At 47.2% G+C, this 140,774-nt stretch overlaps 8 protein-coding genes and 1 long non-coding RNA gene across 27 annotated transcripts in view; 5 read left to right on the forward strand and 4 right to left on the reverse strand.

Moving 5' to 3' along the window:
- fam133b (family with sequence similarity 133 member B) overlaps positions 1-951 on the reverse strand; it is a 3,587-nt gene extending 2,636 nt beyond the window's left edge. For 6 of the 14 annotated variants that reach the window (XM_057021343.1, XM_057021345.1, XM_057021336.1 and 3 more), the window contains exons 1-3: positions 805-951; positions 351-448; positions 1-35 (exon numbers count right to left, since the gene is read on the reverse strand). The exon at positions 1-35 is cut by the window's left edge and continues 25 nt beyond it. In XM_057021343.1, the coding sequence (XP_056877323.1) occupies positions 1-35; positions 351-448; positions 805-828 (157 nt within the window). In that variant the 5' untranslated portion in view covers positions 829-951. Of the gene's footprint in view, positions 37-350; positions 449-804 lie in introns of those variants that run through there. The other 8 variants (XM_057021350.1, XM_057021340.1, XM_057021346.1 and 5 more) reach the window with 4 other exon arrangements.
- Positions 952-1,291: 340 nt separating this feature from the next.
- Positions 1,292-24,335, reverse strand: cdk6 (cyclin dependent kinase 6). The gene is made up of 7 exons (XM_057021333.1): positions 24,058-24,335; positions 21,167-21,302; positions 17,217-17,384; positions 8,666-8,775; positions 4,461-4,511; positions 3,885-4,020; positions 1,292-3,799 (listed from the first exon to the last, which is right to left on the reverse strand). Exons 1-7 carry the CDS (start codon positions 24,279-24,281, stop codon positions 3,647-3,649), a joined length of 978 nt encoding a protein of 325 aa, XP_056877313.1. The 5' UTR covers positions 24,282-24,335; the 3' UTR covers positions 1,292-3,646.
- A 14,140-nt stretch (positions 24,336-38,475) lies between these two features.
- Positions 38,476-45,525, forward strand: hepacam2 (HEPACAM family member 2). The gene is made up of 9 exons (XM_057020959.1): positions 38,476-38,684; positions 41,320-41,679; positions 41,763-42,056; positions 42,610-42,909; positions 43,527-43,652; positions 44,246-44,267; positions 44,371-44,405; positions 44,587-44,660; positions 44,765-45,525. The coding sequence occupies exons 1-9, from the start codon at positions 38,627-38,629 to the stop codon at positions 44,873-44,875; spliced, it is 1,380 nt and encodes a 459-aa protein (XP_056876939.1). The 5' UTR covers positions 38,476-38,626; the 3' UTR covers positions 44,876-45,525.
- A 1,216-nt stretch (positions 45,526-46,741) lies between these two features.
- Positions 46,742-94,712, forward strand: vps50 (VPS50 EARP/GARPII complex subunit). 4 transcript variants are annotated; one of them, XR_008947935.1, is made up of 30 exons: positions 46,742-46,892; positions 47,320-47,388; positions 51,466-51,588; positions 52,403-52,474; positions 54,559-54,612; positions 56,904-56,974; positions 57,516-57,633; positions 57,815-57,850; positions 58,216-58,298; positions 63,011-63,053; positions 63,579-63,677; positions 65,319-65,459; positions 69,126-69,258; positions 72,834-72,925; positions 73,032-73,126; positions 73,480-73,578; positions 74,626-74,716; positions 75,401-75,586; positions 76,541-76,665; positions 77,585-77,691; positions 78,526-78,647; positions 80,102-80,179; positions 80,632-80,712; positions 90,056-90,204; positions 91,011-91,107; positions 91,354-91,512; positions 92,377-92,498; positions 93,239-93,428; positions 93,498-93,969; positions 94,030-94,712. XR_008947935.1 is itself a non-coding variant. In XM_057020443.1 (29 exons), exons 1-29 carry the CDS (start codon positions 46,860-46,862, stop codon positions 93,615-93,617), a joined length of 2,988 nt encoding a protein of 995 aa, XP_056876423.1. In that variant the 5' UTR covers positions 46,742-46,859; the 3' UTR covers positions 93,618-94,712. The 4 variants fall into 4 exon arrangements, 3 of the variants coding, with proteins under 3 accessions (XP_056876423.1, XP_056876425.1, XP_056876424.1); XM_057020443.1 differs by having other exon boundaries at positions 93,498-94,712; XM_057020445.1 differs by having other exon boundaries at positions 93,239-93,355; positions 93,498-94,712.
- A 4,880-nt stretch (positions 94,713-99,592) lies between these two features.
- Positions 99,593-129,599, reverse strand: calcr (calcitonin receptor). Of its 3 annotated transcripts, XM_057020877.1 has the most exons (23): positions 129,235-129,599; positions 125,915-126,001; positions 114,429-114,490; positions 112,546-112,660; positions 112,041-112,148; positions 110,817-110,902; positions 110,599-110,734; positions 110,418-110,528; positions 109,636-109,748; positions 109,476-109,548; positions 109,301-109,411; positions 109,090-109,202; positions 108,549-108,714; positions 108,361-108,471; positions 108,159-108,271; positions 107,067-107,158; positions 105,481-105,607; positions 103,408-103,561; positions 103,182-103,242; positions 102,979-103,045; positions 102,661-102,879; positions 102,265-102,306; positions 99,593-100,629 (listed from the first exon to the last, which is right to left on the reverse strand). In XM_057020877.1, the coding sequence occupies exons 3-23, from the start codon at positions 114,471-114,473 to the stop codon at positions 100,408-100,410; spliced, it is 2,385 nt and encodes a 794-aa protein (XP_056876857.1). In that variant the 5' UTR covers positions 114,474-114,490; positions 125,915-126,001; positions 129,235-129,599; the 3' UTR covers positions 99,593-100,407. The 3 variants fall into 3 exon arrangements, with proteins under 3 accessions (XP_056876857.1, XP_056876856.1, XP_056876858.1); XM_057020876.1 differs by lacking the exon at positions 125,915-126,001 and having other exon boundaries at positions 129,235-129,598; XM_057020878.1 differs by lacking the exon at positions 125,915-126,001 and having other exon boundaries at positions 110,602-110,734; positions 129,235-129,597.
- LOC130518355 (uncharacterized) lies at positions 117,536-120,187 on the forward strand. Its single transcript, XR_008948006.1, has 3 exons — positions 117,536-119,382; positions 119,507-119,600; positions 119,823-120,187. It is a non-coding gene; the product is annotated as an uncharacterized LOC130518355 (long non-coding RNA).
- Positions 129,600-133,564: 3,965 nt separating the features above from the next.
- tfpi2 (tissue factor pathway inhibitor 2) lies at positions 133,565-135,377 on the reverse strand. The gene is made up of 5 exons (XM_057020554.1): positions 135,072-135,377; positions 134,825-134,995; positions 134,297-134,476; positions 134,044-134,217; positions 133,565-133,837 (listed from the first exon to the last, which is right to left on the reverse strand). The coding sequence occupies exons 1-5, from the start codon at positions 135,142-135,144 to the stop codon at positions 133,755-133,757; spliced, it is 681 nt and encodes a 226-aa protein (XP_056876534.1). The 5' UTR covers positions 135,145-135,377; the 3' UTR covers positions 133,565-133,754.
- A 543-nt stretch (positions 135,378-135,920) lies between these two features.
- On the forward strand, positions 135,921-137,109 carry gngt1 (guanine nucleotide binding protein (G protein), gamma transducing activity polypeptide 1). The gene is made up of 3 exons (XM_057020556.1): positions 135,921-136,217; positions 136,290-136,388; positions 136,670-137,109. The coding sequence occupies exons 2-3, from the start codon at positions 136,293-136,295 to the stop codon at positions 136,793-136,795; spliced, it is 222 nt and encodes a 73-aa protein (XP_056876536.1). The 5' UTR covers positions 135,921-136,217; positions 136,290-136,292; the 3' UTR covers positions 136,796-137,109.
- Positions 137,110-137,590: 481 nt separating this feature from the next.
- The window catches only part of zgc:85777 (uncharacterized protein LOC405871 homolog), a 7,770-nt gene continuing 4,586 nt past the window's right edge, over positions 137,591-140,774 (forward strand). The window contains exons 1-2 of the mRNA XM_057020553.1: positions 137,591-137,818; positions 140,668-140,774. The exon at positions 140,668-140,774 is cut by the window's right edge and continues 14 nt beyond it. Of these exons, the coding sequence (XP_056876533.1) occupies positions 137,594-137,818; positions 140,668-140,774 (332 nt within the window). The 5' untranslated portion in view covers positions 137,591-137,593. The remainder of the gene's footprint in view (positions 137,819-140,667) is intronic.

Genomic DNA, 140,774 nt, shown 5'->3' on the forward strand with positions numbered 1-140,774 from the left:
AGATTGATATCCCCCACCCCCACCTCTCTATTGACCTTGTGGCAAGTACATGAAGGATTTGTTACACTTTCAGCATCAACCATTACTCTTGCACCAACTTGACACAGTCCAAAAGAGCAATTAACAGCATCAGAAAGCTGTCCTAAAACTAAAATTCTGGAAGATGCAGGATAGCAATAGTTGGAACTCAGCACTTGCAAGATGGTTAATTTAAAGCAGTCCTGTGATTTTTAGTCCTATTTGATGTTTCTTAGTTGTGATTAAACACGATGGTAAAAAAAAAAAAAGATGATGTTTGGGGAATCAAGGGTAAAGGAGATGTGCCAGGTAAAACCCTCCTCCTGACTCACCATGTCGGTCTCGGTCGGCTTAAATAATCTTGAATAGTTGGTCCGGAATTCTGCACCGGTCCCCTGGCTCGTGCAGCAGCAATCGGGTTGACATATGCCTGCAGCACACAAAAAAGACGGGACGCATTTTACATAAGCAGTTATATAGAAGCATCGTCTATCTTTGCGCATTTGCAATGCTTTAACCGTAAGCTACAACGGTATGTAAAACGGTGGTGATATAAAGCAATAGCGCTGTATCAATGTTTAATTTCCGATGTCATACATCAACTAAGAGATCATTATCTATGCCAAGAATTAGGACTTCATGTGGAGCTTAAATTGCTTGGTTGGATAGCCAATGCTAATGGCTGTGCTAAGGCTAAGCTGTTGCTGTCTTTAGCACTCACTGAAATCTAAAATTTAAGGCCGGCATTTTATCATTGTTTTTCATAGGTTTGGTAGCACATCTTACCACTCGATTATCTCTCTTGCCCATTTTCACTTATCAATGGGAGAAAAAACAGAAAAAACAATCATTAGTGTTGGCTAGCTCACATTGTTTAGCATTAGCCAGTGTTGTTTTTTTCCCCACTCACATTTGACGAAGACCTGCCCTAGTCTTCATCGTATTGGTTAATATCCGATATATAAGGGGCGCGATGATTGGGCAGACATTGGGTGACGTTGCAATATAGCTAATGCTGATAGGTCTATGGGGGAGCACAATTCGCGTCATACACCGCCTCAGCCAATCACAATCCCTAAATGGGCGGGCTAATCCTGGGCGACCCCGTTTCTTCTTCACGTTCCAAATATGTACATGACTTGGCTCATTACCGCCATCGCTTGGACCAACTGCATACTGCAAATATAAATCAATTTAACTATGTTAGGCGACGTTTAATTTACCGATCTTACAAGCCATAAATTAGAGACAAATCTAAAAGTCCAAACCGAAATTGATTGAAAGGCCATATTTTTATTAAACTGGTGTAACGACAATAATAAGACACCACCGCCAGTATTCATACACCAGCATAATGCCGAGTCTCAGTTTTCACATGCTAAAAACAAAATGTCACACAGGAGCACAGGTGTAATTGGAATTAAAAGAATAACATGCTGACTTTAAAATAATTAAAAAAAACCCTAGTTTCATTGATGCTTGACGAGAGTGAAATGCGTTACATGATCAAGTGTAATTAAACAAAAGCAGTACTGTTTTGATCATAAACTACTGTACGTCTTAAGTATTTGGAGCTTTCACTGCATTGTATGCACCACCCACACCAGATAAAAGTCTTCAATGATTCACACAGTGCTTAGTCGAGCAGACAATTATACATTAAGCTACAATGTGTTGGCCATCTAGCAACGGTTGCTGGTTCCAAACAAACAAAAGAAACTGATACAGGCAGTTATATTCAGACAGTAATGACTACAGTAACATATATTTGATAAATAGGAATGACAGTAGAAGATCCCTCATGTGATTGTGGGACAGCTTGAAAGAAAACCTGAAGTTGTTGTATTGTGGTAAGTTAGCCTGTGGATGTGCAAACTGTGCCCGGAAGGTTCGGAAAAGAACCCTTAGAAAAACCTGAGAAAGTCAGAGTGTGTCTGAGTGTGTGTGTTAGCAACACTACTTGATAAGAAAGAAGTAAACCAGTGTTAAAAAATATGTTACTGTTCTGCAAGAACTACGACATTAAAAAAATACAACTCTGCTTAACTTGCTTTTTTTTTTTAGTAGAAAAAAATTGAAATTGAATACATGAATACAGGGGACACGGGTTTAAAATCAAGCAAAAAAAAAAAAAAAAAAAACTGTACAGGAAATATTTGTGCATTGTCATCATTAAAAATCATAGCCAGTCATTCAAAAGCAAGTGAAGTTCAATAAGCACCCAAAGAGCCTCTTAAAATTTTCAATAGACAAAATACTCTTGCCAGGCGACATTCCGCGGACCCTCGCTAACCCTACACCTATCCGTATACATGACATATCTGTGGGCTGACCACGTACTCATCAAAAAGGTTTCTATCATTAGTTTGTACATGGCAGTCTACACTGTACAGTTCCACTGGCTAACATTCCTTAAACTGTCAAACTATTCTTACAAATTCAATATTTACCTAAAGAGCTGGTGTAAGCATTACACATTGTGGCCCAGCATCTCAAAGGACTCAAGTAACAATTTGATAAAAAGCATATAAGACTTGCCAATAATATATATATATAAAAAATTAAATATGGATTATTGGCGTCATGTAAAACGTTGCTGGTAGGACTGTTTGCAACCACCGTATCGTGGTGGTAAATGGTATTTTCTAGTAATAAAAGCCTGAAATGGCGGAAGCGATTCGACATCAGGTGAGTGGCAGCAATAATTCTTTCATTGTCTCAGCACTAATAACAGCATATCATAAAGACCAAGTCCCATGAAGAGTGCAGAAACCATTAGAATCCCGCTACTGGTCTGCAGTTACTCCAAATATCCTCAAGGTGGCAGAACTAAAATACAGGAAGGGCTGGAATGACGACGCAGGAGGCCGGCTTGCGATGCCTTTTAAGTAGGTGGGTGGATGAGGGTGCTTCATGTCAGTGGTAGTGTACGCGCTAAATGTCTGTACTGGAGACGGGCAAAGGGCCACGATGTCCACCGAGGTCCTCACCGGTTTCTGGTTTCCTTTGCATTGTTAAGAGTCAATCGTCAAAATTCAACAACCTAAAAGCAGCAACAACAATCTATCAAATCGTGGAAGGATAGCTTTTGTGCATTCATCAAAGGGTTGGCGCCGTCCTTGCCCTTTTCTTTAGGAGTACTTTTCCTCCAGCTTTAGAAACCGCCCCCCTTGTTTTTGGTTTTTACCCGACGTTGAATCAAAACTGATTGGACACTGATCGTCGAGAAGTTCCAACCATTCGAGGGGAACTATCGATGTGTATCAAAAAGTGGAGGGATACTTTACTGAAGGCGGCGCAGCGCTCTCCCCAGCATCTGAACAGATCAGCAGGAAATCTTATGACTACAGACGATAAAAGAAAAGCAGCAAAGTACAAGAATCTGGGGGGGTGGTGGTGGTGGTGGTGGGGGGGGGGGGGGTGCTGGAAGATCAGATCGAGAACAAGTCGGTTGGAACTTCTGCTCGATCGTCTCCAAGGGTCAACCTGACAACAACGAATGGAGTCGATCAATATCTACCTGCTGATCAGTGTCCAAACAGATTACCCAACCAACTGTGCATGTTGCCCAAGCATAAAAACCAGCGAGGTCGGGTGCACGGCTGCGTCCGCAGGGTGAAGGAGGACATCAGGCAGTCCTCTCCTCCATAGTGGGCTTATTGCTCGGGATGGGCTGCGCCGCGTAGACACTTCGACTGTGGCTGTCCACGCTTTGGAAATACGGGTGGCTCAGCGCAGCAAAGGCCGATATCCTCCTGGAGGGGTTGAAGGCAAGGAATTGCTGGAAAAGAGGGAAGGAAAACCACAGCTGGTTAGTGAATCAGAAGGTTGGAGAACATCATCACCAATTTGGATCCGTTTGGTACCATTAAGAGGGCCTGTCCTTGCTCGTCCATGTCCGGAACGAAATTCTCTATTGGCTTAGGGGGTCGGGGGGTGAAGGCACTCTGTGGCAGGGCCACTTCCTGGGGCCAGTCTTCTGCTGAAGGCACTCCCACAACACTGGGGGGTTGAAGACAGGCATCAGTACAGTTGGAATCCATGAACACAAACACATAAAATTAATAATGTTGCTCTTGGCAAGTGTCTCCTAGCTTGGATCTCAGTACTTCATTACAGTTCTAAGAAACAAACAGCACGGAATGTAAAATCAATCCGGCATCCTAATTCTCTGCAGGGCCGCATCCCGGTTGTTCGAGCGCTGCTTTAAGGGCGCCGCCATCACGCAGACAGGCGATGAGCCCCTCTGAAGGTACCAGATGTAGGAAGGATCTTGATTCCTTCCAAGGTTGTGACAATTAAAACTCGGCTAAATGTGTAACCGAGCTGTAGGCGGAACCAAATCTCAGGTGTTTGGATTCTCAAATGTTGCAAATAGTCGATTATATATATGAGGAATGTCTGACTCCAATCTACTGGGAAGCGCAGCTAATAATACTCACTCAAAAATCTTGCCCAGCTGATCAACATCTGAGTTCCCTCTAAATAGCGGCCTGGGAAAAAGGAAATAAGCAGGGTTATTTTCAAGGCCTCCGCTCCGACATCTGTGTCTTCTTTATACACTGTGCTGTGCAAAAGGCAATATTTTAATTTCGTTTTGGCCAACATTGCAGGGCACCAATTATCTCCACGTTGAATAAATTCCCACAGTAAACTGCAGATGAAGCGGCCCCGACGTGCAGCGTTTGACCCGAGGCAACGAGGAATGTGTGACTCTGCTGCGAGCGTTTGAAGTAGCCACACACTCGCGGCGCTGTCTCGTGTTGCCAGGACCGCTGAGCCGGGAGAGAGGGAGGAGAACACAGTAGCAGCGCCGCTCGCGGTTCCTGTGGCTTTGGACGGCCGTGGGCGGCCATGCCTGGCCTGGCAGCGCCGCAGATTCCACTCGCCGTCACCAGCTCAGGACAGAAAAAGCCCATTTAGAACCAGCGCGCGTGTGTCCGTCCCTGGCCCGGGTAAAGAGGAGGACACACGTGGAAAGAAAAGCTTAAACAGAGACGGGTACGCGGCCCAAAGCCTTCTGCCCGACATCCTGTTAGAGGAAACAAGATGTGCTTCGGAGAAACGGTCGTATTTTACTGATCGCTCTCCAGCAGATGTCAATGTAATGCAAGATATTGTCACACGGGTGCACTTGAAGAGAGCTGCACTTCACTCGACGGGCTGACTCGCCACCATGTGCTCCCTGTGTTTTCCCACTTGCAGGAAGCTTCGCATAGCTCAACACCCACACTTTCCTACAGACTCAGACGCTGGGAAATTAGTCACAGAGGGGCATTTTGCACACATTTACAATGACAGCTAACCTTCTGTTCCGCTTCGCTATCTGAAGTGGAACTAAGGGTTCCTTTCCACCTTATGGAGTCGGCACCCCAGGGGTCTCAGGCTTTCTGTGCGTGTGAGCCATCCTGCTGTAAAACGGCTGACTTTGGAGGAGGGCTGATACCGCACATGCAAGTCTTTTCAGGATAAAGCAAAGCACTGAGGTTTGAAAGCCATTTAAGATCAGACCAAACCAGTTCTGACTGTTGCAAAAGAAGAAGTAGTTGAAGAAGGAAAAAAAACAACAAAAAAAAAAAATCACCGACAGCAAAGTCATCGTGCCAAAACAAGTAGCGCTGATAATTCCAAGAGGTCCATTTTTAAACTTGGAGTGGTTTGTTGAGGGGGATAACCGGATTCTCAGAGCTGGCAGCGCGCACGTGCCGAGGGACAGCACAGGGGCACGAAGGCAAACTTACATCCAGGCTCCTTTAGGCCCGACTTTAAGATTTCCACACAAACAAACAAATGTGTGTCAGTGAAAGGAGGCCCGGCAGTGGGCTCGGGCCGAGTCACGCTTTCCTTAGCGGCAACATGGCTGTGTGGCTCATTCCACAACCTCTGGAATGTGCGCGTGCACGTTAGCATGTGAGCGCGTCGATCTCCCTGGGTGGCAGAGGAGAGGGTTCCCGATGCACGCCGGAGCATCTGAGCCCCGCGTGTACGAGAGGGGGCCATCCCAGCGGACGCTCCGGCCCGGCGACAGAGTGTGAGAAAGTCAACATGGACGCGGAGCCTCTCCCACGTTAACGCAACACAGTAAACCTTTCCAATCTGGAGCAATGTCAACATGCAGGAGTGCTCGCTCGCTCCCCATTCACTGGCGCTATGAGTCACGGCAACGCCATCCCAGCCATGCAGATGCAGACTTGTATGATATTTGCTCAAATTCCTTTGTTCGCTATCATTAGTCAGTTGTCTCCTTTCTTGTGCCACAAAACCGTGATGACAAAAGTGGGGAGGAAGATGCCCGAAGCATCGTTATGTTGGTCTTGAGAAAAAGCTCCAGGATTCAGAGGTGGATCTGGATCAATGGATCAGGGCGAAACGCCGGTCAGTTACCAACTCATCGGGCACAAAATGAAGCCTCTCTACCCAAACTGTTCGCGGTTATTATCCCCACTTCAGCACGACCGCCGACCAATGAGCAGTGTTTGTTCCCCCTCCCTTGTTCCACACTTTACTTTCTCTGGCCTTCTCTCACCGCTTCTCCCAGGTGCCCTTTAATCTCTAACAGGTGGCCTTTTAAATGCAGCCATCTTAATCACCTGCAGAGACACCGCGCGTGTGTGTGTGTGTGTGTGTGTGTGTGTGTGTGAGAGAGGCCATCAAAGAGCTCTACCTTGCCTTCCACCTTGAAGCAGACTTGGACAGATGCCAGATTGTGAAAACACACATGTACGCAGCAAGGATGTGTTTTTTTTCACGGTTTATTGTGTCACAGTGAGACCAGAGCGGCTCTGATGCAGACACACAGCTCTCATCTCAGTGCAGAGCTGCCAGGCTCAGGGTGTCTCTTCTGTTATAGGAACACGCAAAAGGAACGAGGGCGGAACGCTCTCGCTCTCTGTGCACATTTCGGTGTTGCACAGCTATGAAACCCCATATTAAACCCATAATAAACCCACGTCGGGCAGGGCTGCTCATTCAGCCCACTATATATAAATTGAATACTGTTTGAACTGGTGAACTGTTATGGAAATTTATGAGGAATGCCTGACTGGAAATCTGACTCGGAATTATATACTGCCACCAAATCCATAACATCAGATATGCTCTGATAAAGCGTGGAGCCAAGACGTCCCCCCAGGACTTAAAAAGGTTGGTTAAACAATCATCCCTAAGTCCTAAAGGAGGACTGTGACCAATGATGATGCTGGATAAATCCCGATTATGTTGACATTAAGTGATTCGTCGTTTGATCTAAAGAAATCTGGGAGGATTATACGAAACGAGTTCTGCGGCTTCCCCGATTAGGCAGCAAATCGATGTTACGGGCGACCAATTGCGACGCCCTGACGACCTCTCATATCATGGAAATAGGCTGACAGTGATAGCATCAATGCAACCCCTTGTCCATCCGTCGCACTTCATCACGTGAAAGTATTTGAAGACATGATCTCGTCTCCCGAGATCCCTTTTTACTTTCCTTTTAGCTCCGCTGACTTACCCCAGAGAGACTGGAGGTAATGTTAGCATGGCATTTATCTTATGATGTCCTCTCCACTGACCTGACTCCATCTGGGACCGTTCATTGTATCCCAGTGTGGGTCACTGGGCACGCGTGTCTGCATCTCAGGCCGTAAAGACAGTTGAGGAAGGAAGCATAAATTACAGCCAGGGCTCCTCCTGGCTGCCTACCTCCGACACACTGTTCTTATCTCCTCCTGAACACAGCAGGCTGGTTAGATCGGCGTTCACTCTGGATGCCAAAGCCCACTTCTGCACATGGTACTGCCCAGATATCAGAATTAGGCTGAAGCGGCAATGATAAATCATGGCTTCACACCCTGGCAGAGGCATGTTTCTTTTTTTCTGTCTTCCTTCCTTCCCAAAATCAGACAGTTGAACTAAGAAAAACCGTCTGTTATTAGCTTGGCTCTCCAGCGCGTGTGCGAAGTTCGTTAGACCACAAAGACGCTGAAACCACAGCAGGCAGTCTCCCATTACTGTAATGGCTCGATAAGCCAACTGCTCACAATGCATCTGACAGGTGCCATGTGAAGGAAATCTTGAAGTTTTACAAATACCCCAACAACGCAGGTTCTTCTTCTGGAGTCTAACCGAAATGGAAAAATTCACCCTCCGCGCGCCGGACGGTTGGAGCGGAAGCTCGCCCAACATTGAAGGAGTTTGAGGGATTAAAGCCTCGACAGTTAATGACTTGATAATGAGCACGTGTCTGAGCATTAGCAGCGCCACTACCTGTATCCTTAACTGTACTTATACGCTAAGCTAAGCAGTTGTTTCGGTCCATTCGACCTCAGAAGCCTCCTATAACCAATTTAATAGCCTGACCAGTGACCCCAGTAAGATACACACCTATACACACAGTAAGTGCTCTCTAACCTCAGGCCAAACCCAAAAATGTATTTAAATCGACACACACAACCCATTATGAGCTACGAAGTGTTTCCATGGTGGCGCTAGGCCACAAGAGACCGTTGAGTGTTAAGTGTAAAGATATGAATGAGCATCTGGTGAACATGTCAGCAGAAACTTCTGCATTCCATCGACCACTGGCGAACACGTCGGCACACAACATATTTATCGGACCAGAACTGAAACCCTTTACAGGCGGGTGGCCATCACATTTTTCACTCACCTCCTCCTGAACATCTCGGCAAAGATGCAGCCGACGCTCCACAGGTCCACCGGCGTGGCGTAGCTGGACTGGAGCAGCACCTCCGGCGCTCTGTACCACAGCGTCACCACCTGCAACAGACGTCACCTGGCCGTCATTTCATATAGAAAACGTCCCTTAATGGCACGAAACGACTGCAATGGGGTCTTCCAATCGGCGTTACGCACATGACAACACTTACTGTCGTAGAGGTAATATTTCTATACACCCCCCTCTGAGATTTATGCAAGGTATGAAGTCATATCTGGAAAGATGTGTCAGATTAAAACCTGGCACATGTACAAGAAAATAGCTAATGTGACCTGAGGTGTAACGTATCAGTTTTTCCCACTCCTTCCCGAGCCTGGGTTTCCAGGCTTGTCACAACTTTTGCCGAGGGCTCAGCACGCACGTTGAAGCGTAGCCTGCAGGAAAGCTGCAGCATTGTTAACAGCTACAGTAAGGAAAGCCTCCAGACAAAACCCAGTGACCCCTGGTAAGAGTGGACCGGTTCCAGGTGCTTTCCTCAACTCCAAGATTTTTCCAGCAGTGTTTGGCTGCTGTTGCTCCACACACGGGCCCTGCAAAGCCCGTATGTGGAGCTCCGCGTCTGAGGCGAATGTTAGTTTAAAGAATGCGGTGGTGTCGCTGCAGCTTTTCCGAACGCTGGCCCAGTCGCTCTCCAGGAATATTGGAAACAAAACGCCGAGCTCCGCGGATGCTCCGGCTTGTTCTCTGCCACTGTGACGCACTACAGGTTAAGTTTAGCTTGTGTTTTCAACACTACTTTTGGTTTGGACTCCTTTACAGCGCTGAGTTGTGCCCAATGCTGTAGCCTGACCTGCACCTCTTTAGAAATGCTGAGTCGATGTGGATCCCATCCGTCCATCAACGTCTCTGCCTGCTCCCCTCTTGTGTCCCGGTTTCTCTCCACATGCAAACATGCATCACACATTCTTCGCGACCTTCAGGCCTAATTTCTGTTACGAACCGACTGAATGCCTAACGAACCAACGACGTTCCCATCTGCCACTCTTGCTAACAGGCTAAATTAGGATGATGTGCTTGTTAAAACATTAGCAGCTAAATCAGAAAGCCAGCAGAGCCTGCGCAGATCTTCACAATGGTATCATTTAGCTAAAAGCAGCACTTCTGTCCCGACTCACTGATCCAGAAATATGATCTAACTTGGCCAAACGCTACCCCAAATAATTGCTCAATGAGGCAGCTGAAAGTAAACATTCGGTCACATTTTTCCGGCTACACTGAATCACGCTATTAGTAGTGCCAGTGGCAACTTTTTGCACATGTCTGATCTTTTTCACTCAGCTTCCTGCTTCAGAGAAAGTATGGTCAAAGTTAAACATGAATGGAAACTGCAGCACCACCAACAGAAAGGCCAGACAGTGTTGCTAGTGTACTTTAATAGAGCTGCATTTATCTAGATCATGCACAGACCCCAGTATAACACACCCTTTAATTTAATGCCGTATTGACACAAAGGCTCTTTAGGTGACATTTTACATTCGACTCCACTGCTCGGAAGCCTGGATGCAACACACTCGAATGCATGCAACAACATCGCTGCATGCAGCTTGTAACCCTACAGTCAAATGTCAACCTGCATGAATACATACATACAGCCAAGCTTTCTAGGAAGAACCACAGACCATGAGCTCGGGGTATATCCGCCTCTGAACAGAATCACTCGAAATCGTGGCCACAAGTGCAGATTAAGCCATCAGCTTGTGCAGATACCTAGCGGCACCGGGAGACATATTTAAGAGTAAAATTAGAACACCATCATGAGATGAGTGTGTGAACTCAATTTTGTTTGTGCAATTTACTCTACATAGCTGCATATTTCCAAAAAAACATACATTATAGTGTAAAATAGATGATGTTGCCACCATACAGCTACTCTGAACAGGCATTTTGCAGCCGTTATCCTGCTCATCAGCAGATCCTGTTCGCTGGTCTTTCAGAGTAACACAACCGTGGGTGAGGCTGTAACATCTCTGAAAGCATTGTTATCACGCACAGCCACCATCCTGAGTGCACCGATATATTTACATTCAGTATGAATCAACCGTGTTGGACGAGAAATCCCGAAATAAACCCTCTTGACAAAGGAACACGCTCTGACTCATGGCCCAAACACACAGCATAATAACTGTTTTCATGGAGACTATTGTAACAACACGGAGGATGTTGTAAAAACAGAAAGGGACATTCTCCAGTGGCAGCGTTTTTCTGTGCTTTATTTGGTCCTTTCCCTTCCTCTTCTCCCGACCAGATTTGCTGTGCATCTTCCTTAGTCTTTCTTACCAATGTCACTCTCTGTTCTGCTTCCCACGTCCTTTCAGCTCACCGCTCTTCCTCTACAGACACACAAATGGCATGCAAAACAAGCAGAAACAGAAACTTAGCCGGGCCTGAAATGTTTAACTGTTTTGTCAGCTTGCATTTGAAGTCCGTCTCTCCTCCTCTTCCCTTCCGCATGGCAACAGAAAAGCCAGAATAGGTCAGATAAAGCTGAGCACAAAATAAAGGGAAAGAGAAAAAGAAAGAGAGCGAGCGCGTGTTGGGCTGACTCTAGATTAAAGGACAACATTCTAGGAATTCCTCTCTGCTGAGAGCATCCTCCCCCTCACCACCACCACTCTGCTTCAGGGAGGAAATGGTTTCTCGTGGCCCAGAGGACCTCTAGACCTCCTGGGCTGGACCTCCAAGCTTGACTGGCTTGCAACATCCGGCCCCATGCCACCATCCCGCTGTAAGTGCACATGGACATTTGACAATAGGGCGCACGAACGCGGAGGTGTTTGGTTTGTGTTATCTGTCAGCACGTGCACGTGACTGAGCGAGCACCTGCTTTTTGCCTGGGTTCACGTGCGTCGGTGCCAAATGTTTTCCCTCGTCTGCTGGCAAATGTATGCAAGTTATCTGCAGAATGTGTTTGATGTTTTAGGGTTAATGACATTTTGCAGCGGAGGAATTTACCAGACGTTTGCTGCCGTTGCACCGATTTTTCCACTTTTGATCCAATAATGTGACCAGTGGTGCATTTATGCCCACCTTCAAGAAGAACGTGGGGCAGGTTCTTGGTTGCATGTGTGACGCTCTTCAGCATGGCCACAGCTGTGAGGAAATGACTCTGGAGACATCTGGACTAAGGTGATGAGCACCGGTCCTGAGGAGTGGGCACGCACCTCCTGTTCCAGTACAACATTCCCATATCCAGTGTAATTAACATTCCACCGGCTTAATGATCACAAAGACCCTTAAAAAAAAAAAAACAGAAAACTTTTCAGTATAACAAGGGCTCAGGTGATGTTACACAAATTCGACTTTGATGTTTCCAGTGGATCTCCACAGACCCACTCGTCTTTCGCCATGACGACCATTTTCCTTTCCCTCTCCTGAGCGGGGCCTTTGCTGTGACCCAGTGCCACGAGGATGAGACCGAGGCTGCAGCGCTGGCAGCGCAGGGGCCGGTGGGGCTTGGCCAGGGGCCTGTGTTTACATTCCCTCTCACTGAGGAAGCCCAGGATGAAAGAGCACCACTGCATGTGCAGACGCATACCATTTACAGTACACACACGTGCACAGTCACAGACCTGCGCTGCATCAAGCAGCCTGTGACCAAATCACGGCGTTTGGAGCTCTCTTTTATTATATCATAAATATTCACAGCCGTCTCTCGGGTTAAGGCTTCAACTGCATCAAGTCCTGGAGCCTGAACTTGATTACGTTCCTGACAGCAACAGGAATTAAACTCTTCCTACACAAGTCTAAGGAAGGAAAAAGGATACAGACCCAAGTGTATAAGCAGGCCACATATGGGAAAACGAGAGCGGATGTATGTGAACGCTGCTACGCACTCGGGACTACAGCGAGGCTGAGGCTGGAACACTGAGCCTCTGGAGAGGCCCCACTGAAAGCTCTAGCAGTCAGCCATGTTGTAAACAACATTATTTCACTCCTCCCTCACTTTCCCTCCTTCTCTTGTTCTGCAGAGAGGACAACTCCAATACCCTACAATGCAGCAATTCCAGGCCAAGAAAGGAGATAGGAAGGGGAAGAGATGATTCCGAAGACCCCATTTGAGCGGGGAAGAGTCGAGCTGCGCGGCTCGGAGGGGAAAGTGCAAGAGCAACGCGCAAACTATACAGTAGAAAAGGGAAAAAAAAGGGGCACTACAAATGTTGCCAAAGTATGTGCAGTGTACAGGAATGCAGCATGGGGCCCTCGGCGAGTGAAACAAAGACAGCACAGTCAGTGGCGCTCTCTCCCCAGTGCTACCACATCCGCACATCATTAGCTGGAAAATTCCTGATATATGCTGTAATTTTTTCTTGCCCCCCCCCCTCCTCTTTCTGTTGCCATTGCTGGTACTGACAAGGGCTTAATTTCCAGATGCCGGTTGCACATTCACTCTCTGCATATATACCCACCAATTAACCATGTTTTCATGCCTGTGGCTCCGTCAAAATCACCTCCAATAAATGAGAATAAAAAGAGCGCGTCGTAACTATTGACAACGCTAAACAGGGATATATAAAAGAGAGGAGCAGCGGCCTGGACCCAAGATGCTTAAATGTATAACAACATGGTCAGCGATGTCATCGTCTGTATTTAAGGTTCAGTACATCCTGGCTAACGTGCGCGTGCGTTTCCCGATGTCAAATCGAGGCCAGCCCCTTTGCTCCAGCCCGTTGCAGCCACAGAGGATGACTTCTCCTTTCTTTCCCCATGCAGAGCGTTTGAGGAAATATCTAAACATTCCCAGAGTCTGCTGCACGTGCTCTCCTGCGTGCACTGCAGTTTCCACCTCTGCCCCAGACTGCAAAAGTGATCCGGAGTCTGTGAAAATGTAGCGATAACACTACTTACTGTGTGGGGGAGGCTCTGTCTTCTAGTCAAATTAACAGTTTTAGACACCAAATAAGGGAAAATTGTCAAGAGGCGTCCAACTTGTGTGCATCGCCGTCCCTGTTCTGAGAGGTAGCGTCGCACAAACATGAATCTACCCGACAGATTTGACAGGAACCCATTTTAAACCTGTGCTATATGAGACAAACGGTCATGAATTCAACCTCCAAAAACCACCAGATGTCCACTTGTTGGGTGGCGTGCAAAGGCCTTCATTAAATCATTAAGAGGTAAAGGTGGGAAAAAAAGCTGGAAAACTGATTGACAGTGAGCTCAGATGGTGGGGAACTGTGGCATTCCACTCAGGTTTTTCAAATCCAATTTGACAGGTGAAAACATGCACATGACACCCGAGTGCGGGAGCTCACGTCTTTCATGAGACCACGCGTTCCGCCTCGCATTACATCCGACCTTAAGGCCTCCTTGAGTTGCAGTAAGGGAGATCCTGTTAGGAAAGATTAATGTTTTATGACTTAGTGGTAAAACACAAAGTAAAAAGTCAGACTTTTTTGAAATCATTCTAAGATGAGATTCATTTTTCAGTGTTGGAGAACTGATTATCTGTTCCCAGGAACGTCGCTCCAGCATCTTAACCCATACATCAAGGCTAAAGATACGTCGATATGTATATAAATGACTGAGGATGTCCGGGGTTATGGGCAGCCATTGTAGTTGTCCCTTTGGTGTGGCAAAGATCCAAACCTTAGTTGTGGACATTGGCTGAAGCCGCTCTAGTTTAATGATGGTTGGATATGTTGTAAATGGTGAATGTCTGGAGCATTCGACAACAATGAGGAGGTTAACGAAGGCCGATAAGGACTGACCACGGAAGAGGAGCAGCGATGAGGAAAAGGCAGGGATAAAATCCTTCAGGTGCCAACTGTTGTGGATCCTCTCTCTGAACAAATGTCCCACTATTTGGTGTAAACGTGCACCAAATAGTGGGACATTTCGACTACAAACCTGAATAGCATTGTGATCGTATTTCCAGACATGTGGTGCATTTTTTGTACCCCCCCCCCCCCCGACCCTGCAGCCACCCCGGGATCATCAATACGGCATCAACGAAGCTCCAGATCTCCAGGGGCAGCCAGGAGCTTTATGTGACCCCGGGACCAACCCAATGGGTGGTCTCCCCCATCTCCCGCCTGCCTTTCAGCAGGGGTGGATCCTGGGTAATGCTGGGGCCATCATTCAGGCGCAACCGTGCACAGGAGACACGTTTTCTGAGAATGACATTAACAACCCTGCATGTTGCTGGGTGAGGAACGAGCCCACGGCAGGAAGAGAAGCACAAGCATTGCTGGTAAATTATCAGCACAAAGTAAGAAAGTGGTATACTTCCCAGGCACGAGGGACTGTTCGTAGGGACTGTATGCAAATGCCCTTTATGCACTCTTGTCATTCTATAAGTGTTAAATGAATCACTTTGAAAGCGAGAGAGAAGCACTTAAGCAACAGCAGTTCTCCAAAGCCCATCTGTCTAGCAGTAACAGTGGCATTTGGTGACTAAATAAGCAACTGCTGGTCCGTTGGGCAAAGGGGAAGATCCTCGTGTGCCCTTGTGTAGCTGTGCACGGCACACGGTTTTACAGTTAGATTATCTGCTTTTATTAGCAAGAGAAAACAGTCAATAGATGAATGAAGATCGTGTGTGTGTGTGTGTGTGTGTGTGTGTGTGTGTGTGTGTGTGTGTGTGTGTGTGTGAGCATGCGTGCCTTTGTGGGTGCGTGTTTTTTGGACTTCTGGGGGGATTCCAGACACAGGCGCATTAATCTACAACCGAAGATCCTATGATCACGTTGCAGCACTGCCCTCCAGCACATGCGCACACGCGCGCGCACACACACAAACAGACACACACACACAAGGAAATGAGGGCGTCAGTCTTTTACTCGCCTGTGTGCATCAGTAGTTTCAGGGACTAGTAAAGGTCAATTCCCATATAACCACTCTACCCTTAGAAGACAGAAAGCCTCCGTCTAGTTATTCATAATGTCACGGAACCTACTTAAACATCGCTTGTGGCGTAATAACACCCACACACACCCCGAGTTGTGTAAATTCCATGGTTAGGTATGAGCAGCGTTGCTATGCGAGTAATCAATCAGAAGGCTTTAGTCTTCATTCTAAAAAGGACCCATTTGCAAGTTGTTTCACTCTGAATCATAAAAAAAAAAACACATCAGTTGTGATAATAGGAAACTAAGCACGGGACTTCTAATTACCACGCATTACTCAAACAGCAAATAGGCCTGGAAAATTTTGAAACATAACCGACGATCAGCCGTGACAATTCTAACAGACCTTTATCAGGACTTCCTCATGGCCGCCCGCTGCCTTCATCCTGAGAGCACCTGCTTACTCTGGTCATCAGTCGGCCCCATTATTGGGGTTCAGTTAGTGATCAATAGTTGAGTCAATTGCAATTACAATTTCTATCTGTCACCAATGCCTTTCTGTTCATATTCAGTGTGACAGGGGTCAAACGAACTGTCCACTGATGCGTCTTTAGGTTTACAAGAAGCACGTTTGTTAATTATTGATGACCTAAAAGGCTCAACAACTTCAACATGGAAGAATAACCAGAAATTAGTATCGTTTCCTGATGCTTTACAAACATATTCAAAATAAATCATCCGCTTGTTTTAAATTTTTGCCCTTTTCCCCCCACATTTGCACGGTGACGGAGCTGTTTCACATCGCTCCGATGACCCGTCCACATATTAGGTGGTCTGAAACATCACAGATGAAATCAAGATATAACCCCAGCACGTTGATTAGCAGCACAAGCTACACGCGTGCACGAGTGCAGACACCTGTGTGAACAGCTCGATCACCTCATGTGGTCATCAAAAGCTTTTAACAGCGCACTCAGCTATTGTTCCGAGCTGCGTTAATCTTAAAATCTTGTCCGTCCTGAATTCAACTCTTCCGACAGACTCTTTTCAGCCTCTTCATTTTATCTGGTTATCAGAGCCCCGGAGCTCAACAGCTGCACATCAAAGTGCCGACAGTGGGAGGGGAGGGGAGTGCGTCTCTCCTCATCTGCCCCATCCCTGTCTGCAATGGCCACTGAGGGATTCCTGAGACTGATCACAGGGCCTCTTTGGCTCTCACTTTACACAGAGAAACCCTATCATTGGGCCCAGCGCTGCAGAGCATATCTACTGATGCAAGTGCCACCTACCTCATTCATCTACCCTCTGGAGATGGGATGGGGGCTCATACGCGCTCTATTAGCTGGGCGGTTTGCATGAGTGGAAAATTTTCCAATTAGGGCCGGGTTCTTGAGCAAAAAAACAAAAAAAAAAAAAAAGATACCGAATAAAATCTAAATATTAAATTCAATGCAAGGGTCCTGCACAGAGGCAGGTTTTAAGGATGCAGATGCAAGTTCAAAAACGCTTGTGCGCTTCCTGTGACATCACGAACAAAGTTATCAGATAATGCGATATTCCTGAGTCTATTTGCGTCTCTGGCCCAGTTAAAAACATCCTGTGACCCACTTTTGCAGTGTTTGCTTTGAGTCCCTGTGTTGTAAGAAACTGTTGGATGAGGCCCGCTGACTCCACCGAGGTGAACAAACAGAACTCACCACAGAGGTGAGCGCCATCTGGAAGCTGTAGATGCGGGCTAAACCAAAGTCGGCCAGTTTGATCTGTCCTCCGCTGGTGACCAGAATATTCTGGGGCTTCAGGTCACGGTGAACCACGCGGTGCGAGTGCAGGAAGTCCAGACCCTGGAGCAGCTGGTACATCATATCCTGCAAAAGAGTAATCAAAGAGGGGGAAAAGGGGGGGATGAAATAGGTAAAAATGTGAAATGTGCACCACCTTCTTAATAAAACAAAGCCTTTGTGCGGCGCTTTCACGCCGACTACGAACTCAGAGTTATTTCAAACCCTCCTGCCTCCACGAGAGCTTTCCCAAGCCTCCAGATCGATGTTTGAATTCACTCCCAAACAAAGGCCTGGATGACAAGACCCCGCAGAGAGAAGTAAAGCATAAAAGGCCGAGCCTCTGCGGCGCAGGCGGAGTTAACCAGAGGAGACCCGTGTCGTTTCTTGTCAACTGCAGCAGATGTTTGATAACTGACACACACACCCAGTAGGGCAGAGAGAGGCCTCGCTCTGGACAAGCACGGGTCTGTGTTTCTCAGCAGCTGTCCAGCTTGAGTTAATTGGCCCTTGTCCTCTTTTTAATGGCCAAAAGTTGACCTCAGAAATGTTCGGGAGCGCTGCGATTGTGACAGTCTAACCGGAGTAAATCATTGAGAGCAGCGGCGAACTGTGCCGGAGGTGGGCTTGACTCCGTCTCCGTCTTACACAACTGCGAATTTTCTCAGGGCTTCTGCCATTTTTCAAAAATTAAAACAAGAAATAATAAAAATAAATAAATAAAAATCAATCAATCAAAACAGACGGCCTCCGAGACAAGACGAGAACCAAATGGATGCGCGTTTGGATGGAATTCATCACGTCACTGCACAACACACGCACGCTCCCTCCCTGCACACTTGCCCTCTGCACACCCGCCGAAAGCCTCCGCCAAGACCTCACAAGTGACATGGACCTGAGCCCGCAGCTCCATTCACAGGCCCACCAGCTGGTGAGTGAGTCAAAGGGGTCTGCACACTCAAGCAGAAAACATTAGCAAACGGCGTGGGGCTCGCTGCCGTGCTGGTCACAGAGGAGGAGACTGGACGCCCAACAATGCCGCAAAGACCAGGAGTGATGTGTGTGTGTTGGTACACACACACACACACACACACACACACAAAACTGTCACCCTGGGTGTGTTTCAACATACAGTTCCATTTGTGTGTGTGTAGGCAGAGTGTGCATGTGTGCGTGTGTGTGCGCCCTCTGACCAAAGCCAGGCAGGAGGCATAAACAGACCTTCCTTTCTACATCTCCATCCAGCCATGACCCGGCGAGGAGGGCAGCAGACAGACAGGGCCATAAGAGAAAGAGGCAGGCAGTTGGTTATTTTGTGTGTGGAGCTGGTAGGGGGGGGCAGCTATTGTGTCAGCCCCCAACTCCACCACCACCAGTTCCTCTTCGCTTTAAATAGCCATTGCACCATGCGCCCTTTCAACAGCATTTCCTAGTAAACACTAATTACCTCAGAAGTGTGACTCTTGGGCAAACACACAAACAAACGTGGCCCCCTTCACCCGCGTACCATCTTCCCTCCAATATCAATTACACACGACACACATTCTGGCTCGGTTCGGAATGTGAAACGAGCACATTATTAACCCCACAAATGTGAAAAATTAACAGGAAGGAATCAGCCGGAAGGAAGGAATTTGGATTTCAGCTACAAGAATACCTAGACCAACGCACAACTAGATAGCATGGGTCACGCAGAAATTACACAAAAAGGCAACAGGAGTGACCCTAAAAAAAAAGCTGGAACACCGGGGGAAAAAAGTAGTGAGCCCTCCGCGAGATGCAGTCAAAACATGGCTTTCTGAGTGCACCTCCTTTTCTAATGCAAATGTACCAGAGGCAGCCATATTGTTTATTGTAGCTCGGCACAATATGGGACATCTGCCGGTTAGCGTTAGTGTAATTCCCTCCCCATGCTTCATTAACCTCCTCCTTTATGGGCTCAGAGAATAGAGATGGGAAGGCTTGGACATTGGTGGAAGAGGAGGGTGGGCCGGACCCAAGCGCCAGCCCGGCTGAGGAGCACCCAGGCTGGGGCAGCCCAACTGCTTGATGTCCTTCCAGCTCATTTGATTCCTGGAGGAGGACCTCTTTCATCAATGAGCATGCGGTGGGTCTCGAGTCCAACTGAGGCCGAGTGGGTGGTGGAAGGTGGAGGACGGGCTGGGGCGGAGGGGGTGGACTGGGTTTGAGGAGACACTTGCCTGGCCTCTTGCTGATGGTATTCACGAGTGAAAGCCGTGCGTAAGAATCTGCCCTGCATAGAACTAATGACGTGACATCTGAACAAAATTGTCCTTTTCCTCCGACACTTCCTGGTTATTCTTTCATTTCATCAACTGACCTATCGCCTCGGTGTTCAAAACTACAAATCGTCATTGTTGGAGTGCTTCTTAATGTTTCAAAAGGATGAAGAGTGTATCAAAAGGAGCATTGTTAATAACAACAAGTATCAGTTTTAGCAGAAAAAACCCCGGGAAAGCCTCCAGTGCCATCGATCTAATGCCACAGCACCCAACCATCATTTGAGCTCGACACAGAAAGGACACACATGTCTGGCCCTGGGGTGAAATCCAGCAGTGACTGGAAAACCTGCAGTTTCTCTCTTTTTCGAATGCGACACTTAAAACTAAAGATCCCCTCGCTCCTAAACGCAAGCCGGTAGCTCTCTGGTGTTACACGCGATAGGCTTACAGACCTCGGGGTGAAACACGATGAAGATTTTTAAAAATGGACAAGTATCGAGACATTGAGGGAAACTTAGAGAACAAAAGAGACGCCTGAACACCCATTTCCGACCTGCAGGCGACGCGTTCGGACGAGGCTCCTTTCACACGGCACCAGTTTACCGGTCAGCTCACAGTTACACAGGACAGTTCATGTAACGATGAAAACATCTGAGCTTGAAGGTCTCCGACCTGTGAGACCTTTACATCACAACCACCACTTGTCCCATCACGTTGCGCAACTTTCCCCCGCCACATCCAGTGAATTCCAATGTCCGTGCGGCAGTTAAACTCCCAGGAAAGTTAATGTGTTTGTTGCCTGGATGGCTCTAACTATTAATGTCCATTTTAACATTCAGGAGGATAGATGATATAAAAGTGGAGCGGACGCCTCAGCTTGATTAAAATCATCCCGCAGGAGTCCGAATGTGGCCGGATTAACGGCCCCAGGTAGCTCGGCTGTGAGGCAAGAGAATGTGGCCGGCGAGCTGGCCCGTGCGTCGGCGCATGCGCTGCGTTTGGCTTCTGTCCAGTTGGCCTGGGAGCAGAAGCGTCCCACCGAGTTGTTTACTAACAGTGTGCTGTGTGCGGTAGCAACCGGTAGAACCTAGCGAACCGCTGCAAAGCGTTTTTGGAAGGACTTGCTGATTCACGGACGAGTTTACTGACGCGTGAACTCGTCCGTCGCTGGTGTCGATTCAGCCGTGGCTAACACTTCTTTATGGATTGTGGTGGCGTGACATGAAAGGTCCCCAGTGTGGCCCAACAGCTACAAAGTGAAATCCCCACCTAGCTGGGGGTGGTGGCGTGACTCCACCCATAATCTAACAACTGTAAACAGCTTTCTGGACAGAAAGTTCAGTTGACTGAATTATTCACACCAGGCGAGCGACAAGTGTGGTCTTTGGAGGCGCGTGTAAATGCTCCTAGTGAGCGAGAGCAGACGAGCCTTTTCTGGGGCACATCTGCCACACGTGCTGCCCTTTGAAACACTCCGGTTCCTCTGAGAAAACATGCCCTTTGCCACACAGGCACGATTACGGTCGTGAAGTTTTACGGATTAACAAATATCTTTAACCAGATATGTGCCGCGTTGCTTTTAGACTGAACGCAGTCGCAGCCATTTATGCCAGAGTGACGAAATACCTTGATGGTCTCAGGTGGTACTCCTGGATCGGGGGCCTTCTCCAGATAAGTCGTCAGGTCCTGATCCACATGCTCAAAGACCAGAGTGAGTCTGGTTTCTCGGTCGGTCCGAGAGACTGTGCATACATCAAACAGCCTAAAAATAGAAAAGCATACATGAGAGAAGGGCGATAACGCCACAATAAGCCTCACAACAACATTTGGACTCAATGTTCTGGCTTTTTTTGAGTGCATCTACCGGCTTCTGTGCATTGTGATGCGCATCGTGTTGTATGTGAACAGATAGGTCTGATATTTCAGATGAAAATGCTTGCAGACAAAGGGCACCGTGTGCTGCAGGGCACGCTGAGGCACTCAGGAAAGTCAACCAACTCCTTCTATGCAGAGCCCTGAACAACACTGTTTACGTGTGTCTCACTAGGCAACAAACTAAGGCCAAGAATCCAGATTATGCTGAAGACTTTCCAAGGCAGGCTTTGGTAAAAACCTGGAAGAAGAAGAAGAAAAAAAAAAGCTGTCCAGTATGTTCCTCTTCAAAGCGCAGGGGACCACAAGCAGCATTCCTTGTGTGGCACTATGACAACTCCTGATGCTCTATGGGAAGTCGAGTGCAGCCTTGGCTGGAGCCGCTGCGAAAACAGCACGGCAACACAGCACACACAAGGAGGCACCGGGCAGATACCCTGGTTCAAAGTGACCAGGTTTTCATGAGATTTTCCCCTCACAGAAACACGTCTTTGAGGCCTGAACCAGGCTTTAACACTACCTGCATGATGGTCGACGGTGAAATCAAAACAATGTGCCACTGTAACGTTAGAAGCCGTTCAAGTAAATCCGAGCATGGAAAGTAATGACTAAACCTCTCCGGAAACCCTTTCAATATCTTCCGAGGCACCTTGTGTCCATGCCAACACCCTTGTAATCGGCGTACTTGCTGGAGTGAGGGGTGATTCATTCAAGGTATTCAAAGGTGATGTCACAGGAAAGACAGCGCTCTATTCCTGCAACATGGAGTTAAACGCCCCTCGCGGCTCAATTGTTGGCCTTCAATGGAGGCTCTCGCCATACACTGAACATATGGAATGAATAATGGGGCTCATTACAAACGTCCAGGAGTTGCCTGGAGTCTCACAGAAGGCCCGTCATGCACCCTTTCTGGCCCGGACGGCTGGGCCGCGCTTGTTGCCCCAACTGCAGGACGGCGAAATCCCAGCGGTTGCCCTGGCGATCCGATGAGCTTTTATTATGCATGTATTATTTAAACACGATGGGTCAGTTTTTTTGGGATTGTGAGCAGAGACGGGGGTCATTTAGGCAACGGAAGGGACGGAGCCTGCGCCACCATCCGTTTCAGCGACATCCCATCTTTACCCAACCTCTTCAGCATAAACATGCGCTGCGCCGCATTCAAATGTGCACGTAACCAACGAGACCGCCAGCACACACATGCATACATGCAACATGGCAGCGGCTTACAGAGGAGCAGAGCATGACCACACTAAAGTTTACAGCCTCCAGTCAACATCCACAAGGAGGCCTTCCTTTATGAGTCTAAGTATTTTTATTACTAAAGATTATTCTCTTTAGTTAAAGGGCCAAAAAAGGTTCCAAAAGTCCACCTTCTAATTATCTGGGCTTTTAATTTTAACAATATTGTCTTAAACCAATAAAGATAAATAACATGATCAAAAAGAGAAATTTACGATGCGATATTATTGCATCGCCACACTGGGAGATTATGTATTTATGTACGATTAAAGTAAATTTAGGAAATCTCCCCTTTGCTCCACGCTGTAAAAATTCCATGTTGAAAGGAGGACCGGGTCGGGTCTCGGCCAGAGCTGACGCACGAGCAGAAACCTGACTTTTGAGGCTGGAATTCACTTCAAAACTGAAAGTAAATGTGATGTCTGTGCACTTTGCACTGTGGACATTAACAGAACTTTCTACACTTTCAATGTGAGGGACACCAACAGAGGGGACTCCCCCGCACCCGACCACCTAAAATTAGAATTTGCACATTTTAAAATCAGGCCAAAAATAAAAATCTTATTGGGAAAGCAGTGTCTGGGGTTGCAATATTTATATTTCCAACAACAAATAGGAAGAGTTGGTTCTGGCCCGGTGGTTGGGATCGGATCATGAAAAACCTTAACTACTGTCCTTTCTAACGTAATCTTCCTTCCACCAAGTCCAAAAATGTGTGGGTCTCATTCTAGCTGTTCCTGTGCTGGTCCCGTCCTCTTGTTTTGTTATCAGTTCTTCAGTTACACATTTATTCTACTCAAGTTTGGGGTCAAAGCCCAGGCGGCACAGAGCGAGAGATGTGGAGGCGAGTCTGGGTCCAACCGAGGTGCACCGACAATGCAGACGGTATAAAAAAGCGTTACCAAGCGACCGAGATAACCTTTTGCAGTGGAGTTTGGCTGCACGGCGGCCCTTCTTCTGACCGACTATGCATGCAGGATTTGCGGTAATGTGATAAAACTCTCCCTCAAATCAAGTTACCTAATCTGCAAACAAATGGGTGAAAGTGAACACAGGCCAAACATATTGGGTATATGTGACTTTAAAGAATAAAAAAATAACACAGGAAAAATGCAACATAACGACGCGTTCCACAGCTCGAGTTGTGGTTAAAATAGTCACTAATATGGAATAATGGTCAACTTAAAGTACAAGTGTGATAGAAGGATGTAAATAGGGGCCACGGGCAGACAGGTGTGCACATCCCTGAAGTCTGACAGTGACAGCATTCAATGCAAGCTGCACATGAAATGACAGAAAGTGGTTTTTGCTTTTAAAAACAGCTCAGGAGTGTTTGTATGTGCCAACCCTCACGGCGGAGTATGAGTGTCGTCCCTCTCACATATGCCCCCCCCCTCACTTACCTGACAACATTGGGGTGCTCAAAGGCTTCGAGCTGCCTCAGTACCGCCACCTCCCGGATTGTAGAAAGCGGCATCCCCTCCTCCTCCGTCTGGACACGAACTTTTTTTAGTGCTACAAAGCGTCCTTCGTTCTTCAAATCTCTGGCCTTGTAAACTTTCCCATAAGCGCCTTCCCCGATCTCGGCCACAGCCTCATATCGAGTGTTGGCACTGTCTGTGTCCATTTTTGCGGGGTTTTTTTTGGTTTTCTGTCCCCTCTCCCTCTCTCTCGTCTCTTGTTGAGAATATTGCGGGGAATCCCGGCGAGGGTGACGAGCCAGAGAGTTTCTCACAAAGGCATATTCACAGAAAATGGTCGGCACGTGCAATGCCTAGATGACAGGGAGACACAGATGGAGGAAGACACCATCTTTGTCAGACGCGGTCAAACTGGGCTCCAGGTAGGCAACAACAGGACTGTCATTACGGTTCATTTCCAACACCAGAGCCCCGCTGCGTCTCCTCCTCCTATTACGCACAGCAACTCATGTCCTGCTACCTCTAACGCATATGTCAAATAATTCGAATTAAGCGCATAAAAAATTGGGTTTAAAGCAAAGGCTGCGGCCAGCGAGCTGTCTCGTGCATTTAAAAAGCCTACACCCACGTGCAGCTTTGCTTTAAATGCGTAAATGCGCACTTAAACTGTGAAAGGAAACCAAACCAGAAAATGTAAAGGAAAACGCACAAAGTTTGAGCAGAAACGTGACGCGTTAAAAATATAAGAGCTGGAAACGCGGAGAGTCCATATTCTAACCTGACTTTGTTTCGTCAGAGTTTGATGCGACACAAACTTAGCGAGCACGTGGCTGGCGACTGATTGCATTGTCTGGACTTCCTACAGAAACAATCCATTTAGAACGGCGCAAAAGTCGCGTTTCGGACGCTTTAAACTTTATTAGTAGGTGGAACAATGTTCTAACGTAGTTTTAAAGTGGTTTTGGAGTGCTTACGTACATCCCTCGATTTTTTTCTTATTTAATTGCGCGCTGACCCTCGCTAATTAAAATAATTCCGGCAAGTTGCGCAGCTGCTCGGTTCAGTCTCCAACGGATTATGGGGCTTTAAATAGACACTTTCTGATATTTCGAGGACATCAAATATCACATCCGACACCAATATCTAGACTTTAAGTGTTTACCTTGGATTAAGCTGTCAACACAATGCTGTGGAGTCGACATGTCCGACAAAATGCTGAGGAGGCATTGGTGTCTTGGGCAAAAACGTCCTGCATCAAACGCATCCCTGTGCTCCATGCGGGGGCCACACAGGTAGTCGGACGGTGCAGGCTGTAACCCTCATCCCTCAGACTGCACCAGTCCAGGCAGAGACACTCAAACCGGGGAGGAGGAGGTGGTGAAGGAGGAGGAGTGCTTTACGAAAACTCTCTCTCTCATACACACACACACACACACACACACACACACTCACACTCACACTCACACTCACACACACACTGCAACTTTGTGGGTGGGGGTGTAGGGTGGGAGGAGGTGGCGGCGTTGGTGGTGGTGGGGGTCAGAGGACAAAGGCAAATGCGTGATCCAGGCCTCCCCAAACCACGCTTCTTCTTTGGATTTTCTCCTTTCTCTCCGCTCCCCTTTCTCTTCCATATATCCCCGGGTAGGCCCATGCAACCGCGGCCGCGCACGCCTGTGTGAGCTCCGTCTCTGGCTGGCTTTCCCACGCCGGCTGAATGTGCCCTGACCCCCTTCAGAGAGGTTTGACACGGAGCGGGGACATTTCCGCATTCCTCCATGACTACAAAGGCACACCGCCTCCTTTTTGCTCTCCCTCGGCCTCCTCGGTGCTTTACCATTCATAGTCCTCTCCGCTGGTTTTTGTCTCCAGTGTCAAACCCGGGAGCGCCGCGGGGATCGGAGAGGGGAGAGAGGAGGCTCATTGGACGGACGGACACACTATCTATCTCCCTTGAAGCATTGACTAACGTCCCGGGGAAACAATGCGCCAGCGGGAATGCGATGTGACAAGCTGGCCCTAGATGGTCCTGAGGGGTCAGGTTCAAGACCCGGCGCCTTGATCTGTGGCATCGGGAGGGGACTCATCTGCTGGGGTGGTCGGTCCTTACGCGAGCCCGCAACAAGTGATCTATAGATGGTAAGCTTGATTTCTTTCTTATGAGTAAAATAAAATGCCGATCCGGATCGTCTGGTTTTTACGTGTGAATCCGTTAACGTGATTGAATTAAGACCGTTTTGGAATAAAAATGTTTCAACGTCTACTGTATTCCATATACCGTATATTACTAGAATTACAAATATAAAGCATAATTTCTTGTTCTTAAATGATGAATATTTTCATTTTTATTTTTTTTCTCAATAAAACTTGCAGAATATAACATAAATAAAGCGTTTGGATTTATTTTTTTTATATAAAACTTTATTTTAATTCCAGAGGCTCATCCACAATAATGTGTTTCATAATAATCGCGTGTCTAAAAATGAATAACTAACTAAATAACTTACGGACAACTACTTAGGAACATTTCAGGTTTACACGTATCTTCTCCCTGTTCGTCTTTCATGCCGGACAAGCTGTAGATGAAACCCGGCTCCTGTCAGGTCTGTCCCGTGAATGGCCAATTACAGCCGTGCAACAGGGCGCCGTTCTCATAACTTTGTTGGAAGGCGTGTTTGAGAGAGGCAGAGATGATCAGAAGAAAGATATTCCCCCACTGCTGCAATTCACATTCAAACATGTCCTGCGTGCTGTTTATAAAATCTTCTGATTTCCATTGAAAAGGTAAAGTTGGGGGGGGATAATGACATGGAAGTATGTGTGGTAATCTCCCCTGCCCAACTTTCCAGGCGACCACAAATTCAAGCATTTGCATCACAAAAAGCACAAAGCAGACAGTCTTCCCCAGACCAATTACTGCAAATGTGGGCATTTACATTTTTTCGTCATCATTGTTCATGTGAAACGAGCTCTGAGAGCCATCGGCGGGATTTACACCATTAGCATACATGGTTATTATTTGGCTGGAGAACAAAGCCAATTAGAGCCTCGGCGTGCAGCGCCCAGGGAGAGCGACACCTCGGTCGTCCAGTAATTTCAGTCTTGAAACCTTTTTACCGCCTTTGTTTCCAAATGACACATGTCAGCGGGTTTTATTGCAGTGTGAAAATCTACTGATTGGTTGTTCTTTTTGTTTTAAATGGGAAGGTGGAAAACTGATGCGTCAGTTTTGCTTTGCACAATATTTTGGGATTGTTGCCAAATTGATTCTCATTGTTGTTGTTTTTTTGTATTTCATCAATGTCCATGTCTCGTCCTGCTGGGTGAGGGGTTATATGTGATAAACACACATGCTCCTCCACACGCGTCCATTTTTTAAAGCTGCCTTCAGATGATTTAATTTGATATTGGGATTTAAAAATGTACAATTAGGATGAATAAATGTTAATGTTAATAGACCAAGGAACTTATGGTTGCGTTTGGAAATGAGCTGCTTGGTGAAGGAAGCTGCTCTTTGAGTGCCTTTTTGTAGGTTTTTTTTCTGTCTTTTTGGTAAATAATCACTGTCAGCATCACAGCATTTGTGTCCAACCTGGGTTGTTGCTATCATGGGATCGCATCCCAACATTTTAGGTACATGTTGCTGGTTCAATACCTCTGAATAGGAAAGGATGCTCTCATTAGTGGGGACTAAACCGAGGAACTGAGGAATAAATGAGTCAGAGGTTACTCATCTCATTTTTCTTTGATGTATAAAAGATAAAAACTAAACAAACATAAGAAAACCCCCTATTAACGTGCACAGCATCCCCGTGCACTTGGATGTGTCACCGGGCTGAAAATAGCATTTCCAATGTATGAGTCACACACGGAAGTTGACACGAGAGCCAATTCTTTAAACACACCTTTGTTGGATTTGGCCTCCGTCTTGTGTCTAACAAAAACCCGCCACACAGCCGAGGCGTATTGATCAAAGACACCCAGCAATGTCTTTGAAGTTAATTGATCAGAGCAAACCAGGCATTGATCTGAATGAGCAAATTTATAATAACCAATAGGTTGTGAATCTTAAATAACAATGCAGGCAAGTTCAAAGAGAATGAAAGTCGCCGCCGTGCTAAAGTTCATCAGGAAGCAGCTGGCGAGGTTCTGGAAGCCCAAGAATGAGCCCAAACCCCCCGCAAAAGAAGAGGTGCAGCACTGCGACCCGGAGTGCACGAATGTCCAACACGTGTCCGTCTGTGAATATCAACAGTTGTCAGAGCCACACTTGATGCCCCCGCCCGTGAAACCGGAGCATTCGATCAAGCACGAGTGCAGAGTCGAGGATTCCCTCGGGCAGAACGTGGAATCCCAGGAGCCGGGGGCCGAAACGGTCCACGATCTGCGGCAGCAGCTTTCGAAGGTGGCGGCCAGAGGAGCGGAGGTGCTCAGCCGACTCAGGGACGCGGAGGAAGCTCTCGCCAGGCGGCTGCACAAGCAGAGCTTGGATCGGTTGCTTTTGATCAGACTGGAGGAAGAGAACGCCAGGCTGGTCGCTCAAGTCAACATGCAAGAACGGAAGTGGCAGGAGAAGTTCCACCACCTCGTGTCCCTCAACAACGTTCTGCTGCGAGAGAAGGAGCAGGAGGACTTGGAGCTGGAGAGGAAGGCGCTGAAGACGATGATCAGGAGTCTGGAGAAACACCAGAAGACTCAGAAAACCTTTCAGAAAAGGACACAGTTGATTAAGAAAATATCCAGAAAATATCCGAACCACCGTCACAAACATGTATGAATGCGTCGTTGCTATATTGCTGGAACACTGGCAGCCATGAGTCGGCATTGTAACCCTTTTCTTTACACAATAAAACCTTAATGACCAGTAATGAACTCACTCCTCCAGTTGTCATTAAAATGCAGATTATTGCTCTAATTTCAGACGTATCTTTTAAAACAAAGAAATTCCCTATAATTATTGGGAAATTATGTTGAACAATAATGTTTACATTTGCAAGCTTGGCAATATTTAAATTTAAAATATTTGAATTTTAAATTATATTTAAAGTGAAACAATTTACAACAAATAATTTGATCAATGCTTCAAAACATGTAAAAGCTGTTGGAAACCTACAGGCTGAGTTTATATTTGCAAAAATGTGCGGATTTTATCATAGAAAGTGTAAATTTGGATTTTACATCTAATTTCATATGAATTTAATTTAAAAATTTAATGGAATTTTGCTGCAAATCCGATTGTGGTTAAATGAGTCTGTTGCCCAATATTACAGCAACATCCACTAAAATTATAAAGCAGTTCAACAATAAAAGGCTCACGGCCAACACACAAATAACGTTCCCCCAAGGCTTCCTGTTTATTTGAGTTTTATATTCTCATTTAATAAACAAACATGATAAAAACCCTTAAAGGCTGAAGATTGAAGCAGGATTTGGAGCATTAGCCGCATTAGACTGCATTTAATTAACGAGTCTAATAAATGGATTTCAGCCGTACGTATTTTGTGTCCAAACTGAAAGACAAACGGGTCTTTTGGAGCCGTGGCAGACTCCAGCTGACAGGAAGGAGGTCCTCCTCTCCTGCAGATAGCTCTGCTTCCCCCCTAAATCATCCAGGAGCTCAGGCAGAGGCTGAAAGTTCTCTCCGTTTCGGAAGACGTGACTTGATGAAAGACAGAAGCGGACTGTGCGTCCACGGGAGGGGAGACGAAATGTCCTCTGTGCGTTGGTGTAGAAGTTCCTTTCTGACCGGGGATCAAGAGCGTTACGGTTGTGGTCTTTTGTGCTTCCAGATGGATGTTTTCAACCATCCTTCCTGATTTAGTGGGGGGACATTGTTAAGAGTCTTGGATAAATGTTCATGAGTGGACAGGTGGTGCACGTGACCCGGTGGCATGGCCGGTGATCTGGTAAAGTGTGTTCTACAGCATAGCCACAAAATAAAGGGACCCTTTAGGGTGGTGGTAGCGCTACTGTTCTCGGGACAGAACCAATCTCACGGGACTAGATGAGCATGTTCAGGGGAGAAATGATTCCTAATGTGAATTTAATCCTAAAATCCAGCCCTTAATCCACCAGAGCTGCCCCCAGACATTGTAGATCTACTGTCTTGGGTCAACCTGTTGGGAGAATTCTACAAAAATCAAGCCGAATTGTTGAAAATGACACGAAACGGGTCGGCTGGGTTGCAGATTTCAGCCTGTTTCCGGCGCCCTGAAGGCGAGGTGCAAAGTGTTTGGGGTGGAACGACACATTCTTCAGATTCAAGTGAAACCAGATAAGGAATTAAAATAGCAGGAGGGCAACTAAACATGCTAATTGCAGGAACAGTGTGTCATGCTTTCAGTGGTTTATGGGGGGGGGGGGGGGGGGATTAGTGGCATTAAATATGAGAAGAGGCAAATCATGGCCAAATTAATGAGAAAATAAAAGCAGCCTTCTCAATCTCAGACTCTGAGGCAGCTGCTGATCTGTCAGACCAAGAGAGAATTATGGTCCTCCTGGGGGGGGGGGAATACCAACAAAGGACAGGTGACTCCCTGTCTCTCCCAGGTCTCCTTGCACACACACACACGCTCACACACACATGGGAGGAGAGCTTGATTGTAATTGGGATGTGGAAGCCACAAGGCAAAGGGCCCATTGATAAGAAGCCCGAGTCTATAGGTGGACAGCTGTCACACCTGGGGAGGAATTTGATAGCACGTCTGACATTTGATCCCTTTTCAAGTCGTGAACCCATTGTCCAAATTTACAAGCATCACTTAGCCGGAGTGTTTCTGGTGAGCCCAGTCTCGCACGCTCCTCGGCGGGTTGATATTTTAGCGAGGTTTGGAGGCTAACAGCGGGGCTCAGTGCTGGCGACACAATCCCAGCCTGTTTTGTGTCTGACTTGATTTCCTCTCTTCCTCTTTCTTGTCAAGTGAAGAGCGCACTGTGTAAGTAAAGCCCCTTCTCCCTTGTCCTCTTCTTCTCCCTGCCACCGGCCCCCAGACACAAGCCTCTTTCTGTTGGGGTGTCGCCACGGCAACCAAGCAACTAACTTGAGGAGGCGACATAAAAATCTGCTCTTTTAGGGGACACAGGAACACCTGCCGCCTCCGCCGAAAGGGGAGGAGCCGACTAGATGCCCAGCCGCCTGCGGACACACGCTTTCAGATTTGTGCAGACACACACACACACACACACACACACACACACACACACACACGCACGCACGCATGCATGCATACACGCAGGTAACGGAGGATTAGTGTAACATTCAAATGAAACCTCCAGCTAACAGCTGCTCCCCCCTAGGAGGTCATTTATCTTCCAGCAACACCTCACGTTTGTTTTGATGACTTCTCAACTCCCATTTGACAAAAGTCAAGCAAAGCAACGGCACCATGGTAACAAAGAATGTACTATTTACTAGACCTGGAAACGGACGCAGAATCGAACACCTCATTTCTGAAGCACTCATTTACAGAGCGCATTGATGACCGTTATCATCTTCTTGCTGTTAAGGCGACTCTTCGGCGCTTTCGTGAATTAATCACAAAACCAAAAAAATAAAACTGGAGAAGACTTCAGAGTCAGAGGTGACGAGCGATGCTCACAATAAAACCAATAAAATCACAGCAAGTTTGATTTACGCTCCCTGTTAGCTGCTGCTGCTAAGTTAGCGGCTAACTGATTAGCTTCTATATAGTCCACAGTAGACAAATATTCACAGCCACTGCGCTTCTATGGTGGAGCACGACTGCATATAGACGATCCCATTGGAGAGGTGAGAATTAACACGTGGTGGTTGGGGGGGGGGCAAGTTTCATCCATGGAACAGTGGTTTAACCCCCGTTTAAAGGCCCCTGTCAACAGGTTGGGTTCAGCAGGGACGTGGAGGCTGGCGGCGTCCTCCTGCTGGAGAATATTCTAGAGAGACTGGCAAGTAAACCTCTGGTGCCTGGCTGCTGTTCATTAAGAGTATTAATGATTAACTGAGAGTGCCATTGTCCCCTCGGGCCCAGCTGTCTCTCCTCTGCCGTTGATCCACTCTGATGCCTCTGGGCCACTAAACAGGCTCCATTCATGTGCTAAAGTGACAGCTGCTCCTCACATTCTGCATAAAATGAACTGCAGACACAGGAAACGCAAACAGAGGACAAATAATATTTCACAGATTGCCTGCTTTTCTTTTTGTCTGAGGTGATTAAAGGGAAGGGCGGAAGGATTAGGCAGCGTTGATTGAAGACACAGAAGAAGGGGAGTGCAGCTAATATTTGCTGCCTCTGCATTTTCGGTCATTTAGAGGATGTGAAGCAAGTTAATGCGGTGGATTTACTGTCACTGTCGTAAAAAAAAAAAGCATCAGCTGCTGCATAGATTCACTTCAAGTCCTGTTTAGACAGGGCAGCACATTTTATCAAGCAATAAACCTCGGGATGGTTTCACCTGATTAGTTTCACACCAGCGGTTGCTTCTTTTTTCCCTCACCTGTTTGTTTTTTTTAAGCTTTAGATTTGATCTCGGCAATCAAAGCTTTCAAGACAGATAAACATGCTCCCTCTGACCTTTGAGAGTCCGCCCACGTGCAGTCATTTGGTCCTCATCTGCTTGGATTTTCTTTTTTTTCCCACCAGCAATATCAGCCGGCGTGATTTTGAAAGCGAGCCGGATTGTTTTACAGCGGCTGCAGTAAAAGAATGAAAGTTGCTTTATCTCCAGTGGGAGAGGACTTTAATTGGACCTTCAAAGCTCTGCTGGTGTCTAACTGGGACCTGCCGCTCTCATATTGTGAGCCGTGGCCTCACCTACAGGCGCTTCGACCATCTTGTGTGTAATCTGGTGTGGCGGCTGATGCGATTGTGACTGCAGTGGGAGTATCAGAGCTGTGTTACCGAGCAACGCTTGTTCCCACACAAGCAGGTCGCTCTGGCACTTTCAACGTGCGCGTCGCTCCTACAAACGCATAGTTTGAATTCCTTGTTTTTGGAATTAAAAAAAAAAAAAAGAATGACTGGATTATTCCCCTGTGCCATGAAAACCTGGACGTCTTTGAAGGTTCCGCTAGTTGCAGAAGCGTCTTTATTATCAAGGTCCCCTAATGCGAGGCGGGATTTTATTTTGAAAATTTATTTTTTAAAAGGCAGCTAGGTGAATATCAAAGACATGACTGAGCACCGCCATATACGAGCGCTGTCGCCTCACAGCAAGAAGGTCCTGGTTTCCGGGACAGCCGGGGACAGTTGACGTGCTCTCCAGGTGAATCGGAGATGCTAACTGGCCCCTCGGTGTGGACGCCAGTGTTAGCCAATGTATGGTTGTTAAAGCCATACGTTCATACCTTATCTCACATGTATCAACAGATCTCTGTCCAGCTACGGGACGCTGGCGCCTGTACGCCGAGGAGACTTTCCTCAGAAGGTTCTGTAACGGTCAGTTTGAGCAGGCTCGTCTAAACTTTAGCTGCTACCTTGGTGCAATAGACCAAAGCGACAACAGCACCATTTCATCTTGTAGCTCAGCGTTTTATATCATATAGGCCCCTCTCTCACTCTCTCTATGCCCCCCCCCCCCCCCACAAAATCTGTCAGGTATCACTGACATCATAGAGGCACACGGACCTGCTGACATCAGTTTTTGTTCAGCATCCTCTGTATAATTACTGTAGTTCTCCTCTTCTCCTCCTTCTAGCCTCAGCAGCCATCAGCAGGAGGGACCCCCCCCCCCCCCGCCCAAATATGAACCCGTCCTGCTTTCGCTGCCACTAGTTTCAGGCTCAGGGTTTCTGGAAAGCATCCGAGACTCTAATACACACTTTATGAACACCGTTGATATGGATTCCTATATTCTAAATGCATGTTTGTGTAGGACATCACTACAATATATGATAATATGATCAGATTTAAGATCTGGGGTGGGGGGTGGGGTGGGGGGTCTGAAAAAAATACCTGCTAAACAAACAGGAAATCCCTGAAAACTGTTACACAGCTTGGAATATGATGAAGAATTGACTGTGTGGCTTCGGAAAACACAACAGGAATGATGGAACTGGTAATAAATCAGGAAGAAGTGACACGTCTGACTTTTGCTGCGTCATGATTCATGCGCGCTGTATGTTGAGAGACCTGGGAGGTATTCACGAGGAATATCTGCTCTTAAATCACCACCGTCTCACCTCCACAGAATTCCTCCCCCCAGCAGTTGTGCTGAAAGAGTCCAAAAGAATCCCCGACCTTTGTCTCCAGCTACACGTGTACACGTCTAGATTTTTTAAATAAAAGGCCGTCAACTTCCACCTCTGAGATGCCGTCGGGGTGACTAACAGCGCCGAATCCTCCATCCTGGACGCAGCCAGAACCAATGACGATGGAGCTTTGTGGGCTTTCCTGGGCCGGGATCGACAACCATGTCGGTGTGTTTCTCTTTCAAACTGAACAACCAGATCCACCGAAGCCTCTACCGTTGCCGTTGCTTGTCAGCGTGGGCGGTTTTGGTCACGTTCGCACACATCTAAAATGCCTTTCCTCAAAGCACAACTGGCTCCAACCAGTTTCTGAGCTTCCTTTATCGCCGCATCTCTGGGGAACGCTGAGAAACAGCCATCCGTTGGGCAAGGCAGCAGGGGCGGAAGAAAGACGTGGAACTCGTGCACGTGCGCCAGCTCCTCAACTGTCTCTGCTCTCCCAACGTGGTGGTCGGCGCTCGCTTTCAAAAATGGAGGCGCTTGTCATGTTAACATCCTCCTCTCCTGCCTTTCCAAGCCCAGACCCGAGCGGAGGGAGTACTGCCTTTCAGCCCGGGTCCGGAGCGCCTTCACAGCCAACACTTTACTGCCGGAGAGAACATAGAGGTGGCTGTGTCCATTCATCCCTGTGTGCACGCACGTGCACCCACCCATAAAACACACACACACACACCACCAGCATGGTCTGCGGCATACGTGACGAAGGCATCGATTTTCTCACGGTGTTTTGAACAACCGACTTTTAATTTATCGAAGAACCAGCAGAAGAACAGGAAATGTGATAACCCGCCCGCCTGTGTGCGTGTGTGTGTGTGTGTGTGTGGGTGTGCGCGTCTCAACTATGTAAACAAAACTGTTAAAGTTTTTATCAGCGCTACACCTGCCGTTAACACGTGCACATGTGCGCCGGCGCACGAAAGCCGAAAGCATTCGAGTCAAGAATTTAAATTAAGCGCCTGTCAATCATATTCGGCGCCTGACCTTTGAATTGGGAAAGTAATTATTCAGGAAGAAAGTGCACAGCGAGTTCTGCGCCCTGGGTGTGTTGGACTTAAGCACACAATGAGGAGTGTTTGGGCTGGGAGCAGAAGAGGATCCGGGTCGCAGGCAGCAGGATCTGACATCGGCTCCTTTCATTGTCATTGACTGCGGGTCACATGGCCCGTGCGTGGGCGCGAGATAGTGGAATGCGTTAGAAGGGGTGAGGCTCCTGCCACCAGACTTACAGTTACACACACACGCACACACACACGCACACACACAGAGCGAGTTGACCCTCACACGTGGTGTTTTGGGTCACAAGGGTCAAGGGTCAAAGGTGTGGCTGCTTGAACAAACAACAACCACTGTTGGGGTTTTTTTCGTCCTTGTTTTTTTTTTTTTTTTCTCCGTTATAAATCACCGTGTGTGAATGAAACGTTGTTATCCAATCAAATCCCTCCCGGGCCGTGCAGATGTGTCCGCCCCTTCCCTTCGCTCCCCTCGCTGCTCCACCTAAACCCGCTGCCGCTCCGTCTCCTTTTAGAAACGTCTGAACGTAGCTAAAGAAAATCCTCACACCCTATGTGGCCCCACCGTAACGACCGCTCCAGGCACACACATACAGACACGCACATGAGCACACGTGTGCCAATACTGTGGCCTTGATGTGGGCTGGTGTGCTGTGTCTCTGAGTGTCGGCAGCTGGAGGCCAAGGCTGCCGGAGCGAAGAAGGAAAGCCTGGAAAAGGCCCTGGAATAGAGGGGGGCGCCAGTGTGTGGGAACCCAACGAGATGGGCTGCAAAAATAAATAAAAAAAAAATCAAATGAAGGGGTGCGTTTGGAACCTTTCTGTGATGATGTGATGAGGAGTTGAAGGCGGCCAATGTGCAAAAGGGTGACTGGGTGGTGGAGCATGGCAGCCCAGTACGACTGGGAGGCTGAGAATGGAAAATGTCACATTTTAGCACAGCAACAGGGCCCCTATTGGAGAGAGAGAGGGGGGGGGAGAGAGAGGGGGGGAGAAAGAGAGAGAGAGGGGGGAAGAGAGAGAGGAGAGGAGAGAGAGAGAGAGAGAGAGAGAAGAGAGAGAGAGAGAGAGAGAGAGAGAGAGAGAAGAGAGAGAGAGGGAGAGGAGAGAGAGAGTGAGAGAGGGGGGGGGGGAGAGAGAGAGAGAGAGAGAGGGGGGGAGAAAGAGAGAGAGAGGGGGGAAGAGAGAGAGGGAGAGAGAGAGAGAGGAGGGAGAGAGAGGAGAGAGAGAGAGAGAGCGAGAGAGAGAGAGAGAGAGGGGAGAGAGAGAGAGAGAGAGGGAGAGGAGAGAGAGAGAGAGAGCGAGAGAGAGAGGGTGAGAGAGAGAGGGAGGGAGAGAGAGAGAGGGGGAGAGAGAGAGGGGAGAGAGAGAGAGAGAGAGAGAGAGAGACAGAGAGAGAGAGAGACAGAGAGAGAGAGAGGGTGAGAGAGCTGGGATAGAGCATTGGTCCCCAGAACTCTGTGATTTAATTTTAGGGTGAGGAATTAAGTTAAAACTAGAATAGTTTTGGTTTTCATTTCCAAGTCAAACCCAACATAAATGTCATCAGAACAGCTAAAAACTGTCACACACAAAAAAATGAATTAAAACATTAAAAACCATGAAATCTGTGTTGCGAGGCCTTTTCTGCGTGGGTTGTCGCACTTCCTCCAGCCTCTCCCCAATCCAACAACTGACTGGGGGAGCTTTAAATTGGAAATGACAGTAGGAATCCACACACTGTTGCCCCACGTCAAATTAAAGCAAACAATGAGAAACCAGGATAAATCACTCCCTTTAGACATATTTTTATAGGTTCACTCTTACTTCCTGTAACCAAACAATAGCAACAGAACAGTTTGGGATGTGAGGGGGTAAAAAAAGAGGGTAGTTAAAGCTATAGTAGAGAAAAATGTGTCTGATTAACAGGTTTTGATCAGCCTTGTAACATTTAGGGCTCTAAAAATCAGCCAATACCTGCACAAATGTTTGTGCTGCCGCGTGCTGCTGTTTGTAAAAGATGGTGCACTGGCGCCCTCTAACGGTAAAAAGGTAGCTCTGCATTGAGAGGAAACACGTGGGGAAAAGACTAATAACATTTCATTTTTTCGCGTTGGCCAGTAAATTCTGATCACCAATTACGGTCCAGCTGTTGGAATCCCATTAGTTACATTTTTGGGGGTCGTTGTCAATGGTGCCATCTCCACGCTGGGCTCTCATTTACACCAGCACAATGGTCCGATTCATCCCGTGCACAGTTCACTTTCACCACATCCTTCCAGAGGACAACCGTGCAGAAAGAAGCTGAAACGGCCGCTTCACCGAGGCTTCGCCATCGCCGCTCCATCTCCAGCATGTGACGCTTTGTGGCCGATTTCCTTTCATCTCCCCTCTTCCCAAGTCTTCCTCATGCCTCCAATAAAATATCCCTGATAGCTTTCTTCTGGGAACCTCCTGCTTCACGTAACCTCTTGGTTTAAACTCATTAGTAATAATTTCTTCTGCAACACCTGTTTAATTGTAACTATTATTACATACATTCATGTAGTTAATTCAATAATGTAACGACCTAGTTTTATTAAATGTCTGAAGTAGGTCTTCTGAGTTAAGTCTTCTGGTAGCACAACTATCCTTTGCACAACGGAACAAAAGGGAACTAGAGGACGTTTGAGATAATTATAGTGCCAGCAGTCAAATTGAGAAGTGATATTTCTCTAAAAAAATCCCCACCCGTGTGCAGATTTCTGTTCTTTTTCTCATCCAGAAGGCGTTCAGAGCAAAACCCCTCCCTCGCTCTCACTTTAGTCTCCCTGGCTTTGTTTCGAGATGACGACAGACCGAAAACTTCGCAGTGACAGAGACCTGAAACTTAACCAAGCCGAGACATCGAAAGCTTTTTTCTTCCTCCCCGTTTTCACAGCCTGAGGGACCGAAGCAGGAGACAGCCGGCGTATTCTAATGCAGAGAAACAGTTCCCATTCTCCTCTCAGCTCTCCTCTTACACTTCTACGTCTCAGTTCCTTCATCATAGAGTGTGACCGGAGGCCCCATGAGTGTGTGTGCGTGTGTGTGCGTGTGTGTGTGTGTGTGCGTGCTCGCGCAGCACGGTGCTGCCTCTCAGCCAGGTGGACCTCTTCTTCCCTCTGGTGTCACATGGGAGGGGCCTGGCTGCAGCCTAAAGCCAGCTCCTCTCATTTCCCTGGCAAATGCTGTCACCACAGCCAGTCACAGTTTTCTCCTCCTCCACCTCCACCTCCTTCCCTCCGACGCCTCCTCTCCTTCCTTACATCCTTCACTCCCTGTCACAAGTGCCACACACCCCTTGAGGATAAGATGCCATGGGGGCCACAGGAGGAACGTTGCTTTGCTTCTGCTCTGTGCTCTTCATCCTAACAGGTGAGGGTTAACCTGTCCTGGGACGTCTGAGTGCATGAATGTGAGTGTGCGTGTGTGTGTGTGTGTGTGTGTGTGTGTGTGTGCAGTTTCTATGGTTGCCGTGTTGCTGCGTGGTTGGTGAGGTGAAACAGTTGACCAAAGCAGTGTTTTGTTCTTTTTTTTGTGTTTCTTTTGCAAAAACAAAAATGCTCACAACCATCTGAAACATCCAGGTTCTCATTTTCCACTTGACGTTAACGCAACCTTTTGGACCTGGACTGCTTCCTCTTTTTTTCCCGACTTTGGGCTTTTGCATGTTCTTTCCATAGTCGCCACCGTGCGATCTCAGATTAGCTTGTGCTGTGTCATTGCCTGTGAATAAAGTGTAAAAAAAAGGAGTAGCTGGCTGATTCCGGACCAAACGAACAGGAGAAATCGGCCCGTCTCTGAAACCCGTCTCCTGTTTTGGTGTTTGTATCATCAACTTCTTCCCTCCACTTGTCCCAAACTGGATAGAGGTGCTTTGACACGCACGGAGGCGCTTTATTTATTGTCCAAATACCTTGGATGTTGTCTCTGAGGGTGATAAGAGGGCAGGTGCTCGTGAGTGACCGCACACGGTTGTTTGAACGTGCGAGCGCGCGCACGTCGCTCTGCCGCGGATGCCCACTCACCCGGGGAGCCATTGTTGGTGTAACCTGCTCTGCATCGCCACAATACCGCCGGTGTTTGGGGTCAACAGCGAGGGAGCGGGCCCGGCACACTCCGCCTCGTTTTGCCTTTTCTCCACATCTCAGCTGGTGTAAACAGAGGCACACTCCTGCTACTGACACACACACACACACACACACACACACACACACACACACACACACACACATAGTGGCCTCGGGGCTCATGCGAGTGGAAGTCGTTGAAGGAGCTTCTGTGCTGCATTTATTATTGAAGACGTAACAGCAGGCCCACAGTGGTTCTATTGTGGCGGGTGACACCGGCTGCAGTCACCAGGGGCCCCGCTGACACCGTCTGGATGTCCCCCCAGGAGGAAGCACCGGTCAGACCACCATCTCGAGTAACGGGGTGCCCGTTGAAGTCCAACTTAGCTATTTGCGAGAGAATAAAACGGATCTCAGCAGCGTGAGCTCCAGGAGGCGTGTGTGTGTGTGCGTGCGTGTGTGTGTGTGTGGTGTTTTTTAACTGCTAAAACACAAAAGGACACAAGTGAGAGGCTGTAGTAGTGCTGGTTATTTAACAGTAACACTTCCTACTCACATGCTGCCGCACAACAACAACCCTGGCACTGAGAAACTGCCTACTTTTAGCTCCAACGTCCAAAAACGCTCGAGCGTTCGAAGTTCTTGCGGAGCTACGCGGTGAAAGGCTGAAAGACTGTAAAAAGTGGGACCGAGTCGCTAAACTTAGAGTGCAAAGTTTGGGGTTTAGAGACGACCAAAACCCTGTCAGACAGCAGAGCTGGAATAATAAATCAACAAGTGTTGTAGTTGGTGCAGAAGGCCTGCGTGTTTGTTTTAGGACAAGTCGGGACCAGCGAGACCTCATCCTTGTCTGACAACAATGACACTGCGCTGAGTTGGGTCAATATTAACTCACAGTTTCAGGAACTGCGATGTGTCAAGAGAAGGATACAGATCAGCAGATAATTCGGAATAAATTAAATATGGAAAAATGAAAACGTTGGCATTTGTCTCTGAGGGGCCGCAGAGTGGCCTCCCAAAATAAAACGGACCATTGGTGGTTTTTAAACGGGCAAAATCTGCTGGTTATAAATGCCTTCTTCCTTTTACATCTGAAGAGGAACTGAAAACAGATTTATGTGGTCAGCTCTAAAATGACCCTCAGGAAAGGTTACCATTGTTGAGAAGCTAACCATCGAACGTCTTCCCCTCCCCGTTGCACCTTTGTTGTGGACAGAATGATCGCCGGGGAAACTGACGGCCATTAAAACACCGTCTGATCACGTCATGCTAGCTTGTGTGGGGAGAGTCGGGGACGGAGCTCATAAATTTGGGGTTCGTACTGAGCTCAGCTGCCGATCCTCCTGTTTTCATCCCACTTTTACTGAAGCCGAACTGTAAATTAACTCCTGAACAAAAATCCCATAAACAAAAACGAGTAAAGGTAGTCGGGGTATCTAGTTTTAGTGCAGCCTGCTGGGCTAAGATGACCTGGACCAGGACTGTCCCTCCTCTGTGCTCGCCAGCTGTCCTGCATGCTCGTTCCTCCAGGCTCCCAGAGAACATTTACCTTCTACTATGAGACCATGAGTTGTTGGTATTTTAGCTCCTACTCTGGAGAGTCCCATGATTCTAATGAGTCTGTCAGTTTTTATGTCATTCTGAGTGATTTTTGTTAGCGGAGCAGGCTAATGCATGAGCTAGGCAGAAGCACACCTCCTCCAATTGCCTTTAGTCCTCTTCTTTTCCTCCACTTTCCATCATCCTGGATTATTTTCTTCTCAAATCTGCAGTTATCCCATTTGTTCCTCCGTCCTTCACAGGTATAGTAGACATGCTGGCTTGGTGCTAGTCTTTATTTTTCATTAAAGATTCCACTAAAGCAAACACGAACAAGCCCAAATTATGTTTGACATTAATCTAAATGCAGATGACCGTGAAGTTTCTGTCTGTTTCCCCAGAAACCGTCTGCGAGTTCATCCGTATCCCTTCATCAGTGCATCGTGGGATTGAAGGGAAGCCCCTGCACTTGACTGTCGAGACTCACTTCCTGCTGGATGAGGCGGAGATCCAGGGAACCTGGTCCCACACCAGCTCCAGTGGCGTCAGAGTAACGCTGGTGACATTCAACAAGGACTCCACCATCACCGACATGACGTACCGCGAACGCCTCATCTTTAGGGCGCCCAATGTTTCGCTGACCATCAAAAAGCTGAGGCTGGAGGATGAGGGGGACTACCACCTGAACCTCAACATGGAGTTCCACAACAAGACCGGACTGGTCACCAAAGAAGAAAGAACCGTGCACGTGACGGTGGACGGTGAGCGTCCTTCCCCACCAAGACAGCCTGTCCTGGGCTACGGACCCCTCCACTGACCAACACTCCTCCTTTGTCTCCCACAGTCCCCGTGTCCGTTCCGGTCCTGGCGAGGAGCCCGCTGCACGCCGTGGTGGAGGACCAGGCGAACGTAACCTGGTCCTGTGCTGTTGAGAGAGGAACAAGGGTCAGGTTTCTGTGGCGGAGAGACGGCGTGGCGCTGGGCCCCAGTGACAGACACCGCTTCTCCGAAGACAACTCAACTTTATTCATCGGCCCCGTGAAGAAAGAGGACAGAGGCTCCTACAGCTGCGTGGCCAGCAACCCTGTCAGCAGCCCCGCCGGCCGCAGCAGCAGGGCGGCAGAACTCACCGTCTACTGTGAGTCAGATCCATTTTTGGTGGTCCAGATGTTCTGGACCTGCTGGTGAGATTAGATGATACGCAAATGTCAGATTTATTTGCATGGGTGCAGAACGATATCACAGGGTCTTGTCTAAGTGGAGCGAACAGGCCGTTGAGCATTTGCAGTTTCTCCCAAACTCCTGCGAACCTTTGGTTGACGAACTGCGCGGCTCCTCTGAAGCGCTCGACAAACAAAGGGCGTGTTAATAACTAAGCAAATGATCTTCATTTCTGTTTGCACATGTCTGTGTTAGCATTTAGTAGCGTTTGTGTAACAGCTGCTGCGAATGCCGCCGTCAGTTTCACCACTCAAGGTCTTCTGCTCTCGTCCAATGTGTGTAATGACGCGGCGACGCTCCAGCCTCGATACCGGGATTCACAAATCTGGGCCCCATGAGACTGTTTTGTCACCACAGTCACATCATGCAAAAAAAAAAACGAGACAAGTTTGTTGCCAGGAGGCAATAAATCTAAAGCTTTTTCCTGGATATGAACTCATAGTTTCTCTGACCCACTTTTTGACCTACAGACGGCCCCTACAACCTGGAGGTGAACTCGGTCCAGGGCCTGCGGACCGGGGAGGTGTTCACCATCAACCCCGGAGAGCTGGTCTTCTTTGACTGCCAGGCCGACTCCAACCCGCCCAACAGCTACGTCTGGATCACCAAGAGCCACAACGTCACGCAGGTGGTCACCGAGGGCCCCCGGCTGGAGGTGCGCTCCTACAAGCTGGCCCAGGCTGAGGAGTACCTGTGCCGCGCCTTCAACAACGTGACGAAGAAGCAGGACGAGGCCCAGTTCACGCTGGTCGTGGCCAGCTTAGGGACAGGTGGGCAGAGGGTGGAGCGTGGGTGGATTTTGGGAATCCTGTGAGACAAGCGCACGGTAAACAGTGGCTGATTCCAAAAGCAGAGGAGGCTTATGAGCCATTGCGACGAGGATTAGGCTATAATGCCGCTGTTGGCGTGGCAACGGTCCAAGGTTTAATATAACATGAATATATCGTACCTGGCGTTTATGAAGCATTTATCTCTGTTGCTAGGCGCCACTGGCTGTTGTCTGTGATATAGCCCAGTGACTGGGAAAGTCAACAGCGGATAACAGCTGTTGTGCTTGTTGACTAAGTTTTATAGCATCTGCAGTTTCTGTGTGCTGAATGTGACATTGATATGTTGTCTTGGCGATACGTAGAAAGGCTCCCCGATGGCTGCCGCTGACACGGGCAGTCGTTTAAAATGATGTGTACCGAGCCAGCAGCACGATAGTGATGTAATTGGCATCAAAATATGTCTTTTTTTTAAGCTAAGCCACAGGCTGAAATCAAATGTACATTAATTAGCCTATAGCATGCTAACAAATAGCAATGACTGATAGGAATGTCGGGTTTTCTAATGGGGCACAGCATGCCGGGTGAGTCTCAGGCTCCGTGTCCATTTATGCTTGCAGGGAAAGAGAAACATGTCCAAGAGGACAACTCCATGTCCTTCCTGACAGCCATTACTGTCTGCTCTTTGTTCGTCATCGGCTGTATGCTCCTGTTCCTCATTAGGAGAACCTGCCACCCAAAGAGAGGTGGGTCAGCGGCGCTATTCTGATGCTCTGATCGAATATTAAGTCCACGTATCTGTGTGTGATCATCTGTGTACAAAACTCAACGTTTCCTAGCTCCATAGTCTACTGCTGTGTTCCAAACCACCCCCTAGACCCTCTATAGTGCACTTAGTGTGTCCCATAATTCATGAGAAAGGTAGAGGACAATTGAGGCTCCCCAACCAAGCAATGTATCCCATCATCCTTTGCGGTCGCACGCGATGCTAATCAGTATTTAAACTGACCTTGGTGAGGTCACTCAGTAATTTACTGCAGGGATCGAGTGCGTGGTTTTAGACACAGCCTATATGTCCATAAAAAGCTACAAAATGATAGCGCCCTCTTCTGGCAGGGAGAGCAATTACACAAACATACTTAAGAAGTATATGAATGCATATATGATGGCGATGAACTTAGATTTATGTCTTAGATAGTGACGCCAGCTCCCTTTGGGTTTATGCGAAGAAAAACTGTCATTTGTGAACGTCAATAGTCTGTAAATATTTACATAAAATGAGGTCATATTTTAAATGTACATCATGAATTGTTCCTCTTTCTCTCTCTGTTATTACCAGTGCTTATGAGCATCTATAACAGGTAAGATACTTAAATATGAGAACTGTTTTATGTGACATACCCTTCCTGTTCTCTTTGAATCCTGTATTTTATCTAACAGTTTTTTTCTGGTTGTTATCAACAGGCCTCTTTCAGACCACAAACGGCCGCATCGTTCAGGTGAGGTATTAGAAGACGTCAGATGGTTTCAGCTGTCTGAGCTAACAGGGTGGCACTATAAGACTTTCAGTTTTTACATTTAAATTTCATATTTGCTGTTTTGTCAGTATCCCTCGCTGATTTCCTCCAGATCTCGGCTTTGTTGTTGTTGTCTTGTTTTATTGAATCTGCGCCCCGACAGGTCACGAAGACGCCACCGAAGACTTTGGCATTTACGAGTTCGTCTCCATTCCTGGCAAAATGGAGTCGGCGCAGGTAGAGCGTCAGCCGTGCTGTGCACCCAGACAGATTTGCATGCTTTTCTGCTGAAGCTGCTTGCGCAGAGTTGCGTTTGAATTTTCCCGTGTCTGCCCCCGCAGGCCTCGTGCAGATCCCTGGCCCGTCTGGAGTCGGCCCAGGACATGCACACCACCATCTACGACGTTATAAGACACGTTCCCGAGATGCCGTGTCACAGTTTGCTGAAGTAGCTGAGTTGGTGTTTAACTTGAGGTCATTTCACTTGAACTTTCTCGTGTAGCTTTATTCTCTTCGAACGCCGCTTTGGGTGGCCGTTTTTTTGCACAAGGGGTGAAGGGGAGGTGTGAACACAGACCACATCGTGCACTGTTAAAGTCCAGAGTTTGGGGCAGAACTTTATCACTGTGTGTGATGTGTGACCTGTTTTTATTAAAATGGAACGGCTCTCAGCACATTTTTCCCCTTTTCTGCCCTCCTCAAATAGTGATTAGTATTTATTCTGTTCCTTTTTTCCTAATTTATAATGCATATATTGTATTATCCCATTCGCAAATATATAATCTAACGTTCTTGCTGAAAAAAAATGTGACAAGTGTTACCATGGACGTTCTTGTGTGATATGAATCTGTAAATAATGTACATGAATTATGCTGCAGATGCTTTATACCGGTTGCTTTTCTATGTTTAAATCAGATCTGCTTATTCCAAAAAGACAGTTTCCATAAATGCAGCATTTCTTCTGCTCACTGTGGTTGCGATGAAATGCTGATACAAAAGAAAATAATTGTTATTCAGAAGCTATTGTACAGTTTCTTATCACTTGTCTGTTTTGTATTTTGTTAAAAAAAAAAAGATCTATATAAAAGGACAATGACCCAGACTTGACATTTGTCATTCTTTGTGTTGGTGGAAAATTTGTTGCTCCAGAAGCCATTTTGCTTGTTTTGGGTGTGTGTTTCTCGTGCTTTTCTATGCCCTGTGTTTCTCACGATACGGAACGAGGCAGCAGCAGATGGAGGGTTCAGCGTGTGGCGGAGCGGCGTCCACCTGCCACCCTGTCCCAAGCAGATAAAAATCTGTGCTGTCCTGGTTGTGTGTGAAAGACAAAGGAGAAGGACTAGAATGGATTCACAAACATGAAGAAAGGTGCTTTTGAAAAAGTCAATAATGGAGATGTGTTTTATATCTAGAATGACATTAATTCAGTTAAATAGATGCTGGTAGCTGCAGGTCTGTGGTAATGTGTAAATGAATGCAATATGTCATGAAAATATATTTAGAGCGACACATGTACAGTACAGGTGATGGTTAAGATCTGATTTCTCACAATCTGTTCGCCTGGAATGCAAATGCGTCCCAGCCTACGTTGAAGGCTGTGTAGGAAGCTCATATGCACATAAAACATTTCTATAGTGCAAACAACAACCTCAACTACAGGCAAAAATGTATATTGTGAATCAGTTCCGTGATGATCTAATCTTGTAAATTCAGGATCAGTTTCATGTTTTTAATGAAGAGGGGTGTGTTACATCTTTATAGCTGCAGTTCTATGTAAGGGTTGGGATCAGTTCTGTGTCATATTTGAAGGGAGGCTGACTAAAAACACTAATGTTACCTCAAAATATTGACCTCATTGTCATTTGACTGGGAAATAACCTGAGGCGTCATTTGCCAGGAAGTAGAGCTGACAGTGCTGGCTGCTTTCCTTTAACCAAAAGGTTCCTGGAATAATACCCCAGATGGCCTTTACAAAGCAAAGGTTAGGTACTGTGCAGGATGTTGAGCAGAGCCTGGTCTAATTGCTTCACAGTGATGGATCTATGACACCAATAGCTGCCATGACATAATAACATAACACTCTTACAAGATACTCTTTCTCTGTGACTATGAGAAAACATGGGAAACAAATAAAATAAATAAACATAAAGATATTTAAAGCTACCCTTTTAGTACACTAATGTGCAATAAAATAATAGAACAAACCCTATTGACATTTAATAAAAGTTACAACAACTCATCTATCCACATTTTACGCCACGTGTGAAATTAAACACTACATTTCCCAGAAAGCTTTGAATCATTCCCGTTGCCATTCCAGTCACGTGATAATCAACTATGGCTTCCTTCTTGTAGTGATGGAGGCGTATCGTTGACAAAAAAACAGACCTTGAAATTTTAGACTTACTTTACGCTACGAGACAAGTTCGATTTAGAATGCAGAAGATCAAGTCTCTCATGACCCGGCAGGTGAGCAACAAAAACAAAGCTGCGGGCTCCTTTTTTCTCGTAATATACTCCGGGTAGCTAGCTTGACAGCTAGCTAGCTAAGCTAAATGGCTAATTTGACAGTTTTGCTGCATTTCCCCTTCCCATTCAGTTCATCCAGCGGTACTGTAAATTCCTCTGCATAGCAGCAGATATCTCATTATGCCTGTGAACCATTTGCGATTTGTGGGTTAATCACAAGGACAGAGGGCATTAGGGCAACTGTCTGTTTACCCTGATCAGAAAACAAGGCAACTCTGCATCACTTTCAAGAGTCTGCTGTTCCACTTTCTGCTACGCTGCTCTTTACAGACGTTCGTTGACGGACATTAGCACTGCGAGACGTGACCAGAAACAGACCCCGATGCAATTTTCATTATTCGGATCTGACTTTGACATGTTTTGACAGGGTCTGAAAAGCCCCCAGGAAAGCATGGCAGACCTGAGTCCAGTGGAAAACTTCAGGATCCCGAGTAAGGTAAAGCAGAACTAAAGTCAACTGAAAGTCAATCATTTTGACCACGTCCTAGTAGTGGTACAACACTCGTGCATTCACAGTAATAGTTTTTATTGAACCACAATTATTGTGCATCAAAGAACTTGATTAAGTAGTAAATTAAGTAAATATTCGTCATTGTAACGTGCTGATTATTGTGCTGAATGATTGTTACTGATGTAATATGTCAAATAAGTGATACAAAAAGCGATACTGTTACTGACCAAGGAAAATATTTTAGGTCTAATTAAAAGTCTGCTACCTGTGAAATGAAGACTCCGGAGATATGAGAGTAGTTTGTAGTTTTTTCCTTGTAACAGTATCTTAATGGTTGGGCCTGATGGCTGCATTTGTCCTCCCAATCTGTCATGCTTAGTCACAGGAAGCAATTTCGTTGTCACATGTAAATTCGGTTTGTGCAGAGCTGATTGTGCAATGTCAGGCTGCCTTTGCTGTGACTTTGCCTGGTCTTGGTGACCTTCTCCCAACGTATCTGGGTACGCTATTTGGATTGGATGTTATATTTGGGTGGGCCAGGTCACCTAACACTTAGCTGCTTTTCCTTTAATTAAATGTTGGATTTCATCATTTTTACATTGTGATTTGGGATACTGAAGATTGTCTAGAAGCCATGATGAATCATTCTCTATCAATTTTGGACTGTATTGCACCATTATTTCTGTCACAACAACACGACATGTCAGTGAGGAAAACCAGCCGACCTGACAATAATCATGAATTAATTTAATTCTTTATTTCCCTAGTAGAAATTAAAGCTTGAAGGCAGCTAAAATGTCATACAGCCCTCACAGGGCCAATGCTTGTGAATTAGTTTTGCAGCCAGAAAATGTGATCATAGGTCTAATTTTAGGTGTTTTTAGGAAAAGGAATTAGGAGCCACATAGGCTTGGGCCTTGTATAGTGTACAAATGCTTTAAAGCAAGGTGAATAAGTCCTCCTCTAACATGTAACATTCTCATATTGGTATTATTATATACATGAGAATATATAAGAGCTTTGGATTAGGCCTGGAAACAAACACTAAATATATCAACAGTTTTCTATGAATGATTTATAATTTTTTAAAAATTGGTTTGAAGACAGTTTAGTACCTTTGAGAGATAATACAGAATGTGGAAAAATGCTGGAAATAATAAAAATACTAAGCTACACTAAGTGATCGTGATCCTCAGTGTGAATCCTCATGGGTATTTTCAGAATTTCTGTCCTTTTATCCCCCAACAATTATTCAGTTCCATTACCTGTCTTCAGTCAAGAATACATCAGAATGAGTATTTGGGAGGAATGTGGAATGTTTTCTGTAGATATGTTAATTTTTCCACATCTTCCATGAAAATATTTAGTTCATTTCCACAGACGCGTCTCTGCAGTTAGCACACCCGGCCAGTAGGGGGCAGTACAGGCCCACCCTCTTCCAGTGACGCGCCCTCAGAGTGAACAGGACGTATTTTCAGCTGTGTGGAAGCTGTGATGCAGCTCATCCTGGATCTCCTGAGGTGGGACGCGACTGACTTTGACAGTTCACGCGTCTTATGGCCAGTGGTAACTCATTAAGAGTTCTAAAGCCGTCGTGTTTGTGCAGAAACCATAAGATAAACACATCAAAAGGAGGCAGACGCATCTCCATCCAGCTTCATTGCTATTCAGCTGGGGATGCGGAAAAATAATCACACTCCACTAAGTGAAAACTCAGTATCTGTTAACCCAGCAGCTGGCAGCAGATATTGCGTTTACCTTTGATTATGTCCTAATGTCCCCAAAGACAGCTGATGAAAGAGCTGTTTTGTGTTTTAAATCTTTGCTCTGGAGCAGATTCGGATACGCAAGTATACACTTTATACACCCAGTGTGAATAAATATAAATATCCAAAGCTGATTACTGGGTTTGATTGATTCTAATAAATGAGAGGAGGTGAAATGGTTTCCGGCGGCTTTGTGTTGTTTGTTCCCGCTGGCGTTTTATCGCAGCCCCTGTGTTATTGCACACCTTTATTCAGGGGCTCTATTTAGGGGGTGGGAGGGGGGGGGGGTCTTTGTGTTTGTTTGTTTTTTCAGTCTGACAAATATTTACCGTGATTCTTTGATAAGGTTCATCCCACCGAGCGGATTTTTTTCTAATTTCCGGATCAGAACGAGAGTTGCATTCATTTTTTCCCCCCCGCCCCTCATCCTCTCACATTGAAATGTGATCAAGGCCTGGAGCGAGCGATGCGTGCACGGGTGTGGGGGGGTCAGAGGACAGGGCGTGAGGACGGGGAGCGTTCCCTCAGTCGTGGCAGGTGGCAGCCGGACAGACGGGTGGATGGAGAGAACGAGCCGACCTTCTTGGATTGGTTCTGCACCACTGTCTTTTGTTCCACCCAATTCCTCTCCGTCCCTTTTCCCTGTCTGCTCTAACTTTCACTAACAAATGAGTCATCCGCCCCCCCCCCCCCCCCCCCCCCCCCAGCCCATCCCGCACTCCCCGTTTTCACTTTGCCTCTCATTTGATCTGATTTGCCACCCACGCTATTGACGGCAGAGCGCGATCTCTGCCTTCTCCCCTCCTTTCCAGCCTCACCCACACACTTCCTCCAGGGCTGCGGCGCACTTTTCTTTACCTGCCTCACACACACACACACACACACACACACACACACACACACACACACACACACACTCCCGGCTTTATTCCTCTTGCCTCCATTTGCCTTTCAAAAATCCGAGCATATTAAAGCGAGTCCATTCGTGCAATTGAATTAAAAGAGGCTACACTTGTCTGCAGACGTTGAAATGACTCCCGCGGAAGGATTTCCTCCTGGGAATGTCAGTCGGCTTCCCTCCTCTCCTCAGATTCGGTTGCATGGATGGCTGACGCGCCGGATCCTCTCGCCGAGCTGTTTGCTGATAGTAGCTGGGAATGTGTTTGCGGTCAGGCAGGTGTGTAACAAGGTCTCCTGGATCGGTGTCTTTTATCTGATGGAGGCTTAGATGGTCTCAAGTAGGGATTTGCACACCGTTCTTTAATGAAGCATGCATTACAGGTCCACGTTTATCCCATAATTCCTTGATCGCCACCTTCCCAAGCCTGCTGTCTATTTTTGGCGCCATTAGGCTTTAATGTGCTGACGCCTCAGTCTGTTAATCCCTCACCATGAAGTTGGGAGACTCAGCATTACCTTAAACCCTCAAACCTAAACACGAGGAAGGACCTGAAGAAAACATTTCAATATCAACGAAGCCAGGTCATATTGTTTGTAGGCAATATTGCGTCAGCCTGATTCTGCCACATGATGCGTGTGAGGCCATCCCAAGTCACACGTGCCGGTTCTCCACGCGTGTCCTTCTCCCGCTCTGCTGTCAGCTGAAGAACTGCGAACACTGTGGGTCCTCGCTGACGCCGGCTTCTTTCATATTCATCAAGTGTGACCCCACAATGAAGCTCAAGCACTGTGTGGCTGCTTTGCCTTTGACATCATCTGGGCTCATTAGGAACGCGGGCTCAAAACGCTCCATCTAAAAGACTCCCAGCAGCATTAAGCTTCCACTGATGCTCAGCATGTTAATCGATGAGGCTCTGATGTTTCTCAGAGATGCTCTGAAGGGAAACCTCTGTGGCGCTTCAGTCTTCCTCTCATCTTTCCTCCAAAGACCACTTCGCCCCCCCGTGACACCGACGAAACAAGCTGAAATCTCCTTCCAAACTGTTGTTTCTTCTCCATTTCTTTTGCCCTCACTCAATGTTATTCTCCCCCCCCCTCCCCGCCTACAGCCCACGCCCTTGGCCTTGCCCTTTAACTTTTCTCTACTACCTCTTCCTCTAATTCTATCATTCCTGGCCTTTATTCTTTCCCTTTCTCTCCATTTATTTCTGCGTTTGCTGCATCCCTTTTGTCATTTATTTTCATAACAGGGTCATGCTTCTTGTTTTATTGCTTGGAAAATAGGGATTTTTTTTTATGTTTTCTATTACCCTGCGTCCCAGTGCTCCCGAGCTGTTTGTTGTTGTCCATCTTCATTCCCGTTGGCCTGCTCACGGATACGCTTGCCCCCTCGCAGGAGGAGTTACGGGAGCTGAGGGAGCAGCCCATCGACCCGCAGGCGGAGCAGGAGATCATCGACAGCATCGAGGAGGTCTACTTTTCCAACGACGCCTTCGACATGGTGCAGCACGAACTGGAGGTCAGCCGCTCCCCGCGTAAATACCTTATTGACCGAGCGGCGCCGCTCAATCGTAAAACGATCACTTGCTCCGGCGTTCCCACGCCCACTCCGCGAGCGAATCACCGCGGCAACCGCACCGCGTCTTCAGATCTGATAGCAGAAATAATGCATTTTTAATGCAAGACTAAGTGGCTGGTGGCGGCGTAGAGCCCGTCTGACTGGCAGCGTGAAAGCTCTGTCTCACCTGAGCCCCTCTGCTGGGACGCCGGCACGCCCGCCGACACCCGGATTGATGGATTGAATCCACTCAACAGAGGAAAGGTGTGAAATCTCATTAGATTTATCTTGGTATTGCTGCACCATCTGAAATGAGACTTTCAGTGAAGGGGAAACTAATTACCCATCATCCTTCAGGCCACAGATTTAATATCATCCTTCCCTTTTAGAATTTGTTTGCTGTTTACCAAATAACATCTTACTTCGGCACTAATCAGTCTTGTGATCTGGTGGAAGGTATTTTTGTCTTTTTGAAAGCTGGAAGAGCTACAGCCGGACATTTGGGAACGCTCATCTTTGTATCATTTACTCAAACTGGGGTGGCAGACGTATCCTCACACACCAGCACTGATTTTTTTGTTTGTTTGTGTGTTTTTTTCGTTATGTTGAAGCTCATGTGGTGAAGAAATCCACAGCGTTACGGGAGACTTTTCATGGCCTGTTTGTGGATGTAGACGAGTGTTTCAGGTGCTGTCATCTGTGTGGGAGGCTGCATTATAAACAAGGTGTGTGTGTGTGTGTGTGTGTGTGTGTGCACGCTTGTGTGTGTTTATAGAAACTCCCACCTGAGCTGAACCTGCAGGAGTTAGAAGAATACAGAGACAAGCTAAAGAGGCAACAGGCAGCAGTAAGTATCTCCCTATGTCTCACACACACACACACACACACACACACACACACACAACACACACACACACACACACACACACACACACACAGACGGCTGTCTGATGATGCCGTTGCGTGACGCCAGTGTCTGTGATTTCCTCCTATAGCCCAGGGAAGAAGGCTTTATTCACCGTCTGCTGTTGTCCTGTCAGTCAGATTGTGGCCTGTCAACAGTGTGTATTTATAGAACAGAGCGCATTTCTTTTCCCCCTCCATATTTTCTTCTTTTACCTTCTTTTTTGACAAGCCTCTGCACCCACCCGTTCCTTTCTCCCCATTCCTGCGGTTTGATTTTTATTATTTTATTTCTGGACATTGCCCCATCTGTTTCCCTCTCATCCTGTCACACCTGCCCCGTGTGTGTTCTGACACGTACCCTCGGCCACAGAGCTGTCGATTTACATTAAAGAGTTGTCAGTACATCGACAGAGGTCGACCTCCGCCTTAAAGATGCTGTTTAAAATGTTTAAAGGCATTTACCAGTAAGGTAGCCTAATTAGTATGAAGCTTCACTGTAGCTTACTGCTGCTGTGGTGTTTATGTGGCACACACACACACACACACACACACACACACAACACACACACACACACACACAGTCAGTTGGTTACTGTTAGATAGATACTGTTAGATTTGTGGTCTTGGGTGTGTGTGTGTGTGTGTGTGTGTGTGTGTGTGTGTGTGTGTGTGTGTGTGTGTGTGTGTGTGTGAGAGAGATCAAAGTGGTAATAATTACCACGGTTTGTGCTCTGCACGTACTTGACCCTCTGTTTACCTCTGTTCTTTTGCTCCTGCTGCGATGTTGTCCCGCTCTCCGTCTCTGTTTGCTGCCGGTCCAGTTCTGACTTCCGCAGGGAGACTCTGGGAACAGCTGCACGCTGCAACACGCCTTCCACACGCTTTGATGTCCATTCTTTTGCTCCGATCTTTCATATTTCCTCGTTGATTAAAGCAGTTCTACGGGCTAAACCCTTGAAGGTGCTGCCGTTTACAGGAAAGGTCCAGACACCTACTCGTACCTCAGGCAGATCACCATGGCAACGCACATCTGCATCTGTTATTAGCGTGGCGGCATTTTGAGCGACACAGTCTCTCTCTCTAAATCCTATTATCCATGTGCAGCCTGCAGTGGTCCATGTCAGCTGGAGGTTCTAGGACTTTTTGTATGGCCTCGGTTTGCCTGGTTCCACATAAATGCTGCATTTTAAGTTAAATAAAGCATCAGAAGCGGCAGAAAAGCGGGCATTTCTGTGATTTCCAGCCGTGATAGGGTATAAAAGGCAGACGTTGTGTCTCCTTTTCCTTCTTTATGGATTCCTTCCTTGTACTCATGTAGCACATCTCATCATCTAAAATCTAGAGAGACCCAATATTTGACTTTAAAATCATAGACATTTGTTCTAAAAGTAATGCCTGTGTTCCTGATGTCTGCTTTTGCCATCTGTTCAGTCTTCACATGCATACTTAAAGTACCCCGGTCCTTGCACACGCACAGAAAATGTTAAACGAGCGTTCCCGCTGGTGGTCGTGCAGGAATACAAACGGATGTGAGATTCCCTGCTGAGTTTGGGAAGTTGTGGCTGAGTAGAAAGGGAGCGCTTGGTCCGCAGGAGGTCCTTCCAGATGATTTACTCTATCCACGTGTTGAAGCAGCAGGTGACCCCAACGGTTATATCGGCGTTGGAGTGTTTCGACGAGGCCTTCGGAACGCTTGCTGCAATTATGGAATTAGGATCAGGAACGCGCAATCAGGGTATGATTGCCTTTGTAGCCTTCATTCTTTTCTGGAATACATTATCCTTGTTCATCAGTCGATGTCGCAGCTGTGACTTTTCTCGGTTTTATTTCTTCAAAAATCGCATTCGCAGAAACCGTGCTGTCTTTTCACCGCAGCTTGGACGGGAGAATAAAGCGCACGTGACGCCTCGTACAGCCGAGTAAAGACCAATAAGCTGGTCATTGATGGTTACTCTTGCTTTGGCTTCAGCTGTAAGATCACCAGGAAGCTATTTGGAGTGATTTGTTTTCCTTTTTTCTTTGCAGGTTTCTAAAAAGGTTGCCGATCTCATCTTGGAGAAACAGCCCGCTTACGTCAAGGTAGGCTTATAACCACCTGCTTCCGCCTTTCCTGGGCTCCGCCGCTCACAATTCCTCCTGATTTTATAACGCATGGAATTCCGGTCGGTTTTCCTTTGTGATAAATGTATCTCTTGTGGTGTTGTCATGCCTCTAACCCCCGGGGGGATAACACAGATTGCTTTTAGGTAAAACAATCACAATTTCATCCCGATCCTGGCAGGCCATTAAACCCCTTCTTTGGTGGCTTTGTGATATGTAATAAAGTGTAAAGAAGCTACTTTTTCCAGCTGTTTTTAAATTACTGCAGGAACATTTGAAAAAAAAAAACAGGAGCCTTCGTGTCCATAGTTATTGTTTGCTTCTTTTCTTTGGTGGCACTCTCCCATTAGATGCTGGAGGTGTTGCCATTCACACTAAAAGGAGACGTCTAAATCTGCTTAATAATCAGGACGGGTCCAGTGAAGCACTCCTGGAGATGACTGATGGAAGCATGTATTGTAATACCGGAATGAAATATGCCTCACTTGGGGAGCCATCAGCCATTAAGACCCTTCAAAAACATCTCGCAAGTGCTCATTTATGTCTTTACAAATGGTATAAATAGAAGAGCACTTCTGTCTATATTTGATTGCTGATCTGAGGCTCCGTCCAGTGGCGCCCGGTGATAAACGTCCTCAGCGTGAGGGTTGGCTCGTTGCTCTTTTGACTTGTTGGACAGAGCAAACAAACACGTCTCATTACGTGTGTCACTCCCGGAGCCAGTCCAGCCTTAATCCCACCAAGATAAACCAGATGAACGACGGCTTTAACAGATTTAGTGTGCGTTGAAATGGAGCCGCCATCACCATAAATGTGAGACCGCCCGAAGGTCATTCGCTGAATTATAATCTCGTCATTGTTCCCGCGACCCTCCGTGACTCAGCTCAAGCAAAGTGACAGCAGAGCTTATTAGTAGACCTTGCCAGGGATTTAGGGGGCATTTCCATTGACCCTCTGCAGCGTCACATTACTTTGTCTCGGCGTGCCCCCGAGGGCTTCCAGGGGGCGCTTCGGTTTCCACTTTCACGGCTTTAATGCCAGAAGTACTGTAGTTTAACAGGTTTTCCAGGACTACATGTTGAAATCCACTCGATACTCTTGCCTTGAACTATTTTATGACGCTATACCCCCCCCCCCCCCCCCCCCCAGTTTCTCCATTTTCTTTATGTGTGCGATATTCTTAAAACAGTCACAGACAGAGCCTCCCAGCAAAATTCCGATTTTCTCTGACTCCAATCTGCTTTAGATTGTGTGACACACGGGCGGGCGCACAAATCGTGCAGCCATGTACTCCCATGCCCCAGAGCTTGACAGGATGACCCGGCGAGCATCTGAGGTGATTCACATCTCTGTGACTAACCTTTCTCATGCTGGCGGCCGCCTCTCCACACTGCCCCCTAGTGACCTTTAGCCTGGCTTTGCACTTGCAGGGAGCCAGAGAAGGGTTGCACAGTGGCCACTGCCCTCCTGGTAGATTGCTTTGGAATTGTTTATTACCATTTTTCAGTCCATATTCTTCAGCTCTCCATATTTTTGGGTTTGGTTTTGTGACCCCCGCAAACGCTCACTGAAAATCTGGACTTGAGGAATTAAACTTGTCAGAATCCAATTTCTAATAACAGTCAGTCCAACGAAGACAAATGTTTGATTTAATTTAATGCATTAATGAATGCACTAATAAATCATGCATGCCCTTAAACTGGACTGTGACTGTTAGTGTTTCCCGTTTCTTGTGGTGATTTATCCCAAATGCCGTGGTCTCACAGACATTTCACGAGAGGCTGACATTGACAGCTTGCTCATGAGTATGGAAACACTGCTGCTTAGCTCTGTCTGAAATGTCCCCCCAGTTTACACGCCAGATGGATGGAGAAAGGGCTGACAGAGTTGATCGATAGCTCTGATGTGTGTGTTCAAACAGCGCAGAACCATGCTAGCATAGCATAGCAGCATACAGACCACTGATCTGACACCAACAAGGACCAGTGGATGGGTTTTGTTTTGTCTCATTTTTTTCAGTGTATGCTGAAAATAACACCGAGGATTCATGCCTTGATGACATTGTTGCTGTTCTTCGGTCAGGTGGTCATTACCTCTAAATTACAGCACTCTCTCACAGCTGAAGAGTGTCTTTGGGATCAGGAGCTTTTAGTATCTCTGCTCCTGAAACAAACTAGTAATTTCTAATAAATGACAGTGTCATTGCTTAAAGAGTATTTGAATACGAATAGATGCTCTGTTGACTCTTTGACATTTTCCCTTGTTGACAGGAGCTGGAGCGTGTGACGGCATTGCAGACCAACCTCCAGTTGGCGGCGGTTATTTGCACTAATGCAAGAAGGTAAATGTGCTCTCTTGTCTAAGATCAACAAAATCAGCCAAAAATCTGAAATAGCATCTGCACCCTTATCACTGTTGTCATGGCTGCGATTTCACTAACCCTGAAATAGAGTCATTGTTCTGGATGAAGCGGTTGGCTTGATATTGTGTTGCTAAAAACAGTTCTTTTACTTTAAAAAAAAAATCGTCTATTTTAGAAACGGATGCACATTTTTAGCTTGGAGCCAGGAGTATTTAGGCATTTGACGTCACTGCCTCCACATCAGTGCAATAATGAAGCACAAATACATTCAGACTGTCACAGAATAGCAGGGAAATCTGACCACTACCTGGACAAACAACAGCTGAAGTAGCTGAAGATGGATTCTGTAATAAATCTTCTGTTTAAAACATGTTCGATCCCCTGATCTTCCGTCATATCACTGTTACGTTTTGCACGTTTCCTCTCACCTCACTCGCAGACCATTACCACACTGTTCCCTTTCCTTTGGCTTCACCCAGCGACGCTGTGCTAATCTGTGCCGCTCCTCTTCTCTCTGAAGGCAACTGGGCGTGGCCAAGGAGGGCTTCACGGGAGCCAGTTTAGGTCTGCTGGCCAATCAGAGGAGGCGGCATCTGCTTACGGGTCTTCTCAAGTCGCTGAGGACCATCAAGACTTTGGTAAAATCCCATTCAACACTTGACTGTTGAAATGACCCCCACGGGGTCAACAAGGACTGAATAAGTGCCGTCATGACCTCATGAGCACCATCCCTGTACAGGCTGAACCATCATCCACTGCAATGCCACGCTAGAGTTTATTGTTCTCACGAGTTGACGATTGTTCTACTTTCCTTCACAGCAAAGAACAGATGTTCGGCTCAGCGAGATGCTCGAGGTATTGTAATCTACGCCGCCCACACACAACGCACACGCCGAGCGTCAGCAGCAGACTTGCATTAAACAGGCAAAATTCTTCTCAGAAGGTCGACCCTAACACATGAAATCCATTTGATTATGAGGGTTGCTAAGTTCTTTTTGTATAGTTTACCGCCTCTTTCTGTATGGTGACCTTGACAGCCTTGAAAGGCACCTAATAAAGTGCATCTATTCAGTTCTCTAAATAAAATGCATTGAAATTATTGTAATTTTAATTTCACGCGCTTCCATTTTCAGGGGCGAAATGGATGCACTAAAGAAGTCCTGTCCAAACATGTGATTCTGTATTCTCAGCCTCATTTTCACTGTTTATTTTCCCCGTAGGAAGAAGACTATCCAGGTGCCATTCAACTCTGCCTGGAGTGTCAGAAGGCTGCCAGCACGTTCAAACACTACAGCTGCATCAGGTAGCCTAGAAACTAGACCCTCCGACATGTTTTGGACCTTTCCTTTTCGACGGTCATTGCCAAAACCAGGTCGCAGCTTCTTATCTATCCTTGCTTTATCACTGCTTTTCTCAATGTCGCTCAGTGAATTCAAATAACAATGACAAAAGCGACCGTGACGGCTCAAACGTGAGATACAAGCGGCTCACGGTTGATTCAACGTGCGGTGACAATGTTGCTGGTGTCGCAGTAACGTTGGAATTAGTGTAATTTATTCTAATCAGCCACAGCAGCATGAGTGAAGCACAGTGAACCTGGTGGGAAATGTCAGCTGTAGTGTTGCCAAATCGACTGCAAGACTCCTGGAAGAAGGAGATTAAAATGGTAAAATGATGCACAAGGGCTTGTTGTGCCCACACGCACCCACAGGTGCTTCATTTATGTGGATATCGCTTGTATTTCCTCCCTGCTTTTCGTTCATTCATTCAGCATGAACGGATTTGAACGGCCCTGCCGAGGCTCCATGAATTCTCCCGGAATTCGCCGGGACAGTGATGCCAATATCGACCCATTTCAGCCAGACCGCGTGAATGGGCTCGTCATAAACGGGGGCACTTTGATGTGCGTGGTTTTTCATGCTCGGCGTCGCCATAGTCACACGTGGTCAGAACGCGCGCTCAAATCTGCGTAGAAATCGATTGGCCCTTTCAGCCGTGCGTCTGTGCCCCACGACATGCTAATGCGTTTGTTTCAAGGGTGCAGTTGAAATGGCGCATTGATCAAACGGCTGCCAGGCCCGCTGTCATCATTGTGTCCCCGTCTGGACGTGCTCGGATCGAACCACAGAATTACCCTCCTACAGCTTTCGGCGGTCGGCTCCGCTTTGATTGGACCTTGAAGCCATTAATTTGCCCCCAAATTGCTCAGTGTCCTGCCCGTCCTTTGTCTGTCTCCCCAGTTCTTTTCTGGTCAATACTGTAACCCCCTGTGAACAATCTCACTTCATTTTCTCCATGTGGTCCCCCCCCACACACACACAGGCACCCATCAGCAATGTTCATTGAATATCAACTTTAATACCCAGTTATCCAGCTCAGGGAATTTGCTACTTGAACACCCTTAAAACCTTGTGTTCACACTCCTGCTTCTGTGCTGTGACATCAGCGTCGTGCACTCTGGTTCCTCTAAGTCTTCCGCTCCGCTACATTGCTGTGTTATTGCTATTTTTTATTTTATTTTTGTAATCCGCTTCAGGAACTAGGTGATTGGCTGTATTGTGATGAGCAACAGTGAGTGGGGAGAAGGCCAGAGGGCTCCTGAATAATTCCTGCCTCTCTGGTGCACAGTTTTGTGGCGGTTACCCCACACGGCACCGTAAACAACCCAGCACTCTATGATTTATTCATCACCACGGTGCCCTCCTTCCTTCCTGGGTTTTCGTTTCTACGGTGGCTTATTTCGTGGTGGCGCTGAGTCAACACTCACGCCATCGAAGCCTAAAGCACCGCAATACATCTCACGCTGACCTTCACGACAAAGTTGAGGAAATATTGTAATTATCAATTTCAAACTGAATTTTCTGCTGGAAGTTGGTTATAGATACGCAGAGAGTGGAAGGAGAAAACATGATTACACCATTTATTTCCCTGACCGGTAACAAGTTTCACATGAATTGTAGCTCAGCAAACTTTGGCGGCTAACTTGACCGCAGAGACCCCCCCCCCCCAAACATTTCCTTCCTCTTTTCCAAGTCAGCAGTCGTTCTGGAGGAAGTAACCTCGAAGCCCAGTGGATACGCAGCACCAGGGATAATTGAAAACTTGGTGGAGGAAAAAAACCCACCTTAATTTCCACGTAACGTAATTTAAAGCCACGCGTTCCCTGCAGGAAACACGCCGTTAATTAGAGGTTCATTTGTTATTCATGCATTCTGTCTGATGGTGGAGGGATGCCAGTACGTGGGGAGGAGCTGCATCTGCACACATATGAACACTCAGTGGACGGCAGAACGTGCGATAAACACAAGGACAGGATTAGATGGCGGCCCCAGTCAGAAGCCCTGGTTTTACCCAGCTTAAAAGAAGTTGATCAAAAAGATCTCTTTAAATGCACCAAACATTTGATCCTCGCTTTTGAAATGATTACCTGCCAGTTTAATTAGGAAAGGGTGGCTAGCGATGACATTAAGCACTAATAAAGGTCATTTACCAGCCATTGATCATTATTTTGTCATATGCTGAGTAGTAAAGTCACCAAGTTATTGTATTAACTTCTCTCTCTCAGTGTTTGAATGTCTCTCTCTCACACACACACACACACCACACACACTTTTGCACAACTTTCCATTGGAACATTGTCAACTCAGCGTCTCCTCTATTATCTGTGCCTGAAGTCTCCGGAATGATCTGGGCTTGAGTAACTCAGATGGAAATAGTGAGTCTGAAAAAGCCCCTTTTCTTTGGGACTCATTTATTTATGCAGATCTCGACAGAGTGTCACCATTGAATCGGGGCGGTTTCATAAGCAGTCGGCACTACTGGGAGGTTTAGGCGGGTCCGTGTTTCCCACAGAATTTCAATTTTTAGATGTGTCTGTCTTGGCTGGGGTTCTGGACAAATGGGGGGTAGTTTTGCCAAATATGCATCGGAGTAGGCTGGCGTGGACTTAGCACGGCTAGGTATCCCACAATGCATTTCACCGTGGCTATTTTCACAGTATAGCACAGACGAGATGAGCTTGTGGTGTCCTCAAGTCCGCGGCTGTTCCAATTCATCAAGAACTGCTCCGCGTCCTTGTGTGTGTTCAAGTCCGCACTTGTTTACTACAAATTCTTGACTTGCAGCTTTAGTTCCAGCCGTGCTATCGCCCGATATAGTTTTAGATATGTGTATTAGGTGTGTATCTGTCAAGGACATGTTGGATTCTGTCCTGTTGTGAACACATGTCCTGAACATCACAGTGACTTTCTTTCTGCCTGGCTGTGTTTTCACACCTTGTGGGATGTTGGGTTGTTTGTCTGAGGCTCTGTAGGCCCATCACAGTGCAGCGTGGGAGTACTTGATACAGATCTCCAACAAGGCACCGGTCTTGACCTCTGCCCCTCCTCCTATACTTACCGTAAAGCTGTGAGGTTCTGGCTTCATATTCTTCTGAGATTTGCGGCTGAACTTTCAGATGTGTCTTAGTATTCAGAATCGATCGATTCACCTTTCACATTGCATTTTTCTTCTCTTTGTATTAACTTTGTCTTTAATGATCGACTGCCGCGGAGGCTGCCTGTTTAGCCAGTGCCAGCTAGTTCCAGTTTCAGACGTCATCACCAATCATCAGTTAGGCCATAAGGTATTTGGAGACCCCCACAACATCCAGCCAAATTAAGAAGGCTGTCTGGGAAATCTGTGCATATACAAACATACCAGACATCCACAGATGCTCACAAATCACTGGGTTCGCATGAAAACCTGCTTATCTACGTGAATGTAAACAGTGCAAACTTAAAAAAAAACCCTGAAGACGGGCAGCCTGGCAGCTGATAAAACGCAGGCTGTTTTGAGTGGGTCTGGTACCTGGAGCTACGCAAAATCCTGCTTGGACACGTGCGTTTAAAAGCTTTAGAGAGATATTCCAAAGACAACAGCCCCGCTGGAAGTGATCTTTACAGCGTTCCCGCCTCAGAAGCTCGATCCTGTCTTTGATTTAGTGGAGCCAAGATGAATTTGGACCAGAAATACAGGAAAGTGTGTTTTCCCTGGTATCACGATCCAAAACACGCCTGCTCACCTGTTAATTTCGGGGCTCTTATCAGCCACTTGGCATCAGCCTGTTCAATATCCCGCTCCTGCTATCAGGAAACCACAAACACACACGTGCCAGTCGTCACCTAACTATCGTGCATTTCAGGACGCGAGTTGGCTCAACTGTCATTGTGAGGAAGTGGCGTAACCGTGGTGATAAAACACCTTTAAGGGAAGAAGCATCAACTTCTGGTGGTTTTGCCGTGTCACCTGTGCGTGTTTCAATCGGCTGAAACTTCCAACCGTTGCCGCGTCGTTCCGCCTGGCTGCCTCTTTGGGTTTCTGCATATAATGATTTGGTGCCATTACATCCTCTGCTGCCCTTTCACAGGTGAGACCATAGTGACTCCCACGTCACGTGTCGGTGACATTTATCCAGACGCCGATGATTAACGGAGGTGCAACACATCCACAACGGGAGCGGGCTTTGAAAAAGGCTTCAGCTTGGCAGTTGGCTCCTTCGCTTCATTCTCCGCCGAAGCCACTTAATTAGCTATTTGTAAAGGACACGCTTTCCCTTGGGTGAACGCGGTCTCACAAGGCAAAACACAAGATTGCTCTGACCTGAAAAAGACCGAAGGAGAGAGGCTGTCGAGGCAGGGGAACATGTGCAGAGGGGGGCGCAAGAGAATTGTAGGCGTCTTGGGACATTCAAAATATCTGTTTCCTGCTGCAACTTCACAGCTCTTGAGAGGAAACTATTTCTCAGGATATATGAAGGAACGTGCATCCTAACTGGAAATGAACCCAGAACCTTCTAACTGAAACTAAACCATTTTCTCCTCAGCAGCAGCACCGATGTGTTGCATTTTTGATCTTTGGTCCGTTTCATGTTTCTTATCTATGGGATATAAAATGATTATAGTTATTAAATGTAGCTAACTTTAAAACCAGCTATAGAATTCTTGACCTAATCATATACATCCTCTCCCCCCACAGTGAATTAAATTCCAAACTACAAGACACTCTGGAGCAAATTGAGGTACTGGTTCACCTTTTCTTTTTTAAAAAAAAAATCCTTTCTTGCTCTTGTTTGAGAGCAATATCAGAAAAGTCTGATAGAAGCCACTCGCACTTCTCTCTTGATATGTGCTAGTTTGAGCTCAGCCAAAGTCTCTCAAATATTGACGCGTGCAGAAAGTCATTACTGCACGCGCAGCAGCTACATATATAATATCTGGATATCTCTTAGCTGCATTGCAATGTTGGTGTGTGATAAATGACATACAAAGCAATTTTCTCTGCACGACTGCACCTCAGTAGATTAATTACTTACAGTGGCGCACGTGCACACGTGCACCCCCTGAAATCTTAAAGGTAAACAGTTGCACAATGGAGTATGTACATAACAATCCAGCACATCTATCCTAGACATATCAACAGAGGCATGCTCATATATCATATATCTATTTGATTTTTACCTTTGTTTTCAGTGTTTAAGGTGCTTTACATTGTTTGGAGCTTCTGCTACAGATGGAATGCTCATTTTTACTCTTCTCATCTCCAGGAACAGCTGGACGTCGCCCTGTCCAAGACTTGCAAACATTTTGATGTTGCGCACTACACCAAGGTCCAGCTGGCCTACACGCTCCTGGGCAAGACACAGGTCAGTGGTTTGACTTATCCGCAGGGTCTCGGGGAATGGATAATCGTGGCTGGACGCCACCGTCCAATTCTTGCCCCTGACTTCATATGACATTTTGTTTTGTTCCCCTGTTCCTCTCCATCAAAGTCAGAGCTTCAAGGATTCTTTTAACAAAGCAAACCGAACATCCACAGAGAAGCGAGACTTACAAACCATGGAGGGAATTACAGTTCACTCGCGTTGTGCTTTTTCTTACTGCACGATGAGCATCAGATTCCTTGAAATAGAAAAAGTGTTAAAATAATTCATGGATCTTATGTAACAACACATATAGACAGCCCCTCCTGTAACTCCTCCTCGAGAACTTGTGCGTTCCATCATGTTGTCTGGCAGCTCACCGCCCCCGATCTGCTGCTTCTACTCACGTTCTCTTCCTTCTCATCGTCCAGACACCTGCCCCCCGTGTGAAAGCAGATTTATATTGCTCCCCTTTGTGTTTGTCTGTAACCAGCCAATGATCGAGCTGTTTTAAGCTTTCTGCTTTCTACATTTTCCCCATCAACGCTGAAATATGTGTTATATTCCCGCTCTGACAGGTCTGACTGGTAATTTATGCTCCAGCACCGTGAAATGACTGGCTGTCAAAGCCTAACGGGATCATTTTTAATATTGATGAAAGTGCTGCATCTGGAGACAAAAAGAGAGTTTGTTCAGGTTTTGTAGAATACAGTTAGTAACGATGGCCCCCGGGGTTCAGTCGTGGGGGGGGGGCTGTGTGTGCTGGACCACTTTATCCTCTGTGGTTCCCAGTTTACTGATCACATGAAACAAAACAAATGTATTTCTACTTCCAAAACATCTGTTACAATTCACCACTTCTAAAAAAAAAAAAGAAAGAATTGGATTCCGAATTTTGGAGAAGTGAGTGTTTTGCTCAGGAAGACGTAAAAAAGCGGCGCCCTGGATGGTCGTTTCACCACCTCCGAAATGCCAATTTAGCTCTCCAGCATTTGGCCCCGTTCGCTTGCATTCCTGCTGCAGACTAATGAGTCTGTTTGCCGTCGCAGTTGTTCACTTGAGCCTCATGACTGTTGTGCTTTAGAATTTATTTGGTATTTTTCAGGTCGTTGAAGAAATAGTAAAAAGTGGCAGAAATTCTGTGGTGGATTTTACTTGTCTGGATAAATAAGGAAACACAAACGGCTCATTGTGCTGCCTGACCACAGCTCTCAGCTCCTTGTATGTTGTCATTTGATCCATCCAATGTAATTGCACTTTCTATTATTTCTACTTTTTGCCAACATGTTGGAGATAGTCGGGTGCATATATCACTGCTGTGTCTTCCTTGCCGTTCCCTCTTCATTAATTATACGTTGCACAGCAGACTGAGGTTACTTCCAAGGTGTGAATCACAGATAAAGAACAAAAAGACAAATTTGTCTTCCCTTTAAAACCCGCATTCTTCATTTTCCTTCATGGTCTTGTGCGGAACAAATATAATTCAGTCTGAAACATGACAAAAAGGGGGTTTTTTTGCCTTTAAAAAAACCCATTTGGCTGTAAATTTCTTTGCTGTCACCAGTCCACACATCCCGACTGATAGCGTTGAACTCCCTTTTGACACGATGCTTTTCCTAAAGGCCCGTTTGGCTTTGTTTGCAGACTGCTATGGACCAGCTGCACATGCACTTCACCCAGGCCATCCACAACACGGTATTCCAAGTGGTTTTGGGATATGTGGAATTGTGCGCCGGCAACGCTGATACTAAGTTCCAGAAGATGCAGTACAAGGATCTTTGCACGGTAAGATGTGCTCCGTATGCACGTGTGGTTCTCCCTGTTGCCATCTGTCTGTCTATAACTGGGCAGCCAGAGGAGATTAAGTCCAGCATGAAGATTAACAGCATTTTTATACGAGACGTTAAACACAATTTAAAAAGGGACTTTGGGGCCTACAGAGGGCTTTCTTAATGCCTTGTAGCCAAACATGAATGGCTCATTTCATGGCGAGGGATTTTACAGATTCTTCATAATGGGGTGAAATAAAGTAGAGGAGTGAAAGTGCAGAGAAGCCGATTGAGAGAAAGTGTAAAGAAAGCACATCTGACACGGTTGGAGTGGAATAATTAATCACACTCACAGCAGCATTTACATGAACCGGCCCTCCTGACTGGATCACACACTTCAGTCGCCTCACTCTCTTTATCTTACTCGCCCAAAACATCAAAATAAATTGCGAATGCATAGCCAGCCAGTGAGTGTGTGTGAGCGAGCGAGCAAGTCATAACATGGCCGATTCGCCTCGGTAGGAGTGAGTTTTCATTCCACTGGGACCTTGTTAGATTCCAACCTATAGGGGATATACAGCCACATAACTAAAGGTTATTTCTGTCTTATTACAGGATGCTATTTTTTTTACGGTCTGTTCAGATTTGTCAGCTGTCACAACCGCTTTTCCTTTGCTTTCCTCTTGCTTCATCAGTTTTTTTGACTGCACCCATTCCTCATTTTATATCTCTGCCCTTTACCTCTTCCCTCTGTATCACCTGTCCTCCAGCCTGTCAGTTGGTTAAGTGGGCTTAAAGGAGCAAAATTCAATTTGTGAAGGCTGGGGGCTTCCAGCACGAGGATCCATTTAGTTCAAGCTGGGATCAGATCCAAATGGTCCAATATTAACCTGCATTATAGCTGCCTGCCAGGATCTCATCATTAACGTCACCATTGTCTGTCACCATTGTCTGTCACCATTAAAACAGCAGCAAGGGTAGTTTTAAAAAAAATCCATACTATGGATGGAAAACATATATGTTGTTCTCCTTTTCTTTGAGACACCCATTTCCATTTCGGGTCATGGGGAGGCCGCTGGTGGTTCTGGCTCACTGCAGGGCCATGTGGGCCTTTTAGGGGTTCGGTGCCTTGCTTAAGAGTAAATTATTGTGGAGGTTTGTTTGCCTGCAAGCCTGTTTATGATGCAGTTGTTTGTTCAGCAACTGGATATATGTGTTTTTCAAAACCATATTTAATGTATGAAATCGGCGTGGTCACTGTGGCAACAGTGGTTCCAGTCCTCCGGTGCCCACGTGTTGATGGATGCATCCTCCGCTTTGCCACGTTGCTTCAGTGACTCCAGTCCTCGTCCCACTCTTTCAAGATTGATGGAATGTGTCTAACTTTCAGCGGCGTGATCCTGATTGATAGTTCGACACACACAAAGTGAAGAGGTCGTGAACACCCACCCGCTGCTGGGGAAAGTATTTCACTCCTGGGTCCTGAGATCGTTATTTGGAAATCAAGTGTTCTGTTTACTTCTGTTCTGTTTCTTTTGTCGTTTAAGGCAGTAAATGCAATTAAAACGCCAAAAGAAGACTTGGAATGCGACACAAATCTCAAACAGTTGTGGGAATGCTTTTGGCACTGCTGTATCCTGACATTGAGGCTTTATTTATTTAAAAATGTGTTTAAAAGTAATTGAGTTTTAAACAGACCTCCTGGGAAAATAAGTGACTCAATTTTTGGTTTTAAGAGCAAAAGATTCTGCTGGTGATCCAGTGCTAAATGAAGGTTCAAGAAAAGGCTCACCTCAACCAAGGGAGCCTGTTACCCTGCTGCAGCTTAAAATTCAGGGGACAGTCTGATAGGTCAGGCTGATCGGGGAAAGGTCCTATTCATTTTACATGAACATCTCATCATTTGGACCCACTGTATTGGACTGTCTGACTTGTGCCTTTTGGACAAAAAAGCAACACAAAATACATTTTGAGCATTTCTGTGATATGATGAGTAACAAACACATTATTTACAGCAACTTGAGTGATGTGTTTTGGTCCTGAGAAAAGCGCATTTGCTTTGCAACTTGGTCTGTAATTTGTGATTCTGACGGCCGCTGACTGAGCCCAGTTCAATAGAGCTTGTTGGAAACATCGGTGGTGCCCCAGCAAAGCAGCAAGAGTTCCATCAACAAGGATGACAGACCATCAAGAAACTGAAAATCTGAGGAAATTTGTCAGGAGTCAACCCAAACTCAGCACTAAACAGGGCTGCCGTTAATTAGAAGCTGCTGAAATCCACTTCTGAGGGTGAGGCCCAGCATGGTGGTTTTGGAAAAGGGGCAGAAACGTCAGGCCAGAGTCAACGTTTGAGAATAGGATGACTTGGACCAAACGAGCCCTCTGTTCTTTCAGACTGTGAAGCAAAGCCTACCTGAAGTCTGGAACATGTCTTCTCATCTCATTTGTAGTTTTCCCTCAGCCTCACAGAAAATAGACATTTTCCCTCCTCAGGCTCTTCAGGCTCCCCATTACACAACTTAGCCTGCGTGTTAATGATGAGCGACCCTGCAGAAATGCTAATGATCGCTCCTCCAAAGCTCTCCAGGATGCCCTCTCCCACCTGCCGTTGCTCTACTTGCGTAGTTTCTGTGCAACGATTTGGATAACATGTGACACATCCAAAGATATTAACATAGCTGAGGTGGTGCCGGATAATTTACCTCATCAAACTCAGTGAAGGGATTAACGCACACACGCGAATACACACGTCCCATTGCCCCGCCTAGTCTCCCGTCCCATCAGTTGCCTGGCAACGTGCTATTGTGTGTCCAACTTGGTTGGTGGAGAACATGATATGTCAAACGGTAAGCCTTGTTTTGTCAGAAGCAGTTCATTAGCTTACCAATCTGGCCAGTAGGGCTGAAAATATTCCTCCTTCTATCAGATCTGTAATCAAACAACCGCAGTAATAAATGTTGGTACTGCGACACACATATTTACCTTGTGTGTGTGTGTGGGATTGTGTATTTGTACGGCAGATGCATGGTGAAGAAACTGAAATGGGAAGTTCCTGTCATATACTGTATGTACTGTGTCCTAAACTGGCTCTTAACGGTGGGATCCATTTGTTTTACTGGGTTAACATAAAATATTTATTGACTCAATTCGCTTTAATGCCGTTCCCTCATTATAAACCAATCTGTTTGAGTTACCTATGAAGTCAGTTTATTGTGCTGTGATTTACCATAATGAATTGTCTGCTCTCTGTTGTAATCTATCATAAAGCCTGAAGCTTCCAGAACCCAATCAGGGCTTTGAATGTGCTGTTTGGGAGGTCAGGAGAACCTCTGTAGCATGTTTTAGCTGATTAACTCAGCAAAGCTATTCCCTGGAATAGCTGTTGGATAACATTCTTAATTTAGCCCCAATCTTCATGACTTCCTGCATAACATTAAGGATATCGGGGGAAAACAGAATATTTTTAAAGCCGGCGTCCTTGAGTGCTCGCGTAGGCTGGCTTTAATTACCAGAATCCTGCAGCAGCAGGGAAGGTTTATTTTTGTCCGACTCTTTTTGTGCACTTTTGTTATTCATGAGTCTTTAAGTGTTACTCCTCCCTCTGTGCGTCCCTTGACATGTGACTCGGGTACTGTAGAGAAGAATGCAGGTGTCTTCATTTTCATCCCTTCTCCATTGGCAGCATATCACCCTGGACAGTTACATCCCCTGCCTGACAGACCTCTGCAAAGCATTGTGGGAGGTGATGCTGAGCTACCACCGTACCATGCAGTGGCACGAGGAGCACGACAACATGGAATCGTCACCCGGTCCAGGTAAATGGCACGACGGCACGTGAAGGTGACGCGAAGAGCTCCCCCCCACCATGGGGGCTGTTTTCTGATCATAGAGCAGCACACTTCTAACTTCATCACACCGAGCGTCCTGATTGAATAAACATAAGATGTTCCAGTGACATTTGCATAGCGGAATGTGTCCCAGGAATATGGTTTCAAGGATAAGGATATGCGCAGATGACAAGTGATGAATGATGCATTTTTTGCGTGTGTATTGCGTGACTTTGTACATGCAATGATGTAAACAGGACATCGCACCAAGGTGAGAATGTTCCACCTTTGTTTTAGCCTCTTATAAGTCATCAGACTTGGGGAAAAGAGCAGCGGACAGTTTAAGCAACAATCAACGTTGTAATTTTGCGTTAAAATATACCGACGTTTCTCTGCAACTCTGCAGTACAAAAGCTCAAACTCTCCACTGGAACATTTCTGCTGAGTTCATGGTCCATTAGGAACAGTGAGACGGCCGAACGCCATGTCTGTCCAAGCCATAAACTTTCTGTCTGGATCAACAAGAAAAGCCTGGTGGCACGGCTTCTCTCCACGCTGCCCTCAGGCAACCAGATGTGCAAACATCAGGCTCAGACGCTTCATTTCAAAGACAATGAACATTTCAGGGATAAGCAGCAAGCTCAACCAGAGAAAGGAATTCTTTGCCAAGCTGGGACTTGGTTTAAAGCCTCTTTCACCTCCTCGTTGGTCATATCATTTGTCACATATGGGGCGCAAATGCTGAACTGTAAAATGAGCTATTACATGTTTAAAGGTGGCGCATTTCCATTTCCTGTAGTCTGCAACACTCAGAAGAATGGATGGAGGGCAAAGTGATGGTTGGGAGTGATAGCAACAGGCTAAATCCTCTGAATGATTCAGTTCCAATGACATTCCCAATCACCGGAAGAGCCACACTCTGCAAACTGTGTCATTAACCTGTCTGTCACCTTAGTATTTGACTGGCTGCTGGACTGTCGCACATGTTAAGGTGCCTGTGACCCCCCCTGACCTTGTCCTCTTTCCTACCTCTCATATGTGACTGGTGTTCCATTACAGCAGTTGCTTACTATACAGGCTTTGTGTCCTTTATGGAATATGCTGTGACCATCATCCGTGACAACCTTGAAAGTTCCCAGATTGGGAGCCAACGTAGCGGCTGGAGCCTGCATGGTGCCGCATTCCCTCTCAAAACCGACTGTTCTCTGCTGCGTCTAAGCTCACCACCTTCTTGATCTATTGCGCCAGTCAGCACAAAGTTACAGTAATTAATCTCAGCAATGGATGAAACAAAAGCTTGCTTCAGGAAGTAATAAAGGCCAGGGTCAAAGACCTGCCTGACAACATAGATTTGTCGCTGCAGCGGGGATCCTGGCGCCTTTAATCAGCGTCCACGGCTGTCAGAGGGGGGTCACCCTGTGTGTGCGTGAGGGTCAGTAGCCACGGCTGGACTGTACATCTGTTACGTGTTCATACCGTGCACGTGCGGGACCATGGAGGATAATACGGAGCTGGAAGCTCTTCATAGCACTATAAAAAGTAAACAGATTGCGGAACACTCAAAGTGAGAATTGGACTTCACACCTCACTAAAGTGACTCAGTGACATACTGGGAACTGTGAAGGGTGTATATTACAGGAGTCATTGACCAGCTGTTCTCCGTGGTTTTATTACTATCAGAGTCTATACTCTGTGATACTATTGGTATCAGAGTTATGAACATGGTTCTCTGGGATGGGAGACATTCCCTTGATATCGCTCAGTCCCGCACATTATACTTATATATTAGGCCATTTCCCCGTTGCCACCCTGTTCTAGCCTGACTAGTCCTCCGAGTGATTGCCGGGCTCGGTGTTTATCTGAGTTAATGAATGAGGTGCCTATTGTAAATTAAAATGAGCAATCATTTATAGCTCTGTAGGGATTGTGTGATCCCACCTTCCAGCTGAAAGCAACTTATATTGTCTTCTTTAAAAATGAAGGTACTGGAAAATGGTGCACTCGGGTCCTTATTATCATTATTGCCATTCCATCCTCTTTATCCTACTTTTAACTGCAGAACCACGTTTTGGCCAAGGCGAATGTTTTTAAATCTCCAAATCATGGTTTGATTTTTGTCTGCCTCGGAGTGGAGTGTGAGTGGAACCGAGCTCAGCCAAGCTTTTAATGAATAAAGCCAGATCGCTCCAATTCTCGCTGCTCCGCTGGGCCTCAGGGCCAGATATGTTTATTTTGCCACTCACCTTCTTCACTTACCAGCAGCTCTCACCCCTTCTTTTTCACCTGTCTCGCCCGGTCAGATCTCGGAGCCGCCTGGTGTCTTTATCTGTTGCCCGCTTTAAGTCAAGAGTGGCAAAACTGTTAGAATAGGAGGCTGAAAGGTGCAGGAACCCCCTCCCTGAGGAAGCACGGCAGGACGTCTTAGTGCATTTGGTATTTTTAATTTGTGTTTCTATCCTTTATGTGCCGTATATGGTATCTTTTCATGATTCCATATACAGTATATATTTTAAGCTTGCGTTGGCGAGTAAAACCATCTTCTCTCTCCCTCTCTCTCTTTTCTCTTTGCATCACCGTAAAGATATTCTTTCACAGTTTTGGAAGCCTTCTGAGGCGCTTTTAATAATCCAGGTTCACTCGGTGGGCAATGGAATAGATTTAGCCGGTAGACATACTCTATTTGGACCATTCTACTCTTTTGGGTTTTCTCTTTGAACCTTTAGACCAAATTAAAAAACAAAAACTTGACTCCCAATGTCTCATCTTAGGGGATTTCATTATCTTTTATTTTTCTTTCCCCCCTTTCTTGTATTTATAGAATAGGATATACAACGTGCCGCCTTGATAAAGCCAACACGTCTCCTTCACCCCGTGTGATACGTGGGGGTAAGATGGAGCATTCCATTCATCTTGAGGAATATGACAGAATTATCCTAAATTATCACAGCTTCAAAATTAAAACAATAAATTTATCCACACTCAGCAGGGTCTGTGCAGCCTGTCAACACTGGGGCTGGAATCCAGGTCATTTGTCTTTGTGCTTGTATGGATTTCTTCTGTTTTAGAAAAAAGAGAAAACGATTCCAGATTCCTCCACGTCTCCCTTGTTGTTTTTCACAGGCTGATGTGTCTTCAGTGTGTGTGTGTGTGTGTGTGTGTGTGTGTGTGTGTGACGTTCGGGAAGCTGATCTAAATGCTAAATGAACATATTTTCTTAAGAAAGCCCCGTTTAATGTGTATGTTAATAACAGAAAATAAGCTACTAAATGAACGATATAGGAATTGTTGTGGAATAACTGAAAAGGCCTGTAGAAGAATGAGCTGCAGCTCCTGTGGGATTATTGTGGAGAAGAGGAGTGAGGAGACCCTGAAAAGGGCTTAAGTACCGTCTGTTATCGTCCTGTTGTGTTGAAGGTCCCTCGCTAGTTCTATTCTGGAAATGCGGATTTTGCCATCCATATCATGTATATTTCCTTTAAGCCAGGGAGGAAAACATTTTGTGTATTTATGATTTATTGTGTGTTCCTTTAATCCATCCACGTACTTTGCCTGAATACTTGCAGATGACGCAGCAGCTGCTAAATCAGGCGATTCGGTGGTGGACCGCAGCTACGTGAAGAAGAAGCTGGAGCACGGGCTAACAAGAATCTGGCAGGTCAGAATCACGCTAGAATAATGACGGAGAACTTAAAGCAGACGGGGTTCTCCTTCCACCACGTACGCACCATCCAGCAGCATTACCCTTTGCCTTCCCTCTGCAGGACGTCCAATTGAAAGTGAAGGCCTATATCCTGGGAACAGACATGTCGAATTTCAAATACGATGATTTCATCGTGGTGCTGGATGTCATCAGCAGGTACTTCGCAGGGGCGTCGGGCTCCTCCTCCTCACCTCACACTGATCTTCAGTATTGCTGCTCTCTTTCTTGTCGGGCTCTGTTCATAAGCAGTCCCTAACGATAGGTGGGAATGTGGAGAGTTAAAGGCAGCAGCATCCCAAAAAGACTTAATTTTTTAATACAAATTGAACCTTTTCCCCCAGAAGAGTCGTTTTTTTTTAGGTTTACGTAAGCAGAGGGATACAAACCATGTTCACAGTGGAAGTTGACTGATAGCTGACTGACATTGTAATTAGTTCTGAAGGCTCAGCCGTCACAGATTGTTGTAATTTGACTGTCGCACAAGCTCATTCCCCGCACGTCTCTTCCAGGTTGATGCAGGTGGGGGAGGAGTTCTGTGGCAGCAAGTCGGAGGTCCTGCAGGAGTCCATCAAATGGCAAAGTGTCAACTATTTCAAACACTATCACAGGTGAGAGTTTTGGGCAGAAACCCTGGAGCTGAAGAACAGTTGACGGGATGCACGCAGGCCCCTGAGAGAAGATGGATAGTGTGACTCCATATTTAACAGCAGGTTATGATTGCTGCGTAGGAACATTTTTATGATCCCACTTGCTGCTAGAATCATCCTTTGTTTCAAATAAACCCCCTTTGTGCAGACTTGTAATTACCTCTCACTGAGCTGGAAGCTCATTCTCATCATGATTGCGTAACCCCCTGCCGACCTTTGGCATAAATCTGAATATCTTCTGAGGCGGATCGCGCCGACCGCCGTGGCTGCCTGTCAAAACTTCCCAATGAGGTTCCCTAAATGCTGCAATCCTAATGAGCCTCATTTCTCCCACACCGGAATAGCAAAGGACGGAGACGCGGAGGGGCTCGGCGCAGCACTTTCTCAGGTTTAACCCCAGAAAACTACTTGGCTCTGCTGCTCATTCACACTTCACCCTAAAGGTCCGGAGGCCCCCGCCGTGCCCCCTCTTGGGCTTGATTGATCCCGGTCCTGCAGACGGGATTCGCCGCGTGTTATCTGCCTGCTCAGGGTGGCTGAGGCCGCGCTGTTGTTGCAGCTGGGCGGGCTGACGTTGGCGTTCAGACACGATGGATCAAACACTGGTACCATATCTGTGGAGTCTCAGAGACTAAGAGTGAGGGAGTAGATGTATAGGGCAGTAACACACTGCATAATAAAGTCAGAAAGGAATGGAAGTCTTTCAGGCGGCAGAGCTGCACTCCATCGCCACGACCTTCATCTCTTATTCTTTAACCCTCTTTAAGTGAGCCAGAAGCGCTGCCCTCTTTCGTCAACACTTCTGCGTTATTTAACACTGAGAGACCGGTGCGTGGATGCCTATAGCTGTAAAATATCACACTTGAATGACGCACAAAGTCCTCTTTTTGCTGCGTGTTGACCTTTTCATTGAGTTTCTTAGCTGCTCGATGATACCTTCACTTCCTTTTAACTTTATCACTCTGGTCTTTTCCCTCATGCTGTTTTCTGTTATCTGGGATCCCTCAGGGCCCGACTGGAAGAGCTGAGGATGTTTCTGGAGAATGAGACGTGGGAACTGTGTCCGGTCAAGTCTAACTTCAACATCGCTCAGCTGCACGTGAGTAAAAACCACATAACTGAGGGGAAAAGAGGGGAAAACACATGAATTTGAACTATGAATCCTGTTTGACTGAGTTTTTCGTCCGATATTTCCAAATCTGACAGCAGAAAGCAGAATTAGAAAGAAAAATATAAATCAATTCAATGCTGATCTTGTACACCCGCTCATCTGCGGTATAGGCCCGAAGAAAAGATCATTTGCCTCTAAAACATGCTCAAGCCATCTTGAGGCAGAAATTACAGGCAAAAAAAATAATGAGATGTCAGAAAGACAGATGCAGCAAAGTCATTTTCATTTCTCACGTCCGTACGGGCTGTTATTATTTTCTTCACGCGTGGGCGCACGTTCTGCAACGGCGCAGACTTTTCCAGGACTGAGCCCCTTCCCCAAGATCCCATCTGTTTGATGGCCGGCACCGGTTTTCTGTGTGTAAAGGTCCCAAAGCGACAGCATGAACGATGGAGATGATGCAGATGATACTTTACGCTGCGTTAAATCTTTAAGGTCCAGCAGTGGTCGGAGCATTTCTTAATAAAAATGTGCCTAAACCTTGTGTATAGAAGGATAAACCAAAATGATACAACAAGCTGTGTGCTTTGGTCTGGTGCCGTTCACGTGTTCTCGGTGTCTCCTGGCTGACTCCTCTCTCTCTCTTTTTACGTCTCCATCTCCCAAAACCAGGAGTTTAAGTTCATGGGCCAGTGTCGCTCTCCGTCGGTCTCTCCGAGCAGACAGGCGGCGTCATCGACGGGCCTGGCTCAGGAGGAGCTTTCTCTGTTCCAGCTGTACCTTCTGGAGGGGAACCCCTTCGAGATGCACATTGAGCACAAAGAGGAGGAGACCGAAGATGTGCTGGCTTCTAATGGGGTGAGCGTCTGTGAGGCGGTTCATCGCCAGCAGGAGCGTTCAGAAACGGATCACGGCGCAGCGTCAGCCCTGATTTAAACGCATTGCCTGATGTTTGTGAGGAAATTGAATTAATAAATGATGCAGCACAGTAGCAGCAGGTAAGTAATCAACACAAGGGGAACGCTGCAAAGAAGAACATTTTTAGTTTTTGGCCTCGTCTCTAAATTTTCAGGGCTTTCTCAATGATTCCCTTTTTAAAAATAAAGTTTATTCCCTACACACACATTTTACACCCAGTAGCTTATGTTATGTATTTTTATAACATTTATTGTCAAATGTGGAATAATAACCTCAGAACTGATGTCGATATGTCCGACTTAGCTTTCCCAGTACTCTCCAAACCCTAAATCACTACAGTTCGTCCTGTTAGCTTGAACATGTGCAGCATCCTGTGGCCTCACTTACATTAGCCAGAGTTGGACACGACCTGTGGAGCTCCACTGTAAAGTTCAAAAAGTGTCAGTTGTGTCTTCAAGCTTTATTGGTTGTTTGTTTGAAGCAATATCCCCCTTCAGAAAGTGAGAGCAGAGATTCCACAGGTAACTTGTTACAGTAACCAGGATTTTATTGGTAAATTCTCCTTCCTGGCTCAGCATGAAAAGCAATATTGCACTTTATAACATGGGATTACGGATGCGCTGCTGGAGCTCGCTCTTTGGCCTCTAATCCTTCCATCATCGTTGTTGTGTTGCTTCAGCCTAAAATTAAGGACTGAGAAAATATTAGTTTTCCGAACTAATGTTTTTCCTGCTATACGGCTGATTTTAAGTTCCATAGAGATGTTTTGATCGAAAATATCCCTTTTTTATTCCGTGTGCCTCCTGTCTCGCACCTCTCATCCACTCGAAACTGTGCGAGTGTCTTTGTTTTTGGACAAAGCTCTCACGCGGCATCTCTTTGCTGTGTCTCAAGTACGAGTCAGATGAGCTGGAAAAGTGTGTGTATCAAGACTATGACAATGACAGCGACAGCGACGTCCCCGAGGAGCTCAAGCAGGACTATGTTGACGAGCAGACGGGCGACGCCCCCCTCAAGAGGTCAGTTCCAAGTCTGGTGACGCTCCAAGCGGTTTCAAATGCACAAAATAAAACGGCGACTAGTCTGGGATCTTGTTTTAACGTGTTTAGCATTGTAGATTCCTCCTAAGTAACCATGCAGTGTGCTATATGAGAGCTATATGAAGCTTTCTGCCCATGAATAATTCTTTCTTTTTATCTATGCTATGGATGTCTTTCTTAGTGGTCATAGTTGTCACATTATTGTGTCTCAATGTGTCATTTTTAAGATATATGTCTGGGCACTTTAGCTTGAGTGCATAGGTACGACCACCACAGCTTTCTTTCTTCCCTCTGCATGTCTGTTTACACCCACAGGAAACAAAACAGGGCATTATCATTTATTCAGCAGCTCCTCATTACCGAAGCCTTTTTCTGGTCACCATTTCCTCTGAACTGAGCTAAAATGACTTATTAATGATCCTATGATGTTTGTGCTCTTTGTTGAAGGTCATTCATTGATACGACATGCCTGGTATTTTGCCCACGTCACCACATTCAGTTTCCTCCCCATATGTTAGCCCGACATTATCTTATAACGGCTAAAGCAGTGACCTTCCATTCTGTATGAGACACCTCAAATGGTTAATTATTGAACTGGCTGCATAGTCACATTAAGAAATTAAAATGCTTGTGTAATGATGGATCGCTAATACGGCTCAGTGATCGAAGTCACGGGTCTGGTTCTCCAGGCCCACCAGTTTAGAAACTTCTCCATTAGGGTCTTTCTGTTTTTCCTGCTTTGTGTAATGGGTTCTGATGGATTAATTACAGCCTCTGACCCGGCCTAAGCTTTAACCTGACTCCTCGCCGGTGGGGATTAATGACAGCAGCACGTATTACATATTACTCATGATTCTGCCCTAATTGTCTCACCTCAACCCCATGCTCTGACCATCAGTGTATCCCGGGAAACCATCAGAAGCAAGAAAAAGTCAGACTACAACCTGAATAAGGCCAACGCGCCGATCCTCACCAACACTACTCTCAATGTGATCCGGCTCGTCGGTGAGTCCAGCATTGACGTGCACGTTTCCCTCACCTGTGAGAGCGCGCAGCCCGACCGGAGCTCCACTCCGGTGCGCCATCGGCTCCCATTTCTCAGCAGCGCTGTCAACAGAGCGCTGTTGGTGTCACTATTGTGATTGAGCGGTGCTAATAATGTTAGCCAAGATGCTCTTACACATCTCTGTCACGCTCTGACACGCTGTGCCCCTTTGACCTTCCCCTCTATCTATCTTTTCAGTTGTGTAAAGTTATTTAAGGCAGCATAAATTTACTATTGGCTCACATTTTTGTGCTAGGACTAATCTGCTGCTCTCTCCTAACTTTTCTGCTTGCACAGGATGCGATCAAATATTTTTCTCTTTTTAATGTTGTTGTTATTGATTTAGAGTTTTATGTCAAGAAAGGCCCAAATTTGGGCGTCACTCAGACGCTGCTGAGTCAGTGTTCCCTCGGTTCCTCCTGAGTCAGAAATCAAGAGTAAAGTTGTGAAAAATGTGAGTGTTGAAGGCAGCGTTGTCCGGAGAGAGTTCATTATTTTGTTTTATTACTGGCGTTTATGAAGAGCTTAGTGAGTGACATCAATTTTGTCCAGAGAGACTTGATTATTTTGTGTTATTACCGGTGTTTATGACTCAACAATAACCTAATTTCACCTGTGTTCTCTAACCATTTCGTACACTTACTGCCTGATTAAAGTGTTTCCCTCAAGTATGTGTGAATGTTCTACTTCTGAACTTCTTCCTTAAAGGTTGTTGCGTGACTTTTGGTGTCGTTACTGCAGTTTAAACAGCTTCTTGGACGTCTGATGAACCATCCTTTTCTGTGACTCCGCAGGGAAATACATGCAGATGATGAATATTCTCAAGCCCATCGCCTTTGACGTCATCCACTGCGTGTCACAGCTCTTTGACTACTACCTTTACGCCGTCTACACCTTCTTCGGACGCAATGACATGGTAGAGCAATTCTGCATATGTTTGATGCTTTTGAGGAGTTTTGCGCACCGCATGCGATGCACACACCACATTCCGAGACGTAAGTCATTCATTCCAATCTGGAGCCCCCCCAAATGAAAAGAAAATACATCATACGTGTGTTTTTCTCTCAGCCCTTTATTTTCCCCCTATGCTGCTCTGCAGTTACATAATGTTTTTTCTGGTGCGATAATAGAATTCATTTCCAAAGATGGATCACTTGAGTTCTTTACGGATGATTTAAAGGGAGCGAGGAAATAATGTCTGGTTCCATCTTTTCCCTATGCTCCCCATCTCAGAAAGGATTTCGGTTGAGCAATCGGTTACAGTCTGCGAGCTCAGTTTTCATCCCATCTGGACAATATGATGTCATTTACGCCGCGCCTCACAAGGAGCGAAGCGTTTGTCTCGGCGTTGCCCTCAGGGAGGCGGTAACGATGGCCATAAAATGACTTCTGTCCCACTGAGGTGGAGATGAAGAGGTTGAAGACTCTTCTGGGGCAGCTCCCAAACACATTATCGGCATGTTTGTTATGTCTTTGTGTGTAACCCTTTTGAGCCATCACGTCCCTCACCTGTTATGATTTAGGGCATTGTGGCCTTTATCTTAACTTTTGCCTCATGATTTGGCTTTAAAGCCTTCTGCTTCTTGTCCCTCTCGGTGCTCTCCTGCCACTCTATCCACCAGTCGTATCTGTTAAACTCTCACACCATCTTTATTTTATTATTTTCAGTCTGGCCCTCATTAAGTGTAATTTCACGGACCCACTTATTTCACCAGTAGTAAGCTTCACCTTAAGGGAAATGTTAATGTCTCTATGAATCTTTAAAAGCTTATGGAAATTGCTATGCACATATACTTGTGTTTTGACCCAGGATTTGCTCTCTTTCCTCTCACTGGTATCAAGATGACGCCCGTTGAATTACGAGTTTTTCACTGTAATGGCTCATATTTATTCAGAAGCATAAATATCCCATAATCTGTGTATATTGGCCCCGATAAACTAAGCTGCTCTATTCACTCGCTCTCATATTAGCTAAATATGCCTCTTTTGCCAGGCCCAGAGATTCTTCAGCCATTAATAATCAGGCTTGTATTGCTGCGCGCTCTGAAAAAAAAGGTAGATTTAAATAGTTTTTGGAAAAGCAATAAACTAAGACCTGTGAAGGATCTGTTGACAGCAAGTCAGAGATTAAATAAAAGCCGCTACAGAAAGCAGCAAAGTCTTTCCACAGCTTCAGTTTGCTAATGAGTCCAGGTCGGAAGTTCAATTCCAAATGTCGCTGCTGATGTTGTTGTTCCTCTCTGTGCAGCTGTTAAGTCCTTCTCCCACGCTCCATCCATGCCTTTATTTTATCGTGCATGTGTGTTTACTTCTGTCATTGTTCAAAGCTCCTTCTTTTTTTTCTTTCTGCTGTCCACTTGTCTTCCCTAGCCCGTCCCAAGCCCATCTTTGCCAGCTCATGGTGGCAGAGAGGTGGGGACTGCCAGGGTGGTTGGCCCTGCTTGCTTGGTAAGAGAAGGTATCGTGACTTGCACAAGGCGCTCGCTGCCTTGTGAGGCCAGATTAGACGTTCCTGCCGTGTTGTGTGATTCCTTTGAGTTTACAGATGTGTGTGATGCAAAAATGAGTCCAGAAGCACCCGTTAAATGTTAAGTTTGCTGTGCGTTTTTCCTCTCTGCCCTTCTCTCTCTTGCCTGCCAGTTAATGTCATAAATAAATCTGCTTTTTTTTTTTTTTTTTTGTCAGATTTATTTATTTATTTTAAATCTGGCCCTCCCGATCCCTCCCCCCTCTTCGAATCACAGTCATCTTAAAGGATTGTGTCGGTTCTGAGGCGAGAGCAGACGCTGCTGCGCGAGCTTGTGTGTGTGTGTGTGTGTGTGTGTGTGTGCATGATTTACCCTTCCAAAGTGTGTTTGTGCCGCTCTGACTGCCCGTTTGCGTGTCTGTGTGTTTTACAGTATGAATCATCAAGTCTGGGCCTCATCAGCAGCCGACTGAGGACCACTCTGAACCGCATCCAGGAGAGCCTCATCGAAGTGGTGAGAACCCTCTCGCTCCTGGTCTCACCTCCCTCTTCTATCATCACTCTTCACGCTGGTCTCCTCACACAAACAGGCTCCTCCCGTTCCACCTCTGCATCCTCTCCTTTTAATGCCTCCATGCCTCCATCCCCTGTGACCAGACACGTCCCCACAGCCCTTGTCGACCCAAAATGCATTATCGGTCGTCATTATGTGGCCCGTGGTCACTCAGCCATACATGTGCCTCTCTCTTTAAGTGGCAGCATCAGGGTTGGCGCGTGCTGCTCCATTATCCTCAATCACTACTACTTTCTGATATAATACATAGTAACAATTAACTGGATGCAGGCTTCTTTTTTTTTGTTTTCTACATGTAATTTTCCCCACAGCGTGTCTGTCTTAAGTGAAGATTCTGCCTCCATTACGTGATGGTACAAGTCTTGGTTCCGCCTATTATTTGGCTGTGTTAGATCGCCTGAGCTCAAAGACGCCGCAGATGGACTTAAATCTGACCCCAATATAAAATATCACTGAGATTTTCTGCTCCCCTGCAGGAAGATTGCGTTGCTGAATCCTGAGTTGTGTCCTCGTGGTGCACGGATCCATGAACTATGCAGCCGAAAAGAAAAAAAGAATCTTGACTTTTCAATGTGTCCCTTGCGTGCGTCATTATGGTTCAAAATGGTTCAGTTCTATCATCTAGAAATGAGACGACAACTATAATCCAAGTGCTGCTTTATCGGTGAAAAAGGCCGACGCTGCTTATTTTTGTTTGGTGTCACACTCAGTTATGAGAGTCGCTTTTTGTGGTTGTTTCTTGTTGGTTTTCTAGTTAAGATCGTGCACAAAACGGGGAACTCTTGTAAATAAATCCACCTACTGGGATGTTTACAGGTTGGACATTTGATAAAGAAAACTAAACCAGAAGGAAAGGACAGATAGCTCAGGGAAGGCGTGAGACAGTGTCCTTTGCTCCCCCAGTGGCTCAGTATTGAGCTTCCCCCTGCAAAGAGTGATTAAGTCAGTTCTATTTGAGGGGAGGGGTAAATGTCCTGAGATGGATCCTAACTGGGTTAGCTGGGTTGTTGGTGTCCCCAGATTTTCTCATCCTGTGATCAACTAAAAGATCCTCGCCGCTGTGCCGCACATCTGCTTCCTTGTTGATCTGGTAGATTTCCTCTTTATGACCCGTTTCTCTCCCAGCTGGATGTAATTCTGACGGATCGCTCTCGGTGGTCGGCACACCGCAGCCAGGTCACCGTACGCTGCCATTCCTTGACAGCATTCTGTGTTTGCTGGACCCCTAAATTATAGCTTCTCGTTTCACCAAACCACATCTTCTCACTCAGTGGCCACCGTGGACTTCAGCTTCAGCTCCACCGAGCCTTTCTCTAATGCTTCGGCCCTCTTTTCAAATCCAAACTATCTTGACAGACCCTGCAGCGTCACGGTTTCCAAGCAAACTCTCTTTTTTGCCTTCCCATCTTTGTCTGACAGCCACATTATTGTTATTACTACGATTGTTATTAAAAATATTGAATGAAATCACACGAGACATTATTTATTCTAACTTGCCGTTACAGACGGTGATCTCACGCTAGCGTGAGATTGAATTTATTCAGGTTCCGTACACAAAGAAATGCCTGTGCACCTGCATTCCGAAACGCACCCCCACTCGCTCCAGAGACTGCAGCGGGGTACGCCTCATTTGTAAACAGATTATAAACTTAATTGCACGCTGCATTTCAATTGAGCTGCCAAATCCTTGCGGTTTTGTCCTTTTGATTTGCAAGTGTGACTGTCGGAGCCCAAAACCAATGTGCTGGTAATGATCCAGAATCCCGCGTGATTTCATATCGTCTCAGCCGAGGTGCCGCGTGGCCTCGGCTTAAATTGGGATCTCCATCGGGGGGGGGGGGAAAGGAGAAGATCATTCCCTCTCTCGCAGTCCGTGTCTTCCTCCGTCATTCGTGATTACCTCTCTGAAACCACGTCGCTCCTCAGGGTCTGACGGGATTTCGTTTAGAATTCTCTCAGCTTTGACTTTACGGCTTCAACTCGGGTGTGTCTGAAAAGGTGCGAGGTTAGGAAGAAACTTCGGAGCGGGGCAGAGACATAATTGTCTTCTCCGATTCCCACAAATTGCCTGTTACGTAACGTTTCTTCGCGGCGGGATGTTTACCCAGGTGTGGAGCTCTGGGATGATCCCTCCTACGTGAACTGAATGAGCCGTGTTACGGAATAATTTGCTTGCTTTGATTCCGGTTGTAAACTTGCTTGCGGGGGTTGGGTGGAAGCGACGTGACACAAACATGGACCGCGGCCATACCGTCTCCGTCGGAGGGTTCGCCAGAGCCTCGCCGCTCTGAGACAAAACCACCGGGGACTCTGCAGGACCTTCACGTGCTTTCTGTGCACGCGTCCTTGCAGTTCCACATCAATCATTCCTAAGTGGCAAATAATTGAATGAGTGAATGAATTAATGAATAATTAAGAATAACAGAGTCACTAATGACTCAGCGTTTCATGTTAGAGGACTGGGACAGTCGGTCCTTGTGGTGGGGGGGTGTTCTTCCTTCTAGAGGGACATACTTTAGAGGTACCAAAGGTTGAGTTTGTTTTTGGCGCTGCATAGGCAGCACGTCCTGAAAATGTCCTCCAAATGAGGCGCTGATATTTTTCGGCATGTATCGACGCCCCTCTGGATTGTTCTCCCGTCTGCATCGGCGCTGCTCACATGCTGTGCCGGGAAGCAAAATGTCAATATGCTCTCGATACGGCGGCCCTAAGCAGCTTTGTCGGCTGTTTGTTCTTTTCAAGGGTCCGACAAGGTCGAGCTGCTGTTGCCGAGCGTTGTCTCACTCAGTACCCTTACGCAACTCCTAAACAGCAAATCATCGCCTCCATCCGTGCTCGCCGTATCCGGCTAAGACGCGCCGACAGTGCGACTGGAGGTGGATTTTGTTCCGGCGCGTGTACGCCTGACTCGGAGCGAAACTAGACAACGAATGTGCGCGTGCTCCAAGACCTCGGCACTGGGGTGTGACCCCGGACCACAAGCATTCCAGGGAGCTGGCCGTGACCAGGAGGGAGAGCACGCGTCTTATCTGCTCCATAAGTGAAGCACTCGTTACGTATGGAACGTAAAAAGCTGTGCGGTTATCCATCTTCCCGTTGTTCTGCTGCCCGGCTCCAGTTGTTTATTAGGTGAGGTAAGAGGTCAAGGAGGAGGAGAGGAGGAGGAGGACATGTGTCCATCAGTTATCCACCTCTCTCCATCGCATGTAACCCGGGACAAGGGGAGACGTCCCAAAGTCCAACTCTGAGTGAGGACGTGTTTGTTTTCTCCTGATGATGAGCAGATATCTTCTCTTAAGACCATCTCACTGTTGTTAGTGCAGCTGCGTCCTCTGCATGTGTCCCTATGCTATACTTGTATATCGGACTCTCTTATCCGTAATGAGTGAAGGGAAGGGCGTCCTTGAGGGATGTCAGTGGTGAGTAAGAGAGTCTGCCGTCAAAGTTTGCTCAAACTCATCAGCCTTTTACCCTCATCAGCCCATTTTCCCTCTCCTATTCTCCTAAACCTCCCACGTAATTGGTTCCTCCAAGCGTTTGTGTGTTTACCTCTTTCAGTATTTACCATCAATCGAGGCCGTTAAGATGTCGCGATAGCAAAAATTGAAATGATATCCGTTTTTTTTCTCTCTTTTCATGTGCATGGTTGCAGTTGCGGAGATAACACTGTTGTGTTTAGGACGGGAGCACCCGACCATGAAACACAAATATGAAGGTCTTTCCTGTACAACAGCCCAGAAAGCCCAAGAGAGAGCACACAAACGTAGATGCTGCCCTGCGCCGCCGCATCGTTAACACTCCTGTAGACGCCCTGCCTCCCAGCCCGGATCCCTACACTTGCTCAAAGAGGGTTCACACTTCATGATGCACACCCCGGTCTCTCGGGGGAACATCGCTGTCCAGATTGGGGTCCTGGCTGGGTCCCGCCTCTTCCTGTGAACGGTGACGCCAGCCAGAACGCCATTCGACAGGGATTATTGGGGATAATTAGACTCCTCGACGACCGTTGACTCTGCCGCCGTCAGCACATTACAAATATTGACGTTTTGTTGGCGAGCCGGCCTGATACAGGCGTCCTGTCGGTGGTTCCGTCCGCGGGTCGTGCCCCCCACCGGGATGAGGATACAGTTGATCTCTGTGAATACAGCAGCTCGTCACATCCTGCCGACGCCTCATCTCATTTCACTGCTTGGTAAACATGGTGGTGATTAGGATCGTGGACAAGTCTGAAAGCTTCCGCGTTGTGGAGGGGCTCTTTTTTTTCTCTTCCAACAGCAACGCAGGTGCTCGGACTTATGGGAAAATGTGTCATCTGACCCAGGTGGCACAGAAAATAAATGAAGGTCCTAATTCCAGATGACATTTCTCTAATGAGCAGCAAATTTCGTAGTATTAGAGTGACAAAGAGGTGCAACAGGAACCACTCGACAGTAATTGCTTATCGGCCCGTCCTCTCAACCCGCCCGTGAATCCCCGGGGAGAGGAGTAAGCAGTCAATCATAAAAGATTGAGACATTTCAGCCGAGAGATCACTTTTCCACTCTCCCGGCTCACTTCTTCCTTCCTGATAAGGGCGAGCCGGCAGAATTATTTGACCTCTCTGAGTTTGCTGAACCTCTTTTCCCGTGAAAGTCGTTTCTCCTCTCGTTCGCCTGGCCAGAGCTACATTGCCCTTGCAAATGTATATGCAAGTAACCACGTGTTAAATACGTTTCCTCGGGCGAGAGCCTGCGCGTTTCACGCATTGTTTCATTCATTCCTCCAACAAAGCCCCGTTTCGACGCGTGCAAACGTTCCAGGTCCTCATGAAAGTAATGCAAGAGTGTGATAAATTGCTACACGTGTATCCCGCGGCAGCGGGGTCTTTCTAGGGCGCTGGCGATATCCACGGGTCCAACTTTGTTTAGAACCGCCTCACCGAGCTGTGCAGATTGCTGACATGAAAAGAATCCCTGTGAAGTTCCTGCAGAGGTGGCCTTGCTTCCCTCTTTACTGTAATCACAGGGCAGACTGAGGAAAAAACACCTCGTTGGCCTCCCCTTTCTTTAAGTCCCCAATATACAGCTTATGTAACATCTATAGCCGCCACTGAGATAAGAGTCTGAGAGAAATCTGGTTGGGATTTTCCCTCGTGGAACTGAAACTCGGCACTATTGTGATTGATATAGAAGCACCGAGCTGATGTCTCCTGAAGGCAATATGGGAGGGAGATAAAGTCCCATATGAATACCGTAAGGAACAACAGAATCTCGTTATAATTGTGTCCGTCCATACACCCCTCATTAAGAGGACATGTGTTTTTTAATGTTTTCAGCACATATTGTCTTTGATCTAAAGAACAACAGCACAGATCCCCCCATGGATGTTCAGTTTTATACATTTTCTTTGGAGTAGCAGGGCTTAGTTTCTAATCAGGGTAGCTAAGCTGCCTCACTTTGATGTTTGAGATTTTCAAAGCCCTGCCTTTGATATACCTCACATTCCATTTTGTTTCTGTTCCAGTCGATACCGTGAAGGATGATGATGGTTGCCCTGGTTAAACGAGCAAAAGTGCCACCCAGATTTCCTCTTATCCTTTTATGCTTTTATGTTCCTTCCCACGGAACAATCCCACTCTCCTGCTATCCACACCTTCCCACGGAGGTTCTTCCAAATGCCCGCTATCTTTACTCATTTGTACCTTTTACCTGAATTATTGATCATACGGCTGAAGCCTAATCGGTGCCTGAGCGGACGGAGACGCTGGCCTTTTTATGGATGAGAACAGAGAGCAAGTTTAGGATCAAATTAGGTGTGTGTAACGAATGCCGTGCGCAGTGCTCGTTTATCACAGCGGACCTGAGCGCAGGGCGATCGCCATGGACACGCTGGATCAGCCGCCAAGTGAGCAGAATCAACCCGAACACACGGGAATGGAGTCGGGAGAAGGTCGGATTGAAATAAACAGGGGAAGAGAAATGTCTGCGCAGGTAAACTGCTGTTGGAAGACGTGTGATAAACAGGAGAGGGCGCGAGGAGAACGCGGTGGGAACGGTGGGCCGGGTCAATGCTGTCTGGATCTCATTAGTGTTACTGTGTCTGTGTTGTAGAGGGAGACATCTTTAAAATAAATACCCACAGACCAGCAGCCTCCTTCGATTTGACTTGGTTAAGCTAATAAACTAAAACCACTTGTTTCGTGTTCAATAGTGATGAAACAAACCAGCCGAGCAGGAGACGGCGCTGCCTGTTTTCGTTTCTCCTGATCAAATCGTTGGGAGCCTCGGGTCTGGGCCAGAGGAATCTTAATTAATGCATTATCGCGAGGACGTCCCATCGCGCTTCAACCTGATTAAACAATTAGCATATTTGCCAATCTGCCGTGTCCGACAGATCAAACCGGATGGCGAATCTCCTCCGGAGGAGGACAGAATCGGTTCAGCCTCGCAGGGCTCCGGCTCGTCTTGACTCGCACTAACGTGATCTCTGGAGTGACCGTCGCCTTGTCACGAACCTGAATTACACGTGGTCTGTCCTCTGCCCTCGTCAGAGTTAATGAGCGTGCGTACGCCTCAAACGGCTGAGATCCACACAAAAGGAAATGTTTATAGGAAGAGGGATGAATGGAAACTGTAGGCTAAGGCTGAGTCATGTTTATTTATGGGTTTTCTTTGCATTTTTTGCCACATGGCTTGGTCACGCTCACGCTCGGCGGCGCTGAGCTCGCCAAGTTTTTCCCGTCTGTTAAAACCGGGACCACGTGAAAAGGCGTCTCTCCGGTGAAAAATGAGCGGGAATATTTTCCGACCTGTAATCTGCCAAACTGATGACAGGTACAGAGGAAAGAGCGGCCTGAGTGTGTTCGCAGCCCACAGATCCGCCCGGCGCTCAGTCTCGTATTTTCCATCTCAGAAAAAGGAGCCTGAGCTGAAAGAAGCTGGTTAAAATTCTGCTTTTTCCTCCTGCTAGGTTAGGAGAGGAAGCCATCGATGATCAGGCTGGTTCTGTGTCACATGATAATACTGCTACTAATTAATGAGTCTTGGCCGCGGCGCCGTCGAAGGTGCTGTACGAGACGAGTGTCATTAGGATTCATTAATTTAATGTAGTTAATTTAATCCACCTGACGACATTTTCTAGTGTCTTCTCATTGCTACATAACAAGGAAAAACCAAAGGAGGCATATGCAGATGTGGTGTTTGTGTCCTCAGCTTCTGCTCTCCCAGCAACACAGATGGAATTTGACTGCAGATTTAAGTTTGTTGGTCTGTCTCGTAGCATGTAGCATTCATTAGCATGACTTTAGGAGCTTTGGCATTAGTAACCTCAAAGAAGACTCTTATTTCCCAGATGAATGCACAGTCACCGCTGGAATTATTGCCTTGTGGCCTTGAAGACCAAGTCGGTGGCCGTGAACTGGAGCCAAAACTCAGCCTTGTTTTTATGAGAGCAATAAGTCAAATACTTAACCGAAACAAACTCCTAAACATCAAACCCCTCTCACTCACTGCTAACCTTTTACTCCTCTTTAAATGAGGCTTATTTTGGGGTGTTTTTCCACGCTCTCAGCTCGCTGTCGTACATGCAGAGCGGCGTCTTTGTGTGGAAACGTGGTCCCACTGTTCCCTAAAGGTTGTGGTCATTAGTTGTGAGCATGCTTTTTTAATGCCGCCCTTCTAACGGTCACACTAGTTCCTGACGCTTCCTGTTGAAAAGGCCTCGGCACAGGTGGTCACATGACCCCTTTCACCCCGTTTGCTGTCTCATTGCATGTTTGCTATAAAAGCTGTTTATTTGGAGTTCTTCCACAGTTGGCTTTATTTAATTTAACACTCGTTAACATCATTTTAAACCCACACAGAAGGTCACTTGTATTTCTCTCTCCAAGCTTCCTGATCTGGATCAGCGGCCTGGACATCGCAGCATTTCAGAAGGTCCCAATATTTACCAGCAACACAGATCATTGACTGATCTTTGTTAAACAAGCTTAATATCAAAAAGGAGAAATTCAGCAGCATCAAACCAGTGACCTTTAGGGCATATCAGGATATGCAAACATGCTAATTAAGAAGTCGGTGCTACATTGAAGTCCAGGAGCTTCTGAAGCCACCAGAAGCAGGTGGAATGCTGATGAGGGGGAACCTGCTGTTTGCCTCTTAAACATGGAAAATTCTATATTCTAAATGTCATAGACGACGTGTGACAGCTCCCCGGAGCTTCCTGGGCAGCTCAAACAGAAACACAGCTTCTCCTGACGCTCTTTCAGACGCTGTCTTCCTTTCTGTTTTTTTTTGGGAGGGGGGGGTGTTTACGCTGTAGGGACACAGTCAAAGAAAGGTCAGTCCTCACACAGAGCCCCTAAAAATAAAGTCAGACGGACTCGAGCCAAAGTTTCTCCACCCTCGATGGGTGAAGCAGCAGCTGGCAGGTCGCCCCCCCCCCCCCCCCCCCGATGAATCAGGATCATCACTTACATTCACTTTACAGCTTGTCTGAGCTGCATTCGCGTTGAAAACTCCGACCTGCTGCATTCAGCGCTGCCGCGCGTTCAATTTTCCGCTTCACCGGGTCTTCGCTGGCCCCCTTTGTGGGAGCTCTCAAACTTTCGTAAAAAAGCGGATTAACGGCAGAGGAGGCTCGGCTCGGGTTTGTGGTGTGTTTGGGGTCGCTGTGGTCTTCGTCCGTAGACTTTTATCCCTTAACATTGGAGCGTTTCCCTTTTTTTATGCTCTTAACCTGTGATAAATAGATGACGGTCATTTGACTGGCACGCCGTGTCTCTCTGGGCCTTCTGCTCTGTTTCCTGGACCGGATGCGGAGGCGGCGACCAGCGCAGGCGTCCGGAAGGATGAGACGATGGTGCTGGAAGTGGGCGCAGCAGCTTTAGCTCACACTCACTCATTACCTGTGCGATTGCCATCGATCCACCCCTGTTCTGGGGGGGTCTTTACGTGCCCGCCCGATACCGAACAATAACAAGTCTCCTCCCGTTTGGAATTTCAATGGATTCCTCTCTGGAAATCTGTGGTATTGTTATTGATGGGTGGGGATTTGTGTTGAAACCTTTCTTTTGGAATGAAGGCTTCGGGGGAGGCGGGGGTGGGGGCGGGTGGAATACAGGAACGAGAGATAAACAGTTGCTTTTCAGGAGTGTTCCGTCAGCAGAATCCGCTTCTGTGCCGGGAAAGCTGAATTCCCTTTGCTGAACTTAGCAGTACGGAAATGGCGTCTCCACAAGCGAATGAATGAACCTCATCAGTCGGGGGAAAATGTTTGCTCACCCGTCCGGTTGCCTGTTTTTCAGGAGGCGGCGGGGGAGAACGCGGGAGTCCACGGAGCAGTGGAGGAGAGGAAGGAGAAGGTGCCCAGTCCCCACCTCAGCCAGCTGGTGGTCCTCACCAACAGTGGGACCCTGTACGGGTTAGCCCAGCGGGTGGTGGCCACCGAGTCTCTGTGAGTACACTTCAGGAACGGCCACGCTTCTACAAACGAACGCCGTGGTTGCAGCGGGATGGGGGTGGGGGGGGGGGGTCCTGAAAACACTTGTCAAAGCTTTTCCACTGATCAAGTTAAGGAGCTGGATTCTTGCGCGACACCTTGAAAAGAAAATGTTGGTAATTTCATGAGACGGCAGCTCTGGTTATCAAAGGCTGGTGCTGCCTTTCAGAGATGGAAGTGAAGCAGAAAATGGCCCCCGCTGCGACCCCAACTCTACAGAGGTCCGCGTGGTTGGAGCTGTTGACAGTGGGTGAACCCGAGGGCCCGGGCGACGGCGCGACAATAACGGGCCCGGCCTCGGCGGAGGTCCAGAGAGCGGAGGTGAAGCTGCCCCGAGCGAGCAGACGCGCTTATGAAAAGGCTCAGGTGTCGTCGGCGCTGATCTGATAAAGCGTGGCGGCGAGGAGCGCCTGAGCCACTCCAGCTAACGCTAACGGGATTTTCCCCGCTTGGCAGGCGCAGCACGCCGCCGCGCGCTCGTGTCTCCGGCCGCACTCTCGCCCAGCGTTGTTTATTCTCACACTGACCGACAGATTCCTCCAAATGTTCAGGTATCGACCAGAATCGGAGCGTTGGGACGCACGCGGGGGGGGGGGCAATGTGCCGATTAGGGCAGGTGGACGCTGACATTTGTGTCGGAGCGCCGTTGACGCGTGTGCAGGCGCGCTGCAGCCTCCGGCGGCGGCGTTCCGGGTCCGGACCGCCGTTCCTGCGTGAGATGTGTGATACTGACCGAGGCTCCTTCTCTCTTTATGTCCCAGCGTGTTTTTAGCCGAGCAGTTCGAGTCCCTGCAGTCCCACCTGGACACCATGATGCCGGCGGCCAAGAAGCCTTTCCTGCAGCAGTTTTATTCACAGGCAAGCATCCAGCCCCCGACACCCCCCCCCCCCCCCAAGCCTGAACCTTCACCTTGAGCCTCATTTCTCTCTTCCCTGACATTTACATGGCTCAGACGCACGCCGCCTGTTTTCCATAAATATCCAATAATACCGTGTACTGTATTTTACTCTTTAAACACGACTCCCCCCCCCCCCAGAAGAGTCTTGTCTGCTTCCTGTCTGCTCTCCCCTTCTAACACACATTACCTGCCCCCCTCCCCCCAGACGGTGTCTACAGCCAGTGAATTAAGGAAGCCGATATACTGGATCGTCGCCGCCAGGGCCATCGACTACGAGCAGATGCTTCTGCTGATGGCTGGAGTCAAATGGGACATTAGGGAGATTATGTCTCAGCACAACGTTTACGTGGACGTCCTGTTGAAGGTAATTGTGGGGGGGGGGGGGGGGGGGGGGTCACTCTCAGCAGCTGAGGGGGAGAATTCATGTTTAGCAGCGTTAATGTGTCGGCATCACCTCGCCGTTAGAATAGCATCACCTTCCACTCGGCTCCTTTCAGCTTAATAAAAACTGTAAAATTTGTCCCCCCCTCTGAAAAATAATCCCTTCACCCCCCCGCCCCCCGGGGTCACTTCACCAGGCAGCAGAGGGACTTTTAGAATCCTCTGCTGCTCTTACATAACTTCTAACTACCGTTAGCTCTGATCCAGCCTAGGGCAGAGGGGGCAAAGGGGGGGCAAAGGTTTTCCTGGAGGGTCCGACATAAACGTAGACCCGTCTGTCCTTGACCGGCCCGCCCCCCCATCAACCGCTAATACCGCTGCCAACTCGTTAAGGCCGTAATAATGCGTGTGGATTGTGTTGCGTGCGCTGATGGAGACATGTTGTTATATTGCACCCGGGAGAATATTTTATTCATGGAGTCCTGTTGATCACCGCTGCTCAACAATAGCATCATTTGCATATAAAGTGCTCGCCGCGGTTCATTGAGAAAAATCCTCAAGTCAGGAACTATTTTGGGGCCGTGTTGAATTTCCTTATTAAAGGCGTTGAATAAAGACACACAACAAGGCCGCGCTCGCACGTGCGCGGCGTCCAAACCAACGCAGGTTTGGCTGAAGCTGGTCACGGACCTTCGGGTCTTTCCTCTCGGCTCCCAGCAGAAGGTGTTTAAAAAAGCCCGAGATCTGAGTGATCCCGTGATCACCGCCTGATCCCTGTGATGGAAAAGGACACGGCTCCGCCTCCTCAACACCCTTTATTTCTGTCCTTTCCCCTCTGTCTGTCAAGGAGTTCGAACAATTTAACAAGCGGCTGGCTGATGTTTCCAGACACGTGCGCATTCCTCTGCCTGTCTCCAACGTCCTGTGGGAGCACTGCATCCGCCTGGCCAACCGCACGCTCGTCGAAGGGTGAGTGTGTGAGTGTGTGTGTGTGTGTGTGTGAGCACACCTTCAAAAGTACAACTGTTGTGTTATTTGATTAAAAAAAGGAAATGGCGAGCTGAACGCGCCTGGAGGCCATGTTTGATGATCCTCATAGAAATATTCAGCGTGTTGAGCATCTGTACGGGGGAAACGAACAAGAACCGCGTCGGAGTAACGATTCTCTTCGGCGCGTCGAGGATTTCCGACAGCGCGGCCAATAATCCTGGCCGTTCCCACCTTCTGCCGGGGAATCGGCGCCACGCGGCCCCAACGGGTCGCCTGTAAACGCATTTCACACATCAAAGTGGGATCCAATAGGGGGTCCTATCAGAAGCAGACGGAACCCCGTCGGTTCTTCTCAGCGTTCCGCGGGAACATGTTATAAAATCCCGCTCTGAGTCGTGGTTTCGTGGTTGCCAGGTCGTCGTTTTGCTGCATTTTTAAGCGTTTTCTGCAGCGGGGACACTAGAACCGACCCGCAGACGTCTACGTCCGCAGACGTCCCAACACGCTGACGCTCCCACCGCCCCAAGACGCCAGAATGACGTCTGTTTGCTCCTGGCTCACTCGGCCTCTGTCCACCCCTGAAATGGTTCTGAGGTCGCAGCCCAAATGCTCGGCACCACGCTGCTGTATGACAGAAATAAAAAGGTGGCGAGTAGTCGTGCGCTGGCAGCGAGTCTGGAGCTAAAGATGCTAATCTTTAGCCGCGCTCTGTCCCGCAGCTACGCTAACGTGAAGAAGTGCAGCAACGAGGGCCGCGCGCTGATGCAGCTGGACTTCCAGCAGTTCCTCATGAAGCTGGAGAAGCTGACGGACCTGCGACCCATCCCCGACAAAGAGTTCGTGGAGACCTACATCAAGGCTTATTATCTCACGGAGAACGACATGGAGCAGTTCATCAAGAACCACAGGGTGAGTTCCTCGCCTCCGGAGCCGATCCGTCGTTCCGGCTTGCGTTAGCTGACCTTTGCTGTCCTTCAGGAGTACTCCATGAAGCAGCTAGCCAACCTGGTGAACGTTTGCCTGGGCTCCCACATAAACAAGAAGGCTCGTCAGAAGCTCCTCGCCGCCATCGACGACATCGACAGACCAAAGAGATAGACAGGCGGCGGCGGACCTCAGGGGCATCGAACAGCCACATCTCAGCAGGAACCTCAGTGTGGAATGTCTTTATTTTCTGTTCCGAGCATTTATGCTCTCGGAAACACCAACTACAAATACTACAACATTCACTCTAAAGGTTTGGGTAAATCCAGTCCTCGGGGCCTGGATTCAATCCAGGTTTTCTATCTGACAGGTAGAGAAGCGTTCATCTTGGGTTCCAGTTCATGGTTTCTGCCTGGTAGGACACAAAACCCGGCTTGTACCGGCCCTCGAGAACTGGATTTGCCCATCCCTGCTCTAATGATAATGCTTCAGGAACTGTTCTAGCAGTATTCCCAACTCTGCAGATGTTTCCGCGCTGCTCCATCATTCCGGGCTGAACATCAGCTGGCAAATTAAAACTACAGAGAAGACAAATCCACTGAGATTTAGAGGAACTAAGTTTGTTACTCCACAGTTTCATCTGACCGAATGTAAACGAGAGAATGCTAACTGGAATCACGCCGGGCTTCTGCCCCTTTGGATGCCGGCAGGATTCCGTAAAATACGCGGTTTGGATTCCAGAAAACTGGAATGCCGGAGCGTCTCTGGTTTAGCCATCAGCCTGCAGGCGGAGCCGCGGCAGCTCCTCGCCGTCCCGTCCACGTGGTTCACACTCAGCGCTGCGCATGTTCATTCGGTTTTATTCCATTTGCTGTTCGCGATTCCAACCGCGCATTTGGGACGCAGAGATTCGAATTTTGACGATGATAAAATAATATAAACGAGCGTAGCGAAGAGCTAATTGGCTTGCTAATCGTGGCGGGAGGACGTGAGGGTCGGGCGTCCAGACTCTGGTATCCGTGCACCTGCTCCATCAACAGCACTGTAAATGTCCGTTTGAAGAACGTATTTATTCCTTGCAGTCGCCTTCGTCTGTGTTTGGGCTTTATTTAATGATTTCGATGATTACAAACCTCTCAGAAAATGCTGAATGTGTCTTTGTGCAGCCCTAAAGAGGCTCAGGTGTGATGTAGCTGAAATCAGTTGTCAGTCTTTTGGATTCCTGAGATGAAACTCAATGGTTCTAAGTAATAAACACACTACTAATCAGCTCTTCCGTTCTCATCCTTGCTCCGACTACCGGCCTCGGATATGTGACATTTCTCCGGTTGCATTGGTGCCAAACGTTAACGGGATGTTCAGCCTCTTAAAAACACGGATGTTTACAATGTTGTGGGGACCTGAGTGGATCCAGGCCCCGCCTCCAGCCTGTATGCCCCGCCCCTCCCTCCTGGTCTGCGCATTGCCACCCCTCAGTCATGTCCCGTTGGACCCTTTGGGACCCCCAGCTGGATCGCACCCCCTCTTTCAGGATAACCCCCCCCCCCTAGTTTCACGCCCTGAGTCCCGGCTATCTGCGCCCCGGTTGCCCTCCGTGAGGGCTGATAAGACTTGATTCATGTCTGTTTAATCGCAGAACAATTGCTGGCAGAGTCAATTAGCATTGTTTAGCCTGCAGAGGGGCGAGCTGTGGCAGCAGCCACACAAAGAGCTCAATTAGTCGTAATGATGCAGGAATCTGGTGAGCCGTGTAGGGACGGAAGTTTCTAATCCGGCGCTCCTCGCTCATCAGACCGTCGGGGACTTCCTCATCGGAACCGTTCGCACATCCGCTTTGAACTGATTGCAAAGCTGCTTAAACGTCTAAAAGTTGGGATGGAAAGGGGCTGCGGACCGCACCTGCTGACCTCTGACCCCGGTCGTAGGGAGCCGAGAATGCCGCCGTCTTCGTGAGGCGTCCATTTTTTCCACTTTCCAAGTCCTCAGCAAAGACTTTGGTGGGTGTGGTCAAACACGAGTGTGAACTTCATGAAAAACGTGGTAGCGGGATGTGAAAGTGCTAATGCAGAAAACAGAAAATGACTTTCTTTTTATAAGGCTAATGCTAATATCCTTTACTGGCATTGATTGAGCAGCTAATTGGATGTTAGCCTCCGCTGCATAAACTCTCGTGACAGCCCACTGAGAGCCTTGTTCCACCGCTCGCTGCTAATTTGTTGCTTGACTAACTGAGCCTGGGCGGGAACAAATGTTGTCTGTGGTCGTCAACGCCAGGCTGGCAGGAAAAAAACCCCCCTCGTTACTCTGGGAAATAGTCGCACAAAACTTTCCTGCTTTGAAGTCACGCGCTAATGCGCACTAGCCGTTCTGACACATTTTGAAATAAAAGACAGCGTCTCTACGATGCTGGGCGGAAAAGTGGAATTGTTGACCCAAGGGAGAATTTACGGACCCGTTTTAACAACGTTTTCTGTCAAGAAATCCCTGCATTTGCTGTTCCGATAGTTTGGATAAAGTCATCAATCAGGCGGCTCCGCCCACAGTTCTTGTCTACAACGCTACTTTTTCTGCCTTTTGGTCCAAAATGTCCCGTAACTTGCAGTCGTCCCCCTCTCATCCTCTACTGCCTTTATTTCCCTGATGAAGAACGTGAATGGCTACAGATGTTTCGTTCGGCGGCGTTCCCCAGGGGTTAATTCTTATACCACCGTGTTGTTCTGCACTTCAGAGACTATAAATCTGGACTCCTGGACTTTGGAAGCTTCTGCAGTTCTGACCACATTTGATTGTCTTACAGTTGTAATAAACTGGAAAATCGCTGATGCTTTACAGGATTCCTGGCAATCCTTGGTGGATTTTTCCCTCCCTAATTCTCCGGGAATGAACGGAATTCCGGTGGTTCCTGCTCGGCCTCAGCAGCAGGCTGGCGAACGCGTCACATCTGTCGGCTGTCCCGGCTTTGATGCAAAGGCGGGAAAAAACAACCAAACATTCCATCCCTGTTGTTCCGATCGGAACGCCCAGTGACGGTCAGACGCCACCTGACGCCACCTTCTCTCGGCTGAAAGCTGTTACGTGCTTTAGCTTTAGCATTAGCAGCGATCAGGATGGAAAATGCTTCGTTTGTTTGTCTGAAACCAGCTGAGTAATTATGGAATCTTAGATTTTCAGCACATTTTCACGCGTTTAAAGGGTCGTTTTTTCCATTTGATCTTTCATACCAGTGAGGAGGAAAATCTCTTCCTCGTGCTGAAACGGGCTCCTCGGCCGTCCCAGCTGTTTTCAAAGCCGAGGCCTCTTCAACCGGCGTAAACGGAGCGTCACCACCAACAAAAGACAAGGAAACACGATGCCAAATGGCACATTTAAAAAAGGTGGTAGAACAGAAACATCTGGGCTGGACATGGGCACGGGCTCCCGTCCTCCCATAGCTGTGGGCTGCGACCCTCTGGCCTTCTTCTGTGGTGTTTGTGTCCTTGTTGCCAACGAGGTGCTGAATCACGATTGTCCCCGGTGATGAATTTCTGTCTTCCGTGGACCTGAAGGCGGATCTGCTTCGTGTGATGAACTGCTGTCTCCCAAAGAGCCAAACGGCGGCGGAAATTCCGATGAAATCTTCCTTTACAGCCTCTTAAAACGGGAATAAAGTGCTGTGAAAAGAGCTTCTCTGAAACTGGTTAATTATTCCGGAGAGCCGATTACCACTGGATCCCTCGTGATTATGATCTTCTCTCCTCCACAAAGTGGTGCAATTCCTCTGCGTGTGGATGCAGATTCCAACATTGGATCCCATCAGATCAAAGTCTCCCCCCCTCCAGAGACAAAGGGACGGATTAGTCCCGAGCCCGGAGGATTCCGATGCTTTGACTGTCACCTTCGATCTGCGGTTCCCACCTCTGCTCGGGGTTCACGTGCGTTAATGTGCAAATTCTGCAGCGCACGTGCCCGCACGGCCTTTTTTTGGGATCCGCTGGGGACCGACCGTGGACACGCCCCCTCATCTGGGTCACCCCCGTACAGGCTACAATGACGATAGCAATAGATTTAGCCGCGAAGCTGCTATCATCGTTACACTGCAGGGGTTCAGGAGATGGGCTTTTCAATTCTCAGAGCAGTACATCGTCATGGCAACGCCTGCAGTGCGGCTCTGAGATAGACGAGAGCCGAGTGGAGGTCTTCACATCGTCTTCGTCCTCACTGGCGGCGACAATCCCGCACGCTCGGGTTTTGTCCCTCTGCGGACGTTTCCGTGCGAGGAACCATCACGGGCGCCGTCAGAGAAGTTCGGGCGGTTTTTCTGACCGTCTCTGGCGCCGCCGGAGCTCGACTGTAATCAGCGTCTGACTGTGACAGCTGGAAATGAGCCGAGCCGTGTTTGGAGCGGCGGCATGTGACGCTTATTAGCATTATGCTAATTCCCCAGCCTGCTCCCAGGGTCCCCCTGACCCTGCTGTCAGGTCTCCCTCTGAGGGCTTCAGGTGGCTCCCCAGGAACACACACGTCCCACTGGACCTCAGCGCCACCAGGTGATGTCCCCCCCCCCCCCATCCTGTTGGCCATCAGGCGTCAGCAGAGCCTGAAATTGGACGTCTGACAGCAGCTGAAGGGCCGGAAATGTTCACGCCGAGGCGGGAGCCTTCACCGGTCCAGTAACAACCACCGTCGGTCATGGAGACTGGTGGATAATCTGAAGAGCTGTGGCTCACACACACACACACACACACACACACAGCCTAAACCTGTCAGCTCTGAAATGTTGATGAGGACATTGTTTAAAAACGGCGCCGGTGCTGCCAGAGTTGGACTGGAAGACGTTTGTCCTCCATAATCAACCTGATCCATGGTATTCCTGCTCCGTTTCTCCTAACAAGACAAAAACATCAACCAGTTTTGGTCTTTTCTGTCCCCTTCGGAGGGGAGAAGGAGACAAACACAGGACAGAGGGGAAGGACAGAAGGGAAGGACAGAGGGGAAGGACAGAGGGGAAGGACAGAAGGGAAGGTAGCGAAATCGGCCGTCAGTATTCCACAGTGTTTACACATGAAGACCAGCGTCCACCTGCTCAACGGAGCGTCTCGGTCCACACGGGTCACCATGACGATGGAGGTGAAGCACAAATGAACCGGCACCAGAACCTCGACACGGACCACAGAAAGAGGGTTTTTCTCTGGATCGATTGTCACTTTTAGCACCAAAAAAGAGGAGCTTTGAACGCGAGATTTGAAGGAACGATGAAGATTCGTCCACAACTCGTTTAAATTTGTCTCGCAGTGTCCATCTGGTGGGCACAGGTGATTCACAGGGCAGCCTGTGCACCTGTGTGGACGTGTTCCAGCCTGAATCCTCACGCAGCTGATGTTCACCAGGTGACTCAGGAGAGGAGCTCAGAGGAAAGAGTGTGGTCATGTGACCAGGCTGGTGCGTCTCTACAGGTGGATGAGCATCAGCGCAGAGGTGCTTCACACGTGCTGCTGAGGAGCACACAGGTCCATCCATCATCCATCCATCCATCCATCCATCCACCCATCCATCCATCCATCATCCCTCCATCATCCCTCCATCCATCCATCCACCCATCATCCATCATCCATCCATCATCCACCCATCCATCATCCATCCATCATTCCTCCATCCATCCATCCACCCATCATCCATCCATCCATCCATCCATCCATCCATCCATCCATCCACCCATCCATCCACCCATCCATCCATCCTCTCTTTACTTTATGCTCTTTGTTTCTTCTCTTTATCTGGTAACAATATAAAATCTCTATATAATCTAAAAACTTTCTGAATTATTTTCAGGCTCTGAACTTTAGTTGGGATCCCCGGGGGGGCGATGTGTGTGTGTGTGTGTGTGTGTGTGTGGGGGGGGGGGGTTGTTATTTGTTATTTGTAAACTGGGTCACAGGAAGTGCTGCATGTAAATCTACTTGATGAGCGTCACACAGAACCAGTTCACACCTAAATGCACTTTGGCTGATGCGGATCGACGTCTTCTGGTCCAAGATTGTGGCGGAAACGTGCACGAACACGTGTGGAACACGTGATGGAGAAGACGTGACGAAGAACACGTGGAGAGAGAAGCCGAGTTGGTCTGTGAGGAGACGGCCCTTTTTGTGGGAATCACACAAACCACGATCATGTGACTGAAAACAAACATTGTTCTTTTTTAATGACAAACAGGATTTAGCTCCTCAGCCCTGTGGATTTTTTTTGTTTTTTTTTTGGAATTGGCACAAGATACAGCTGCTGACAGATAAAGCGGTCAGGAGTGCAGCATCACAGGACACACACCTGGACACACACCTGGACAAACACCTGGAAACCGTCAAGGATGAGATATCAATAGACAATCGGGTCAATTCAAAGGAAAACGTGGTTCAAAGAGAATATGTACAATTCCAGACCGGATCACACAGGTGGACATGGGATCAGGGTTGGGAAGAGAGCGGCGAGGGTTCGGTATATCAGTACTTTTTGGATCCTTGGGTTGGACCCAGTGGGTGGGAGACTGAGTCCATCCCTTTGTTCTCCAGCCACCGGGCGGTACCCTTTGGTATCGGTGAGGACCGGACCTTCACCAGAGTAATCATGGCACCGATAAGGTCGACACGAGCGTTCCCGTTCCAGTGGCTTCGTCCCGGAGAAAACCTCGCCGGTCCCACTCCAGGCCGGCTCCACCCTCCGATGAGGTGCAGGATTGAGGAGGTTGAGGAGGTTCTGTCACATGCCGATTGTTCTTGACATCATAGTTCCACGGAAAAAGCAGCTTCAGATTAAAGTCCTCTTGTAGCCCGGCTCTGATCCGACCAACGACCCGTATTTGAGACCCGGGCTGAACCGATCAGCCCCCGGGGACCAATTGTTGAGCTTTGGCCGGCCGACCCTACGTCTCTGTTGCTCCTATGCTAGTTAGTTGGGCTCACCGCCAGCCCCTCGTCCTCACCAGACTCCCCGCTCACGCGTACGTCTCGCCTGTTTTCAGCGCCACCAGCTCGGAGTCCTCGGCGTGGCGCCCGTTCAAATGTTCACTGTTACACTCGTGGTGATACATGAAGGCCGGCACCTCGGTGATGGAGGTGGCCGTGTAGGACGTGGAGCGCATGGAGCAGTGGTCCTTTCGCCTCTGACCCCACTGGGTCTTGTACTGCATCCACTGCCTCTTCAGAGCCGCCTGGACCTGGAGGACAAGGACAAACGGAGAATCTTATACGCAGCAGGAAACAAAAACAGATCTGGCCCCAGTAGCATCCACCATCACTGGTGTGGAACTGCTGCAAACCCTCCCTCTCGGAGAACATTTCTGGTCCAACTGGACTGTACGCTAATGCTAACTTAAAGGTGGGAGCGTTATTGGTTCTAACCAAACTCACCATCAGTGACGAAGTGATTATCCCAAACTTTTCTGTGAAATGATTGATTTACTCACGACCCACTGATTCAAAGGCCAGATTATTGAACCTTTTACTAAAATAAACCGCTACCATCCGGTACGGCGCTAAAGCCTTTTCTTCCATACCACCCTAATATAGTTTTAATTACTCAGGCACAATGACTTAATTATATAAATGTTGGCAGTAATTGTTATAATGAGAACAGGGGATTACAGCTTCCATGTGAAACATCTTGCTTGATGTCACAAATACAGCAGGAAGGCTGTTTGTCTCACTGACCTAACCTCACAATGAGGCCATGGAAGGAACAAGGCAGGTCTGTGCAGTTTGGCCTTGAAATTACCAAAAAAAAAAAAAAACAGCCCCGGAAACAAGTGTCCTGATTACGGGATCTGAATAGGTCATTATACAGTCGCAACAAACAAGTGGCTCCCTCCATTGTGTGAGTTAGCCTGTTAGCTACAGCCCGACCCGGCACCAACCCTGGGGCGCTCCAAACTTTGAGAATAATGATATTCCATATTCTTGATGCTAATCAGGTAAGCTAAAAATAAAAAGTCTACTTCTTGTAAACAGGAACTGCAAGAGTTTGCTATTGACGCCCGGCTCTAGTTTACCCTTCAATCTGAGCGCACCTGTCGATCAAAGAGCCCCCAACACCAACAACACCACGAACCCAAGATCTGGACTTTAATACATAGTCTCTGTCTAAAAACTGCACACCCAACGTGTCCAGTTCACCGTCGGCACAGCTGGAGGAACCGTTTCTGAGCCGTCTTATCGTCAGCAACAAGGGACTATTTCTGCTTCCTCTGTGACAGAAAAGCTCCCAAAATAGCATTTGCATGCTGACCTTTAGAAAAGGGCAACTGCTCCATCAGCGTTTCATCACAGGTGACGCTTACGAACCTTTCCTCCAAAATGACAGCTTACGTAAAACCGGACTAGCTTAGCCGAGCGTGATGACGACGGCGGAGCTCCCACACGTGCCATCTTGCAACAAACAATACCAATGAAGCTGAGCTGAGCCATCCCACAGCAGGTATGATGGCAGCAGGAATCAGGGGAGCCCGAACGGTCATCATCATCACGCAACCCCAGAATACCACCAGCAGCAGCCGGGAGAGCAGCTTCAGTAGCCTAATACTAGCCTAATGCTAGCTATGAGTGATTCAGATTTTGTTAGTGACCTCCTAGCAGATACATCTTTATCTACGAATCCACGCAACGGCAGGTAAATCTGTCGTGTCACGTTCGATCCTTAAAGAGGAAAAATAGCTTTTACCGAAGCAAATAATGCGTTTGAATCATTGTGGACACTCGTCCACTAGAGGGAGCTGAAAAATACTGGCCTGTGAAGGAAAATTAAAGCTGGTGTTGGTGTTAAATGGCCTTCAGCTGTGTGTAAAACCAGTTCTTACCTCTCCGTTGAAGAAGCAGAATATCGTTGCCACCAGTAATCCCTCAAAAAGACAAGAAAAACACGTGAGGTTATTAGCGTGTTGCAGAGGGACGCGACGTATGAATCAGCTTCCTGTGAATCAATTCAGCGGCACGTTAGCGGTAAAAAGTGGCTAAAGAAGCGTGTTTAAATGAGCAGTTGTTTACATCAGGCACTCGCACAAATGAAAGCACCAACACAAACGTTCCCAACTGACCAGATCCGAACAGATCCGGCCCTGCGGGGAAGCTCGTTACCTGGATTCCTAATTCCTCTAACAGGAATTCATTACAGTTCCTTCCTGCTTCTTCGTTGACAGTGGAATTACGCTAGAATAGAGTTCCGAAGGGAACGTATGTGGATTGATTGCGAGTACCTGGTAGTGCATGAGTATGTGCATGATGTACTCGTACACCTCCCCGGCGATGCGGTTCTCCGGCCTCCAGGGGAATATGACGAACTGTATTCCGAGCAGGGGCACCAGGATGAGGGTGGCTCTGACTGCCTTCATGTACATGTTGGACTCTGCTCGGTGAGTGTCCCTCAGCTTGGTCACCAGCACTCGGATGATGTTTAAGAGGAAAAAGAGGTTCACCTGAAGCAAAAAAAACCCAATTATCGCCGAGATTTAGCACAACTGTCCAACAAACGCAACGCTGAGGGCTTTATTTCCTTGAATTTCCCCCTCACTCACAAGAAGAGCTGCCACTATGGGGCCGTGCACGGCGTACAGCAGATGTGTCTCCACGCTCATCCAGCAGCTACAGAGGGGGAAAGAAATGTATCAGTGAGGCCGTCGGCCCTTCCAAAGAACACACACGAGGAAAACTATTCACGTGCGTGCGGCTGCATAACCGTCTCCAGTTTGCTAACAGATGTTTCTGGATCATTACTCACTTGTCGTCAAAATACTTTTTCCTCGCCACGGCGTGGATGGACGCAGGCACCAGAGGAAAACCTGGGGGCGGGGGAAGTGTCTGAGGTCATGAGTGAGTTCAGCTGAATTTATCTGCCGCTTAAGCAGCAGCGAAAGATGCTGGAATTTCATTTGGCGTCCCGGGGCGGAGCGCCGCGGCCTCGGGATCCAGTCACGTGTTCTTTACAGACTGATATTTACGCTCACCCCAGCCGAGGAGGTAGTACCAGTGCAGGTGCTGCTCCTCGGCGAACACGGCCACCACGATGAGCGTGTGCAGGTAGATGCCTTCGCACAGCATCCAGAAATAGTTGCAGCCCAGCATGTACATGTGGAAGAAATGCAGCACTTTACAGCCGACCTGCAGAGAGCGGGATCAGACGGAGACGCATCGGTTAGCGACAGCTCGCATCGTTCCAGCAGGAGACGCAGAAACGCGCACGTGCTCATGACAGATGAGTTCGTTTCTGCACGACTAATGTGCCATCGTTAGCTAAGGCTGCGTTCTGCAGACAGAATGTTCTCCTTTCTTCATTTGACCCCCTCCGGAGACGCTCTTATCTTCTCTTTTCATTCCATTTTTGCTGCTTCGCCGGGGGCGTTAAGCTAAAGATCGGGTTCTTTGATTGAAGTAGTACTGTAGTTTATAAAGTCGATGGGTTTGATTTTGTGTTATTATGTAAATTGTGCGTGACTGTGGGGCTAATGTGAAAATTATGCATCCAGCTAACGACCGCTAACGGCTTTAGTCTCGACTGACAAGTGCATCAAATCTTTTCCAATAATCAACAACCAAAGTCATTAATGTTATTTTTTATCTTGTGTATTTCTACACACGTTTTAGTATTATTAAATAGAAAAATAGCAATCGCTTCACGGTATTCTTCATAATAATTCAATATCACGAGGCAAGTAAAAAGCCTACCGGTGATTCCAAACCATTTATATTATGAATATCTTCCGTTTAACAGATGCAGGTATTCCACCTGGATCTGTCTTGGGCCCACTTACACCACCAGCATGTTCTAAGTTAAAATGTTAAATTTACACACTCCTGAGGATACAAACCAGGCATTGGACTCCAGAATCGAGCAGAAGTCTACCATATAAACACGATACTATCCTCAAAAGCTGTTTTTTAAACAAGCTATTGATCATTTTATGTGTCATCTGGTATCTTTCATTAATCTAAAATGACAAAAATAAATCACTAATATGGCGGTTACTGGCGGTTTGATGTGTTTGTGTCCTGTTTTCAGCGTTAGCCACGGTGATGTGAGCACGTAGATGTTTCTGGTGTTTTGGGGATTCAGCCCCTCTGTGGACTCTGAGACAGAGCTCATTTTCTCAGTAATCTCCACAGCGGCCCATCTGGGCAGAAATCCGACTCGCGGGTCTTTGCCAACCGTACATTTCCCAACTTTTCCTACCAGACGTTTGTGAATCCTGGCTAATCGTGATTCTCAGAACGCCGACAAATGAAGGACGAGGAGCGTTGGTGACCACGGCCGCCACGCAGATTTGGCAAATGTGCGACGTGGCGAAGCGCCAGAATCCAAACCGAGGCCCTGGTGACCGAGACCCAACATCTGGACAGAGATCCAGCTGTAACCAGGAGGCTGCGTTCACCAACCCCGGCGTTCGATCACGAGATGTCCGATGCTGCCAGACTCAAATAGCAAGTTTGAGGTTAGAGAAACGTCTTGTATTTGACATTCACTTTACACATATTTTTAAATTCCACCTGATTGTGAATGTGACTGTAGAGTCCAATAAACCCGTGTTGATGTTTTGTCAACACCATGGCTACTGGCGAGCAAGGGCAGGATTTATGGTGCAGCTGGGCTGCTGTTTGGATCCAAACAGCCAGTAAATCTCTGCTCCCAGCTCGCTTCACTCTCTCTGTTTATCATCTTTATTTTACAATAAAATCAAATGCAATTGTTCGGCGCCTCTTGAATAAACACAGGTCAGGCGGTGCATCGGCAGGCGGGACAACCAGTGACTAACTGGGCAGCTCAAGGTGAGAGACCGTTTGAGGAGTTGGACAGACTGGTGGAGTTGTGGGGGAATTCCAACATGTTGGCTTCCAACACATGAGTTGGCCCTAGATATCAGTATGGGGGCCACAGCCTGCCTAACGGGGCGCCCTGGAAATGGCTCGAACCACTAGGTCAGCCTTCGCCTGACTTGGTCGCATTGGAGCTGTGGACAACTGTTGATGACCAATCAACTGGGCAACTGGGCGGGACCAGAACTGATCTCCAGGACTGAACTCACCGGGTTCCTGCTCACCACCTCTGGATTGTTGACCACCGCCACCAGGTAAATGATGGTGAGTGCTGAATTTAGCACGTAGGAGCAGAAGAGGTTCTTGTGCAGGGTGATGCGTTGGCAGCTCAGACTCCTGTGGAGGAGCCACAGAAGCAGATATAGTTACAACATACTGACAATAATTCCTGCTTAAAGTAACAACAGATGTAAAACAAATGTAAATAAAAATGTAAAAAAATTGCTTCATCTCAGGTGGTAGATAATGCATTGTGGGTCCCAGGGTGTCAGGTTTGGGGTGGGGGGGGGGGGCTCATTACTGGCTGCCCACAGACTTTAGTGCAACGGAATCCTGACATGCAAATTGAAAGTAAATATTTGAGTAAAAGTGGTTCGCGTCTGCCCGTTTCAGTTGTGGTCTGTGCTGCGATTTTGGTGCTCAAACCACCTACAAAAGTCCCTGAGGAGGAATTAAACCTCCGACAGACAAACACGCTGCAAATTTCTGTGCCAAAACCAACTGAGACAGGTTCGATCCAACGTTCGCCGTCACCCGTCTCAACGTTTTTCTAAAGCGGGCTGTTTTATGTCCACATCTGGATTCCATAAGACCTAATGATGTGTTTCACACTTAAGTCGTGGCTGAAATAACGAAGAAATCGCCACCGATAACTGATTTACAGCCAGATGTTCACTCATCAGGACTTTGATCCTGATGAGTTGCGAGTGTCCGGCTGTATTTCTGGGATGTGCTGTTAGATTTATGCAGATCAAACTTTCCAACAAACTTGGGGGGGTTCTTGCAACATTTCTCCTGGATCGACAGCGATGTTTTGGTGGGCGACGCCTTCACGGCGTTAAATTTAATGCGTTGAAATGCAGCACTTGGGCGCAAAAGCACAAATGAAGCAACTTTAAATAAAAAACAAATCTTTCTGCCAGAAAAATGAAGCAATTTCTTCTCATGCAGCATAATGTTCAACCACATTTCTTTAGGTGTTTTTCACTGTTGTGGAACCTTTTTTTAAGCAGCACAGGTGAGCAACATACAGCTACATGATGTAATATGGACTTGTTTTACACTCTCCCCCCCCCCCCCCCCCCGACTTGGATTAAATGACATAAATAGGTAACAAGTCATCAAATTAGCATTGCAGAGCCACCTCGCGTGGCACTCATTTCTCTCTCTGCTGGTATAAATAGAGTTTAATCCTGAAAATTAGACATGCAAGCCAATAACAGAAGCTGCAGAGTGTGAAAAAGACACTGGGAAAATTAAAAAGATGCAAAAGAATTAAATATTCTACAAGATATCGAGTTGGCATGAAATTAGTCACACTTCTGGCGTGCGGTGTTCACACTCGGGTTGGCTAATTTGTGACAGCAGTTTTTTTTAATCAAATCTCCAGTGTTTATTTAGCATTTTAGCTAGAGATTAAGCTGGAAATCTGATTTGATTATAAAGGGACAAACGTCAGCATCGCTCGTTTTCTGGCTCGGTGCGAATCATAAATCCCGACTTTCTGTCTGACGGAGCATCTTAATGACGTCAATGCCAGAAGGTACAAAATCCAAACCCAGGTCAGATTTGTCACCTGAAGTAGAAGAAGATTGCCAAAGAGATGAGCAGCGAGGCGATGGATAAAGCATGACCCACGATGGCCATGTAGAAGAGGATGTACGCTGACTGCAAAATAGCAAAACACACCGGCCCAGTTGGAGATAAGTGTCAGTAAAAGTGAATCAAATCACTATTGCTGCATGTTAAACAACAGATATTACAAGGAATGGGTCTGAAATATTCTGTGGTCTGCTGAGAAGAAGACATCTTGTAGAGGATAAAGTTGATGGAGTGGTGGATTAAAGCCCCCTGAGCCGTCAGAGAACTATTGAACAAAGATTTAGCCTTATTTCCCTTTGGGTTGAAACTGCTGAGGCGCTTTTCCTGAAGCCAGAAACGGAGTCAGCAGATATCAGGTTCCAGCAGAAACAGAGCGAGCAGATGAGTTCTGCCATCGATTGATCAGCTTCGATTCCTTCGGCTATTTTTTGCTGAGGATGACGTTCCCATTTAGGACGGCTCGTCGTATTTTTATTTGCGAGCGGGCACAGTCTGCTTGGCTTCGAAGCGCCTCTCCCGGTTCCGGAGTGCGAATGTGGGCTAAGAACTGAACTGGCTCTGCCGCTTCCCAAAACCAACAAATTAACTTTTCTTCCCTCCATCAATCAAAGGCGTGTTTGGGATGGAGACACAAATTCAAGGTTGCAACGCTTGTTTCTGGAAACGTAAATACCCTCTCGATCCAGGCAACCAGATGCTTCAGGTGAGGAGAAGCCCAAACATCCTGCAGGCTGCAGTAAATGTGCTTTTCCCAGATCTGTTTTTAGTCCTCGCCCCCCGGCTACCCGCAGGACTGAGGACTCTGGTTTCCTGGTACGGTTCTCATTTGGGAACACTGAGAACACAAGCTGGGCGCCGTGGGGGGTGACGCAGGTGGCACCGCGAGGACACAACTGTCACAAAAGAGGACGAGGCTTCTCCGTCACCCCCTCAGACGAGCTGTAAACTGTGCCATTAAATCACAGCTCTAGGACTCTGGTGCGCCTTGAAACAGTTCAAACCGCCTGTTGGTGGATTTTATGGCGGAGAGAAAATAACATTTGATCATGCTGCTCGAGTGGAATACCTTCAGCTTTGCTTTAGTGTTTTCGTTGCAGAGCGTGTAATTGGACCAAGTCCTGTTGGTGTCGGGGTGGCGGAACCACTGACCGTCCTCTCCGCAATATTTAGTGGCCTTTTCTGAGAAGAGGAAAACAGCTGCTAAATACAGATTGTTGGTGTTTTGTTCACCTAAATTAGATGAAAAGCTTTTTGAGCAAAATCGCAACCTGTGGGGTCGAAGTCCACAAAGTAATTTGGGCAGTTTTGAGAGGCGTAGGTGGCCGCCGGCGTGTCGTCCCAGCACAACCATCCGTCCCAGTTGCGGCTGCAGTACGGAGCTACGGCGGAACAGAGTTAAACGTGGAGAACAGGAAGTCCGTGGGGGGGGGGGGGCTGCGCCTCTTCCTGCGCCTACCTGTCTTGTTGTACGGTGGCTGGCGGTTCATTTTCTCAAAGCATTTGTACTGGCTGTCCAGGATCTTCTTCCTGACCATTTCCTGCTCCTCCGGGTTCACCATGGGACTGACCGTGGCCTCGTCAGAAGGGTCCACCTCCAGGTCCGCCGAGAACTGCGCGGCTGCCTTCATTGAAGGCATCGACACAAAACCATGCGATTGCTTATATGAGGGGTGCCTCTGGACTGGTGTTCTTTCTATATGGTTTTGGTCTGATACTACTTGTTTTATCACAGTTTATTGCATATCTTGCTTTTTTACAAGGTTGCTGTGTTGCTTGGCTGCGTCGCTATTTTCAGAACTTAATAGTTTATTTATGCTTCCCTGATCTCTGTCGCTCTTACATAGGTACATTCGATTCTCTGTTTGCTGAACCTGAAATCACATAATTTGAGGTTTCTTAGTAAAATATAATAACATTGCTACAACTGAGTAGTGTTGGTGAACTAAGATTGACCCCAAACAGACCAGGTTGGACTGGTGAAGCCGAGGGAAGTCTACCTTCAACATCTCCTTGTTTGAGACGGAACAGAGAGAATAGTTGGTCCACATCCTGTTGGTCTCCGGATGGCGAAACCACTGGCTGTCGTCTCCACAGTATTTAGTGGCCTTTTCTGGAGATCAAAGCAGCAAAGCAGCCTGTCATCTCAAGCGCTGCGGCCCATCAGCTGGGCTACGTTAACGGTCCTTCAGCTGCAGCGCCCCTGCTCACCTGTTGGGTCGGTGTTGAAAAAATAATCGGGGCAGTTCTGAGAGGCGACGGTTCCCGCCTGGGTGTCGTCCCAGCACAACCAGCCGTCCCAGTTGCGGCTGCAGTACGAGCCTGCGGCAGCAGCAAAGCATGAGAACGTGTCGCACCAACAGAGTCCAACAAACAGCGTCAGCACCTGATTTGTTGCCGGAGGCCTCTCTGTTCATTTTGAGCAGACATTTGTATTCATTCTCAAGCAGCTTCAGTTTCTGAGGAAGAAAAATAGGAATAAATGAGGTTTAATCTGAATAATCTGATGTTCTTCAGGTAGACTGAGAGGGTTCCGCACGTGTTACCTTCAGTCGTTTCTCCTGGGTGCTTGCACAGAGGGTGTAGTTGGTCCAGATCCTGTTGGTCTCTGGGTGGCGAAACCACTGCCCGTCCTCTCCACAGAACTTGGTCGCCTTTCCTGAAACAAACCACCATCCAGGGACACTTTTGTCCCTGATTCTCATATATCTTCACCCGGTTGGGATGAGAGTTACTACTAATCACCGACAAGTAAACAACTTCCAGAAGTGATTATATGAGATCTGTTATAACTCAAACTCTTCACACAATCTGTTGATTCATCTGTTTAAAATAACCTACACTCACTTCGAGCAGCATAAACTTCCCTTCCTGGCATGGATCCTGGAAAAATGTTTATATTAGATTCTTGATAAATTTCAGTGTGACCTTGAGCAGCCTGGACCAGGCCAGGACACTTTTTATCATCCATACAGCAGCTAGCTGTTGTCTTGTTGTTTTTTTAGGTGGCATTGAAGGTTTTAATGTGTACATTTTATTAAATGCTTTGCTTAAATAAAGCCTTCATCACGATTTGAATGTTCATTTTCTGGAATACCTCAAGGCTACGTTCTTGGACCTTTAACATATACCGTCCATATAGTTGGAGGCATAACTGTTTTAAAAGAGATGCCATGTCGCAGATGTTTGACCTTCAACTTTTAAATTCAAAAACTTGTTTAGAACTCCTTTTTAGAACTTCCAACAACTCTCAATAACTGATAATAACTACTAAAAAGAGAATTCTTCTGAGTCTATACATGAGAGAAGTAACAGTCTTCTTGCATACCTGGTTGCTCAAACTCGCTGAAAAACTCTGGGCAGTTTTGGGAGGTGTAGGTTCCAGCCGGGGTGTCGTCCCAGCATAGCCAGCCATCCCAGTTACGGCCGCAGAACAGACCTGCGGCACAGATGCGTTCAAAACACGAACCGATCACGCTAAATTGACAACGTAGGGGCAGAAAACGGACCACCTGTCCCGTTGTACGGTGGATTTCTCTTCATTTTCTCATAGCACGTCTTTTCGTTTTCCAGGAGAAGCTCCACGATGGCGCCCTTTTCCCCCGTTTCCTCTGTGCGCGGCTCTGTCGGCGCATCCATCAACAACTGGAAAGTATGACGGACGAAAAGCTGAACATACCATTGTGGCCTCCTGGAATCGGCGGACAATTTGAAGGTAATTAAATACCGTTAATGTGTGCCGCGAGGCTGGCTGGCAGGTGGAGCCAGTCTGGATCCAGTTCCCCAGACTGTCACAATATTTGGTCACTTTTTCTGTGAATAACATTGAAATCACAGGAGGCCATTTACTTTTTCCAGACAGACAATTTAACTTTGCACACATCATCAAAGACGATTTCGTGTATGCTCTGGAGAACGGAGGAAGAATGGCTCCTCATTATTCCTGTCTCCCCCCGACCTGCCCGGTGTTCTCAGGCAGCTCCTCAGCCTCGCCTCCCCCGCAGCCTGGGATCAGCAGCGTCAGGAGGGGTCCTTTTAGTCACAGGTTCTTCTGGAGGATCAGCCTCCTCTAAGAAAAACAGACCCTCTTCCCATTCGTATCCTCTCTCCACATCCATCTTTTTAACTTCTCTGTCCGTTTTTGGAGATAGGCATCCCTCTGCTTCTCCTTTTCTCCCCGTCCATCATGCGTTCGTTTGTCCTCTCCTTCACCTCCACTCTTCCCAATTCTACATCTCTTAAATCACATTTGACCTGACCCTGGATACCATCACATACATGTTATTATACCGTTCATTCCTCATTACAGATATTTTTTGTCTTCTTCTTGTAGCCAAACTGTTAGTTTCACATAAAATGAAACTCATTTTTACTCACGAAGGTTAATCTGATTCAACTGCAGCAAAACACCATCAAACCTTGCGCCGATTAAGAGAAAAGCCTGCATGAAATCACCACCATTTTCTTTTAAAAGTGCCTCATCCCACTATTGATGCCCCAAAAGGCTCATCTGCCACAGCAGGAAACACAAAGAATGGAAAATATCTAATGAGCGCCCACATTTATGAGCATGTGAACATTAAATCGATAGTTCTGGGGTGATTATGATGGAGGATTAGGAAACTCTGTAGGCTCGGGAAGAAAATCATCAGTAGCTGCTGATCTCATGAGTGAATCATCACCTTTTGATGCATATCATACACCAATCCAATCCCAAATCCCTCTATAATCTCATAAATGTATTAATCTGCTCTTTCACTATCTGCAGGTCTTAGATTAGATGATTTAACACGTCAAAAATCCTAATGAGGAACACAGAACCAGTCAAGTAAAACCCTCATAAAACACGACAGCCACGACCTTTGACTCCAGTGCACAGATGAGAAGGTCAATTCAAGAGCTGCTGCTGAGAATCATCAGTTCCTTTCCTTATCAGTGTGATGGGTCTTACCAGCAGAGTCCAGTTCAGGGTGGTCTGGGCAGGTTTTCGTGACGGATTCTCCAGCTGGCGTCTCTTCCCAACACAGGAAACCGTCCCAAAAATGTGCACAGAACATGCCTACGGAGGGGTAAAACAACAACCTAAAACAGTTTTACAGGGTTTTGTCTGCTTAAATTTGTGTGTCCATCAGAAAAACATTTTTTTAACATACAATATAATGTTCGTGTCTAAATGTGTGTGTGTGTGTATGTTCTCGTACAAACTACATAGTGGGGACCATATGCAATTCATCTGCAAAGCGGGGACATTTTGGTTGGTCCTCACAAATTCAAAGGGGTTTAAGGGTCACAGTTTTCAGGCAAAGGTTAGATTAAGTTTGGAGTAAGTTTAGGATTACGTCAATGAGAGCATAAAGATATAATAACCCGTGTGTGTGTGTGTGTGTGTGTGTGTGTGTGTGTGTGTGTAGCTCTGGTAAACAGATATTTTAATTCATCTTGCTGTTCCTTCTTACCAGTTCTGTTTCCTGGAGATTTGTTGGACATCTCATCACATTTCTTTTGACGCCATGTCAAACTCTGTCCAGGACTGAGCGATGGCTCTGACAGTGACTCAGTATCAGTCACCATCTAATGTGGAGGGGACAGCAGAGGGAAAGGACAGAAATTCAGCACTTAGACTGATGAGGACACAACATGAGCGTGTCTGTGGGTGTTTAGAAACCTGCCGAGCAACTGCACACTGCGGATTCTTTTGAATAAACTCTGATGAGCATTTTCCTCTTGGTGTATCTTCTGCCATTGTGTTGGCTCACAAAAGATGTTAGGCAGAAGAATTTCCCGGCAGAAATCTAATCTGTGCTCCATTGTTTGTATTTAGAGGTGAAAACTGGCTGCCTGCGTGAATGCTGATGTCGATAATACTGCTCACCAAGACATGAAGAGCTCATTTTGCTGGGACTTATCTCACCGTTTATTTGGAAATGAATTCAAGCCTCTCCTGAGTAGCGAGCTCATGCTTTCACACTTTTCCTAATGCGTTTGGGTTTGGGAGCCTTGCCCGTGCAAGCTTGGGGAATCCTCATTAGCATCCACCCCCAACTGAAGAAAACCAGGTTGCCGAAGTCTCTTGTAGCAGTTTAGCAGCCGTACATATGATGTCACTCCAATCATCGAAGTAAATGACGTCATGCATACGACCACCAAGCCACCACCAGTATCAGAAGACGAGCTCAACCACAGACGGGGAAACTCGCTGCTCGTATGTTCATCAACGCGGACGAGCGACTTAACGAAGAGCTCGTGTTTGTCCAACATTTACGACACTTAGCATCTAGCAGTAACTGCTGCTAACCTACTCCGCTGGTGCACCTAGCTGCCGTTTAAACTCCACCCCAATCAGAAAATCAACCAATTTTAGCCCTGAAATGAAGGTTTCCGTTGGTATGGAGTGCAAAAGAGCATAAACTGTATAGAAGCAGTCTGAATTCAACTTCTATGGTAGCATCAGAGCCTTTTGGCTGAACCTGTTGAGTGGGGTGAAGAAATGTGCATCGTCTGCATAAACCAGCATGCGACGTCGTTCACAACATTTGACTTCTTCGTTAAAACTAAAATCGCAGAGTCATTTGGTTGTCGGTGTCTCTGGAAAAGTCAAAATCCTGGAATACACACCAACACAGAATATATACGCTATAGAACAGGGGTGCTCATTCTGTCAATCGCGATCTACCGGTCGATCGCGGCGTGACATTAAAAAATATCAGCTATCATTCATCCTGTCACTTGATTGACATATACAGGGCAGCCAGTCAGAAGCGCTAAGCGATTCAGCGAATTACCTTTGATTTTAAGCCATCGCTAAAGCTTATGGTCATCAAAATGAACGAGGGAGCGGGACCAAGTAAGAGGACAAAAACATATCACTTTCATACGGAATGGGAGGTGGACTATTTTTCACGATGTCATTTTCGAAGTGCATTGAAGATTATTAAGTACATGAAGATTATTAAGTCCAAATACGTTCCACCATGACTGATGAACTTTTGGAAGTGTCCTTGAGGCTGTCAGCAGCTACTGTCCGGACTATGCGTCCCTGGCTGATTCAGTTCAGTGCATGTCATCAAAGTAAACTCTGACAATTACAAAAAAATGTTAATAGTTGATTATTATGTGTGTTTTGCAATATTGGCTGATTCGGTTATGCTTAAGTTACATCAACATACATTGTACACACAAAGAATCCTCAATACATTTGAAAATAATTAGATGTTTTGCATTTTTGTGGTGGGTAGATCACTTTGACTTGGTCATTTTGTAAGTAGCTCGCACGCTGAAAAAATGTGAGCACCCCTGCTATAGAACATTCGGGATTCGACGTGGCAACATTTCCTCTTACCATCAGGAGCAGCCAAAGGATGCAACTGTATCCCGCTGACTTCATGTCTGCTGCCCAGATGTCTAAAGATAGAAGACAAGGTAACGAGGCGTTAGAAAGGAAACGCAGTCCGAGAGCGTGAGGCCGGTCCCAGAGTGGGATTACAGAGCTGCAGGACAGAAGGAAGCGGTGAGATTCATCTGAAATGCAAAACATTGCAGCAGAAAGGCTGCAGTCGGTCGGCCGTGCTGCTCGGCTCGAGACGGACGGACAGAAACAGATGAGGGTCGTTAATCACGTGCTGATGCCTCCGCTCCTGCAGGACTTCAGCAGCACATGGGGTCAGTCCAGGAACTGTGCGGAGGCGGGTTTAAAATTCATCCCAGGTCTCTCTGCAGGGTCCCTGTTGGAAACTCCATCACCCCCTCCAGTCTGAACAGCTAGGACAGCCAAACAGCGTCTTCGATGGCCCCCGGGACGTCCTCGCTTTCAAACAAATGGACACGCGCGAGCAACTCCTACAAGTCAAGAATTTTAGTTGGATGGATCCTGTTAGTTTTGGCCTTCAGCTGCTTACTTAGAAAGTTTTCCGTAAATCAACAGGGGTTCCGTCGGAATTCACCTCCGCTGCGGCTCTCAATACAGATCAAAGAGGAAAATCCAGGGAAATGATCCTTGAAAGGCCACAAAAATCTAGCAAATGTCACCCCGACGGATTGACACCATCACATTTTGAGCGTAGCAACTTCAGCGAGTCGGCTTTTCTTAACAAATCAGATGGGACTTGTAAAAACAGCTCCCATCTTGACATTTTCGAAGATGGAACGAAACCAAATAAAACCCAGTAAATTAGATCTGAAGGTAAATTTAGCTTGGTGGAACCGACATTGACAAACACGACATTAAATGGATTTTTATTCTTCTTCTTCTTCTATTCTATTGCATCCAGGATTCAGCATTTTTAATTTAACCCAACCCTGAAAGTTTCTAATGTGGGAAAGTCAAAACTACTATAAAGATTTTGTGGGTTCTGCAGGAAGGAGAAACCTGCTGAGAGTTTTATAGGCTTCCATAAAACTCACCACGTACATCTGCACGTGCGAGGCGAAGCTAAGCTACAGGAATAGCCTCACCGTGAGTGCGTGACAGGAGTGCCTATTCTTATAACGCGAGGATGATAGAGATAAGTGAACAGACAACTGTTGGATGAATCTCCATTTTTTTCAGCCTTTTAGCCTTTAGCGCTACGTTGCGAAATCCAGCGCCGGCGAAGACACTTTCATCCCATCAATAATAAATCTGTGGCCACATTTCTGTTTTTAATCTCTGCAAAAATGTGCGACATGTTCCTCGTTTTACCTCCCGGCTGTATTTGAGCCTTGGCTCCATCAGCTCTCTAAACATAGCTCTGGCGGCGTTTTGGAGGCCATTAGGTTGAACATGCTATGTCCTGTGTGTCGCTCATTACAGAGACCAGACCGCCTGCTGAGAGGACACGGAAAAGCACTCACGGGCTTCGGGGAGTGTGTACGGCCGCATGATGCAAATGCTATTTAGCATTGATGCAGCGCGAGGTGGTCGCAGCACCAACAGAACTGGCAACCCCGGCACTTTGCAACACAAAAGGGGCGAATTTTAAAAATGGCTCCGGAATCCAGGAGCTGGAGTTAAAGTGATGTGCATCATTTCTTATTCTGCACGTGGTTCACACAAAAACTGAAATTTCCTTTAGTCTCGGGCTCTCTTTGATCCTCAACCTCCATAAAAATGGATTCTGTCTAATGCTGCAGATTCGATGCACTCGGTTCCATGCCTTCCTCTGCTATTTTCTGCTTTTTGCTGGTTCTTTGCGGTGCTCTCGGCGTTTGGTCCTCCTAACATCACCCTGACAGCAGCCGAGAAAGCCCAACACCTCTTTATCCCTCCGGCCCTGAGCAGGAAGCGGCAGGGCGAAAGCACACATTTCTGCCGGAGCAGTAACACAGATGCCTTTCTCCAAACTTTGGACACATCGACCCTCATACGCCTCCTGCTAATGCAGGCAGGATGCTCTGCAGGCCCTGATAGCTGCTGCTCACTCATGATGGTTATTAACTCCAGGTGACGGTGGGAGCTGAAATACAGGCGGGGGGGTGATAGCAGTGCTGCATAGTTTGCATTCTTATTGCCGTTTCAGGCTAAAACGGAAATAACTGAAATTGAGTAAATCGTGGCTCAGAAAAAGCATCATAACTATGAGAAACAGCAGCCCGATGCAGCTTATTACGCATGTTAAAACACAGCGTCTCCATGTAACGTTGCATGTTAAAGCCAGAGGTCTGAGGTGCCGCTCATCTTCTATTATATTCTAAACAACATTAACAAAATCACTGCACTGCCTCAAAGGCTTCCACGCTTTTCTTCCGGGGTTTTTTTCTGCCTCGCATTTGCAGCCGACGCCGTGTTTGATGTGACGCCGGGTGACTTTTCTCTTCCATTTTTGTCTGTCGCATGCTTGCCAGCGTCTCCAATTAAGGGAAAAGCCGTTTGTTGCCTTGCTTGAATTCACCCCACTCAGACACGTGTTCTCATTTCCTTTCTGTTCTTTTCTCCCCGTTCGACGACAGAACTCGAGCTCTTTTCATCTGTTTCCCTTCTCACCTTGTTTCTCCATCTGACTCTCATCCAGCTTTTTAAAAAAAAAAATTTCAAGTCTTTCATTCAGAATTTCTTGACATAAAATGCAGATTTTTCAGTCCTTCAGTGCATCTTTTCTTTGTCAAGGTTCTCCTCCTTTGACACCATTCAGAACATTATTTCTAGTCATTTACACTATTTATTGTGAAATAATTGAATATTGGATGCAACAACAGAAATAAATTACTATCATTTAGAAATCTGCTTTTTTACCTTCTATGACTGTCAAAAAAACATTTTTACCACGGTAACATTTATATTTGTGAATTTCAGTTTTACCAAACTAAATTCACATGATCTGAACTAACGTGTGGCACCTCTGTATTTTTTGACAATCTTTGATATTCCAGGCTTGAAATTGACATCTGTAAAAATGGATGTTTTTAAAAAAAATTATTATTATCTATTTAAAGGGACGTCTGAGTGAAATATTACTGATTTAATCTCCGGTCTTTGTGTCTGAGTTAATACACTGGCAGCCTCTGAGCTGTGGAACGAAACAATGACACTCATCAGTCAGCGCGATCGTGCGGCTGACGTCTGTGAACAGAATAATCACGAGCTCTGCGTCGATTTCCTTTGTCGCTTTAGTGATTGCACACTGGTGAACGGAGCCGATCGAAAGCGCCTTTAAAGAGGCTTGAAACAACTGTGTTCCTCCACCGATGGACCGGCGAGGCCCGATTTACCTTCCAACCAGCAGCGAGCGCCACGGCCGGCGGAAGATCAAACGCCTTTTGGAAGGAGGGGAACTCATTTCCAATGACGGGTGAACTTATTAAAATACATCCTCAAAGACTGGGCTAAGTGGTCGTTTATATCCAGCAGCATCGTGCGGACGTCTGGCAGCTTCCTCATTATCCGACTCGTTTTAGGCTCTTTACTCTGCCAACGAGGTGATTAGAACCCTCCGGTGGATGGAGGTCCCCTCAGCTCTCCTTCCAAAGCTCTCGCCCCTTTGGAGCGCTGGTGTCAGATCCTCGCCGTTGTGTCGGAGATGAAGCGTGAGGAGCAATTCCGAGTTCTCCGTGTTCAGACCAGCCCCTCTGGACCAAAAGGCTCGGAGTAAAACCTGGATTCACCGTGGACGGGTTTAAATCCCCAACGCGGGGGAATTGATGGATCATTGCGTCTGAAAACGAACGACATTAAGATATTTACACGTGCTTCATCTGCACATCTGCATCCAAACCCAGGCGGATTCTGCTCTGGCCCGTTCCCCAATCCTCCATTAAGCTTCACTGAAATCTACCCAACACTTTTGCACAATGCTGGCAGCCGTCCCAAAAACACGATGCCCTCGGTGTGGCAGCAACAAACACCCATTACCAGTATTTTGCACAACAAAAACCCAATAAAGGATGAGAGGGAGAATTCAATAGCAGGATTTAGAACGTTTTCATCAACAATGGTTCCGTATTGTGAGAGTTGTGGAGCAGATGAAGCTGCAGAGTCGGTGAAAACAATGTTGTTTATCGGCTGATAGGGGTCATTGTTTATGGCTCGGTTAAACTGAATTACAACCAAATGTAACCACAAGGGCCATGTTTGACCCAGAAAAGGTTCTACGTGTTCTTTGGAGCAGGACTTCGCTCATTATGCTCGAGTTAATCCAAATTTCTTTCACTCGCGTCTCACCCGCCTCTCTTTCTGCCTGTTTTCTTCGCCGCCTGGCTGCTCCTCAAGGTTACAGTCACGGTGGTCTTTGAATGGATCCGCCACCTCCGCGGCCACGAAGCCAAACGATCGAGAGCGCGGCCGCCGTCGGCGCGTTAAACTGTCTTTATCTCGGGGAAATTCACGCGGATCAATAAAACATAGAACAGAAACACAGATGGTCAAGTTCTTGTTTTTCTCTTTTCCATAAAAATGAGCCTGAAACGAGTCTTTTATAAACATTCACCAGGTTGTTAAAATAAAGCTGCAAAACCATCACATTAAACCTCCCTAAAATTCCCTTTTAGGCTACAGTAATGAGTGCACAACCTGATTGTTTGAAGGTTACAAATATCAGCTCTTCTCTGCTGTTTCAGGGGATCGTTTGTTCACACGGTCCCTTACTCCGATCCTCCCACAATAAGAGAAGATACTAATCAAATGTTAAACTCTAACAGAAGAAAACACACAAAGCTGCCGCACAATTAATCCCATCTGCATATCCGTGCCTAATTTGCACAATTGTTGCAGCGTCCCCGAGGGTTATGGCCGAGGAGGCGTAGGCTAAATACGTAATTTCATGCTTTGCTTTGTCTCCACAGTTAAAGTCCTGAAGTGACAGAAAGCTCTTCTTCTTTTTAAAGTAAATATACTCCGACTTTACTTTCAGCCTGACCATCAGCTGCTCAAACATCAGCTAAACTGGGAGCTAATTTCACAGGGGAAAGTTCTCCTCTCTGACAATATTTTCTCCACCCCCCCCACAGGCCAAGATCGGATCGCATCTGCTGGCTAACCGATGACATTTAGATGGTGCGCTCTCCCAGAAGAGGAGGGAGCAGAGGACAGATGGTGAACGAGGTAAGCGACCTCTGCCAGGATCCAACAGGCCCGGTGTGGAGAGACACACAAAATCACTGAGTTACTGAGGGATCGGGGAGGGAGGTTTGAGGCCCAGAGCCTTTTCCACCTTAATGCCTGCTGTGATATCCAAACTGCTTCATGATTTCTTGCTAATGCTCCACATTTTTGTTTGGGCCTGCAGTGGGAAGCGCTTATTTATCCCATATTACCCTATTTTAGGCGCAGAGATGTTGTTAGCGATAGCATGGCCCATCCTATCATGGACAGTCCCTCCCACCCCCTCCATAACACAGTGGACAAACTGAGAAGCGGCTTCAGCAACAGACTCCTGCAGCCTCGCTGCTCTAAGGAACGGGACAGGAAGTCGTTCCTGCCGTCCGCTATCAGACTCTATAACTCATCCAAACCCAGCCAATAACAACAACTGTGTAATGTTCATGTTGTAATTTTATTTCTAATTTATTCTATATTTATGTATATATGATTATAATGCTTATAATATATATATATGCTTATAATATATGCTGTATATATGCTTATAACATTCTAATCTTATCTGTATTTATTTTTTCTGTCTCTTTACTCTGCATACACTGCTACTATAATTCAATTTCCCCACGGGGATGAATAAAGTTCATCTTAATCTTAATCTTAATCTTAAATGCAATTTTGCAAATATCTAAACCAGAGCGTCTTTAAGTACTCGCTACGGCTTTGTTTCCTAGTACCAGCCACGATAGGCTTCTTCTAGGTGGGTGGATGAATGGATGAAGGTGACTGTAGACCCCCAATCCTACTGCTGACAGGCTTCTCAGGATGAGCCTTCCACAAACCCCCATTGCTTGATAAATCTAGTCTGACTGGATCAAAGAACAAAAAGGTGGATGGAACAAGAATTTGTGCTCCAGCGTAGCCGAGTGCAGCTTGTCCAAGCATTAGTGGAGAAGAGGTGCTGCAGTTTCAGACCCAGAGATCAAACTCTTCTGGCAGGAAGATCTCTTTCAAAGATAAAGTGGAGCTCTGAGGATGAGACAAGGAGGGGGGGCGGACATCCAACCTGGTCCTGATCCACGCGTCTTAAATAAGATGGCTCCAAAGGAAAGAGATTTATTCCGATGGAAAACATGGCCCGGGTGAAAGGCATATTATTATTGATGATAAATGAGGGCAGGAGGGGGAAAAATGAAGCGGTTGTCAGAAATGGCTCCATTAGAGCCCAGCAGAGGTGGACGAGGTTCTGTGTTCCTGTCTCATCCAGACAGGAAACACGCGGATCCCTCAAAGAGTTCTGACAGGCACCGTCCCTCAACTATGGTTTCCATGTTGGAAAAACCTTTGGGATATTAAAATATGTTTCTAAGAAATCCTGTAATCCGTTCTCTAAATCAACAAACGCTTCCCCTCCACACAAAACCTGTTATTGTACTGCAGGTTTGCCATTATTGATACTAGGACCAGCAGCAGAACAGGCCAAAGTGTCAGGATCGGCCTCAGAAGTGTGCTGATGGATGACTGCAGGGTGAAGGCACGCTGACATGCTGTTGGCTCAGAAACATTCAGAATCTGGGGGGGTGGGGCAAAAAGTTGACAATTTTACAACATTTAAGGCCAGAAACTTCTGCAGAAATTCTGTTTTGCAGAATTTAATCACCAAAAGTAACCTACAACTATTAATTGTTCCCAAATATATTGTATAGTGGAACAACCCCCCCCCTTCTAGCGTCTGTATATCACATTAATAGCACTTGAGCGTCCTCTGCTTGGCGTTTTCTTCCTTCCTGCCCTTATTTCCAGAGCCTCAGCAAATACTCCCCAGGCTGCCGTCATGTCCACCACAACGAGACAGAAATTAATTTCAGCCCGTAGATTTTAAGCGCTACAAAGACGGCCCGTGGGATCATTTTTATTAGCGGCGTTAGCTGAGCTAGCCTTCGGACGGTGTTTCGGATGGAGTTTCTTCTCTCACACACGGACACACACACGGACAAATATTCAGAGGTGAGCAGAGTCCCATTTCCCCTCCATCTGACACATTACCATTACCTGTGGCAACCATTTACAGCCCCGAATGAGGCCGGACAGAAAAGTAGGCTGAAAATTGCCCCACTATTAACTAATCGTGGCACGGATGTACACTGATGCATTTGGTGTTTGGAACACAGTTGGCTATAATGATCCATTAGCACGATCTGGATTAAGTTGGAAGACGCGTCCCGTCATGTGGCTAAACTTTGATGTCGCGCGCCAGCGCTCGCCCATGTGACCTCGATTTTCTGCCCAGAAACGGGGAAGAAAAGGCTGAAAGTGCGGACGTCGACGGCGTGTTCTTAATTATGACCCTGAGTCTCAAAAACATTCAAATCTCCCATCCGTCATAGAGACAACCTGGCAAGAAACAACACACCTGGGAAATGAAGCAAGAGAAGCGCTCTTGTTTGGCAGAGGGAGACATTAGAGCACAATAAACAATAGCATTAGCTTTGCTATTGTCAGTTATGCAGATGGCTGTTTTTCACTATTGTCATCTGTTAATTTTAATATCAGTCTTTTTCTTCCTATTTATTCTTATGTTATATTCTTATGTATATTCTTATGTAACATTTATTGCAGTCTCACAGGAATATATATATATATATATATATATACAGTATATACTGTATATATACAGTATATTTGTGTGTGTGTGTGTGTGCAGCCGTGAGAACCATTTGCGCCTTTATTACAGGACTTTTTCTATTATTACATTATTACGCAGTATGTTGTTGATCATATAGAGGAAGTGAGATGTCAGAAAAGTGGTGGTTATTCCAGAAGATTAACAGGTTCATAAAGAGAGCTGCCTTTACGCTTTATACCTGGCAGGTGAGCGGGAGGCTGCGGTGACACGCACAGACAGAGATTATTCCTGGAGATGTTGTTTCTTTTTTGGGGATGGAAAAACTCAGACGGATCCCAGAATTTGTGGATCAGCAATCTATGTAGAGAACTGGATTCAGAGAGAAGAAAACCCCTGCTGGCCAAATTGTGGTACTGCAAGGATGGCGTCGGTCACGCGTTTGCTTTGGGCTCAAAAGGCAAACATGGTGCAAGAGTCACCTATAACTCATCAACTAAATGCTTTGTCGATACATAAAGATGCTAGTAAGGATTTTTAAACTACCTACATTTAAGTCATTATGTTACAATTTTTTTAGCTGCCTTCTGTTGTATTATTCTCAGATCAGAGCAACTCGGGAGCCAGCTCGGGGGGCAAATAGAAAAGGGGCATTAGTCCACTATTGGCTTCTCTACATCAGGTCCTGGTAAAATGTATCGTAGACGTTAAAATCCTCCTCTTCACATATACGGTTGTTCATGGTCCGTCTGGTCAGTGTCATTGTTTAAAACTAGACAAAACCTTCCTTTTTGATGAGGCTCATTATTTAGGAGAATTTGCCCTCAATTACGCCGCTATAGGCTCAGAGGCACCTGCACCTCTCCCTTTCTCTAAAAAGCTCCATGTGAGGACATCTGGTGATGCACCTGGGCCCGTGGACTTCTTTTTTATTACCTGTGATTCCTTCATCCATGGACAGATCACACACGACCTCCTAAATGGAGCCCTGTTGCTAGGAGGTGAGCGTGCTAAGCCGTGCACCACCTCAGGAAGTGTCTAACACACGTCAAGTGGATCGATTCAAAGAGCCGCAGCCCTTTTTAAAACGAGTTAATTACAGTCACGAGCACATGACTTGTGACTTCGACCTGCTTTTAGCACAAATGTGCATTTGTTCCCACGCTCCTGCAGCTTTTTATTAGTGTGATATTTTAGTCGTCCTTTGATGAGATCCGTTAGAATTGTGTGAATGAGATCAAATCAGCACGGCATCGGGGGGATCAACGGACAGATACTGTACACAAACCCAATTAGCAGACTCCTTTTGCCCTACATCGCCAACTGTTAAATTGATGAGCATTTGCACAGACACACTGCATCTGAGGATGATGGGAAAGCAATTAAAGCAGTATTTTGTGGCTGGACTTCAGCCGAAAGGAATTAACAACGATTTTCTCCCGGCCGTGGCGTCCTAGCGTGCTTTGCTGCGTCAGGGCACGTACGAGCGATACAAGCTGCAAAGCAGTAAGAGAAAGGGGCCCTATGATTAGGAGCCTTAGGACACTTGGGATGCTATCACAAAGGCTCTCACGACCCTTTAACACCCAGAGGGGCGAGAAGGGTGGAAATGAAAAAAGCAGCAGAGGGGGTAAAAAGGGGAATGAAGGGAAAAGCGATGCAACACGGCGTTGCGACGCATTAAAGGAGGGACAGATAGAGAGCTTTTCAAGAACACTGTAGTTACGTAACAACTCGCTCCGTCTCCACACGAGAAGCCCCTGAAGTCTCGTTCTGAAGCCCCACTCAAATATTCAGGAAACTCAACCAAAACCTTTCGCCTGCTCTGATTCTGAAGAACCAACGAGAAGGACGATCCTCGGGGGGAAAAGGACAAAATTTTGTGCAAGACTTTTTAAATAATGATATTCCAGTTGTTGTTTTTTCCTCGTGTGGCTGTTTCTTACGCTGGATTATATTCAGACGATGGATTCCAGAGGTTAGCGTCAACAGATTTGGACGACCGCAGACCTCCGTACGCAGACGATGTGATCGTGTACGTTTGCGCCACAAACTCTGGATTTGCAGAACATCTGGATTTTCTGGAAATTGCAAGTGGCGTAATGAAATGGGATGTTTCTTAAAAAGAGGAGCGAAGCTGAAAAATCCCGTGGAAGGTGGGCGCAATGTCCCCTCCCGGGTTACGCTCATCAACGACGGGATCCTTAAATGGGCGATGGCGGCACGAAAGTGGAAAGAGCTGCGACGACGATAAAGATCCAAGTGAATAAGAAAATCAATGAGCCGCCTGGCAGTCCGGGGACATCGTAATAGGGATTAACCGTGTCTCAGAGCACACAGAGCGGCCTTTGGAAGAAAACGTAACGTTAACTAATTACCGCCGAGCTATCTCGTAGCCCCCTCGGGACAGAGGCTCATTCAGCAGAAGCTGATCTGTCACTCATCCACTAGATTTGTGTGTGGGCCATGAAATTGAGTCATCTTCTGCCTTGTGTTAAAAATAAAAAGCAATTTTCAACCCTTTTAATCAAAGGGAATCTTCAGCCGCACCTTTGTGTTTAATGTGCGAACAGCCTGAAATCAAATATTAATGCAGAAGAAGGACGAGATGGCTCCGGGTTAGGAGGACGTGATGAGCGTATACAGTAATAGAGGAACGGAGTTGGAGAAGATCGATGTGCTTCTCATATCTCCTATCTAAAATGTCGTATCCAACAAAGGGAGGCCGATGGATCCGTTTGCTCTGATTGGTGGTCTCAGAGGCCGAGGAAGAGAAGGCTAATAAATCTGGAGAATCTGGCTACAACCGTCCTGATCAGGCAGACTCGGCGTTACTTCGAACACCAGTTCGCTCCTGTCCTACACGTCCGTCTGACCTAATCCGCCGGGTGTTTGGTGGCCGTTCTCATCTACGCTCACCAACAGTTTGTGGAAAACGAGGGAAGTTCTGCTTCCTGTCTGAAAAACTCCTCAGAGTCCAGCTGCTGCCACCATGTGACTCTTGATGAACGTCTGGACCCGCCTTCCTGTCCTGGAGCCATATCTGCATCTAATTATTTGATTACGCCAATTTTAACTCTTCTATCCTGATTTGTCCCTCAAAGGCCCTCGAAGCTATCATTAGTCAAAGTAGTGGACTGCACCAGTACAACCAGCAATTAGCTTAATCCTTAATTAACTCCGGTTTTGGTTTGTTTTGTGTGTTCCAGCTTCTTGTGCCTTCATGCTGCACCCGATCTTCATCCCCTGTTTGTTGCATTTAACATTTAGAGACCAGTTAAAGTAAAGACTCGTTGTTATATTAGCATAAGCGGGCTAGCTTGGGGTTCTTTTGGCAGAGTGGATTAACACTGCATTAGCTAAAATTACCCTCAGGAACATGTGGTATTCAGCCACTGCTCATCCAGTTCAGCCATAAATTAGAGCCAGTCCCACACAATCAGGAATCCCTGAGCTGTTTAATTGGAATGTTGTCTTTGTCCCCGGTATACATTTACGGGAGTGGAATCGGGTCACCTCCGCCTGGATAGGTGCCGATTTACACTCCGTCTGCTCGTTAATGATCGGCCATTTCCGGTTGACCTATGAGGTCACAGACTGCAACAATCGTCAATAGTGATCTAGCAAATTAGCAAACGAGGGGTAAAGTGGTACTACAATGGACAACATTGCAAATTTGGACATGGTGACCTCTAACCTTTCTAGCTGCTGTTCGACTCCCAGGTCAGGATGTAGCGCGGCGCAGTAGCCAACGCTCAGATCATCTGGCACCGTTCCAGTCGGACTGATGAGGAGCAGAACGACTGTCAATCTCATGATTTGGGTTCCAGTTGAGCTAACGTGCTTTGAAAGTGCAGTTTTAGTCAGACTAAAGCAAGAATCCAATTTCCTAGTTACACAAATCTACTGACGGCTTTATAAAGAGTGTTTCCATTAAAAAAAACAACAACCTCGAACTAGAGTGACTGTAGCCATGCAGGCGGACAGCTGCCTCCAGACTCTGACACGCTGCCAAACACCAAAAAATGTCAGCCAGGAATCTGCCAGCGAGCCCCCGTTAAATGTCAGCTCCTTAGACAAGCGCTGAAGCTATCTGGGGCGATAATCTGGACACCTGGCTGGAAATCCGCAGGGACGAGGACGGGGAAGAAACCCAGTAATGCTGGGACGGAACAACTCCATTTAATTCAGATTAAAGTTTGTTGAATCCTCTTTTTTTGTGGCTCTGAAACAGAGTCGGAGCCCTGACAGGACATCAGTCTCACCATCTGTCGAGGTGACCCCGACTCCAGCGTGAATTGTGGCTCCCCGAGCAATAGAAAGCTATCAGGGCTTGACAGTTTGGCACCCAGAACCCCCAGGACCTCATTCCAAACACGCACAGGAAAAGAGAAGGTGAGCGGATTTAATAGAAAGGTGGGCGGATGAAAGGAATACTGAGGCCTGGGCAGAGGACAGGAAAGAGAGACTGAGAATGCAATTAGCAGCGGAGGACAAGGAGCCGCTAAGGACGACGGTTTCAGGAGAAATCGAATAGGAAATAAAGAGGAAACGACATGAGCTTCCACACAGGAGCACCCGGCGCTCTGTGGAAGAATGCACTGGAATTAATGGATAGAAAGGAGAAAAGAAACGGACCAAAAAGAGGGTGAACAGTGAAAGGAAGGAAAAACTGGAGTCCTGGATGCAGAAGATTGTTTATTAGCTGGTTAATTGGATCCTTTATACAGTCAGTTTCACTTTTATTGTCTGTCAGGAGGATACAGATACGATCAGTCTGCACACGGTATTGATAAGATGATTTATTCTGGATTCATTAGGGATTAATGGGAACGTTTATAATCAATGGGTTTTCAATCAACATTAAATAATGGGATAAAGAAACAGTAAAGGACGTCAAAATGGTCCCAAAGCCTGGTTTATTAGCTAAAGAGACACTTCCTATCAGCTATTTGTCACCATAAACTGAAAGAAAAAGCCAACTTCTTTGTTTCTTTCCAAGCCTACGTTGGGAATTTGGGGGTAAAAGGCCAACGTGCTCCAGCATTTCAGACAGGAAGCAGTCGATCGATCAAGGAAGTCAGGCGGCACGTTTCAGCCATTTGTGCCATAAATTAAAGTCAGGAATCAAAGGACAAGGTGAAACGAAACGATCGGGCACACACACACACACACACACACACACACACACACACACACACACAGATATAGCAGCCTCCAGTCATTCACTCGAGTCTAGCACCACCTATTGATCCCTCTGCTCCCTCTGTTTCACTTTACTTTCTTCCAGAAAAACCCCACATCTGAGCAAAAAACCATTTAATATGCAACGATAACTGCGGCATGACTGTGAAATTGAACTGGAGCTGATCAGATCTCTGGGCTCCAACATGATCCCGGCAGCAGCCTGTCGGATCCGTCACGTGTGACACCACGAATGTGGGATCCGGCTCGGCAGAATGATTCCATCACCAACACGCGGTTGGAATTACTTGCTTCCCCATCAGCAACTCGTCGTTGTTAATCTCAGCGTGAGTCAATTGAGCCCCATCCTGTTGTCGCGGAAACCTCGGTGAGGATGCTTGGACAGAGACGGAGTGACATTGCAGATTGTTGCGCGTAGCCATGAATAAAACATGCTCCATTAGCGTGATTAGTATTAAGGAATATCAGCAGGCAGTAGGCATTTTGCTGACCTCCTACGCGTGAAAGGTCTCAATTACATGAATGTGTGTGGATGAATGTGTGTTCACTTTAATTGCATACCGAGTACCGCATGCTGGGGCCATGTAAGTGAAGTGGGGGCCACATTTCAAAGGACTGGGATTGGGATATTGTCAGTGTCATGGGCTTAGATGGGATGGCTGGGGTCAGGGTGACGCATGGTGTATGTGGAGGTACCTGGAAAGATAGAAGAACAAGAATGTGCGTGTGTGTACGTGTGTGTGTGTGGGTTTTTTGGGTTTTTTTTTGTGACGCCCACCAGTTTACACCCGACAGACAGACAGACAGACAGACAGACAGACAGAAGAACGACGACCAAGTCGTCTCAGAGACCAGAGAGCAGGCGGACGCCAGCGTCCCGGCTCGGCTCGGTACCAGTCTGCCCGTCTGCACACGTCTCCCCTGATGCTGCTCTTATCTGCGCGCTGTCATTCACGCGTAAATACGCACGACAGCCGCCGGGCGCCTTTCGTCGGTGCGCGTGCGGCACGCGCTTCAAAACGGTTACGTAAACACGGAGGAATCCCCACCAGAAGAATCCCGATTTAGCCGCAGACATCAGCCACTTCAGCTGCTGCTTTAGAACAAACGAGCTGTTGCGGCAGCAGCGGCGGGGCGTGCGGGGGGGGGGGGGGGGGGGGGCTTTTGTCTCAGGGGCCCGAGGTGGAACATGTTGACACAGCGCAGGAGTGTGTTTTAAAGCTGCCAAATCCGAAACCATAAAGATGAGACGCACTTTTGTGGCGTCATCTCCAGCCTCTCTGTGAGGCTGCACCTCTCATCCGAGGCGAATGAGCAGAATCTGAAAGAGTTTATCCCCGTCGTTTAAAGACAGGACGGATGCGTGCGTGCGTGCGTGTGGATGCATGTGCGTGTGCTGAGGTCACGGGTCTGCGTGCGGCGCACTCCTCTGCGTCGCTGCTTTCATCAGTTCCCAGCGGTGAGAACGTCTCTCCCAGCCAAACTCTCATCCCGAACCTGCATTCGCGTCTCCCAAAACCAGGGCAAACCCAGAATTCCAGCCGTCACAGGAAACAATTCACATTTTTTTACCTCGAGCTAATCTGTTTAAAGAGGATTGTAGCAAAATAAATAAATAAATAAAACCTCTTTAAAGTGCAAACACGAAGAGAAGAAGAGTCACAGGAGTCCCCGGCAAAGGGAAGCAGCTTCTGCTCCATCAGTCCGTCCAAACACATGTGGCTATAAATAAATTAACACCACCGGATGACTCATCTTTACATCTCAGCCTCAACTTAGAGATGTCAATGGGGGGGGGGGGGGGTGACTTACTTTTGAGGAGAGGTTCTTCGTCCACAGCCCGGGTGGAGGAGGCAGAAGCCCTGGTTGTTTGCGCCTCCCGCGTCTGCTCTCCTCCCGTAACGCCAGCGAAAAGAAGAAACTTTGTCTCTGCATCCACTGAGGTTAAATACAAATAAAAGTCTATCAGTCAGGCGGCGCCGGCGCGGCGGTGCCCGGGCGGCAGCCTCCTCTGCGAGCTGCTGGGAAGCGGCGTTTGCGCGCGGTGGCAGCGGGCAGTGCGCCGCTCCGGAGCCGTTCTGAGCCGCGACTGCTGCCCGCCCGCTCATCCAAGTGCGCGTAACAGCCGCCGAGCGTGTGGAAGCGGAGCCCCTCCTCGCTTTTACCTCCGACTGCGCTGCGCACGGACGCGGAGAGGGAGAGGAGGGCGGCGAACGCAGCAGTGCGCGCGCGTTTGGATACAGAAACACGTCACGATGATGCGTTATAGATCCAGCAGACGCTGGATCTGGGTTTATGATGTGACCCTGCATCAATGAGAAGACCCGATCGTCTCATCCAGAGATGCCTGTTTTCTAAAATCCAACATTTAGGTGGCGCATCGTTACGTCAAGGTGTGTTTGCGCGACAAAATGCATTAACTTCCTGAAATGATCTGCGTTTATGAGCTGCCTCCACCCTTTCCAGTCATTCTTGATGAGTTGGAGAAAGAAAAAAGGTGTCGCTGGTGTAACTGTGAGATTAATCCTGATTCATCTGACCTCTGACCTCTACTCACAGGTTGAATTCTATGAATCCCAAATCCTCAAACATCATCAACTATACATTAAAAAGAAAGCTCACAGAAGTACCTGAGAATTGTCTCTTCGGAGCTGAAACATCTGGTTGAGGTTTGTGGATCTGGACCTTCTGCTGGTTGTGGGCGGAGCTACACGCGGCTGAGGATTTGGTCAACATCTGTATCCCTCAGAGACCAAAGGATTTGACGCAGTAAAAAGGCTCAACTGTTTCCAAGAATCATGCGAGCTCCATGAGAGCAACAGGGACGCATTATTTTAAATCTCAAATCTACAATGTCACGGTGGAAAGGAAGCTCGGGCAGCTGCCAACATCTGGCCCGCACGCCTCAGCTTGAAATCGGTCCTGCGACAAAACCTCGCTGATCGACGGGTTCATTGCAGCTCTAAAATGTTTGCAGCGTGACAAAGACGCTGACTTCAGGAGTCGGGCGACAGATTTGGTTCTCCAGACCTCTGGGCCGAGGACGTCTCCTCATCTCAGAGGCTCATCATTATGGTCAGCGGCTGCGGCAGGGTGGCGTGTTTGGAATTCAGAGGAGAATAATGATGGCGGGAAGGGATCACAGCGTCACAGCGCTGCTATTTTACCAGATTATTAAGGAGCCAAGCTGATGGGACTTTTAAGAAAGTCTAACTTTGATATTGCAACGGGATTCTCTCATATTTGGGCGCCTTTCCAGCTGGGAATCAGGCAAAATTCCATCAAATCCATCACGGATTGTCAATATCAAACTCGCTTAGGCTTCAAAAAGGCCAACAAGGGCAACATCACGTCTGAGTGTTTCAATTAAAGCCCTTAACGCTCATTGTTTCCTGAGCTAAACACCCACCGATCTCCGTTTAGAGCCGCCCAGACGTTCAGCAGCGAGCCGTTAAACAGACGCGCCGCCACTGAAGCTGGGATGTTTCCCTCAGGATGTGGCGGAGGCTGAAAACCCTGATGGGCAGAAAGACTTTCACAGATGAATTTATAATGTTATGTTGTTTAAAGGGGCAGTTTGGGAGATGTTGAGGGTCTAATTTGTTGGTTTTTGGGGGGGTGAGCCTGAACGCACCAGGCTTTGGCTTGACTCTACGTTGGCGCAGTCTTCCATTTTATTCCCGCCGCCTCTTGCACATCGGAACAGGTCATTTGAGTATTAGAAGCATTCTGAACTGTCAGCGTGAAGCCGAGAAGCAAATAATGGAATTAAAGGGCTGAATTCCATAAGGGACCTAAGATTGTTGCGTCTGCCTCACGCTCGGAGCGTAATCGGACAATTATAGAACAAAGTGATGCTAATATCAGCATCCATGCTCCTCGGCCAAAGGAAACAATCATTATTTTACTCCCCCATCCGCAGGTACAGTCCATCTTCAGGAGAATTCCAGCTTTAGGGTTTTGCTCCTCTCACATGGGGGAACTTGTGCTGGGTCAGCTTGTATGAATGCGCCATTGCTTTGTATTAGACAGCAAATTCAAATGTGCCAGCGGGTTCCGCCGCTGAGTCTGCAGAGACGCGCTGAACATAAGCTGACAAAGTCTCCGCCGAAGATGAGGAAGACGCTTTTTACTATCCAACCTGCCAGATGTGCCTGACAGATACAGTATATTTAAAAAAAAAAAGAAAGCCCCATCTTGGCATCAGGGGGAAGCAGACGTTGGTGTTTGCTGGTTTGGCTGAAATGGAAGGATTCCAGCACGGTTCTGTGGGCCAAATGCAGCAGGTTTGTGTGGCGGATGAATCATGTGTAGAAGGACGGTGCGATTGTTGGGGACACGCGGCTGGTGGGAGGAGACGTGCGACCATAACTCTGTCGAAACAGTCGGAATAATGATCAAATATTTACATTTTAAACGCCGCGCCGGTTGGGACGAGGACGGCCCTTCAGCCGAAAGAGCGCGGAGAAAACCCAGATGAGCGTCCCGTGGTGGGAGACCCACCTGAGCCGCTCTGTCTGCTGACATTATACAACGGCTACATGTGTTCAGCAGCCAGGGCAACAGCGTGGAACAGCTCGCCTGTCACCCCCAGACACGGGGGGTGGCGAGGGAGGCTGACGGGCTCCGTGACTTCTTGTGTAAAAGGTCAGCATACCGGGGGGAGACGGTGATGTCATGTTTGGTGTCCAAAAATAAAAAAAGAATTTTCCTCATTTAAGCATCATCATATATGTAATATATAGGGACGACAAGCAATTCGATTATTATTGTAATATGAGAGTAAGATAAGTTTAATGACTACGAATATGAGTAATGAGAACATTGTTGGAGCCTCCTGGTCTTCCTATCACGGATCCACGTAGAGGTGGATCTCCTTACAGTGATTTTACTGATTTCTTTATGCTTCTGTGTGTCCAATCCCATGATTTCAGTCACCAGATCCTCCTACTCACACAGATGGCTGCGGACTCCGTTCAGCTGAGTCAACAGCTGTGGGCTGCTCTCTCTGAAACATGAACAAAAATGCCTCCAAAGTTTGTTGTTTTCAAAGTTTGTTGCTTTAATTAAAACAGCCACTTAGCCCTGATGTTTTTCATTAGACTGCTATTCACTGTAAAAACATGGAAGCTAATTAGTGCGGAGCTGTTTCACATGTATTGATCTGCCACCAGGGGGCGATAGACCTTCTTTTATTAGAATTTTGTACCGAGAATTTTGAATCTGATGTCAGAATAGGAAAACAAAAGGAGAAATTTGTTCCCAGGATGAATCCGTTTATTTCTAAAGTTCATTAATCCCCATTATCTATGAGAAACCACATCAGCCAGCCTAATGTAGTGCATCTAATGCAATAACCAGAGCGGGCTCAATTGATCTCCCTCTGATCTGCACCAGATCGTGTTTATTTTACCTCCACCTATTGATGATCCAAGGAGCTGTGGTTAACTCCCACCTCTATCTGCAGCCCCTCCACGTGTTGTGATTCAAGGTTTGAGACGTCAAAGTCAACAATCTGAGGAAATCTCAATCATTCCACACGGCAACAACGCCGTAAATGTTTTCTTTTATTTACTGCTTTGAGTGGATTTCTTTAAAAAGCAGCAGAAGGTTGGAGTTCAGGAGCAGATGGAATCGGCCGCAGGCTGCAGCCTCCTCGTGCTGCCGTCAGCCCCATCCCTTAACTTTGCTTCCTAAATGTATCAGCTTGTATTGCTATTTATAGCCCAGACGAATTGGCTGAGCCATTTCCTTTGATATCCACTATAAATATTTATTATCTGCACAAAAGCTCTTCTGTTCTCAGGGCGGACGAGGAGGTCTCCGTCCATAACCTCCAGGCAGCAGCAGGGCTGCGGCCCCTGCCGTGTGATCCAGCCCAACATGCACCCATGAGCTCTGGGTCCACGTGCACTTGAGCTTCACCGTAACCACCTTCTAATTGCAGCGAACCTGACTGTTTCTTTGTGAAGCAGCAGCTGCACGCTGCAGCTAATGAACCTGCCGGTGAGGAGCACTTCTGCTCCTCTGTTCCAGGCTGCATCACAGAGCTCAGCCTGGAATTGAGCAAAGAATTTCAGCTCTTTCCTACTGCTGTTAGCTTCTGACCCTGGAGAAAGCAGCGTAAAAGAGCGAGATCGTGTCAACTTTAGAGCATTTTATTTAAAAAAGTCGCTATGACAACACATCATTACAAGAGAAATACATTACAGTGTCAGAACAGTGAATCAGTGCAGTAAACAGCTAAAGCCCCCCCACCACCACCCCATTGACGGGCAGTTTTAGCGTGAACAAAGCCGGTTCATTTGACCACGACTGTCCTCCATGCACGTCTACGCCTGCATGAAAGTGATGCGATTATTTCTATTCCGGCGCAAGCGGTTCGTTTTTCCTTCCTTTGTCCTTATTTTCCTCCCTGGAACACAAACACAGCGGCCGGTTAGTGAGATCATCTGCGTTGCGACTTTATCTACAGCTTAGCAGAGTGGGACTGGATTCCATGGCAACGTCTTCTTCAGATGCAGAGCTGGGTTCTAATTTTTTTTTTTTTTAATTTTTGGGTCCTTTTTTCTTAGCAAGCCTGACAATGAACGGTTCCTCCCCTCGCCCCTCCTCACACACCTCTCATACACACATCCTTGCAGCTCTGCCTCGACACAAAATTGTTGCTGCTCCCTCCGCAGCCCGAGTAGGCGAACTCCTCGCACCTCTTGGTGGCCGCGTTGTAATAATAGCGAGGGATGGATGCCGAGCACTTCCCTTTGTCCAGAGGGTCCAGACAGAGGACGGGCAGAGCTGTGGGGACACAAAAAAAAGACTCGGGTCAAGATAGAGCCTGCGATAAAGGGAGACGTGAGACTCGGGCGGCGCTCACATTTCTTTGGGCTGCAGTACTCCTCGCAGGAGGCCAGGTCCCCGAAGCGGTTGGAGTTGCCGAGGCAGCCGCCGTAGTAGAAGAGCTCGCACTGCATGCTGGTCATGTTGAAGAAGTACTTCCTCAGCAAGGCACGGCAGGGACCCACCTCGCTGGGGAATCTGCAGATCTGGGGGACTTCTGGAGACAGAGAGATGAGAATAAACATCATATTTACAGTTAGCACCGCCATATTATATTATATTATGTATACATATATATATATAAGTTATTCTATACCTACATCTGAACAGTGTCAATAAAGTGGGACAACTGTAACTGAACACCAGGGAGGCGTCGCCAAGTGTCTCGTGTAGTTCAAATACCCTAAAATACTTGAATACTTACAGCAAAACCCCATAAATACTGCAAATAAATAAATAAAACCAACCCCTCGAACAGTGGCAGCAGCTTCGCGGCCAGTTAATAACGGCTGTCACACCAGAACGGAGGGTGATGAAGGACGGGTTCCACTCTCCGGATACTTACTCGGGATTCTGAAGCACGTTTTCTGGCACTCCTGGTAACTCTTGAAGTTATTGGCATTTCCCTGGCAACCTCCGTAGCTGAAAAGCTCGCACTTCTGCGTAATGGTGTTGTAATAGTAGCGCTCAATGTCTCCTCTGCAGGGACCCTCGTCCACTTGGAGGAGGCACACGGCTGATAACAAAGCAGGGGAAATAAGTTCAAGCACCTTGAAGCCAGACTGGAGGAGACTGCTATCGACTTGTCTTACCTTTGGGGGACAGCGCCAACGCGTTGCAAAACGAGGAAAAGAGCGCAAAGGCGACCAGTGCGTAAAACTCCATGGTGAAAGTCTTTTCTGCCTCTGTGGAACCTGTCCGAGCTGCACCCAGCTTTATAGACCCAAGTTTTTCACTGGAAACATTTGGGGGGGTGGGGTCTAATGACTCACTTTACTTCGCAACATAGCAGCCACATTAGTGGGTTCGTGCTCCGAAGAAATTGAGTAAAGGGGCGATTTAACGAAATGAGTGACGTCACGACCAGTGACGACGATGGTGATGATGATAACGATGATGATGGTGATACATTTCTGAAGGACTTATCACATGTGATCCATGTGTCCATTCCCCACTTTTCCCTCCACACACACGCGCGCGCGCACGCACGCGCACAGCGACACGGCTGCCCATGTCCTCTGCATCCTCTTCTCCTTCATGTCCTCTCTCGCCACAGCCATAAATCTCCTCTCTGCTCTTCCTCTGGGCCTCCTGCCTGACTGTTCCAACCTCTTTTGTCACTTCCAGAAGCACTAAAATCCCAATGATGAACTCATTCCCGATTCTATCCATCCACCTCAACACGTTCGTCCCCGCGACCTCCAGCTCTGCTTCCTGTTCCCTCCCTTCGGCCCACTTTTTAGATTTATTCAACAAGCTATTTTGCACAGCGGCACGATTCTGCATCGCTGCTCCGTCTCTGCTCACCTGGAAAAAAAAATGCCCTGCACTCATGTTTGGAATAATCAGGGAACGCCGTCTTGACAGGTGGAGGCTAAATACAGATTAGCCGTCTTATCAAAGTGACCTGATGTATGAGACCCCGCCCCCTGAACCTATTTTTGTATTTGATAAGAGCCCAAATGCAGCTGCAACAGTGCTGATTTCAGATGCAACGTGCATCATTTGTGTTGTCTTTTACAGGCTGTGTGATCCAGAGGAGCCCGAACAGACTCCAGTGTGTCTGCTGAGTCGCATTCATGAGATGCTGATAATGATGAGAGACCTGGGCCTGGGTTTAATCAGATTAGCAGATTAGGATTGTTTATACGGATTACTTTATAACCCAGATTGAGGAAGAGGAGAGGGGACTCCTCAGCAGGGCTCCGGGAGAAGAGGACTGCTCCTTTTATTTGCTCGTAAGTGTGTCTGGTTTCCTCGGGGCCTTCAGGTGTTTGTGTGGTAACAGGTGAAGCTTCTTCTCTTGGCAGAGGATGCCGGTCATAAATGTTGACGACCTGACGGACAAAGATAAGGCGCTCATGGAAGTAACTCAGCTTAAAAATGAAGTGAAGCTCGAGAGGTGGTTGGTAAGTTGATCTGCGAGATCCCGGGCTAATTGTGGATCCCTTAAGAGAGCTGAAGATCTCTGAATATCGAAATTATTATTGTTATTTTAAATGTGCAACCCCTTTATTCACCCACCTCTTTGGGGACTCTAGGGATTTCTAGTGAATAAATATCCTTTTTAGAGTTAGCAGGGCCATATTGTATTATAATATATAGATAATATATTGAATTGTTATTCTGCCCCTGTGTTGAGCAGTAAATTGGCTGTTTGTCCCACATTAAGTCAGGTTATTCCTTTTAGACATCTAAATGCTGTGAGGAAATCAAAGACTACATCGTGGCCGGAATGGATGAAGATATCCTCGTCAAAGGCATCGCAGAGGATAAGAACCCCTTCAAGGAGAAAGGTGGCTGCGTGCTCTCCTAAACTGGACCTGAGGAGCTTTTCATATTTATGTCAGATTAGCACCCGGTGACACCCCCCACCCCACCCCCACCCCCACCTCACAGAACTGATTAGCAAACTGAAAAAAAAGTAGAAGGATATAATAAAGAACTATATGATTCCCAATTTTCTCTCCAGACCTGCAGCCTCACTCTTATGAAATAAACAGGAGCTGAATTTTACAGGGATTATAAATCTTTAGGTGCGTATACGGTCTGGATCTGGATACGGTCCCGGCTCGCCTGTTGTTTCATGGCTGGAAGCGAATGTCATTAAATCCGCTTGTTTGTAACACAGCCTGTCTCCATCCTTCACTGTCGGTCGGCATATAGGCCCAACTTCATGAATCAGATCACATGCGCTCTAGATTGTAATTTATTTTACGAGCTGTGTGCTCACTCTTTCCGATTTGCTCTTTCACACACAGCCTGGGGTTACAGAAAGTACAAGTCTTGGGCTGGCATTTAATCAAACACAATTCCTGTAAACAATGAATGTCAACAGCAACGGATTTGGAAGCTCTGAGCACCTGGTAAAAGTGTAAATGCCAAGAATGCTCTCTCTGTCTGAGCGGAACATCCCTAGGTTTCTGATTCGGTGTCATATTAAAAACACCGGTAATAAATGAAAAGAGGGGGAGAAATGATAGTTTATTTGAATTAAGCCTTTGGGACGAGACTGAAGGTGTTATTTTCCTAAATGAGTTGAGGATGAGTGAACTCAGCTGGCCATTTCCACTCAGCTCCCCACTTCCGGTGGGAGCGGGACCCACGTGTGCGCATGCGTAGACGGAGGACAACAGAAATGGCGCTGCTCAGAGGAGCTCCGCGTCTCAAGCTGCGACTCTGCGGCCGCGTTTTTAAGCATTCCTGCTCGCCTGTCGGTGTCCGGGCCCTGTCGGACCAAGTGTTGCCTAAAGCAGCAACGTCTGGAGCCCCAGACACCGTCAGTGATCATTTACTCTACACACCCGAGCACCTTGCGTTGAAGGAGTCCCTCAGAAAGGTACGCAGGAGTGCAGCGAACTTTGACTTTACCGTGGAAAAAACTGACATTAAGTATTTTCTATTAATACACAGCTAAGCATCAGTCTGTCCTACAATAAAAAGAAGCGCAATATGCTTCATCTAATCTATTTATTCATTTGATTTTATAATAATGAAGGTCTTGTTATGGTGCGCCAGCGACGCTATGTTAATACGAAGGTCGTTGGTTCGAATCCAGGTCCTTGCTATTTATATGCGTCCTTGAACAAGATACCGAGCTGTAATTGTTGTTTTAATATATAGGAATTGTTAATTAAATTAAAACACGAGTAGGATGGTTGAAATAAGAACAGATGGACACAGAATATAAAATCTGCTGCTTTAGCTCATTAAAAACGTGCTAATTAAGTAATAATCAGTGCTGTTTACCCAGCAGAGCAGATGTTAAACCTCTCTAACCCCCAAATTAAGGTAATGAATAAATAGGAGGAAGCATTAACATCTTGCTTAACTCTTTTAGACCGAAATTACAGGGTGCGAAAGTAGCACTGGCCAAATGTGTTGTGTGACTAAATATCAATAGGTTAAAAAAAGAAACTATACCTCTGGGTAATGGGAAGGATACAAATATAGAAAGGAAACGAGGAACAATCTGCCAGCAGTGCAGGAAGGGAAACATCAAGGTGTATTAAAAGAATTCCCAGTAGGGTAGTTTTTATAGATGTAGACAAATGGGGTTGTAGGAAGTCCTTTAGTGACTCTTCAAGGTCCCGCGTTGCTAAATTGTCTCTCCCTCGCCAGGGGTTGAGCTGGTGTTTGGTGTTCACACAGGCCCAGACAGACTGCTTCCCATGTTGGGGAATTAGTCAGAAATTCCTGGTTGTTCCACTTACTGTTACAGATGCCGTGTCTCCAGGACGGTGCTGCACCAGGACAGAAACGCCAGACTTCTCCTGCCACTTCTCGGAAGTGACGCGCGCCGCTTCCTGGGTTTGAGGCCGGCATTTCCCAACACGGCAACAAAGTCTATTGTTTAAGTTTGTAGATAATGCCCTCGGTCATTTCAGATAACTTCTAAAAGTAGGAACAGGAAGTGCTCAGCATGCGTTATGCTGTCCTGCCGTGTCTTTGCAGCATTACTGGGAATAATATCATACTCAACGTTTACTCGTATTTTTGCTACATGAATATTCTAAATCATTCCTGTTTAGCTGATGTCGTTTCCTTTGGATGGAAGCTGCCTGGTTACGTCGGTGACGGATTATGCGTCATCGCAGCTGCGGTGGCTGATGAGCAGAACATCCCTGGAGTGATGGTGTCACCGAATGTCAGAGAATTCCCATTTAACGCAATTTGGTTGGACAAAGAGCCAAAATCTTTTCACATTCCAAAGCTTCGGAATCACAGTAATATCCCTCAGTCCTGCGAAAGCCTCGTTCCTGAGCACCGGCCTCGATCTGCTGTGGCATTCGGGAGTTTGTCCACGCTAACCTTTGTGCAGCATTGTGGGATCACTCCCAGTTAGCGCTCACTCCCCCGTCCCTTCCGGAGAGCTGAACTCCAGGGCTGATTGGAATGCAGGTCAAAGGTGACCAGCCTGTCTAGTTATCGGCCTAATTCTGCATGTTGTGCCTGCTAAATCTGTAAAAGCAGCGTCTGCTTCCTGTTTCGACCACAACGGGAGCGCCGCGCCGCCCCTGTTCCGAGGCTCCTCGCTCAGCCTGTTAGTCTTGGCAGCCCGTGCGCGGCTGGTTTGCATTTGTGTGTTTTGGAGGCAGAAAATCAGGTCTGATAGTTTGTCTTCAGCTCTTTGTTGTTCTTAGGTTTAGATCTGAAACAGCTTGTTGCTGCGCTCTTTTCTTCACGTGCATTTTCACACATTGAGGAATAATTAAGTGGGATTTATTCTCATATCACTAATTATATGTTACATATTGCTAATTTCCATTGGAGTTGTGTTTAGAGTTACTCTGAAAAAGAGAAGAAAGCTGGTGTCTGCATGCAAATGTTGACCTTTAACGGCGCTCCAGCTGAGGACACCTGAAGAAGCTCAGCGGGAATCACGTCACCAACGTTTCTACACTATAAAAAAGGCTCTCGTCTATTTTATTCATGACTCACCAAAGTCGGCGCCGGTGATGTAAAAAAGGAAGCTGCTTGAATTCAGATAGAAAAGAAAATCTATTTCCTGTTTTCAGGTGACCTCTGAAGTTCTCAGACCTTATTTCCATGTAGCTTGTAGGAATTAGCACACAGCTCCAGGCTTAAGCAGCGTTAATAATTAAAACTTAGGAAATAATCACTGCGTGTGCACATTTTACTGCCCTTTTTTACATTTTAGCACGCTAAAATAGTTCCGCCTCGCCATATAAAATGTGGTGTAACCCCTCAGCCTGATTCGTTGGCGTTAAACTCCTGAATGGACGGATCAGCCGCTCTCCCGGCGGGAACGTCGTTAGTTTCAGCCTCATTCTGCTGCTCCAAACATCACGAGGTTTTTCCCACCTTGCCAAAAACTGAAAGGAAGCCATTAAAATATTGGCATCCTGGCGGCGGCGTGCAAAGATGCTGAATGTCAGCACAATGTTGCCCGTGATGTCTAATCCTTCGGCGGCACAAATCCCCGGCTATAATTTGTTCTGGGAGTTTGACTGGACCTGTTGGTTTCATTCCAGCCTTATCAGAACACGGCGGTTCACGTGTGTGTGTGTGTGTGTGTGTGTGTGTTTGCAGAAAATAGATCCCCTGGCTTCGTTCTGATGTTGATATATAAACTGTCTGTGGGATCCAGATCCAAATACTGGAGATGGGTGCAGAGATTCGCCCCAGGAAGCAGGAGCCTGAATATTTCCTGTGTTTGCGTTTTAGATCATCGATCAGGAGATCAACCCTCATGTGGATCAGTGGGAGGCGGAGGGTCAATTTCCTGCTCACAAAATCTTCAAGCTCTTGGGAAACGCTGGTTTTCTAGGAGT

This window comes from Takifugu flavidus, chromosome 21, assembly GCF_003711565.1.
Source record: "Takifugu flavidus isolate HTHZ2018 chromosome 21, ASM371156v2, whole genome shotgun sequence".
NCBI classification, from domain to species: Eukaryota; Metazoa; Chordata; class Actinopteri; order Tetraodontiformes; family Tetraodontidae; genus Takifugu; species Takifugu flavidus.

Bases quoted from the DNA above. Each gene is read 5' to 3' on its own strand.
- cdk6 (XM_057021333.1), bottom strand. From the start codon at position 24,281: ATGGACACAGACAGTGCCAACACTCGATATGAGGCTGTGGCCGAGATC. The intron at 17,385-21,166 runs GTATTTCGTCAC...ACTCTTTTGCAG, and splicing joins TACCACCTGAGACCATCAAG to GATATGATGTACCAGCTGCT. The intron at 4,512-8,665 runs GTGAGTGAAAAA...CCTTTTTCCCAG, and splicing joins GCCGAGATGTTCAGGAGGAG to GCCGCTATTTAGAGGGAACT.
- hepacam2 (XM_057020959.1), top strand. From the start codon at position 38,627: ATGGGGGCCACAGGAGGAACGTTGCTTTGCTTCTGCTCTGTGCTCTTC. The intron at 43,653-44,245 runs GTGGGTCAGCGG...TGTTATTACCAG, and splicing joins AACCTGCCACCCAAAGAGAG to TGCTTATGAGCATCTATAAC. The intron at 44,268-44,370 runs GTAAGATACTTA...TGTTATCAACAG, and splicing joins CTTATGAGCATCTATAACAG to GCCTCTTTCAGACCACAAAC.
- vps50 (XM_057020443.1), top strand. From the start codon at position 46,860: ATGCAGAAGATCAAGTCTCTCATGACCCGGCAG. The intron at 46,893-47,319 runs GTGAGCAACAAA...ATGTTTTGACAG, and splicing joins AGTCTCTCATGACCCGGCAG to GGTCTGAAAAGCCCCCAGGA. The intron at 77,692-78,525 runs GTGAGTCCAGCA...GTGACTCCGCAG, and splicing joins CAATGTGATCCGGCTCGTCG to GGAAATACATGCAGATGATG.
- calcr (XM_057020877.1), bottom strand. From the start codon at position 114,473: ATGAAGTCAGCGGGATACAGTTGCATCCTTTGGCTGCTCCTGATG. The intron at 110,529-110,598 runs GTCCGTTTTCTG...TCTGTGCCGCAG, and splicing joins ACCGTACAACGGGACAGGTG to GTCTGTTCTGCGGCCGTAAC. The intron at 100,630-102,264 runs GTAAGAACTGGT...CTTGTCCTCCAG, and splicing joins TCTGCTTCTTCAACGGAGAG to GTCCAGGCGGCTCTGAAGAG.
- tfpi2 (XM_057020554.1), bottom strand. From the start codon at position 135,144: ATGGAGTTTTACGCACTGGTCGCCTTTGCGCTCTTTTCCTCGTTTTGC. The intron at 134,996-135,071 runs GTAAGACAAGTC...CTTTGTTATCAG, and splicing joins GTTGGCGCTGTCCCCCAAAG to CCGTGTGCCTCCTCCAAGTG. The intron at 133,838-134,043 runs GTGTGTGAGGAG...TTTGTGTTCCAG, and splicing joins CAAGGATGTGTGTATGAGAG to GGAGGAAAATAAGGACAAAG.
- gngt1 (XM_057020556.1), top strand. From the start codon at position 136,293: ATGCCGGTCATAAATGTTGACGACCTGACGGACAAAGATAAGGCGCTC. The intron at 136,389-136,669 runs GTAAGTTGATCT...TATTCCTTTTAG, and splicing joins TGAAGCTCGAGAGGTGGTTG to ACATCTAAATGCTGTGAGGA.